Genomic DNA, 137,788 nt, shown 5'->3' with positions numbered 1-137,788 from the left:
TTCAGAAGGATAATTTGATTGGTGTATCAAAAACAAAAAAGAGTTTTGATCTTATGAGAGGTCAGGAAGCATCAAAATGGGTGTACTACCATCATCTTAATTCCAGCTAAGGTCATCAACAAGTGGAGCCAATGCTGTTTCTATACTGTCATCCTGGCCTGAAACCCGACTGATACTTTTTTAGTCCAAATAAAATAGATATTTTAATATATATTTAAAATATACATAATTGATGCATATTTTTTAGTAAGTTAAAAATTAATTTTACATAATAGTTGTTTTCTATTGATATGAACAGTTTTACATGTATTTTTTGGAATTAAAGTATTTTAACTCATTTATGAAAAATAATAATTGAATGTTTTGAGATTCTTCAACAAGTCGCTATTGTTGGGAAAAGTGGAAGAAAAGAGAACAGGATAGCCAGTCACAAGATGGTAGACTCAACTATAGCAGCCACAAAGTGAAAAGATCTGAAAGACCAAATTGAGAATATAGATAGTCCTCGATATGCAATTGCATCCAAAATATCCTTTGCTAAGCAAGATAGATCTGAAATGAATGTTGCCCCATTTCACAGTCTTCCTTGTCACAGTTATTAAGTGAATCACCACAGTTGTTAAGTTAGTAACATGGTGGTTAAGTGAATCTGGCTTGTCTATTGATCTTGCATATCAGATGTTCACAAAAGGTAATCACATAAGCCCCGGATGCTCCAACCATTGTAAATAAAGTTAAGCGTCTGAATTTTGATCACACATCCATGCAACGGTTGTTAAGTGTGAAAAATGGTCATAAGTAAATGTTTTCAATGCTGTAATTTTGAACAGTCACCAATGAACTGAGGAGTACTTGTAATCCTATAGAAGTTCTAACTATGTGATCATTAAAAGTTGACACTAATTTAACAGAAAATAATCATCTTGAACAAGAAGGCCTCAACTAAAATTCTCCATCTTTTCTAATCATTTGTATTAGAATTTCATTGGCAAATACTGAAAACCACATGACATTGAATCTCTATTGTGGTCTAATATGGATATTATTTGTTAAATGATATGGGGGCAATAGGCTTGATTATATACTGGTGAGTTAGATCTGTGTATTAATAGATGCTCCAGTAAAATGGTTTTAGTGGTGCTGTTTTTTTTTAAAAAGGAAAATTGGTCAACTATTGGAGCCCAGGAATTTTTCATTGTTCACAGACACATAATAGGTATCATTTTTAAAAGCACTTCATGAGCAGATTAACTGAAAGAAATTGATTGCATACAGTTCCTTAAAAATTGAGACCATTAATGTGAATATTGTCTTTTTTGAAGGAGTATTTAGAATAGAATAGAATAGAATAGAATAGAATAGAATAGAATAGAATAGAATAGAATAGAATAGAATAGAATAGAATAGAATAGAATAGAATAGAATTTTATTGGCCAAGTGTGATTGGACACACAAGGAATTTGTCTTGGTGCATATGCTCTCAGTGTACATAAAAGAAAAGATACGTTCATCAAGGTACAACATTTACAACACAATTGATGATCAATATATCAATATAAATCATAAGGATTGCCAGCAACAAGTTATAGTCATACAGTCATAAGTGGAAAGAGATTGGTGATGGGAACTATGAAACGATTAATAGTAGTGCAGATTCAGTAAATAGTCTGACAGTGTTGAGGAATTATTTGTTTAGCAGAGTGATGGCCTTCGGAAAAACTGTTCTTGTGTCTAGTTGTTCTGGTGTGCAGTGCTCTATAGCGTCGTTTTGAGGGTAGGAGTTGAAACAGTTTATGTCCAGGATGCGAGGGATCTGCAAATATTTTCACGGCCCTCTTCTTGATTCGTGCAGTATACAGGTCCTCAATGGAAGGAAAGTTGGTAGCAATTATTTTTTCTGCAGTTCTAATTATCCTCTGAAGTCTGTGTTTTTCTTGTTGGATTGCAGAACCGAACCAGACAGTTATAGAGGTGCAAATGACAGACTCAATAATTCCTCTGTAGAATTGGATCAGCAGCTCCTTGGGCAGTTTGAGCTTACTGAGTTGGCGCAGAAAGAACATTCTTTGTTGTCCTTTTTTTATGATGTTTTGATGTTAGCTGTCCATTTGAGATCTTGCGATATGATAGAACCCAGAAATTTGAAGGTTTCTACTGTTGATACTGTGTTGTCAAGTATTGTGAGAGGTGGAAGTATGGAAGGGTTTTTCCTAAAGTCTACCACCATTTCTACGGTTTTGAGTGTGTTCAGTTCCAGATTGTTTTGGTTGCACCACAAGGCTAGTCGTTCGACCTCTCGTCTATATGCGGATTCGTCATTGTCTCGAATGAGACCAATCACTGTTGTGTCATCTGCGAACTTCAGTAGCTTAACAGATGGATCGTTGGAGATGCAGTCATTGGTATACAGAGAGAAGAGAAGTGGGGAGAGCACACAGCCTTGGGGGGCCCCTGTGCTAATTGTACAGGTATTTGATGTGATCTTGCTTAGCTTCACCTGCTGCTTCCTGTTTGTTAGGAAGACCATGATTGACCTACTTATCTCAGTGGAATCTGAATAAATTTGTCTGGGCTTGTTCATTTTAAAGCCAGATTAATTTTAAGACAGACAAGGTAGAATTTCTTATATTTGTATTTTAATGTTTGTAATTTTTAAATTTGGACTTCTTGGACCAATAATTTCTTCCTAGGTAGAAATTTGTGTTTTTCTTAGTTTTTCAATACCAAATCAAGATGAAAAAAGAATACTGGACAGAATTTTTTTGTTGTTAGTTGCGAAGTTGTCTACTCCAATGGACAGAAATTGGGATACATTATATTAGGTGACATTTTGATGAGAATGTGTGTACAAAATTTTTTCTTTCCCAATCTACATAAAAATAGTGAGAAAAATCACAAAAATAAAAACTAATGAGGAAATGCGGCAAATTAAAAAATTTAGAACTAGATAAATTTGAAAAAACTAACATATTTGTATGCTATTTGGATCAGACTAGATAGTTCTTATAAGTGTTTTATTTTATAAAGGAATGATAGTTTATTTTAAATGTTCAGTTAAATAAGCGCTTATTCACACTTAGTCACAACAACAATGAAAGACAATGTCTTCTAGAATATGGAATTTATTTTTATTTTTTATTTTTTATTTTATTTTTATTTTTTCCCATTTATAAAAAGTAAATTTTATATTCATGCTCAGTGACACCATTTAGCTAAATTGTCATGGTGCATAAAAGATAAATACATCTTAAGTGAATATTAGTACTTAGCTACTTTGTATTTGGTTAAGAAAATGTAAAGAAAACACACGTGATCTTCTGATGGTTTTCAGTCTTCACTAATAGTTGTTTATGCTTTCTTGAAGAATCTTTTGGCTATTACTCCTTCGTAGGTGTAAGTCTGAAAAGATTTTATTTTTAAAATAAGTAAAACAGGTCAAAATATCAGCAATATTTTTCTGGATTTACAGTGCTTATTTATTTTTAATTAAATTGTGTCAAAAGCTAAGAAGTTCATTCCCAAACTGAGCTATAATAAAACCCAAGAAGCATTTATGGCTGGATCAGGAAATTGTTTATTGTGCTAGGGCCCATATTAGCAAGCAGGCAGAGATGAGACAACTGGAAAAAGCAAACATAGGCAAAATCAGATTGTGGAATGGAATCCTGCAAGGAGCACTACATGTGGCCTTCACGACAAGGCCCCACTTATGATTAATATATTGTCAAACATTTTAAAATTGGCTTTTCATGTTTTGAATTTTAGAAGAGATTGTTATTTCAGGTTGTAATCTGATTTTCCCCCCTTTTGCTTCAGTCCCATAACTGGCTTCACAACTATTTCTTTTCTTACAACTATTATTAAATATTTAATAAAGTTTTTTGGTTTTTTGTTAAATCTTTTCAGTTCCTTGTTAAGATAATATGAGTTTCTAGTATTGTTGATTACTGTATATAAAAAATACCTATGATACACTTACCTGAACCATTTCGTCTCCTACAATTTCCCGAAGTGCGTCGAGTTTCTTTCCATTATCCTTCCGGTTGAATGATCCTATTAGTTGGCTTCCTTTCAGGTCCCAGGTCCCCTACAGTACACAGGTGTGGTTGAATATATTTGTAACTGGTTATAACTAAAGTGTGTGTGTTTTGGAATTCTTTGCTGGCTTAGCTGACCATCTTGCCAGCTAACCCAGGGGATCAGAAACTAACTCCGGTGAGAAAAGATGAATGAAACTAGGAATATTTATCCATGAGCACATTGAGATGGGTTATGGTAGCCCACTTCAACAGCAAAACTCTATAATACTAAGAAGAAGAAAAAGTTTTCTTACATTGAGTTCAGTTCCATCAGCTAAACTGTAGTCAAAATTCACTCCCAAAGTGAATACTATCTCTATGCTGCGGAAATTGCTGTTTTCTTGAACGGTGAATTTGTTTCCATCTTGTTTGATTGTGAGCTTCAGGTTGTCATGGGCTCCAAGCTTCCTCTTCACTAAATTAATACCTATGAAGGTTAAAATGAGTGTGAGTCAAGTTGCACAGCAGACTGATACTTTTTAAATACTTATTTTAAATAAATTGTCTAAATGGGGTGGCTAGAATTGGACAATTTGAGTCTGTCCTCTGTAATTCTTGTTTGTCTAGGTTTTGGTTTTAAAGACTAATACAGTTTACAAGGATCTGCTCATGGTTTCTTAGGGATTTTAATCAATGTGGAATTATACATAATGTACAGCTCAGATTACTAATGTGACATCCCTTCTCTTTTCCATATCTGCCAGTAGCTGAATTTACAAACCGCAAATCAAGCAAAATATGAGTGATGAATAAGCACATAAACCCAACCCCCACTTAACAATAGTCAAATCCTTTTTTTTATGCAATCTGAAGAGAAGCCAAAATATTGTCAAAGGTCAAATTGCTTAGATCAGCTAAATATACCTGATCTGATGCTTGTGAACTGGAAAATAATGTTATTACAAAAAGGGAGAAAAGGAAGCTCTGGGTGCAGAATTAAATACAATTACATCATTATACAGTATTTAGTTTACTTTTGTAACAAAAAGCCTAAAGAAAGTACCAAGGGAAAACTAGACATCAGTGCAACCACACAGAACACAAGTACTGATTAGTAACAATAGAAAACCAGTCATTCTAGAATCAATAACTAATGGGAAGTAGCACATATGAAAATAAATAATAAAATCAATTGAAAAAGGAAATAGAGAATCTGGGAAACAGTGTATATCATGTTTGAGACAATAATAATGAGAATGCTACAAATAGAGGATGAAATAAAAAATCTTGTGGAAGGCTTCTGACTCTTATCTCCATCTGCTGCATACCATCTTGCCCAGATTCCAGAGCAGAATCTACCCAGACTGATTGTGAGATGGTATGTGAGCAGGAATTGATAATTGAAACTTGCTAAAGAAACGAATGCTTTCGTTGTTTGATTTTTGTGTTCATGGTCTACAGTTGCCAGGATCCTAAATCTTTTGACACCGATACCTAGGTGCAGTTGATGCTTAAGAAATCATAAGATTTCTTAAGATTAGTTTTTGTAGAACGTAAAGCCACTTAGGTTAGACTCAGAGTCTCAGAATCTTAGGAAGCCAGAAACTTTATTGGAGTCTCAGGAAGCTAGTTTTTGAGAAAAGGGAAGTCAGCAATGACTTTTTACCTATAACAGCAGAATGACAGTATAAATTAAATATGGAAAAAAAGAAAGAAAGCAAAGCCTTATAGAGTGGATATGTACAAGAAAGTAGGAATTGGAATTGTATATATTTGGAAGTAGGAAAATCAAGTCTGTAAGATTGGGAGAGGAGAGCCAATATGGAAAAAAAAAGGCGATGCCTTGCGGACTTTGGTTTAAGCCCTTCCTTAGTCAGGAAGAAAAAATCATTTGTCAACATTTCTGTTTGTCACAGAAAGAAATGTATAAATCTGAAAGTATGTAGGTTTACCAGTAAATCTTTGAGGGAAGGAGAATTTAAAAAAAAATTGGAATGAAGGTCCAGGGATTAATAAAGAAGAATGCCAGGGATTAGTAGCAAGCATCTTGAATTGCATCAACAATCAGCAATTAAGCAAGGAAATGCAGATCTTACCCATTACTTCCATGAACTTTTCATAGTTTTCACTCTTCTCTACTTTCCAGACGCCATCAAATGCCATGGTTGTTAGTTATTACAAAAAAACGTAGAGTTTAAAGAAGGTTTCCTATCCAATCTAGAGTAAAGCTTTCTGAAGGGGTGATTTATATCTTTACTTATCTTGAAAGCAATTCACACACTGATGTGGCTGACTAAAGTACAAGTAGTCAGGTGATCCTATAAGATTAAATTACTACAACGTATTCAATTCATTATAATTAGAATAAATCTATTAGATTTAATTCTATCCCTTAAAAATATTGCCTGTATTATTCAGTAAAATTGTGATTATTAAATTCTCTTTTTCCCTCTGAATAGGATGGACAACAGAAAAAAAAATTGATGATTATTGATAAGGAGAAAGAATGAAAATGAAAATAATTCTCTGTTTAAATGAAGCAACACTTATTTTAAGTAGCAAACCTACTGTACTATAACATTTTTGTCATGCTTCCTTTTATTCCTTATATCTGCTCAAGCAAGGACAACATTCCCCTTTAAATATATGTTCTCTTTGGAAGCTGTTCCACTGAGTAAAGTAAAGATATAAATAATGGGTGACAGGTTATTTACTCTGGGAACAGTTGATTAGTTTCCTTTAACCCTAATCATGTGAGGCTTACTTTTTCTGTTCTGAAATGTAGGAGATAGATCTGAGGTAGAATGTGATTTTAATATAGAAAGCCAATGGAATAGAATAAAATAAAATTCTTTATTGGCCAAGTGTGATTGGACACACTTTGGTGCATATGCTCTCAGTGTACATAAAAAGACAAGATACATTCGTCAAGGTACGACACTTAATAATAGTCATAGGGTACAAATAAGCAATCAAATCCTACTAGGAAACAATATCAATATAAATCGTAAGGATATAAGCAACAAAGTTATAGTCATGGAGTCATAAGTGGGAGGAGATGGGTGATAGGAACGATGAGAAGACTAATAATAATAGTAATGCAGCCTTAGTGAATAGTTTGACAGTGTGAGGGAATTATTTGTTTAGCAGAGTGATGGCATCTGGGGAAAAACTGTTCTTGTGTCTAGTTGTAATATACTCTGCACGAACATATGTATTCATAAGCCCCACCCTCACCTCTCTCATACCTTAATAGAAGACTGATTTCACAATCCTATTTTATAGATGTCCTATCTAATATTTTAATTTAAACAGCAGTGGAATATCTGAGCATCATGTTTGAAGAATTCAAGAATTTTAGGAGTTAGAAATCTAAGAAATGCAAACAACCATATCTGTGTAAATCAGGAGTTTAAAACTGGCGGCCCATGGGCTGGATGAGTCATGTGCAGGCCATGCCCACTCCAGCTCCGCAAATGGGAAAAACATCACAAAACAGCAATGTGAGGCCACGAGTTTGACTCCCGTGATGTAGATAGTTGGAGAAGAGTATGAACAGAGGCTCTAATTCCTCTTAATTTCTTGTAACTGCTGCAAATTCAACATTACTCCACAAATCTAAAATGAAGTCTACTGACTATATTTGGGCTACATAAATTTATGGCCCTGGGCTGTTCAGATGTCTGTTCAAGTTGCCTGACTGGACTTAGGTACCTTTCAGTTATAATTCACAACCTATATTATCACAGATAAGATAACGTCTTCACTATGTAGCAATCAACTACTTAGATAAACAGTTTGGGGCTCATGATAAAATGATGGGCATTTTTTCTGCAAAGTCTCTTGATACAGCTAATGTCATGGCCAGAACTGTCAATGCCACCCCTGGAGAGAATATCAATAATTTGTAATTTCAAAAAAACAAAAATTCTTCCATTTACTTGGAAGTGCTCTAGAAAACTAAGAAACTGGAGAATAATATGCAGGCAATAGAATGAAAGGGAAGCAATAATCCAGTGGTCTCCAATCTTGGCCTGTTTAAGATTTGTGGACTTCAACTCCCGGAATTCCTCAGCCAGAATTCTTTAACTCTTCAGATCGTCAAATCGTTAAATTTAATGATCTTTAAATTCTTAAAATGATTTAGAATGTGGGTAAAATAGATGGTAGTAGCAAACCATGTCCTGTAGTAAATGTAGACTTCATTTAGTAACCATAATTGGGGCTGGCAACTTAATCATTAAACAACAACTGTGCTTACAATCTTACTTCCTCTTTCCTTCCTCAAAATCCTTGATTTGGATAGGTATTGCATATCATTAGCATAGCAAAATTTTTCAAAGTTGGTTTTACTAGAATATAGACTAAATAGGAGTGGGACTAGAACTGATCCCTGTGGCAATGCATTCTTAATGGAAAAAGAATTTACAAGTATCCTTAAAGGATACTTTAAGATCCTACAGTGATTTTAAAGTATCAGTATTTTAACATGTTTTTCCAGAAGGGTTGTTATTTTAAGACATAGAATGTTTTCTTCAGCTTAAGCATCAAACCATCAAGCCGCAACAGGTCATATGCTGCTACAGTCAAATCAACAACAGTCACAGAAGTGTTTAGTCCTTTTGGGAGACCAGCTTTGATAAATGAAGTAAGAGCCAGAACTTGCTTTGCAGCAGCTTCTCTGGCAACCAGGCAGAACTCGGCCTGGAAAGAAGGCACAATCCTATCAACATAATATATTCTAATATAAAGTAGTTGTTCGAGAAGCTTATGCTCAACAGAGCTATAGGACAACTTGCTAGATCATCATGTGGGTTTTTTCGGGTTTTAGGACGGCAAGGGTTTGGGATATCTTGAACTGACTGGGGATTTCTCCATTGTTCAAAACATCTGTATAAAATTGTTGTAGTCAACTTAATCAAAAAAAGAGCTGGAAGGGAGGTCTTTGAGGTCTTCTAATCCAACCCCCATCTCAAGCAGGAGACCCTATATCAGTGATGGGTAACCTTTTCCGGACTGAGTGCCCAAAGCATTCGCCCAAACCCCCAAAATGCAATGTGTACACTGCCCCTGCACATGCAGCCCGCCCCCACACATGCATGTGTGCCCCCCGCATGCACCCTGCCCCCCACATGCATGCACGCCCAAGACATCCCCCTGCATGCTCCCCACCCCTGTGCAAGCACGGCAGAGATCTGAAGACTAGCTGGCCAGCGGGAAGCATGCACGCATACATGTCGGAGCTGAACTGGGGCAACGGCTCGCGTACCCACAAAAAAGGCACTGCGTGCCACCTCTGGCACACCTGCCACAGGTTCACCATCAGGACCCTATACTATTTCAGATAGGTGGTTGTCTAGTCTTTTCTAAAAAAGCTCAAGCGATGAAGCACCTACAACTTCTGTAGGTGCTGTTCAACTGCTTAATTGTCCTCACTGTTAGAAAGTTTCTCCTTAATTCCAGGTAGCTTCTCTCCTTGATTAGTTTTGATCCATTGTTTCTTGTCTTCTGGTGCTTTGGAAAATAAGTTGAACCCCTCTTCTTTGTGGCAGCCTTTCAAATATTGGAAAACTGCTATCATGTCACCCCTAATACTTCTTTTCACTAGACTTGGCATACTCAATTTATGCAACCATTCTTCATGTTTTTATCTCCAGGCCCTTAATCAGTTGCTCTTCTTTGCACTTTTTCCAAAGTCTCCACCTCTTTTTTGTAATGTGGTAACCAAAACTGGATGCAGTATTCCAGCTGTAGTCTTATTAAGGATTTATTTTCTAGCATATGGTTTTACATCTTTAATAAACTCTGGTAATATCCAATCAAGCCCAGTGGCTTTCCTTATTTTGGGGCTTTTATAGCTCTTTCCAACTTATCTTCTGGTAATGGCAAAGAAAGAAGTGAATTTTCTATACAGGTAATCCTCAAACTATGACCGTTCACTTAGCGACCATTCAAAGTTATGACATAACCCCCCCCAAGTATTTATGACAGTCCCAAAGTTACGAATGTTGCAGCACCATGGCAGTTGTTCACACGAATGACCATAGGCACTGCAACATTGGCTCACCTATTCCCCCCGACTGGGTCTCCATAGGCAGTGGGCCTTTGGAGACTCATCTTGTGACAATCTAGTGAGCCGTTGGTTCCTTTGCCTACTTTGGTGCATTAGCAGAGAACAGAGGCCTAAAGTACTGTAGTGCGAGTTCACACAAGATTAGTAGCGCGAGATCTTGTGCTACTGATCTTGCGTGATCTCACACTACAATACTTTAGACCTCTGTTCTCTACGAATTGAGGCCTGTAACAGATCCATAGCAAAAGGCTTTGCAAATGGAGGGAAGGCCTCTGTGTTTGGAAAGCCTTTTGCCGCAGATCTCATGCAGGCCTCAGTTCTCAGGCAACAGGCCTAAAGTACTGTAGTCTGAGATCATGGCCAAAGAGTGTTTTCAAACCAACAAGACTCACAAATCAGGGGTGGGTTTTTTTGTACTGAAGGACGACTCCACCATATGTTGGAGTCCACATCTTTAGTGTATTGTTCCCAGTTTGCTTTCCTGAAGTTCCACCTCGGTATCTGGGTTGATCTTACGAGAGATAATTGTAATCCCGGAGTAGGCATGACTGGTCTGTATTGGGTATTCATCCCAGGAGGACTTTCCTTGTATAGTGGAGTGGGATTTTTAAGTTGCCTATGATAAGATCTGGGTTTGTTTCATTTTGCCAGCTTGTAAAACAAGGTTTTCAAATATTTGGCATCATAAACTAGGTGACGCTCATTCTGCTCTATTCAGTTTGCTAATATTTCCCTATTCTTGTTATTGTTTATCCCCATTCAATATGGTGACTATTAAAATCATCTATATATACTTCAGAATTGGCAGTGGTGGGTTAGTCCACTTAATGCTGGGAAGTTTGTAAATCAGGGCAACTGGAATCCATCAGTACTGGTTGATTATTGTTGACACCGCAACGAGATACATGCAAAATAGTTTTAGCTCTTTGGAATTCATGCAGCATGTCAGAAACATTATGGAATTAAATACATTATAGTCATTAAAAGTTTATTTCATATTTCTCAAGATTCCTATGTGCTACAGTAATTCTGAAATTACATTTGTGTTCAGTTTAAAGGGGTCTGTCATAGTCACCAAAAGTTTTTCAGGCAGCAAAACTTTTGGAAAAAAAATTGTCCACTGTTCTTAGAGACTTACTTTCTCTACAATAATACTACAGACAGTTTTAGGTTTAAAACAAGTTTTATAAAAAGTCATAAAGAAAGGACTTGCAACATTGACATTTTTAATCTGTAGCAATTCAATCAAGCAAGAACAGCAAAATCAGATTATTTTGAAATATGTGTTAGTATCATTATCTACTCTTAGATAATTTTTGTTTAAGGTCCACATCATTCTAAAGTGGTCATTCATTGAGATAATGATCTCAATATCCTTGATTACCCAATAATAATTTTCAGATGAAATATTCCATATAATCCAGTTACTGCTTTCTTAAGGCACTAGGAAATAAATTATTAACCAGCAGAGACATCTAATCAGCTAATCAGTGATAGTTAAGTGTATAAAGCATAAAAATTGCACCACAAAAATGAAACGATATTCCAAAGATCAGAGATCAGGCTACTTTTCGGGGTCTGAAATTTACATAATTTGTCACATAAAAAGGTAATCAAACTAAGATCAAATTCAGAAATTGGTTTAGAAATTTAAGTAATTTATTCTTCTTAACGTATACCAATGTATATACTGTGTAATACAAGCCCTTGTCCCAGCAAAGAAAGAATCAGGTGTCAAATACAGATGCTAATAACAAAAGTATCTTTTTAATGATGACTAATGGCTATGTTAATCTATTTCAGCCCAATCAACATTATGAAGTGAAGAAGTTCACAGCTCTTACTTTCAAAATCTTCCTTTAAGATTATAATGACCATAAATTGATCATTAACTACTTTTAAGCTATTGGAGACCTTTGGAATTACAAGTTTGAGAACATAAATTTGCTTTCAATCCTGAATTAAAAGAAAATTAAACTTAAACTTAAAGATTTCATGAATCTAAAATAAATAACAAAAAGTTAAATACGATTTTGATTTTAAAAGTTGTAAATAGACTAAGTCCAGATGAAATTGGAAATTTTTGTAATAAAGTATTCAGCTTCAATTTCAACTAATAAGATTTTGGGATTACCAGTAATTATAAATAGCTTCTCATGTGGGAAATAGATCCTGTTTTGGTTTTTACAAGACACAATATAAACAATTTCATGATTTCAAAATGACAATAGCTAACTTGTTTTGTCTTAGATTTGTGGCTAGTGCTAAAACCTTGAATGGGCACATGCCAGATCAAACCTCTCAACAATTAGCAGATCATGGAGTAGGAGAACCTTATTACAACATGGCTTCTTGGTATTAATAATAAAAATCAAAAGCCTGCGCTACTGAAGGTCCAATAACCAAGCACTGAGGTCAAGAACACACCAAGACTATATACTCTGACCAGCAGCCTACGTCCAACACTCATCATATTTCAGCCCACCCATCATCACTGTAACGTTATTTTTATTTATTTATTCCATTTTTATGCCACCCAGCTTACTCCTGGGGCTACTTTGGGTGCTATTTATGTACACAATTTCTTCTAATAAATATAAGGTACGTACATTTCCAAGAGACTATTTAAGTCTGATAGCAAGTATTCAGGGATAGCAAATACAGTAATAATAATAAGACAGCAGTATATAAAAGAAAGAACTGGAGAAAAAAATCACAATCACTACAAAGATCTGCAAATAGAAGTAGAACTGTGGTTAAAAAAAGTAAAGATTTCCAAATAGTATCAATAGTAATAAGTGCTTGGGTGCAATCCCATGACATCTGGAGCACCGCTATTGGCTTTGATAAAAATCACATTCAGTCAATGGCAAAAGGCAGCTTTACTTGGAACAGATTACCTCCTGTCACGAGACATTAAATACCATTTTACAACAATACCCGCCTATTACAGACCTTTGGGAAGGATTCAGTTGGTGGATAAAAATGGCCAACACAATTTAAATATTTTGCTGATTCTGCAGCCAACAACAACACCACTAATAATACCAGAGATGGGATTTCAGGAAAAGCCATGCCAGGGGTCTGCAATCTTAAACACTCAAAAAGCCATTTGGACCCATTTTCCACAGAAAAGAAAACACCAGGAGCCAGAAAACCTGGGTGGGCATGGCCAACTTGACGTCACTCACTCCCACCCAGTCACATGCCCACCCAGGTTTTATGGCTCCCAGTGTTTTCTTTTCTGTGGGGAAACAGATATCCCTGTGTGTGTCTGTCTGTCTGTCTGTCCCTCTCTCTCTCTCTCTCCTCTCTCTCCTTTCTCTCCCACACTCCTCTCTCTCATTTCTCTCTTTCTTTCGTGTGTGTGTGTGTGTGTGTGTGTGTGTGTGTGTGTGTGTGTGTGTGTGTTCCCTCAACTATTTCCAAAAACAGGCGAGGGTTGGGTTTTTTCTTTTTTGCTGATGTTGTTCTTTCTTCTTCTTTGGTTGCTTTAAATGATTTAAAGAATATGATTTAAATGAAGAGTCATTTCAGGTTTCCAGATAAATGAAGCTATTTTGTCCCCCTGCTGTGGCTTCCTCTCAGCTGAACCCACCACTGGCTGGCCTTGCCCCTTGCCCTCCCCTCCCAGTCACTCCTTGCCTATCCTGAGAAGCTCTCTGCCCGAGACACTAGCCCAGCCCAGCCCAGCTGCAGCTGATATTCTGCATAGTAATCAGCTCCAGGAGGAGGAGAGGATGCTGTCTCCCTCATTGTGAAGCGCGCTAAATTTAACTGTGCTGCGAGAGCAGCAGGCAGGCTACGGAGGTGGCGAGAGCAGCGGTGTCAGCCACAGCTGGGCTGGGCCAGTGTCTCAGAGCAGAGAGCAAGTCGTGTGTCTTCCCGTGTGACCAAGGTACACGTAGCATCAACAAGGGCCAGAAGAAACACCTGCAAGAGGAGGCAAGTACAGGGGCGCTTCATTTCTGTTCTGAATATGGACCGAGTCTCCATCCCCTGCTGTCGCCCTTACCTTCTCAGGGCAGCCAAGGAATGACTGAAAGGGGAAGGCAAGAGGCGGGGCCAGCCAGTGGTGGGTTCAGCCGACAGAGCCACAGCAGGGGGACGAAAGAGTCACATGTGGCTCTGGAGCCATGGGTTGCCGACACCCGAGCCATGCAAACAAAATACACCGAGTAGATTTTGTTACTTAGCAGTAAAAATCCTTCTCCAGAAACTGAAGATGCCTTCTATAATAAATAGAAGCTAGAATTATGGCTAAAATGGGCTGTTATCCTGACTAGCAGGATTCTTATGTTTACTTAGTTAAAGTTTGCAAGAAATTGCATGTTTTCTGTAACATTTGTCATTAGTTTCATTTGTAAGGAATACTAAGTTCCATTTCTCTAACAATGGTGTATACTGTAGATCGAAGAACATTTAAAAAGAAATTTTCCAGGTCTTTCCGGTAATTGGTAATTTGGTTCTTTTTTCCCTTTTGTTATAAGTTTAGCTCCCTCTTGTGGTAAAATTGTATTTGCTACAGAAAATAATTACTGTACATTTCAGTACCAAAAAATGGTAAAGTTAATCAATAAATAGATGCAAAATAACAGTTTGTTGTAAATTAATAATGTGATGCATATAATTACCATAATACATATACATACTTGTGTCCCACGTTCCAACCAAAATTATAAAGTTTGCAGTGACATAGAACTGAAAAGACAGGAAGTTGTCCTCTGATTGACCTGCATTTTTCAATTAATACTGGCGGGGAAAATGCTGTTTAGACAAGTTATCTCTTCCTATTTACTCTTGCTAGTTATGAACTAACAAAATTTTTGCTCTAGCCCTAATCAGATCATTGATTCTCTCTTTTATCATTGTTTTGCCTGCTAGACACTTAATTCTCATTAATATCTAACCTTCTGACCCTAAACTAAGCATCTATGTGGCGGGGGCAGGGGGGGAGAGACAGGACAGACGCCTCATGCAGCACTTTGCCAGCCAAAATGGGGCCCAGGGAGCTTCATGCACCCTCCCCACTCCATTTTCGGCCTGACGGTGTCCTGCAGCACTCTGCCAACCAAAATGGGGTGAGGGGGGCATGTGCAGCTCCCTATGCTCCGATTTGGTTGCCAGTGTCACTGCGGGATGATCCTTTGCTATTTCCAGGCCGGTCCAGTGGGCCAGATTTAAGCACCCCATGAGCCGAATCCAGCCCACAGGCCTTGAGTTTGACACCCCTGCTCTAATGGATCCTAAACTGAGCAAGCAGTTGAACTGATAAGCTTATATTCAACCCTATGATTATCCAGGTGGCTCATAATTCTAAAAGGAAATTTATTTCAGTTTTTCAAGAAGTAATAACAAAAAGTGCTTAATTTAAAAAATATATATTAAAAATACAAATACAGTGTCAAGGTTCTCAAACTGCTAAGTAAAACCAATTGGAAAAGACATAACCAAATATATATTTATTCTCCAAAAAGCAAAAAGAGAAGGAAGATGATCTGGTCTGATTCGTGCAAGGATCCATTCATTGTTTTTTGTGAACAGGATCAGGAGCTTATCAGCACTTTAGAGGGATTTACAGAATTACAGAGTAACAAGAGTTTAAAGAGAACTTGGAGGTCTTCTAGCCCAACCCTCTGCTTAAGCAAGAGATCCTATACCATTCCAAATAAATGGTTGTTCAATCTCTTCTTAAAAACCTCCAGATATTTAGACCGCTTGGTCTAAAAATTGGCAGCTCCAAATTTCAACCAGCAAATGCTCAGTCTTACATATAGGAAAAAAGAACCCTAAAACTAAGTACATACTAGATGGACATTACCTTACAGACGACCCCCATCCCGTTAAAGACCTTGGAATCTTCATGTCAAATGATCTAAGTGCCAAAGCCCACTGCAACTACATAGCAAAAAAAGCTCTAAGAGTTGTAAACCTAATTTTGCGTAGCTTCTTTTCCAAAAACACCACACTACTAACCAGAGCATATAAAACATTTGCTAGACCAATTCTAGAATACAGCTCACCTGTTTGGAACCCTCACCACATCTCTGACATCAATACAATTGAACGTGTCCAGAAATATTTTACAAGAAGAGTTCTCCATTCCTCTGAAAACAACAAAATACCTTATCCCACTAGACTTGAAATTCTAGGCTTAGAAAACTTGGAACTCCGTCGCCTTCGACAAGACCTAAGTTTAACTCACAGAATCATCTATTGTAATGTCCTTCCTGTCAAAGACTACTTCAGCTTTAATTGCAATAATACAAGGGCAACCAATAGATTTAAACTTAATGTAAACCGCTTTAATCTAGATTGCAGAAAATATGACTTCTGCAACAGAATCATCAGTGCTTGGAATACTTTACCTGACTCTGTGGTCTCTTCCCATAATCCTAAAAGCTTTAACCAAAAACTTTCTACTATTGACCTCACCCCATTCCTAAGAGGACCATAAGGGGCGTGCATAAGCGCACAAACGTGCCTACCGTTCCTGTCCTATTGTTTTTCTTTTCTTCTTCCTATATATGTTTATATGTGTATATACTATATAATCTTTTTGTATGATGTTGTGACAAAATAAATAAAATAAAATAAAATATGGAACACCCACAAGTTCCAGAAGTAAGAAAACAATTAATTAATTGTTTTCACTGGCAGGAACTTTATTCTTAATTCTAGGTTGGATCTCTCTTATGAGTTCCATCCATTACTATAGTATTTGTCCTGCCCTAGGTACTTTGGAGAATAGGTTGACTCCCACACCACTGTGGCAATATCTATTGAATGATGCCATGAATAATACACAGAAGTGGCTAATGGCCAACTTACAATTTTCCATGTCCCCATCTTCTTTTCATAGGAATGCTCATTCAAGTTTACAAATGTTGTAGCTATGATTGCCAATGTCTTGAAAGACCCTGCAAGGCGCAGCCAGTATAAGATTCCCTCAATGCCAAAAAGAGTTAATCTGATGCTCAGGGTTTTCCATTATTTCTTGTTTTTCCAAGTAATCTAATCAGTTTCAATGGTTATAGAATACATGTAGTCCTTGACTTAGGATCATAATGGAGCCCAGAATTTCTGTCATAAGTCATAATGGTCATAAGATAAGGCTTCCACATAACCAGACTTGATTTTATGACATTGCTGTGGTCATTTAATAAATATTGTGATCATTAAATGAATGCTGTGGTCATTAAGTGAACACCATGCTTATTAAGAAAATCCTTGTTTTCCTATAGGCATTTTTTTTGCTGGAAACTGGCAAAAAAGATTGGAAACTGACAAAAAAAAGGACATAAACATGGCCATGTGACCATGGAACTTTGCAACCAACCACAAAGGTGAGCCAGTTGAATCTTAACAAGGAGAAAATGATTTATGTATGAGTAAAATAGCACATATAAAAATTATCTTTTCAGATCTTTTATTTTACGGCTCTCATTTTTTTAAGTCGAACTTTTTCTTTTTTTAATGTATTATTGGTATACATATGTACTGGATGCTTTAGCCACAAATATGGCAGGACAACAATCCAGTAAATTGGTCAAGATTTTAAAAAGAATTTATTGAAAAAGATCTAGATGTTATCTTTATATAGAATTCACTGCAAGTCTCATCTCACAAATCTTGCAAGAGTAGGAAATTCTTTTTGCTAAGACATTTCCTGATTTCTGGTTTAATCACATGATGACTTATGAAACCACTTAAATGACCTTCTGGAGCCATAATACCTGACTAACGTACCAGATTATTCATATTTTGACTATTTGTCATGTGTCAGGTGAATGATACATTCTTTCTTGTCTGGCTTTTAACTCTATCTCTGTTTCAGAGCATGTTTTTTTTAATGCCTGTTAGTATTAGTAATTCTTTTAGAATTAGTTGTTTCTAAGTATTAGATGTGTAGAAACACTGGGACTTCAGAAGGATTTCAAACCTTTCTCAAAGGAGGCCACCCTATGCAACAAAGTATAAGGTATTTTGACCTTATAAATGAACCATTCTGATTCTTTCTCAAAATGTTTTGTATGTTATATAAGGAAAAGGGGCTGGAATGAGTTCCATGACATCATCATAATACCTCTGATATTTCTGTATTTCTATTGACCTTCAATGCATGATAACATGGGGGAGCCAGGAACCGTCATGATTGGCAACTTGTGGGAAAGTTACCAGGTAGGAAGAGGAGTGGCTATTGGTGAAATGCAAAAACTTACTTTCCATCCTCACATTCTACACTTGAACTATCATTAGTGTTCATGCAATCTATTTGAAGACTTCCGGACTAGCTACTTTTATAGGTGAATTCAGTGATCTTAGATAAAGCTGGAGACAGCAAGCTCCACTAGAATTCTTCTAAAAGATATTGCTTAAGATGCTATGTATGCCAAGACTGATAAGGAAAAGAATGTAGACAAAGACATTCACAAGCAATGAGGCATCGGTAAGGGGCCTCAATAGAAAAGAGTAGGTAAACTACCTTTTCATCTCTGTGGTGGGTATAAGTAAGAAATTCAGAACTGGGTGGATCTTATAGGACATTCTTGATCCCCAAAACCTGCTGTAGAAATAGTAAAATCTGAGCACTATGAAGGTGCACTTTCTGGCTGGTATTCTCTTATTTTGTCTTCTGACACTGGAGGATTCTGAAGCAGTTCCATTAAAAACGGAGGCAAGTGACCTAAAATGGCAATGTGGATAAATGTTATTATACCGTTCTACATTTCAGCTTTAAAAAATTTTGACGGTGTTATTCAGAGTGGTGGTCTAGATTATTTGAGCATAGTTTGGCAATAAAATAGGAAGCAGCTCTTGTTATGATAGCACATTTATTATTTTGCGCCAGCATTTTGTGTCCTTTTTTGCTGAGCTTCAAATTCTGCAGTTTTCTTTTATCATTATTTTTAATTCTGAAGCAATCATTTTCCTCGCTTAATTTTATTCTTTTAGAAAGAGCAAGATAGACTAAGAAAAGAGGTAAGAAATCATTTTGCTATCTTTGTACGTGTGTACCTGTGTGTCTGCCTATTTTACTGCCTATTTCATATATGAAATACTGATTGAATACCTATTTCAATCATGCATATTAAAGATGTGTATATCACAAGCAACTACCTAAATGAGATGATTTGCCTGAAAGGCTGGTTTCTCTGTTTTGATGCAGTCAAATGAAGGGCAGTTTCTGTCTTGATGAACAGCTAAGGTAGAGCTAATCTACTTTAATCAGCTACTCTGCCTGACTGAAAGTAGTATCATGTAATAAAATAATGACTACCTTGAATGAATTTGAGTCCTGGTGATTCCATAGTTACGTTCTTACTGCTCTACTGAAAATAAATAAATTGTAGTACAATTTTTAAAAATATTTTTTATTTGGGGATAAATATATTGGGAAAATGTATATGGAGAATAAATTAAAATGAACTATTTTAGCTGCATAATACATATCAAAATATGATAATTAACTTAAGGTTTATTTCAAATTTGGTAGCCCCAAAGCAACTGTTCCTACTCTGGTGGTATGAATTGTTAGTTCTGAGCATTTGAATTGTCCTCTTGAAATCTAGAAGCCCTTCATTTCTGTTAAGATGCACCCATGTGTGTAGTAATCAAGCTCAAAATGAAATTTGAAATGTACAGTATTTTTTATTCATCTCAGTTATTTTTTTCCTATTATAGATTGTAAAAGTAGGTCAAGATTGCAAAACTTCAGATTTTCAACCCAAAGATGGTAGCATTTGTTTGAAAGTTACAGTTGTGGTGAGTTTGTTTATGGATGATTCATAACACTCTGATATATATATATATATATATATATGAATAAAATATTTCAGATATAATCAGTAAAATCTTTTACAATTCCAGCAGAAGGATCTCAGATGTCAAGTCTAAAAAGTTTTGTCTGCTAACCTAAAGAACAGCTGGCAGGCAATTGGATTTGTGATCCTTATGGCAGTTTTATTTATATCTCCAGATAATATCTGGAGATTTATATATCTCATCTAACATCTATATAGCTTTCTTGAATGACCAAGGGACACCTTGTTATGGATAAGATAAAATGTGGATAAAGATTAAGTACTGGTAATTCTGTGTGGATTCACCTTTGAGTCTTTACTGCACAGACATTTTTTAAAGATACTTCATTACATACGGAAGTCTGCGTGTTTGCTCAAGAATGAACAGACAGAAAGGAACTGAATGAGTTCCATGACATCATCATAATACCTCTGATATTTCTGTATTTCTATTGACCTTCAATGCATGATAACATGGGGGAGCCAGGAACCGTCATGATTGGCAACTTGTGGGAAAGTTACCAGGTAGGAAGAGGAGTGGCTATTGGTGAAATGCAAAAACTTACTTTCCATCCTCACATTCTACACTTGAACTATCATTAGTGTTCATGCAATCTATTTGAAGACTTCCGGACTAGCTACTTTTATAGGTGAATTCAGTGATCTTAGATAAAGCTGGAGACAGCAAGCTCCACTAGAATTCTTCTAAAAGATATTGCTTAAGATGCTATGTATGCCAAGACTGATAAGGAAAAGAATGTAGCCAAAGACATTCACAAGCAATGAGGCATCGATAAGGGGCCTCAATAGAAAAGAGTAGGTAAACCACCTTTTCATTTCTGTGGTGGGTATAAGTAAGAAATTCAGAACTGGGTGGATCTTATAGGACATTCTTGATCCCCAAAACCTGCTGTAGAAATAGTAAAATCTGCGCACTATGAAGGTGCACTTTCTGGCTGGTATTCTCTTATTTTGTCTTCTGACACTGGAGGATTCTGAAGCAGTTCCACTAAAAACAGAGGCAAGTGACCTAAAATGGCAATGTGGATAAATGTTATTATACCGTTCAACATTTCAGCTTTAAAAAAATTTGATGGTGTTATTCAGAGTGGTGGTCTAGATTATTTGAGCATAGTTTGGCAACAAAATAGGAAGCAGCTCTGGAAAGAACCTTGTTATGATAGCACGTTTATTATTTTGCGCCAGCATTTTGTGTCCTTTTTTGCTGAGCTTCAAATTCTGCAGTTTTCTTTTATCATTATTTTTAATTCTGAAGCAATCATTTTCCTCGCTTAATTTTATTCTTTTAGAAAGAACAAGATAGACTAAGAAAAGAGGTAAGAAATTGTTTTGCTATCTTTGTACATGTGTACCTGTGTGTCTGCCTATTTTACTGCTTATTTCATATATGAAATACTGATTGAATACCTATTTCAATCATGCATATTAAAGATGTGTATATCACAAGCAACTACCTAAATGAGATGATTTGCCTGAAAGGCTGGTTTCTCTGTTTTGATGCAGTCAAATGAAGGGCAGTTTCTGTCTTGATGAACAGCTAAGGTAGAGCTAATCTACTTTAATCAGCTACTCTGCCTGACTGAAAGTAGTATCATGTAATAAAATAATGACTACCTTGAATGAATTTGAGTCCTGGTGATTCCATAGTTACGTTCTTACTGCTCTACTGAAAATAAATAAATTGTAGTACAATTTTTAAAAATATTTTTTATTTGGGGATAAATATATTGGGAAAATGTATATGGAGAATAAATTAAAATGAACTATTTTAGCTGCATAATACATATCAAAATATGATAATTAACTTAAGGTTTATTTCAAATTTGGTAGCCCCAAAGCAACTGTTCCTACTCTGGTGGTATGAATTGTTAGTTCTGAGCATTTGAATTGTCCTCTTGAAATCTAGAAGCCCTTCATTTCTGTTAAGATGCACCCATGTGTGTAGTAATCAAGCTCAAAATGAAATTTGAAATGTACAGTATTTTTTATTCATCTCAGTTATTTTTTTCCTATTATAGATTGTAAAAGTAGGTCGAGATTGCAAAACTTCAGGTTTTCAACCCAAAGATGGCAGCATTTGTTTGAAAGTTACTGTTGTGGTGAGTTTGTTTATGGATGATTCATAACACTCTGATATATATATATATATGAATAAAATATTTCAGATATAATCAGTAAAATCTTTTACAATTCCAGCAGAAGGATCTCAGATGTCAAGTCTAAAAAGTTTTGTCTGCTAACCTAAAGAACAGCTGGCAGGCAATTGGATTTGTGATCCTTATGGCAGTTTTATTTATATCTCCAGATAATATCTGGAGATTTATATATCTCATCTAACATCTATATAGCTTTCTTGAATGACCAAGGGACACCTTGTTATGGATAAGATAAAATGTGGATAAAGATTAAGTACTGGTAATTCTGTGTGGATTCACCTTTGAGTCTTTACTGCACAGACATTTTTTAAAGATACTTCATTATATACGGAAGTCTGCGTGTTTGCTCAAGAATGAACAGACAGAAAGGAACTGAAATGAAGACTTTTCTTCATGAACTGTTTTCAGAGAGATCTGCATTACATGGTGATAATTATCACCATCCTTGCCTGGTGCAGACATCCACCTGGGAAGAACAACCAGAAGACATTTCTTAATGTGCATCAGCTTCCCAGTCAGACAAATTCATCTCAGTTCCAAGCTTGGGAGTAATGGTTACAATTGTTTTCATCTCTTATTGTCAGATGTCTACAGATATATTGATATTTACAGTTGTCTATCCAAGTTATATTCTCCAAGCCCAGTAGCTATGAATGAAGAAAGCAAGAAGGGAAGGATTTTGTTCCCACTCCTTCAGAGCCTGGTAACTCTGAATGGCTGTTTCTTCTTCTCTGATGAGTGTTGCAATATCTCTTCCACTCTAATTATCTACCCTGAATGTGCCAGCTATTGTCAGATACTGTATCACATACTCCCATTATTCAGGTTACCTTGCTAGTTGGATACCAAATGAAAACTGTGTGAAAACTTGTAATTTTTAAATGATAACTGGCTGATCTTCAGTTTCATTAAGGAAGCACGGATGAAAATCAAGCTGCTTCGAGCTGAAACGGAGGAGAAGAATAAAAGCTCTTGGTTACCTTATTAAGCAGGCTAGAGAAGTATAGTTCTGGAAGTTCTATTTCAGTTGTAAAATTGTATGAGAATTCCCCAGGAAAAAGGAAGTCAATAGCTACTATCTTATACTGAATAATAAATCACTGAGCTTATAAATATTTCTATTCATTTTGGGCTTTCATGCAATTCTGTTTATAAAGCAGATAAAATAATCCACTTTTCCCTTTTTCCAGGCAGGAGTCAGTGTGAACATTGGTCTAGTAAGTGATTTTCTTTGTTTTCAAGTCTTTATGCCACAATGTTGCTTTAATATTGTAAAACAAAATAATATGTCTGAGATATTATTTAGCTACTCTCCATATGCCTAAAATTATCTGATTTTTAACTAAAAGAAATAAAATTAATCCAATTTCATAAAAGGTTTGAGCAAATGGAATGAATTTACATTGATTTTGGCTGTGGAGAGAATAGAAAAGTTTCAAGATAATGTTAAGTAGCTTGGAATGCACTATTGCTAAATTTGATAAGATCATAAACATCCTGATTGATATTGGTTCAAATGTGTTTGAATATTAGTAGCTCGGGTTGGTAGTTAGGCTGTTGGTTTGAGCTTTGAGCTTGGCAATTTGGCTGCAAACGTTTTGTCACCATTTGAGGAGACATCGTCAGTGTGTCTGACAAGCACAACTCAAAACGCGCTGATGATGTCATATCCTCGAATGATAACGAAATGTTTGCAACCAAATTCCAAGCTCGGAGCTCAAACCAACAGCCTGATATTGGTTCTTTAGCCTTTTTACTGTGTTATACTGTTCTCAGAAATTAAGACATTCAGAATATCCCTCTTCTACAGGGCTATGAAGAAAAAGATAAAAAGAAAAATGTGAGTTTCTGCTAAAAAATAACCCTGCTACTGAAAAAGGCTGCTATCTATAGAACACTTTTAATCCTGTAGATTAGGATGCAGGAGGAATCCTTCAATCAGCAGCTCCTTATAGTTTCCAGGACTGTACTCTTTAGGACTGAGAATTCACTGAAACAGAACAGAATGAGAGAACACAGTCAACACTGAATTGCTGTGGAAAATCACATCCCTATTCTTGCTGGTGACCAAGATCTTGGCAGCATATACTCCTTCTGATGGATGGGCATTGCACAAATATTTTCAGAATATAGATTCCAAAGCACTGTCGCCTTCCAGATAAATCTTCTTGAGAACTTCCCTAAACTTTGTATTTCTTTCTCTAAATGCTCCTGAATGAAAGAGGGCTTTACTATTTGCGTAAGGCTTGTGCATATAGGATACTCTAGCCAGAAAGTACTCTTGGCATCTTCTCTGACATTTCAAAACCTATAAGATCAAAACCTAAAATACCTAAGAGGAAAAAATAGGTGGCCACTGTTATACATAATTTATTTTATTTACTATTCTTCCTGTGGTATTCCTTGCTGTATTCTTTTATTTTCCGTGTTGCATTGTTTCATTCTCTTTATTCTCTTTAGTCTTGGATTTACAAACTGGTATAAGGTCTTGGTCTAGAAACCAGCACAATGTAAATTCTAGTCTCGTTCTAGTCAACCTAGGCTTGAAAAACCTGCTGGGTAACTTTGGGCCAGTTACTCTCAGCCCTTTTCAAAGGGTTGTTATTGTGAGGAAAATAGGTGGGGGAAGGAGTATAGTTATATTCACCACCATCTTGAGTTGTATATTTAAAAAAGAAAAGAAAAAATCTTAAAACAGAAGCCACACTCCAAAAGTGGGTTGGATTAGGAACCAAAATGGATGGGCACACTTCCTTTTTTTCTCTTTTTCATTTTATTCTTTAGATTTATTATTTACTCAATATATAAGTACAAAGTTCCTTCTCCAATACTACCTGGTAAGAAAAATCATTAAAACGATGCATTAAAATTTGCCACCAGTAGAGGGCAAGCTACATAGCATTTATGATTTGGGGAGGGAAAAAACAAAGTACTGTAAAGAAAGAGACAAAGAGAAAGAGATGCAGATTGGAATGCTGAAAAATGGAGTTGAGAGTAGAACCAGATGGAGAGGAATGTAGAAGGGCAAAAATGTACAAAAGCCATGCAGAAAGGCGGAGAAGGGGAGAAAATGGTGAAGGGAAAAGCACTAGGTAGAGAATACGAGGGACCAACAGGTTATCAGAAATGCCTTGCAAACCTTCTGCGGCTCCACTGTGTCTAACCACATGCCTGGTCTAAAGCACATCTACTTTGCAAACTTAATTTAAGACTGAAAATGTTTTCAATAGCATGGATTCCCTTAAAGTTAGAAGAAGGCAGCAATCAAGCAATCAAATCTTTATTTGATCATAGAGTAGCAAGTAGAGTGCAAAAGTTAATTAAGATAAAAAGCTGCGCAGAGTTACGGTGTGGTAAGATGGGTGGGCAATAAATGTAACAAACAAACAAAATAGTTATTTTAAAATATCTTAAAAGGGTTACAGTTTACTATGGCATACTGTGCAAACTACTGTGCAAACGGCACTTGGCTGTGGATAAAGAAATAAAATCTGATTGATCTGACAATAAATTCTTGAGATAAAACGGATTGGAATAACCAGGATATTTAGCAAAGAGTACAAATAATAATTTCTGGCAAGCGCCTGGATAGCAAGGGCAATAGAGAATTACAAAAGTGATTCAATTATTCCTCTACTCAGGGGTGTCAAAGCCATGGGCCAGATGCGACACATGCAGGCCACACCCACCCTGGCTCTACAAAGGCAAAAAACATTGCAATAGGTCATGTGACACAATCACATTTGACACCAGTGCTCTATCTCCACTGAGATATCTAGCTGGTTGGAGAGGAAATGGAGAGTGGCCCACTGTCCAGTGGCTCAAACAGTGGCCCATCAATGGCCCATTGTTTGAGATCAGTTATTGCATGTTTGTAGCCCATCGAGACGATGGCAGGCCCTGAATAGCTGCAATTTGGTGTGTATCGCCTGGCTCCAAGAACACTGGAAGTTGTCAGTCCTAATTTAAGGGACCGAACCAACTGATAAGAAGGATTCCTTAAATCAGTAGAAGAAGATGTAAATCCAGGCAGAAGTTTCAATTTTAAGAAGGCCAGCTTCACAGCAAAGGACTGTCTTTGAAACTCAGCAAGGTGCTTGAAAGATGGTTCTCAAAAACATGGACTGAACTTTTCCCAAAGGCAGGACTGACTTCTAGGGGCCCAATTCAGCTTCCCAAAGGAACTGAGCTCAGATTTTAGCTAAGAAGATGTTCAGCCCTGCAGGTATATGTTGAGCTCCTTTGAAGAAGTAAAAGGTTTATAAAGCCAAGACTTGTTTTAGTGCATTTAAAGTGACATAGTGATTTATGATTATCTATAGCTTGGAAGAAAATCCTCAAATATTTAAAGGTTTTGACTTGCTCTATTAAATAGTTATTTAGTCACCAGCCATCTTAGGCATCTTACACGTCTTAGAGAAAGGCAGCAACATACCCACAACATGGATCATGTGAGCAGTTCAGCAAGATGGGTTAGGCCACAGATTTCCTATCCCTAACAAGCAGTTTTGTGTTGATTTTTTTTTCTGAGAAATAAAAAGGGGAAACAAATGGATTTTATTTTTTCTATTTTTTAAGGATAAAAATGAGGGTGGTAAGCAAAACCAAGGACAAGAGGTGAGTTATCATATGTAAGTAATTTCTTTAATGTCATCCAGCACTGATTGCCATATACTTCCCAAGAAAATATATATATATTTTAAAAAAATCATGACCCACATAAATTAGGGAGCAGGGAGGTATGAATTATCTGAAGTTCTTGCACGGCCTGAGTAATTTTCAGGAGTAAATCTTTCACTTGTAGAAAATACTGAATAAAGATCGGGGACGGAAGAAAGAGCAGGAACAACAGAAACAAGACAAAAAGAAAAGGCTGAAAGATTCAAGAAGTGCTTAAGGTATGAAGTGAAAAGGAAGTTCTAAGCGCATTAGGCAGGCAGGCTATTTATATTTTTAAATTTGATTATTTATTTATTGATTGATTGATTATATAGTGCCACCTGATAAATTGCTGTTAAAACTACTTACAATCTGAATAGAACTATCCATTCAACTGCTATACACTAGTCATTCCTCACTATGAATGAACTGAGAAGCTGATTATTTACAGCAAAGCAAATTCCAGTCAGCAAACCATTCTATTTTCCAGGATGGCTCCCTTCTGAGCCACATGCCTATTGAACATACTTAATTCACTTAGTTGCTTGAGGAATTTTTCCATTCTACTAGGGGTTTCTTTTGTCGTCTTGTGCTTCTACTAGCCTCATTTGGACTCTTTCATTTTTACCACAAAAGATCTTTTAAATCAGGCGTCTCCAACCTTGGCAACTTTAAGCCTGGTGGACTTCAACTCCCAGAATCCCCCAGCCAGTGCTGGCTGGGGGATTCTGGGAGTTGAAGTCCACCAGGCTTAAAGTTGCCAAGGTTGGAGACCCCTGCTTTAAAGCATTTGAGTTCATAATTAGCACATAGAATAAGAAGCATATAGTCATGACTTCCAGGATCTGAACCCAGCATTGGCCTAATTGAAATTAGTGGAAAAGTTTAAAGAATTATTTCTGTTTCCATATAATTTAAAATCAATCCTACCTTTAGGCAGAAATTCTTCATTGAAGCAGAATGAAGTCCACAGGAAAAGCGACAACTAGGGAAGCTCCTTAGTTGTTGTTCTGAGCTCCCTTCTGTTGAATGACAGAAGTCCATATGTATGTGATATGCAACCTGTCCAAGACCCTGCAAATTAATCTGCAGGTTCAAGTGTGGTAGAAGAAAAAGTATAGTTTCATCCACAGTACTGAAGAATCACTAAATAGAGTTGATTAAATAGTAGTACATTTATCAGTTTTATTGTTATAAGGAATTGTCTCTATGTAGTTGTGTTTCAAATGATAGCACACCTGTATTGTGCTGCTGATTTTAACAGATTCATTGGATATAACCATTCTAAGCTGGTATGAAACTGATAGGCATTTTCAATGTCAATATATCTAATAATTGCTGTTATCTAAGAGGTATTAGTGTCTTTTTTTTTCATCCTCTCCAGAGTGAACTTTGAGAGACAGCTTCAAAATCATCATTAAGCAATGCTTGGCAAACTGTAGCTAATAATAAAGAAAATGTCAATGTTTGGATCAAGATATTAAATGAATATTTGGGCTAGTCTATTATCTTTTATTAAAGTGTGATTTAGCCAATTAAAAATATGCCCTTACGACTGATTCAAAACCTGTTGCAGCTCTTTCAAAATTATGAATAAAACTAAAACGTCTAATACTTTTCTTGTTCTTTTAAAAAGAATGAAATATTTTTTAATTAGGCAGGATGTAGAATTTCTTTTCCTATGTGAAAGAAATACATGGTGAATGTGATTCATACAAGATCCACTGTAAACACATTGACTAAAAAGGAAATTCAGTAAGAAAATCCCCTGTTGAAAACCTACTGTTCTACTTAGAACTTCCCCAATCTTATTGTAAAATTGATCCTATCGCAGAACTGTTAAGCAAACATTTTGATCAAAAGGCTAAGGATAGGAAGTATTCTGAAGCAGTGAGCAACCTCTATGAACAACGAACATGGGAAATCTCTAATACTTCCAATTTTCTGAACATATTATTTTCTGAAGAGATTACATAAAATATAATGCCATATTTACCCATCAGGAAAAATTGGCTTGTTTTCTATAAAACCAGTGAATTGAGAAAATTTCATGTACAATAGAAGTTGTTGAAAGCAAAGTAATGGGCATTAGAATACCTTAAATTTTCATTAATTTAAGACCTCAATATCCTGTTAAGCTTTCTATAAAGTGGAATATATTAAATTGGTATTATTGGATCATAACAAAATTCCGTGAGAAAGCAGTATCTCTCATAATTAGTATATTACAGTTTATAGAAAAACCTAAGAAGATATCAAACTAATATGTAAAATTCTGTAGATTTGAAATGGAAATGGCCGGTCTACCTATTAACCAGACTCTCTACAAATGGTGGAAGTTCCTGCTGTGCTTCACTTTGAATTTCCGGTTCTACAAGACCTCCCATCTTTCCTGCAATGCAGTCCAGGTTACATGCATGGGCTGCTGCCTATTTTATCCTCAAAAAACCTAGTGAGATAATTTATGCTGTTAGGCATTAGCCCAAGCTGCTCAGGGCTGTCAGAGAAACCTGGAACAAAAGGAAGCAAGATGGTCATTCTTTTTCAACATGGCGTTCTCCAGATGTGCTGAAATTGTAACTTCGCAAGTCCCCATACTCCTAACTAGGCACCAGAATGGAGAATGGTGCCCAGACCGACCCCATTTGATTTTACTTCATAGAATTTTGGGTAATGTTGTCTTGCTAAACGAATGCGTGCTCCTTGTATTTGTGTAGAATTTTTTACAAATCCTGCAGCAGAAATGGTTGTTTTAGGCCTGAGTAGCAAAACAACCACCACCCTGTCCCTTCAAAACATAACTGATAAGAGTGATGCCGATTCATTCCTGACATATCCTACTTGAGTTTAATTATGTATTTCATTCTTCTTCATTTTCTCTCTCTCTTGAATGTGATAATGGCATGGCTAAGATGACTCAAAATAAATTGCAATCTTTTAGCATACAAAAAAAAATATTATTCAGATTTGCCAAGAAATTTAATGCAAGGATGACCAAGCAAAACTAAAAAGAGTATGTACTGAAATATGTCAGGCATATACATTTATTCATATTTTTAAACCGAACATTAAGAAATTATTTTTAAAAATATGGGACTTCAGAAATACCACAATCATGATATGCTTTCTTTAGAGCTTGAGAATTAGTATGTATCAGCATAAAAACCAGGTGTTTTTAAGAAATACTTTATGTATATAGATACACACACACACACATATACCGTATTTTTCAGTGTATAAGATGCACCAGAGTATAAGATGCACCTTAATTTTGGGGGAGGAAAACAAGAAAAAAAGAATTCTACCTCTCCTACCAGCATAAGGTGGCGCTGCTTTACGCTGCCGCCCTCCTCCTACTGCGAGCAAGAGGTGCCTCAGAGACTCGGCTTGGAAAGAGGGTGTCAATTACTGAGAAGTTCTTTTCCGGAAAACTTATTGGAGGAAAATGCTTTCCTCCCTGGTTCCCCGAAGCGCTTTCCTTTGCATAGCATAGCAGGGAATGGGGGCGGGGTTAGGGTTGCAAAGGAAAGCACTTTGGGGAACCAGGGAGGAAAGCATTTTCAGGTCATTTGAAGGGAAGGGGGAAGATGCACGTGCTGTGGTCGGTGTTCGAGGAGGTGGAGGAGCTGGGGATTCTGATGCTTTGGCCCTCTGCCCCACCACCCCCAGGCTGCTCGAGATAAGATCTCCACCATCAAGCTGTTTTGAGGAGGTTCCAGATGGCTTTGTAGTACTTGCTAAGCTGGCTCTTCAGCCACAGCACCTGGCACCTCTCCACCATGCAGTCCTTGCAGAGGGCTTTCACTGAGGAAAGAGCCAAGCCGGTGTCATCCAGGAAGGCCCCCCCACATCAGCCTGGGTCCTCCCCCTTTTCTCTTGTAGAACTAGTCAGCCATGTCCTCCAAGACCTGCTTAACGGTGGAGATTTTATCTGGGTGCAGTTTCTCCCTCCCCTTCAAACAACCAATCAACCCCCCCACCCCATTCCCTGTTATGCTATGCAAAGTGCTTTCCTCCCTGAATCCAAAAAGTGTGGCTGGCGCCGCCACCTGAAAATGCTTTCCTCACTGGTTCACCAAAGCACATTGGAGGGAAACCGGCCACCCCCTGAAACAAAGGAGGGACATTTTGCTTTAGGGGCTCCCAAGTACAGAGAGGGCTTAGGTGGTGGCGGCGGCTCCTCACATTGCTGGGGAATAAAGTCATTGGGGCCATTGTCTGCCCTGAGCTGCCCACTAGACGGCCAGAGGGGGAAGCAGCTGCAAACCGTGAGGCCCGCCTTGTTCGCTGAAGCTGCCAGGCAGATTCCCCCACCCGTAGACCGTCCTGAAGAGGCTCATTCCTCAGGCTGTGCCCCGACCCAGATCCCCTCCACTTGGAACCGCCCAAAAATGCAACACGCAGAGGTCAAAAATGTCCAAAGGGTGGGGACTGGTGGGTGGGTGGGGCTACATTCGACGTATAAGACGCACCCAGATTTTCACCCTCTTTTTGGGTATACAAAGATGCATCTTATACACCAAAAAATACGGTACATATACGTATACACATATACATATACACATGTACATGTATATAGCCCTTGCATATGACTATTCATTTAATGACCATTCAAAGTTACAATGGTACTGAAAAAAGTCACTTAGTCAATCCACACACCATTGCAAGGCCCTGTGTGTGTGTGTGTGTGTGTGTGTGTGTGTGTGTAATCACATCATTGACATTGGTGAGCCTCTCAGCTTGTTTTGAACAAGCAAAGTCAATAGGCAAAGTTAAGTTTGCTTAATGAAAGCATGATTCATTGAACAGCCATGGTAATTTGCTTAACAATCGTGGCAAAACAGTTTGTGAATTCAGGTATGGCTCCATTAATAACTGCATTGTTTAGCAATGGAAGTTTCAGTCCCAATTGTTGTCGTAAATCAAGGATTACTGATACCTGCAAGTATATTTTACCCTTCAATAATTTCAACTTGTTTTGTTACAGTATTTTAAATTAGGAAAGTGAAGAAATAATGAACAAAAATAAATAACTAATAGCAACTTAAGAGAAAATGATTTAATAGCATATTTAATTTTCTAGGCCTCTTAGCTACCTTAAATAAAAAAAATATTTCTAACTGAAGTAAGTGAGAAATCTAAACTTTGAGGAATCCTTCAAAGGTAAATATGCTTTTAGAAGTTTACAACAAATATGTAACAAATAAAAATAGTGTGTTCAGAAACAAACGCACACACACTGTATTTGTTCAAAGCAGAAAAAAGCAGAACCCTATTAGTTCAGCAAGTGATGTATAAATAGTTTCTGTAAAAGAAATTCATCTCAAAATCGTGAGTATTCTTACTGCATTCTAAGGAAACATGTCCTCTTCAGTCATAATGCTAAACACATTTTACATGCAAGGAAAGAAAATTAGGGCAAACTTAGCAGTACTGCCTCTTCTATTTTCTTTGCCTTCAGCTAATGCTGGGTGTTTGTCCATGGAAAATGTCCCAGTGATTTGGAGAAATATGAAAAATCAGGGGGAAAAAGCGATATCATTTTATTTCTATCTCCAGCTATTCTTCCCGTTCTACATATAAAAGACAACAAGTAGAAATTGAGGGAACGGATTGGAGGTTACAAATTCATTGGCCTCTTTATATAATATGGCTTATAGAAGAATGCAGTGATAGCAGAGATAACATCCACATCTATCTCCACAGTTTTTACAGAAAAGGGTAAAATATAATTTTAATCTGATTGGAATGAACAAGGCTTCATGACTCCACCAAAATTTACGTGAGTTTTATGTAAGTCAAGAATATTGTACTGTCCAGAGTTTATATCAAATATGCCTGATGATACTGAATTGCTATATTTATCCTAAACGTGATAATGCTAGCTAAGTCATAACTCTTATTTTCAGGTTTATTCTAGATACACGTTATTTTAATTGTATAGTTGCATTATAAATGGCTACTTAAATTTATGGGAAAGGCAGAAAAAAATTAATATCTTAGATTCAGGTTTCTTTCCATTGCAATTTTTCAAGGGAGAAAAAACACATTTTTATCACACATTTAGGTTATCAATGCTAAATAATCAGCTACTGAGAAGTCAAATTATGTATATGTATATCTGAAATGAACATCACTGCCCCCAAAATGTTGGTTTGAAACAAATGGATGGTCAATGTTTTGGGAAGTTAACATCCCAAAATCCAATTATCTTAAATTGAGAATCTGGTGTTTTGTTTTTTTAAGTTGGAAGTAGTTTTGGAAACTTCTACATATTCCATATTTCACTGATAAGCTTCACATATATTATCTACTTAAAATTGCACAAATCTAAAAATCCATGAATTGTTACCAATTGTTACCAATCACTGATTCAGCATTCAACAGGAATTAGTTTGGTTTTGAATTTAACCCTTTAAAATGTACATTTTAAAATGAACATGTTACAATTTCAAATATATTATTTCTTGCATTCTTTACAGATGCATGAAACTGAAGTCTCCCATGGTACATATGATAGACTTCATAAAATAATAAAGATGACAAACTAAAATAATTTGGTCTTTATAAATGAATAGAACTACGTTCCTTTGAAAAAAATTATTCCCGAATCTTTAATAACTTTATTAAAATATTCATTAAATTAAGGAAGAGACATACCCTAATGCTTTAGTTCAATATGTCTATTTAAGTGGTATTCATTTCAGACAAAAAATGGGGAACAGTTAGACTCATTTCTCAAAAATGAATTCTGCAAGTTCTTTGTTTACATATAATTTGTCTTCCTTAATCTGATTTGTACTTACCTACAAAACATTAGTAATCGGTTTTACTTTCATACAGATTAAACCATAATTAAGGAGATTCTACCACACCTAAGAACTATAGTAGTATGCTATCCATGTTAGTGATTTTAAGATTAGAATTTAAGCAATTTGTTGAGATTTTATATTAAATTCCATTTGTTAGATTTTACTAACCCTATATAACCTCATTAAAATAATAACCACATATATTAATATAGTAATTAATTAATATCCTCATATATTAATTAACCTCAGTATTAATATATTATTAAACTAATCAGTTAGCTTTTCCCCCTTAAATATGGACATAGGATTTTAATCTGTACTGGTATTCCTAGAAGGGACACCACAAGTTTCAGATCATTTACTCCTGCATAGGAAAGCTTTCCCTCAAATCAGACTCATTAAAATTACCATGTCAAAGAGAAGCCTCAGTTGGTGGGAAATTATTCTACTCCGAAGAAATGTTTGTAGTATGTCACTAATCTGAGAACAGCATGGGGACAGCCTGCTTAGCTTCAGAATACTGCAAGGTGCCAGGGACTAATGAAACTACATTGATTTGTCAGAAATGATACAAATAAGCTTTTGTAAAAAGGGTCAATCAAATGATAGCTAACATTTTTATCAAATGTATGAGGAGGAGTGAAAAGTTTAGTGAATATATATTGTTTGGTGGTTATGGAAGTAAAGTTGAGTGCTTTAATTTGACTAACTGGAGACTTTAAAATGTTGCAATCAATAAAGCCTTGTAATAACCTCACCATTAGCCAACCCTACAAAAAAGCTAGTCTTGAGCTCCAGGACGGAAATCAGATTTCATAATGCTTTTTATTGCACACCATAAAAACATACTCATGCTAACTGACCTTATTTGTACCACCATCCCAAAGTTAATTCAGATCTAGAGTCTCATAAATAAGCTCTTAGCATGACAGCTAATAAGAGAACCTTTCCCAGAAGCCCCTAATAAATAAAGCTCCTGTTTCTTTAAGATGAGCTTCTTTTGTTCTCTAAAGATATAAAGATACAATAATCTTGAGAGAAACCAGATGATAGCTTTTACCTCATTAATAAGTTAAGCTGTTTCCCTAACAGTAAGCCTGATGGTATTAAAACAAAAAAGTGCAAGTGTTCTATTTACCAAAAATTTAAAAAAGATATGTTTTCTTTTTAATGTCTAGTAGTATTGTGGCAAAAGTTACCATATGTGAATAATTTATATGGACAAATAGTTCTGGCAATCCAAAGATTGTTTTATACGCGGTTAGGATTACCAGATATCTGAACAGGCAAAGGAAGACACACTGGTTATCCTTTTTGGCATCCACAACAAAAATTACAGTAAAAAACTTACCAAAAAAGTTTAGCAACTGTTTAAAGTTATGCTGGCACTGAAAAAACAACTTATGACCAGTTCTTGCACTTATGACCATCACAGCATAGCATCCCCATGGACAAATGATTAAAACGTGGGTGTTTGGCAGCTCGGCATGTATTTATGAAGGTTGCAGCATCTCAAAGTCACATGATCATCATTTACAACTTTCCCAGTGGGCTTCTGACAAGCAAAGTCAATGGGGGAACCTTAATAACTGTGTGATTCATTCAGCAACTGTGGCAAAAAAGATTGCAAAATTGGGCACGATTCACTTAATCATCACATTGCTCAGTGACAGAAATTTAAATCCCAGTTGTGATTGTAAATTGAAGACTACCTGTAATTGATTAAGGTCTTGTCAGTTTGAGGCAGTAGCACACAGCTGAGGGAAGGTACTAATTAAGGTCACAGTGCTGACCTTGTTCACTTGCATTTAGCGTTTATTAGGGAAATGCTGCACCATTGAGAAAAGCTGCTCAGGAAGAGACAGCTTTTTACATACTCAAAAAACTGGACAATATTTGATTTTAAAGCTATGTCAGCTAGCCATAGGACATAAGGACAAAAGGGACACGTCCTCATTTTGTCTGTCAGCTGGTAACCCTGGACATTGTTTTTCTTGACTGCCAGTAGGATTTGTTTCATCTAGGCCAGGGATGTCAAACTCGGTTTCATTGAGGACCGCATCAGGGTTGTGTCTGACCTCGAGGGGCCAAGGTGAGCGTGGCTAGGGTGGGCATGGCCAAATCAATGTCACTCATGACGGAGGTGCCTGTGATGGCCTGAGCACTCTGCCAGCAAAAAAGGGGACCCGAGCTCCATTTTCCACTGCGATGGCCTCCTGCAATCCTTTGCAGCATGCAGCCCTCCCAACCTCTGTTTTCACTGGCAGAGGCACCAGAGGTTGGTCCTTCACTGTTTCCAGGGCAGCCCCACGGCCAGATCTAAGCACCCCACAGGCCAGACCCAGTCTGCGGGCCTTGAGTTTGACACCACTGAGCTATGACATTCCCTGTTGTTACATTCTTTAACTTTCTTTAAAGCTACTTTTGATAGAGTTCCTTGAATGCTTCTGGCAATTCCATACAGTTTACAAACTCTGTGATTCTGCTTCATTAAATTCAGTCTTATGAAATTCTAGAGCATTCTTCATTTGAAAAGCCACTCCTTAAAAAAATATGAACAGTTATTTTTAAGTAGTTCTGGCTATGACTTCTCTCTGATCTTTTGATACTGTTTTAAGATACCCAGAGCAATTATTCCATTTTAAAATGCAGCTTGGCTTTTTCATAGTGTACTCTGTTGATTTCATGGGTTTCTCTATCTAGTGTTCTTTAAGCAGGACTGTATTTTGATTCCAATGAACTGAAGATCATTTTCATCTTTTTTCTTTCTTTCTGTCTACGTGCCCCGTTTCCAGCTTTTTCACAACTTAAGTACTCCTTGTGATTTAAGTAATACAATTTTAATTATATATTTCTTAAACCTTTCGTTATTATTAAGGAACTGTGGACAATTTCATTTGCAGATTTTCCTCAGCTGCTGCAACATAATGAGTAAACTCAAGCATTCCCATGACAGGAAAAATCACAGATGCAGCATATTCCCTTGAGACTTGTACTTTAGCCTTTGAGCTCAACATGCCTCACCCTGAAAAAAACAGATTTCTTAGAACAAGCAATATTAATTCAGTGCTCTAGTTCCTCCCCCACACCAAGCAAATTCTGCCCAGCTTGCTTCTCTGTTAACTTCTAGCTTTCAAATGCAACACTACTTTTTCATTATTTACATTTAAGAAGAGGCATTATAAAAAAAATAAACCAGAAAGTGCCACATACAGTAATTTTTAAAGTACTGGCCATTGACCAAAACTAAATAACTATATACAACTCAGTACCAAGAATTTTCTGAAGCAGTCCTAAAAACTATCCACTTCCATATCATTATCTAACCGAGCATGACTAATTAGATCTGCTAGTTGCAGATCGATTGGAAATATACAATTATGATACATCAGACTACATAAAAATAATTCATATTGTGTTCTTGAGTGCTGTGCAAAAATATATGTTTCTTGTTATTTAAAATACAGCAGTGGCAAATTATGCACCTATTTCACACAGTGTCTAGTAAAACATTAGGTATCTCCAAATTATTATACATAAATATCTTCTTTGTAAACCAATATGTCCTAATGAATGTCTATTTCAGTTCCGTTTGGGCTGATTGCTTTCTCCAATGATCAAATTATTTTCCTGCTCTTCAGCTAAAGCTTGCCATTTCTGCCGGTTCTTCCTGCAGCCCTCAAGCAAAGGGTAACAGGCTTCGGATATGTAAGTTAATGCCTGCAAAAACAGAAACATGAATTAAATTAATGGAAAGAGAATCAAGTCTTACGAGAGAGCCTCTGTCTCTCATTAGGCACTGAAACCAGTGTTGTCTGGCTGTACACTTTGAAATAAAATAAACTTCTTTGAAATATGCTTTTAAGGTTTTGAAGCCTTCATCTCAACAGGTAATTACTGTCATCTACTTACACCTAAATCCTTTTGAACAAAAAATGCAGTGTTTAATTCAGTACTTGCAAATAACCCTGATACAAATGATTATGTCCTTTGACAGTTTCATACAGAATACCTCATAAAGCTGTAAGCAGATAGCATCAATGAATCCAACTTGCATGCTGGGAATTTTGTTTTTCTTTTCTCTGTTCATTAAATCCTGGGGGGGGGAAATACAAATATTGGAGCAAGATTAGTTTTAGAGCATTCAAATATGACCGTGTCCATCACCTTATCCTTTTCAGTCAGGAGAGGTTGGTCTACATTCAAATCCCAGTTCAATCTCAGTAACCTACATAGTCATTGATAAGCCAGTTTTGTTGACCCCTAATTTCTTTAATTGCGAAGTAGGAACTGTATTGAGGAGGTACAATCCATTAATGTTACCATAATATTGTTAATGGAGACTCTAAATGAACCAGGTCAAAATCCCATGAAAAAAATCAATGTAAATGGAAATATGCACTTAAATGTGACTTCATCATGCCTTTGGTCTCAACAGATCATTTTTCATATGGCTTAAAGTTAATGCTGACTGATTTATAATAAAAAAAAAACAGACACATGTATTTCCAAGTTGTGGAGCATATATTCAGATCATCCCCAAAAAATTCCTTTTATAGAAAATACATTTCATATCAATGTTCTGTCTCGGAGTATTCTCGTTACGATAACTCAGTTATTCTGGTGACTTCCTTTAATATCAGACAAAGTACACATAGAGCATATTCTTTGGAAAGCATAAACCTTGGAAGTGCTAGCTAAGTCATAACTGTTATTTTCAGATTTATTTATTTATTTATTTATTTATTTATTTATTTATTTATTATTTCAATTTCTATACCGCCCTTCCCCCGAAGGACTCAGGGCGGTTTACAGCCAACTAAGAACAACAAATATAAAAATTAAAAACAAATTTAAAAGATTAATTTAAATAGGCTGAAAATTCTAAAAACTATTAAAAACCCCTATTAAAAAACTATTAGGCCAGTCCTGCACGATGAAATAAAAGAGTCTTCAACTCACGCCAGAAGGCCTGGAGGTCAGGGAGTTGGCGTATCCCTGGGGGTAGGTCGTTCCAGAGGGCTGGAGCCCACACAAAGAAGGCCCTCCCCTGGGGGTCGCCAGTCGACATTGTCTGGCCGACGGCACCCTGAGGAGACCCTCTCTGTGGGAGCGCACTGGTCGACGGGAGGCCACCGGTAGCAGCAGGCGGTCCCGTAAGTAGCCCTGTCCTAAGCCATGGAGCGTTTTAAAGGTGATAACCAACACCTTGAATTGCACCCGGAAGGCAACCGGAAGCCGGTGCAGCCTGCGCAGGATAAGGGTTATATTGGAGCTTCGAGCTGCTCCCTCAATCACCCGCGCAGCCACATTCTGGACCAGTTGAAGCCTCTGGGTACTCTTCAAGGGGAGCCCCATGTAGAGAGCATTGCAGTAATCCAGGCGGGAAGTGACGAGGGCGTGAGTGACTGTGCATAGGGAATCCCGGTCCAAGAAGGGACGTAACTGACGTATCAGGCGAACCTGATAAAAAGCTCCTCTGGCGACGGCTGTCATATGTTCTTCTAACGACAGCCCTGCATCCAGAAGGACGCCTAGATTACAAACCCTCTCCATGGGGGCCAAAGATTCGCCCCCCCACAGTCAGTGATGGCCTCAGCTGATTGTACCAGGAAGCCAGCATCCACAGTCTTGGCTGGGTTGAGCTGGAGCCTGTTTTTCCCCATCTAGACCCATACGGCCTCCAGGCACCAGGACATCACTTCAACGGCTTCGCTGGGGTGGTTTGGGGTGGAAATGTACAGCTGCGTGTCGTCAGTGTACAGATGACACCTCACCCCAAAACCATTCTATATACGTTATCCTAATTTTACAAGTGCAGTATGAAATGGCTAGTTACATCCTATATAAACTACAGCACAAATTCAGTATCACAGATTCAGGTTTCTTTTCACTGCAATTTTTCAAGAGAGATAGAACATACTGTATATTTAATTACAGACTCTCAGTGCTAAATAATCAACCACAGAAATCAAATGAAGTTTATGTGAAATGAACATCATTGACCCCATAAATGCTAGTTTGAACATGATGGTGATCACTGTTTGGAGGGCGTTAATCAATACACATAAAAAGTTGAAAGCTTGGGGTTTTGTTGTTGTTAAGGTTTTTTGGAAACCTATAGACATTTCATGTTTCAGTAATTACCTGATCGTGTTACAATAAAGGAAAAAGAGGAGTCCTTAATGCTCTCTGAGCTTAGTTGTTTTCTTGCAGATTTTTAATTACCCAATGATAACATCATCAATGCTCTTTTCAACCCCTCAGTTCAACCCTTCATTTCAAACCTGAGCTACAAATATTGTCCTTTATTGGTAAAGGATAAAGAATTCTAACTATATTTGATAGAAATATTTGATCTGCATGAAATAATAAAAATGCTGTATAAAATAAATTTCTAGAACAAAACAATCTTAAAATGTTGTGCTTCTACTTACTGTGGGTTCAATGTTAAGTTCTTTTCTTTCTTTATCTCCTTGGTCAAAGAATTCTGCAGCTACAAGTTCAGCAATCTGCATGAAGGAAAATATATATCTGCTATCTTTTTCAGTAAATGTAAGCATGATATACTAGATAAATGTATCTAGTATAGCATAGTAGATTATGGGCAGATTATAAATAGAGAGGGGCGGTGGGGGAGGGAAGGAGAGAAAGAAAGAAAGAGAGAGAAATTAGGCAATATTTTTAATGCTGCCTTTCTAAGAATTTTTACCCTGATTTTAATGTGTCACATTTCACTGCAATGTCACTTTGTACAATAATCTGCTAGGCAGCAATTAATATCTGTGCCAAATGCACAGTGGATTCAGATGGGAGGAATAGCAGGAACAGTATGTTCAGGAAAATAAGGAATCTGATCAGGCTTTTGGTAGATACTTACCCGCTGCTGAACTGGCCATGGTTTTGTTATTGCCGATAAGTCACACGCAGTCATCAGCATTGCCCTGTAAAAACCACAAAGCCATGCTTTTACCGTATATATTTTGAAAAGCATTCCACTTCTGTAGCAAAATTAGGATATCTGTGACACCCCAAATTTCATTGAAAAAACAAAACAAAACTTTGGAAACATACAAATTTGTTATGACTTGAATGGCTGCAAATGATAATATTCATTATGGTGGGACTTAATATTAATATTAAAAGGAGAACCTAGCTCCTTTTCAAAGTGGTATTTCATTGTTCCTACCATTTATTTTCTTTCTCTCTCTAGTAATCAGTCATAGATTGCTGTGTTAAGTGACCATTCCCAATTCTTATTGGAAGAGTATAGTAAGTGTTACTCTACCTTAGCCTCCAATTTCCAGATTTCCCCAGCCAGCATGCAGCTAGTGATGACTGGATCATTGGGGGACTTGTTCTTAGGAACATAGCTGGAAACATCTCCATAACATAGTCCATGCTTAAAACATCCATGAATGTTCTATATCTAGCCCAGACCATTACAGTCACTGATTTACATAATTATATGTCACTGTAGATCACATCTTTCTTTGCTTGTCTTTCTCATACAATTCACGAAAGGCAAAATTCTTTCCCTTTTGATGACTTATACATTTAATAATAACTGCTGCTACCAATGCTGGGCTGCTATAAAACTTTGTCCCATTAAAAAAGAAAAAAACTTGAGGAAACAATAAGGTTCAGTGTTCTGAAACCAGATCTATACAATTTATAGGCTCAGCCTGTGGCCAGATCTTTATCCTCAATGGCTATTTGTGACAGCTCAGTCATTCATTTATCACCAGTATTAACAAGCAAGATAATATGTTGCAAAAGCTCATGGTATGTTGATCGGTCAGTACTAACTGAAAATGTCAAAAGCTCCCATCAGGCCACATATATAAGAGCATAGAAACCATCCCCAGTTTTTATATACAGTGTACTATAAAGCAAAAGTCTCCTATATCCATAATGAATCTCTGATTCTTGCTGAAGGACTAAGTTCCTGTTGTAAATGTAAACTAACTACTCTGATGCAAAGCAAAATGAATATTTTTTTCCTGAAAGCTAAGAAAACCAATTTTAACAGATCAATGCTTTTAAACAATAGACTTTCATCCAAAGAACAATATGGTATTTCGTCAAATCATGTTGGGAAATAATCTTGTTTGGCAAATAATATGAGACCTTACCAAATAATTAGAAGCAAGTAATTCACCCATATTCATGTAATTTTTGTTCTGCCTAGCCCAATCACCCAATGATAGCAAACCAATCATTGCTAAACTCTAGGGAAAAAAACCAGACTAGACGATAATAATGTCCTTAAAAAAACTTACAAAAATAATTCCTTTTGATAAAGGTCTTGTAGGTTAAACTGATTATTCCGCAGAAGGTCAAAAAACTCTCCTCTTCTTCTGAAAAGCATACAAAATTTAAATAATAATTATTAAATGCCTGAAAAGGAAAATTAGTACAATTTTACATTCTTAAAAAAGTGAGCAGAAAAACCACATATCTAACCAGAAAGTCTAATTATAATACCATAACAGCAACTTACTTTATGTATAGTGCTAAATCTGTGGCAAGAATAGCTTGCTTGATGATTTTCAATGTTGCCTTGTATTCTTCAATAGAAAGAGCACTGAGAATCTGACTGCCCTTGGTCCAAAAGAAAACAATGGAATATTTATGAAAAGAATGCATTGATTATAATGATACAGTAACTTTAACAGGCTCTTGTTAAATTCTACATATTACATGATTTTCTTCTACACTGAAAGCAAAAATATTGAATTTTTAAAAACCCAGTTATTAAAACTCAGCAAGAAGAAAACATAACTAGGTAAGGACCCTAAGAAAATATAAATTCTTTTTTTGAACTATTTGGCTGAGAAAATATAAGCAGCTGCTACTGAGTTTTTCTCATCAATCGCTAAAAAAAAGCTATTTTTATGTATCTATATTTTTGTGCACACTGCTGACACTGCCATGCAGCATCAACAATAACAATAACACACATACACAAATCATTGCAAATTTTCTGAGAAAAAAAAGATGAAATTATTCGTTACCACTTCCTTCTGCCAAAAATAGAAGTGGAAAAGATGAAACAAAACTTTATGTACACCTACACCTGCTGTTAAATACAAGGAATAGAATTTGCCTGACATTAATTGTCTTGTTGTGCTCTATCAAATCCTTATGCTACTCTAAATTCATGCAGGACCTGGCACAGCTTCACCAACAAAGATGCATTATTTAAATATGCTCTGCTGATGTAATTTCACTGACATTTTGCAATGTGTGTAAGTAACCTTGTAGCTTATGTATAAACATCTTGTTCCAGATATCTATCTTTAAGCTTGTAATGTAAGTGAAATTAAGAGAATTTCCAACTGACAAAAACATGGAAATAAAAGTAACAGAAGGAATAAGGGTTTCATACTGAGCTGAAAATATTTTGTAACTTTTTGTTTGGTCATTACCAAAGTTCACAAGAAAGAATAAAATAATGATGTACAAGTCTTGCCTTTAGTTCACTGCTTCCACAAGTTTGGAAATCTTGATAATACCAAGAGTGCTTAAGGTTCCTTAGAAAAATTAAGCAGAATTCTTAAGCATTTTTTTCCTTTTTTCATTAGGGTCAAGTTAGTGTGTGTTATCAAAATATTAACAAGCTTATCAGACAGCATTGGAAAAGCTTAGTAGCACAGCTTAGAATGCGATTGAAAGATACTACTGGAAATTGTTCAAAGACTAAATTGGACATGCTTTTCTTATAAACACAACTATCATTTACCGGTGTGTTTAGGATCATCAGGCACTGATCAAAATGATGATGTTCCATTATTGAGTGGCAATAAAGCTGTGCAAGAGGGTGCTCACTTCTGAGGAAAAAAAAAGACCACATAGAATTATCAGAAGGAATTAACTACAGATGCACAATAGCTTTACAAAGCTAAGAATATAGGAAATAAGACCGCCCCCCCACTCCCATTTATAATAATTATGGAACATGGATGAAAGAAAACAAAATCTTATTCATCCAGAGATACACACAAATGCAAAATGGCAATTCTGCAACTAAACAGTTGACTAGAAAAATGACGTCTAAAATATACTTTTTAGAATACAGAATCCTTCAAGATTCAGCCTCCAATTAACTTTGAATATCATTCAGTGAGAGAAGGGAAGGGTAAGGGAAAGGAAGGGAAGGGAAGGGAAGGGAAAGGAAAGGAGAGGAGAGGAGAGGAGAGGAGAGGAGAGGAGAGGAGAGGAGAGGAGAGGAGAGGGAAAGGGAAAGGGAAAGGAAGGGAAGAAAAGGGAAGGGAAGAAAAGGGAACGGGGGAAAAAAGGGAAGGGAAGGAAGAGTGATAGTGTGTTGCACAAATGAGAAGTATCAAAGTATAAAAAGCTGGACAAGTAATAAGATATGCTAGGATATTACTTTTCCCCCATTTGACCTGGCTGAGAAGAAAAAAAACATCCTGCATTCTAAATTGCCTAACAAGGTGATAAAATCCCCATATTTATGAACAGAAAGGGGACTACATAGGATAAATAATACTCTAGAATAGCTTCATATTTATAATTATGTTGTTATTAGAAAAGCTCCATGATATAAAGATGTTCATAGTTCTTATCCATCAGTTTTTCTTGCAATCCTGTCAGAGATTTCTGACAGATCTCTGTAGTTTATTGACTCCTTGGCTAGAAGTACATTGAGATATGATCCAATAAATCTGTCTACAATTCTCTCTGAATGCATTAAGACAACAGCTCTCATGAATTCCTATTGACGATAGATGAAATTCTGGGAGATATCCTGATCCAGCTGGAGGGAGTCAGAGAGAAAGGACTATGGCAAACTCATTCCTATATACTCTATTTTCTTGGAAATGGGATTGGGAGAAGAGGGGAACCTTATATCTGCAAATACGTAGATATTTCAAATAAAAATCCATTCCATATTTCTTTATTATAAAGCTTTACTTTTAAGTTAGCTTTCTGCTTTGCTGTCACTTTTTTATACAAATTTATTTCTAAGAAAATAATTTTGAGGCAAATAACCTCAGTTTTCAGGTTCCCATAAAGACACTGATCTTTATTTTGATTTATCTGTACTAATCTGGGGGCTTTAAAAATATCCCTGGAAACATTTCTACAGCATATTCATTCAATTTTTTAAAAAAATAAAATGCTATAAAAAGATAATATGTCTTGCAGTCTTCCAAACATTTTCCTAAATAGAAACCTTTCCTAACCTTGAAAGATACCCATGAAAGAGGAACAGAGACAGAGAAATAAGAAAAGACTTTTCTCCTCATACAGTGACTAGTGTTCTTTCTCTCATTATACGTCAGTTTTTACAGAAAGTTCTAAAAGCTATACTCTTAGTATATCAATAGTATATTGATATTGATATGCTATTAATATTGGCCATTATGTATGTATGTGCATAGGAAGGGGGGAGAGAACATATTTTTATAATAATCTATAAAGGTATAATATTTTGGAAGATATTATTTTTTGATCAAAACAATGGCAATTGTCACTGGACTTTACTAATAGTTACCTGCTCTATCCCATCTGAGACCAATTGCCACCAACTGCCTGTGGAAAAGGATGGAGGGAGTCAAAAGACCTCCTGAAGCCCAATAGGCTGGTTTCTCTCCTTTCTCTTGCCTCAGAATCAATATAACCAATTGTCCCATTGAAAGGATTTCTGGAGGGAGGAATTGTACTGGAAATCGCTGAGAAGTCTACTTAGTATGATTCTTCTTTCCCTTTGTGCCACCAAGATATTGCTACCAAATGACTTGTGGAGAAAATACCAAGGTTTGTTGTGATGTATATTTTTGTATTTTTATTTGTTTTTAAAAAGTAAAGAACAACCCACTCATCCAAAACATAATACCTCCAAAAACTCCAATTCCACCTATAGGAATCCCTAATGCTTTACATGATCTATCATCTCATCTACTTTGCATAATTGATCTGCTATAGCCCAAAATAATTGCAGTTTTCATAACCCAAAATCTGGCTCCTGGACACAAAAACATTTCCTGCTTTTCGTTTAAAACAAACTTATTTATTTATTTATAATTTAATTTCTATACCCCCCTTCTCCCGGAGGACTCAGGGCGGTTTACAGCCATATTAAAAACCAACACAAAATACAAACAACAAATTTAAAAGCAAGATTAAGAACCAAATATTTAAAATAGGCCGAATCAAACTAAAACGGTCATAGACCGACATAAAACCCCTTAAAATTTCCATTTAAAATTTCGCTTAGGCCAGTCCCGCATGGTGAAATAATAAGGTCTTAAGTTCGCGTTTGAAGGTCCGGAGGTTGGGGAGTTGGCGCAACCCCAGAGGCAGCTCGTTCCAAAGGGCCGGTGCCGCCACAGAGAAGGCTGTCCCCTGGGGGCCGCCAACCGGCATTCTTTGATCGACGGCACCCTGAGAAGGCCCACTCTGTGGGAGCGCACAGGTCGATGGGAGGCTATCGGTGGCAGCAGGCGGTCTCGTAAATAGCCCGGTCCTAAGCCATGGAGCACTTTAAAGGTGATAACCAGCACCTTGAATTGCACCCGGAAGGCTACCGGCAGCCAATGCAGGCTGCACAGGATAGGTGTTATATGGGAGCACTGTGGTGCTCCCTCTATCACCCGCGCAGCCGCATTCTGGACTAGCTGGAGCCTCCTGGTGCTCTTCAAGGGGAGCCCTATGTAGAGAGCATTGCAATAGTCCAGGCGGGAAGTGACGAGGGCGTGAGTGACCGTGCATAAGGAGTCCCGGTCCAGGAAGGGACGCAACTGGCAAATCAGGCGAACCTGATAAAATGCTCCCCTGGCGACGGCCGTCAGATGTTCCTCTAAGGACAGCCGGTCATCCAGGAGAACGCCCAAGTTGCGCACCCTCCCCCTGGGGGCCAATAATTCATCCCCAACAGTCAGCGATGGCGTAAGCTGACTGTGCTGGGACGCTGGCATCCACAGCCACTCTGTCTTGGAGGGGTTGAGCTGGAGCCTGTTTTTCCCATCCAGACTCGCACGGCTTCAAGACACCGGGACATCACCTCGACAGCTTCGTTGGGGTGGCTCGGGGTGGAGATGTACAGCTGAGTGTTATCAGCGTACAGATGGTACTCCACTCCACCTCAACCTTGATAAATACATACTCAGAATCCCTGAAAACCCTGAGAGAAGATTCCACAATCTCTCTAGTTAAAACTTCTGTAAATATTATGGTTGGAATGCTAATTCAAAATGAAAAATAGAAACATCAAACTGCAATATTCTTTCCTTTTACCTGTCATTACTTACCTCTGTATGTAAGAATTATTCACCCCCCTGTGATCTAAATCATGGCTCAAAGCTGCAATCAGCAAAGAAAGTACCTCAACATCAGTAAGTTTGTTCTGTACAATATGAAGGAGAGATAAATTACTATATTTACAAAAATACTTGACATGGTATTCTTTCTTTGACTGTTTCAATAGCTATACATTTTGACAAATCAAAGTAAATAGATTTATATATATGGCTATTTTGGTTGAGTAAAATTAACCTTAAATGTGCATTATAAATAACACAGAATTCTCAATAGATATATTATTTTGTCCCCAAATAATCATTATCCAATTTTGTATAGCATAAAATGTTGTTATTTGTTACAAATACAACAAATATTTTAAAAAAATAAACTATGCAAAGCAATAGTTTATCATACCATGTTCATTTTCTCCTCTTAATTACGCAAACCTAGGCCCAAATTCACCTGGGCCAAATTTGCAATACATAATTAAACATATCCAAACAGTAAAGGTTCCAGAATTTGACTAATAGAGAATTTTGATTTGCTTTTGGATCTCTTGATGTGTATTTGTTCCACAGGTTTCTAATTCCATGAAGAGTTGAGCTATATTCTCTGTATGAGGATTTCTACTTGTTTGCTTAATCACAAGCTGAACAGCATTCCGCATGCAGTGTAAATATCTAATATTTTTAGAATAAAGCAACAGATATCATAGTAGCCATCTGAAACCTAAAGACAAATTTACACAGTTTTAAAAAGGCAACCTGGAACTTCCAGGGTATATGAACTGACAGCCTGGAGTTTAATGGCAACTATTAAAAATCTGCAGCATAGTTACCTCCCATTTTGAGGCAATTTTTATAAGTCCTAAGTATGTTTACATTGTTTGAAAACAAATAAAGGAAAACTAATTTCAACTCTATAAACCCTTTGAACTGTAGTGCTGGAGGAAATTACTGAGAGTTGCTTGGACAGCGAGAAGAACAAATCATCCAGTACTAGATACAGTAAAAACAGGCTGCTTTTTGAAACACTGCTAATCTAAACTATTTTGGAAAAACAATAAATATAAAGGCAAGAGAAGGCCCTGATACTTGCAAAAATCAAGGCCAATTGACAAAGAATTATAGAAGACATTGTGGCTAGGTAATGTCACTGGTGTCTCAATCATGAGCTTGTAAGAACCAAAGAAACCATAAAATGGAAGCAACTGAACAATAAGCTTCTCATTCCTCAAAAAACCAGGAAAAAATGTGTCTGGATTTTGCTTAGATGTATGACCCTAGACTGACCATCTTAGCAGTTTTAGAACCTGGTCACCAAAAAGTTGTTAACATATAACCTAGAAAGTGGTGCCTCCTAACAAGCAGATCAACAACTTTGTACTGACATAACTGCAGTTAAAATGGCAGGGCTGCAAAAAACCCTAGTCACAGATTTCACTATCACTTCTTATAGCAGGGGTCTCCAACCTTGGTCCCTTTAAGACTTGTGGACTTCAACTCAGCAAAGCTGGCTGAGGAACTCTGGGAATTGAAGTCCACAAGTCTTAAAGGAACCAAGGCTGGAGACCCCTGGCTTATAGGAATAGACTGATTATATGACAACTGGATTAATGTTGACCACACATGCAGATTTTCTCCAGAATGACCCGGCCCTAATTATGTTCTTCAAGCCTTCCAATGGTGCAGTCATCAAGAACGTATTTGACTCCATTCGGCTGGTCATTCTTTTTGTCTCTTTCCTTCACCCTCTCAGTATTCTCTAGAGAAATCTATAATAGAGAACTAGATCTTTGTATAATGTCCAGCATGTATGATTATGTTTTTCATGTTAAGTTCAAATCAAGCTACCCTACACCAAGTGCTATTCTAACAAATATTGTTGACTTCTGATTCCTTTACTGTTAATGATTGATTCTAAAAGACAGAAGCTATCCACCATCTCCATATCTTCACTATAATTTCTAAGATGGTTGCTATACCTGCTGTCAAAGGTTTGTTCTTAATTTTGGTCCCATTTTTTTCCATCATGCTTTTTGATTTTCATTACTAGAGTTTGCAGTTCATTTGCATTTTTAGCTATCAAAATAATGTTATCAGCACAACATAGGCTATAGATGTTTACTCTTATGAAATATTTTCTTCTTTTAGTGATGTAGCTCAGGAATACTTTACCTGAAGATTTTACAGTCTGTGAACTAGCTCTTTGTAAAATTTCAACACAATATGTTGCAATATCTAGTTAAGGTTTTAAAAGCAGCCTAATATAAATAAGGTTATTCAAACATACCTGAATTTTTCCTGTCTTTAAAGCAGCAAACATGCATTGGGCTGTATTAAAAGCATGTCTCCAGTTGTGATAAGTAACATTTTTCCGATAATTTTTCCTCACACTTAAAATCCATCTGCAAAGGACCTTTCAAAAAAAGTATTGTCGAGTTAAAAGTATGATACAGAATAAACATCATCATTTTCAGATAAAAACCCCCAAAGCCAAAATATTAAAATTTCAACAAATTTCATATTTTGCTTTTATACACGCTTTGTGGAACTGAGTTACAAAATTATATTTTAACTTAAAAAGATGAAATTAAGGAAGTAAAATGAAAGGGGAGTTAGAACACATGGTGACATGAATACAATAACTCAATACCTATATGCAACTCCTTAAACCAGTGTTTCTCAATCTTGGCAACTTTAAGATCTGTGGACTTCAACTCCCAGGATTCCTCAGCAAGTCCAGCTAGCTGGGGAATTCTGGGAGTTGAAGTCCACAGATCTTAAAGTCACCATAGTTGAGAAACACTGCCTTAAACCAAGATGTTATTTTTCAGGTGGAAGCTGCATAATCTAGAACAGACTAATATAAATTGTGAGTATGTGGTATGTTTGCATCACCAATAATCTGAAGTATCTTGTTACTTTTAAATTTAAAGCAATAAACAAATTTATTGATCAAGTCTGCTGGTTCTATAGGGTTTTAGTTTATTTGAAGAAAACTCTAATGCATTGTTTGAAAGTGGTAAGAAATTCTTCCTTTATGTACATATTTATCCAAAGATTAAATAAAATTGAATGTCTAGGAAACTGTAGGCTGATTAAAACTTATATTTCCTTACAAGGGCCTAATTGCAGGAGACCTATTCTGCAGAAGTGCTTTGATATCAATTGCTAATTTGTTTTTCCACCATATGTTAAAGACTTGAGAATTTTTAAAATAGTAAAATGAAAATACCTAACTGCAATATGTTCACTAGGCATAGTACCATATAATTTGACTTAACTCTATATTCAAGTAAGCAGGAATTCCTTAGCAGGACATAATTCAGATTTCCCTAGATTATAGAATTCTGGACAATCAAGTTTTAAAACATCTCAGGGACAATTTAAAGTTAGAGAAAATTCTCTTCTGTAGATGATGACAAGGATGTGGGAAATATGGTAATAATGGTAAGCAAGCACATAGCAAACTCTACTTCCTCTGGAGTTTATTTGCATGGAAAATGACAGAAAATATTTTTCACAGATAACAATGCATTTTTCCCATGACCTCATGGATGATTTAAAAAGTACTGTTCAATTTATATCCAGTAATATATATACAGCACAAAGATATACACAAACATGTGCACACTAAAGAACATTGTATTGCATAATATTTGGTACATATATGGTCATACTTGTGGACTCACCTCATGTTTTATTTGGAAATTTTGTACAAGGTTAAGGTCAGTAAACATCCGGATTGTGCACAGAGAAGTCTCCATATCTGACAGTTCAAAGTCACTGAAGTAAAAGTCAGTGAGCCTGAGAGATTGTGCAGACGGTACAACAGCAGCCTTAAAACAAACAAGAACAGTAATGAAAAATGTTGTCTTTCAAGATACTAAATAAATAAACCAAAGCACCATGTGACCCGGATGTAATTCATCTAGATTTATTGAAAACATTCCTAGACAGGAGTCATATCTATTTATTTATTTTTTACCATTATTCAGTTACTTACCACAAAAGCCCATTTTGGCTCTAGCACAATTTTACCAGAAGACAAATTGTGATCTCCAACACAGAGAGTAAGGTATGTGTTGAAAAAAAGAAAATCAGTCTAGCTTTTCTACTTATAAATTAGTATTTACTACTGAACAACCACAGGAGAGAGCTGTTCCTCTCATAACAATTAATACTGGAATAAATATCTATGGAGATTCTCAGTCATCCAGGTCATAGTTGACCCAAAGTAATTTTTCAAGACCATTGCCTTTTGAAAAAAGACATTTGGGACAATATTGGGATAATATCGTCTGATTTTATGAAAGACAAACTTTTATTCCATATGCATTAACTATGTAATTTATATATGTGTGTGTGTATATTTAAACAATATGTTAAACCAGGTGAAAAATGTAATATTTTTAGTCATATTGCAGGAGTCTACACTACATTCCATACCATTGTGTATGGGATACAACTTCTAAAATGGCTACTGGAGTGAAGAAGCAAATGCTACAGTTAAGGAATGATATGCAAAACTTGTCTAGTCTCCCATACGCGCAACTCTGGAAACATCCTAATATATGGAAAAGATTGGTTAATTTTAGATCATTGGAAGAACATATTTCTAGTTTATACAGCTTCCTGGCATATTTAAGCAAAAATATTGATTTATATGCAAATACTTGTAATTTTACACAGATTACAATCTGCCCCCAACACATGTGTAATTTTAACGATATACTTGTAGTGTTGAAAAGTGCATGTTTCAAAAGAGGGCACATTATCTGAACATACAGTGGTGGGATTCAAAAATTTTTACTACCAGTTCTGCAGGTGTCGCTTGGTGGGCGTGGCATGGCATGACTTGGTGGATGTGGCTTGGTGGGCATGGCAGGGAAGGATACTGTAAAATCTCCATTCCCACCCCACTCCAGGGGAAGGTTACTGCAAAATCCCTACTTCCTTCCGATCATCTGGAACTTACGAGGCATAGAGAATAGATGGGGGCAGGGCCGTCAGAGGTGGTATTTACTGGTTCTTCGAACTACTCAAAATTTCCGCTACCAGTTCTCCAGAACTGGTCAGAATCTGCTGAATACTATTAACATATCTGAAAGCCCTTAGTTAAAAGTACTTATACAAAAACGTTCTTTTATAAACTAGATGACTAATGTTTCTTATTGAATCTGAACTCAAAGTTATATATTTAAAACATGCTGGTTAAAAGTCAGAGATCTCAGGCAAAGTTTTATGTACCTGAAAAGTAAATATTTGTTCCCAAATTTAACTAAGCACTAACATGAGAAAATTTAATGCTAGAATTCTTCACTATTAGCCAAATGAACAAACACATTCATGATCTTGATAACTACCTAATTCTCAATGTCTATCCTGTTTGTATATAGATATTCTAATTGCTCTTGCAAAAAAGAAAAAAAAACCTATAAACATGAAATGAATTTGATTTGCAGACATGTCATGCTATCAGTAAAAGCAATTTTAAAAGGGTTTTTAAAAGTACACTGCTTTAATAATAACTAACAGGATTGATATATGGCATATGATAGAGGGTCCTCTGAAGATGAGATAAATCAAAAGGCTTTGTCTTTACAAATTAATTTAGTAAACATGCTGCATTTCCTATCGTTTTTCCATGAAGGATTCGTCTAAGTCAGGGGTGTCAAACCATTTCACTGAGGGCCACATCAGGGTTGTGTTTGATCTCGGGGGCAGAGTGGGCGTGGCCAGCTCAATATCATTCATGTCGGGGGGGGGAGGCTGTGGTGGCCAAGTGCTAAGGCAGGAGTTCCCTCAGACCCTCCTTCCCTCTCCTCCCTCTCCTTCCTTCCTTTTTCTTTCCCTCTTCATTCTTCTTTCTTCTTCGTTCCCCTCTTTCCTTATTTTTCCTTCCTTGCTCTCTTCCCATCTTTCCTTATTTTTCTTTGTCTTTCCTCTTTTCCTTTCTCCTTTCCTGTCCCTTCTTGGATACTCAAATGCAAAGGGGAAATATTTCTACTTTTGTTCTGTTTTGCTTTTAGTTTGCTTTGCCAGCCCTCTGCCAGCAATAATGGGGCCAGGGGGGCTGCATGTGCCCCACCCCCCACTGTGCTCAATTTTCAGCTGCAATTGCCTCCTGCAGCACTCTGCCAGTGAAAATGGAGCTCGGGGGAGCCACACACGGCCCTCCCGAACTCCATTTTTGCTGGCAGAGGCACCGTGGGCCGGTCCTTTGCTGTTTCCAGGGCAGCCCTGTGGCCCAGATCTAAGCACCAAATCCAGCCTGCTGGCCTTGAGTCTGACACCCCTGCTCTAGGGGGTCTTCAGAACTTCAAAGCACCAAAAAAGTTTAAACAGTTTAAAGAGCTGACCTTGAAGATGCTGGTCCACAATACATGGATATTAATGGGTGCATTCTAGTATATCCATGTTACACCACTTTTGCAATCAGCAGTGGCTCTCCATTGACTTCTGTGTACAATTTGAAGTGTTAATTATTTCCTATAAGGCCTGGCACAACACTAGAAAAAAATGGCAAGACCTATGGCTAGCAGTGGACTGAATGGGTTCTTCAGCATATTGAAGAACTTTTAAAATAAACTAAAACTATAATGGATATACCACAGTTCACACAAGAAGTATACTCAAAATACTGTTTTAATAATTTTACCTAATTGAAGAGATATTGTATGTTACTATGTTTTAAAATATAGCCCTGACTCCCACATATTGTTATCTAGTGAAAATGAGAAATTTTGAGTTTGAGTTAATGTCAAATGCATTTTAATGAGAATTTGAGGTAGGCTCTTATCATACAATGGCTTCCTAGTGAACAAAGCTATATCTGCATCTGCCCTGGTTATAAATTTACAGCATCCCTCTGAAAATACATTTTTTGCTAGAAAATGTTTATTTTCCAACCCTTTACAATATGTTCCTAGATCAAGAAACCTGAGAAGGAGGGAGGGAGGGAGAAGGAAGGGGAAATTTTCTGCTCCTCCGTGCATCTTTTGAAGACTATTAAATCATTAAAAAAAGTCTGCTTTTTAATCCCTCCTGGAGTTAACTGGAGGGAGACCTGGATCTGAGAACTAATCCTTATTCTTTTGAAATTTAGCTGCTGTTACACTTAGAAAAGGACAAGGGGATAAATATTGCTTCACCTGGAGCTAATCAGATCTGGAGTACAATTTCCCTCTTGTTTTCCTTTTAAAATTGTAAAATTGGGGTTGCAATTTTCACATTAGCATAGATCTGAAGCAGTTTGTTACAAGGTATAAATGGGTTTAGGATTATCTACTGAAACTTTTAAAAATGTAGTAGCAATAGATGAACGTATTTTCTTCTGTGGTATAGTTTAACCTGGGAATTTGTTGTCATGCAGTTTTAAAAGGAAATAGCTACCTTCATCGAAAGACAGACTAAATTGTCAATGGGTTGATGATTGAATATAGCTTCTAGAATCAAAGGAGCATGAACAAGCATGTCTTGAACCTTGAAATCTAACTCAAATTACTGTAATTTTAACAAAGCTACTACTTTAAGATATCTTCATCCTGAATGTTCAAGCCAAAAGCAACAATAACTTATAAGTGCCTGAATATTTTGACATATGTTTTAAAAACATCATGCACTCCACTCCACTGCATCTTCAGTACTTATGAACTAGATATACTGGAGAAAAAGAAAATGACATTACCGCTGTTACCTGAAGCTCCTTTGTTTCTTCTTCAGCAGCTGATGCATGGTAGGACAACACCTAACAGGAAAAGGAAAGAGAATACACTAATCTTTCAGCAACACTTACATCTGTAATATTAAAAACCTAAAGCACTCTATCAATGAGTCAGTTTAAACCAAAGTCAGGGGTGGGCTTCAAAAATTTTAGCAAGGGGTTTTCTGCCTGGTTGCTGGGTGGGCGTGGCCTAGTCAGCCTCCTGCACCATGGCAGAAGGGGCGTTTTTGCTCTCCCTGGGCTCCGGAGGCTTTCCTCAAGCCTCTGAGAGGGCAAAAATGGCCTCCCCAGGCTACGGAGGCCCTTCCTGAACTTCCAGTAGGGCCATTTTTCGCCCTCCCTGAGCCTCCGCGCATGCCCTGCACTTATCTGCATCCAAAACGGGCTGTGTGGGGACTCCTGAGATGAGCGGGGCGGTGTGGGTGGGGCCCGCCAGGCATGGGATTTGGGGGTTCTCCAAACTGCACAGAAACTTAGCTAGAGGTTCTCCTCTATCTAAGGTTTGGGTTCTCCCAAAACCCCTGCAAACCCCCAGCAGCCCACCCCTGACCAAAGTAAGGGAGTAGAATAAAACTGCTGATCTTTACAAACTATGGTTAATAGACACCTTCGCTTCCAAAGCACAACTTTTTCAAGAGTGATGTGGTTTGATGTGGTTTGGGGTTTTTCTTTTTTTCTTAAAGCAGGACTTAAATGAATTTTCCCTGTTTCTAGTCTAGTGACTTTAATCACTTCACTAAACTGGTTCTTCTGCCCTCTGTGGTTAATGTTAATTGAATATTTCTTAACAATTATTTGAAAGAAACATTTAATGTGATTTTGCAAACTAATAATTTGTAGAATTTATTTGATTCAGATGCAGTTTAAGTAATGGGTTAGGTAAGTTAGAGAAGGATAATTCATGCTGGGAGAGAACATTGTGTTCTTAATGATAATTCTTAAACCATTTTTGTTAATTACTAGCATTACCTCTGAAGTAATGGCAATACTTTGGACAATTCATTAGTCGCAAAAATTTGGAAATGTAATCGTTTGGTATCTTTTATGTTGGCTGACAATGAAACAGTATAATTAATTTTAAATGCATAGCAGTGAAGTAGTAAATATTTAAATATTTCTTTACTAAATTAAAATAAATGTTCTGCTTGGGTTTTTTCTTCCAGATATTAATTTTAGATGGAGAACAATACAATCATATTACTGGACTCTGCTAGCATACAGGACTCCTGAGGTCAGCCACAGGGGGAAAAAGGCACAACATTGCTTTAAATGAGCAAAGAATTCGCAAAGACCTCTTTTTCTTTTATGAAAACAGCTGAAAATCCTCCATGTACCTATATGAATGACAAATAGCTGACAACATAGCTATAATTATAATCCTAACAAAGTTGTCATAATAAATTAGCTTTCTCCACTGGTCCATAAGACAGGGCATAAAAGAAATTCTGTCTTAGGAAAATCTTGGCAGAAGTTTTGCCTGTGTAACAGAAAATATTTTGAATTTACTGAACAAAATGAGAATTATTTAGAGCTGTGAGTGAAGGAGAGAAGAATTTTACTTTTTGAGTTGGATTTGTATTTAACTGATATTTCATGCAGCTGAAATTATAACCTCAATCTATAGCACATATTTTTTTTTCATAAGGATATATTTTCCCTTAAATGTTAAACTTCCTGAATTAGTAGAGTGCAATACATTCAAGACTGTGTCAAGTAATTTTCACACATTTTGCAAAAGAATGCTATAAATCAATGCTATCAGATTGCATTGAATTATAGCATTAAATTATAGCATTAAATTCAGTTGTGCATGTAAGTTTTCCCTTCAGAACCAATTATAGCATCTGAATTTTAGAAATACTGTACTTTGTTTACTAGGTTGATGCAAGGATAGCCAACGTCTAGAGCAGGAGTATCTAACCTAATCCCATTGTGTGCTGTATCAGGATTTCATTTGCCTTTGGGGGCTGGAGTTGGTGTGGCCTGTTCGTTGTGGCTGATTGAGTGGGTGTGGCTGGGATGGGCTCAGATGGCATGGAACGGTTCCTCTCCATCTCCAGGATGGCTCCACGGGACCACTCTGGGCCTATTGTGGGCCAAATCTGGCCGTGGGCTACTTGTTTGACATGTCTGGTCTATATTATCTGATTGGTCAGGTTATTTTGGAGGATGTGAAGAGCACATCAGGATCTCTTGGTTTCTTATTCATAGCATGTACATTATAATTAATGGAAATTAAAAGGTTAGGCAAGATGACACCCAACCTTAATATGGATTGATGAAATAAAGCAGTGTAGAAGAGCCCCAAAGTAACCTTGCTGTTATCCCAGGTATGACTTGTCTGAAGAGATGGACCAAAATCATCATAGGAAACCAAAGACTGTAAAGAGAAGATGTCCCAGTGCCCAATCATGTCTTTTTTAATGCAAGAACACAAACTATCTACATTGGTCACACTTGCCGACATGTAATTTATTTAAGGAAGACAGTAGTTCACTGCTGGATCCCGTTAGAGTGATTAATCCACCAGTGCTGTGCAACCACATAGAAAGCATAGAGTCAATAAGAGAATGCCTTAGGAGGTAACTGAGCAATACTGGGTTTGCTTTAAAGTCAGCCAGAATTCCAATAAAGACTGCTTTGATCTATTCTTACCTCTAATGTCACCATTTGCTTTGCCATTGCTCTTTCCACAGCTTCATACATCTGAGTGTTCTGGATCCCTAAGCCACAGAAAATAACAAAAGCTTCCAAAAACTGTTCATCATTTCTATTGAAAGCTTTTATTTTGCCTGAGTTTTCTTCCATCTTGTTTGCAAGTTGACAAACTCCTGAGTCATGATAAAAAACAACAAAAAGAAAAAACAGGCAATTGGTTAGCATTAATCACACATTTAACCAAAAGAAGCTATGCTTGACAGGGTAGCATGGAGTATAGAAGCATTGCCTATAAAGTCTCCAAAAGCCAGACACAACTGAATGGTTAAAACAGTAACAGTCACACATTTATATTAAAATTGTATTTTTTTCTTCAGAAAGAATAATTAGAAATCTATCATTTAAATTTTTAAATGGTCTAGGGATTCAAACAAAAATTACATATTGTGCTAGTCAGCCACAACATTTTAAAGAAAATTAATTCAGGCTATGTGGAAGTAGAAGTTTAGTTTTGAATCTTCGTGTATTTACATATGTCATGGATTTACATACTTCAAAAAAAATTAGCTAGCTTCATTTGAATGGTGCTTCCTTCTCCTTATATAGACATGGGTGTTTGCTATAAACAAAACATCAAACTGAACATTATAATATCTACCCCTCCCAAGTCTTAATTTTCTTCTTGGCTTTTGCTATTAATAGACCATTAGTTAGATGAAATCCCTAAAGACAATTTGTCCTTTACAAACTCATTAAATGTTTATACGCGTGCCAAAATGCTGTAATGAATATGAAGTTAGCACACTCAGGGCTTGTGCATTCTTATTTGAAAATTGCAAATTATCTGCATATTAATCTGCATATTAATTACAGAAAAAATATCAGTCGTTTATTAACTGGCCAATTATCTACTACATTCAAGTAGGTCTCTTGGTATTATTCACGGTGAATGCTTAATGCAGCACTTCTCTTCACTTAGGAATCTATTTTGGAAACTCTATTATGTGGAAGTACAACAGATCTATAGAATCTATAGAATTGTAGTTTAACTAAGAATACATGAACTCATCACAGATCATTTATCATTTTTCAATTTAAGTCCTGTTTAAAAGTATTTTGTTAAGAAAGTGGCTGAAATTATCCATATCATCAGTGAGTCACTGAAAATCCAAAAGACGCTACTAATGAAAGTACAGGTAGACCAGGGGTGAAATGCTCCCAGTTCAGACCGGATCGAGTGATCTAGTAGCGACTGTGGCAGGTGGTCTGGAGAATCAGTAGTGATGGCGGTGCAAGGCTTCATCTACCCGCCCGGGTGTCGTTCCTTCCTGCTTTTAAAAGGTTAAAAAAAGGCTCTGGCGATCGCACACCACAGCTGTGATCATCAGAGCCTTTTTTTACCTTTTAAAAGCATTTTTCTCGGAGACTTTCTCCGGCCTGAGGCACTGGCTGGGGCGCGTCTCCCCATATTCCTCTTGCCACCTCTGTGACTGCTTGCTGCTTTTGCACTTAAACCTAGCGCGCTGCACCATGGGGGAGATGGCGTCCCCTCCTTCTCCTCCTGGAGCCCATTATGACGCGGAGCATTGGCTGCAGCCGGGCAGACCAGCCAGTGTCTAGGCAGGGAGAAAAGTCTTGCATCTCCCAGCAAGGGCTGGAAAAAGAGGCAAGTAGAGAGGCACTTCGTTTCCATTCTGGAATACGAACTGAGTCTCCATCTGCCACCATCACCCTTCTCTTCTCAGGACAGGCAAGGAGGGAAGGGGGGGCAGCCAGCTGACAGGGAACCACAGCAGGGGGACGAAAGCGCTTCATTTATCTGGGAACCTGAAATGACTCTTGATTTAAATCATATGGTAAAAAGCAACCAAAGAAGAAAGAACAACATCAGCAAAAAACAAACAAACAAACAAACCCAACCCTCGCCTGTTTTTGGAAATGGTTCAAGAGGGAACATGCACGCGCGCACACACACACACAGAGACGGAGAAAGAGAAGGAGAAAGATGGAAGAAAGAGAGAGATGAGAGACAGAGAGGGCTCCCTGCCGTTTCCTGCTGTAGTCAGGCAGAGAGAGAGAGAGAGAGAGAGAGAGAGAGAGAGAGAGAGAATGAGAGCCATCCGCTCCCCTCGAGGCAACCTCATGACGTTGTGCTGTAACAGCCTGACAGTCACTCCTTTTGCAACGCAAGGTTTATTTTGGTATCTTTCCAGAATGTGGCCGAATTTCCTTACAGTTATTCCCTGGGGATGGGGGGTGGGAAGTGGGGGTGAGGAGTGGGGGAGAGAGAGGGAGGGGGAGAGAGAGAGAGAGAAAAAGAGAAGAAAGAGGAAGGAATTTTTGGAATTTTGGATTTTACCACTGGTTTGTATGGAGGATTGGCGAGGGGAGGGGAAATGTGCGGCCCTCTGGGATGGAGAGCGGGGCAAGAGAAGGCTCCGATGTTTGTGTGGGTGGCAGAGGGAAACTCAAAGCATTGGGGGCTTCAGAAGGGGCAGAATGTGCTTCAAAATGTACAGCTCCTGGTTCTAACAGTGAGTGATGTCAAGTTGGCCATGCCTACCCAGTCACATGACCACCAAGCCACACCTGCAGAACCGGTAGCAAACATTTTTACATTTCACCCCTGAGGTAGACACTCATGAAAAGCAGTTATAAGCTTCCCATAGAAATGGCAAAATACAAATAGTGAAAAAACTGCTATTGAAATTAGAAGTTTTAATAATTAAAAATTAAAATATAAAGTACTTTCTTGTTTATTTAATACTATTCTTTTCGTTCAATAACTCCAAGGTGATTATATGAGATCTTCCTTCCCTTTATCCCACAACAAACATATGATACCAGTCAGACTGTAGAAGAATAACTGATCCAAAGTCATCCAGTGATTTTTGATAAATGACACTGAATCTGGGTAGCCTCAATCCTAGTTCAACACTTTAATTACTTCACTGGCATTTGGTATAGCTCAAAGATGCTGAGAATAAGATAGGATCGCCAAGTGACCATTTATGCTAATTTTATTTTTATTCATGCTAATCTTAAAAAGGTAAAGGTCCCCCTCACACATATGTGCTAGTTGTTCCTGACTCTTTATTTTTATTTTATTTATTTGTCACAACAATATATGTAACTATCATACAGAAAGGTTATATAGTATATAAAGGTATAAGGATATATATGTGTGTGTATATATATATATAAAAATATATAAATATATATATATATATATATAAATATATATATGAAGAAGAAAAGAAAAACAATAGGACAGGAACGGTAGGCACGTTTGTGCGCTTATGCACGGCCCTTATGGTCCTCTTAGGAATGGGGTGAGGTCAATAGTAGAAAGTTTTTGGATAAAGCTTTTAAGATTATGGGAAGAGACCACAGAGTCAGGTAAAGTATTCCAAGCACTGATGATTCTGTTACAGAAGTCATATTTTCTGCAATCTAGATTAAAGCGGTTGACATTAAGTTTAAATCTATTGGTTGCTCTTGTATTATTGCAATTAAAGCTGAAGTAGTCTTTGACAGGAAGGACATTACAATAGATGATTCTATGAGTTAAACTTAGGTCTTGTCGAAGGCGACGGAGTTCCAAGTTTTTCAAGCCCAGGATTTCAAGTCTAGTGGGATAAGGTTGTTTTTTTTTTGTTTACATTTATATCCCGCCCTTCTCCGAAGACTCAGGGCGGCTTACAGTGTATAAGGCAATAGTCTCATTCTATTTGTATATTTTTTACAAAGTCAACTTATTGCCCCCCCAACAATCTGGGTCCTCATTTTACCTACCTTATAAAGGATGGAAGGCTGAGTCAACCTTGGGCCGGGCTTGAACCTGCAGTAATTGCAGGCTCTGTGTTCTAATAACAGGCTTCTTAACGGCCTGAGCTATCCCGGCCCTGTTGTTTACAGAGGAATAGAGAACTCTTCTTGTAAAATATTTCTGGACACGTTCAATTGTATTGATGTCAGAGATATGGTGAGGGTTCCAAACAGGTGAGCTGTATTCTAGAATTGGTCTAGCAAATGTTTTATATGTTCTGGTTAGTAGTGTAGTGTTTTTGGAAAAGAAACTACGCAAGATTAGGTTTACAACTCTTAGAGCCTTTTTTGCTATGTATTTGCAGTGGGCTTTGGCACTTAGATCATTTGACATGAAAACTCCAAGGTCTTTAATGGGATGGGGGTCATCTGTGAGATAATGTCCATCAAGCGAGTACTTAGTGTTTGGGTTCTTTTTTCCTATATGTAAGACTGAGCATTTGCTGGTTGAGATTTGGAGTTGCCAAGTTTTAGACCAAGCGGTTAGATGATCAAGGTCTTTTTGAATGATAGATGTATTATTAGTGGTGTTAAATAGTTTGACATCGTCAGCAAAGAGAACACAATTTCTTGAGATATGGTCACAAAGATCATTAATGTATAGTATGAAGAGTGTTGGTCCAAGGACGCTGCCTTGAGGAACGCCACTCTTGACAGGAACAGGATTTGATGGAGCATTGCCAATTTTGACCACTTGTTGTCTGTTAGACAGAAAAGCAGATATCCATTTGTGAAGGGGTCCTGAAATGCCGTAGGATTTTAGTTTTAGGAGAAGTTTATCGTGTACTACTGAGTCAAAAGCTTTGCAGAAGTCTATGTAGATTGCATCTATTGTTTTGCCTTGATCGAGATTTGTAGTCCATATGTTTTTACAGTGGAGAAGTTGTAAGTTGCATGATAATTTTTTCCTGAAACCAAATTGTTTATTGGAGAGTAGGTTGTTTGCTTCTAAGTGTGAGGTAATGGATTGGTTGATGATTGATTCCATGACTTTGCAGGTGACGCAGCATAGAGAGATTGGTCTGTAATTTTCAACTAAGCTGGGGTCTCCTTTTTTGAAGATAGGGATGACTGTGGCCAGTGACCAAAGTTTGGGAAGGGAACTGGTAGTGAAAGCTTTATCAAAGATTATGCTTAGGGGTTCTGCTATATTAGTGGAAAGTTTTTTTAAGAAGTAGGCACATAGTCCATTGGGTCCAATAGATAGCGATGGTTTTATGTTATGAAGAGCTTTTCCAACATTTTCTTCTGTGAAGTCTATATGAGTTAAGTCATCATGTTCATTGCTGGTACATTTGTGGAATGTCGGATATGTGTCATCGCTATTAACAAAAACTGAGCCAAAGAATATGTTGAAGAGGTTGGTTTTAACTGTTTCGTCATTGCATTCTTTGTTGTTAGAATCTTTTAGTGGTGGGATGGATCTTGTGTCTTTAAGTTTATTGTTAACAAAATTATAAAAGGCACGATTGGAATTTGTGCGCAGAAGGTCCTCTTCTTGTTTGGTGTGGTAATTTGTGCATTCAGTTTTTATTTGGTTGCATATATTTCTGTAGCGCTTTTTGAAATTTGCTACAAAGCCTTTTTTGTTTCTTTTCCAGAGGGATTTTTTTTTGATTGAAGCTTTTTAATTGATATGGGTAGTTTGCTTTTCCTGATCATGGTTGTCATTTGTGGTACATATAGTTTGATGACTCTATTGATTTCAAGTAGGAAAACTCTATAGTGGTCTTCAGCAGTTATGCAGTTTGCAAACAGATTTTGCCAGTCCAGAAATGAAAGATCGTTGTTTATAAGGTCGTAGTTGGCTTTTTTGAAGTTGTAGATGGGGATACTATTGTTATGACGATTTGAGTATGGACGTATATTGAGACGAAAATCAATCATGCAGTGGTCACTGTTGGAAAAAGGTTCTTTAATTTGTAGTCCATAAATTGAGTTTGGGTTGTTGCAGAAGATGAGATCAAGGCAGTTGTTGAGTCTTGTATTGTTAGTTACAAGTTGTTCAAGACCTAGGTTTGTAACAGCGTTGTATAGTGTAGTATGGATTGGATCAGTTGTACATTCATTAGTTATCCAGTTAATGAGAGGTAGATTTAGGTCGCCCAGGAAGATGAGGGTATGGGCAAGAGGTAGCCCATGTTAGCAGTGAGGTTAGCATATTTGCATGGGTAATGTCATAGTCAGGGACTCTGTAGCATAGTAAGAATCGAAGAGTGGTGTTAAGGGATAGGTCGCATACAATAGTTTCAGGGAGAGAAAGTTTGTGTGAAACTTGAATATTTTTTAGATTCAGTGACTTTTTGTAAAAGATAGCCACTCCACCACCTCTTCGGATTTCACGATCTGATCGATGAACTTGATATTCTTTGTTTGAGATAATGGAGTCAGGAAGGGATGAGTTCAGCCATGTTTCACAAACAAAAATGATATCGAATGTACCACTGTTTAACAAGAGGATAAATTCAGGTAATTTGTTAACAATGCTTCTCACATTTATCAATTTGCATTTGAGATCTGTAGTAATTGGTGTTGAAGAGATAAGGGGCATGCATACCTAGTTTTGGATGTTGGTAGGTTGGGGGTTGTGTACAACAGGTGGTTGTATAGATGGTTGGATGGGTGGACGGATGTTTTGGGAGGTGAGTGTTTGGATGTTGGGTACTTGATTGTTTATTGAGATGTTTGGTTTGGTTGAGTGGTTGGTTGGGTGGTTGGTTGGATGGTAGTTTGGCTGGTTGGTTGGATGGCTGTTTGGATGGCTGGTTGGGTGAATTGTTGGGTGGCTGTTTGGATGGCTGGATGGATGGTTGTTTGGATGGCTGTTTGGATGGCTGATTGGATGGCTGGCTGAATGGCTGTTTGAATGGGTGGTTGGGTGGTTGGTTGGGCGGTGCTCATCTCTCTTTCAAAGCCAAAGAGCCAGCGCTGTCCGAAGACGTCTCCGTGGTCATGTGGCCGGCATAACTGAACGCCAAAGGTGCACGGAACACTGTTACCTTCCCACCAAAGGTGGTCCCTATTTCTCTACTTGCATTTTATACGTGCTTTCGAACTGCTAGGTTGACAGAAGCTGGGACAAGTAACGGGAGCTCACCTCGTTAAGCGGCACTAGAGATTCGAACCACTGAACTGCTGGCCTTTCATCTGACAAGCTCAGCATCTTAGCCATTGAGCCACTGCATCCGTTATATGCTAATCTTATATGCATGCTAATTTTGCCTGTCGGAAAACCACTATTGTTTGTTTCATAATTCTACACAAACCAGGACATTCTTCTGTAGTCCCAAATTCCCTAATCCAAAGCATTTGATTTGGAAGGGTACATTTATATTTATCCACTTATTTTCCAAAAATACCTATTTTAGATCAGTGTACCAAATTTATCCTTATGACACCTTAACGCTAAATTCATTTGTTTTCATTGCATGTGGCTATGTACAAGGATAGGTTGTTAGTGAAGAATGATCTTAGAAGCTTCACACATTGCTTTTCTTTCAATTTCCAGTGGGAATAAAATCCTACCTAAGTGCATAAACCGAAGCATAATTGAAAACTTCAAAATGTTATACCTATCACTTTATTCTTCTTTCCATTTTTTATAGGTGTGCAGAGCAAGCTTTCAATGTGCTGATTTGTACAGTCAGAACAATCATTCTGTTAAGGAAAAAACAAAACATATTATTTTATTAACTACATAAGAGAGCTTAGTGTAGCTTATAGAAGTGACCTAGAAATCAGAAGACTGTGACTTCTAGGACTCCCTTGGACATGAAAACCGAAGCCCAATTAGAATATACTGTGGGTTGATTACAAGAAGGCATTCAATTTCCTGCCACATGATTGGATAACTGCCTGCAAATAATAGCATTTAGTAGGAACATCGGAAGCTTTGTGCAAGGATCAGCATCACAGTACTGGCCAATGGTAATATTTACTACCGATTCTGTGGGCGTGGCTTGGTGACTGTGGCATTGCTTGGTGGGCGTGGCTTTGTGGGCATGGCAGGGGAAGGATACTGTAAAATCTCCATTCCCACCCCACTCCAGGGGAAGGATACTGCAAAATCCCCATTTCTTCCCGATCAGCTGGGACTTGGGAGGCAGAGAATTGATGGGGGCAGGGCCAGTTCTCCGAAATACTCAAAATTTCTGCTACCGGTTCTCCAGAACTGGTCAGAACCTGCTGAAACCCACCTCTGACTGGGAGAGGTAAATATCAAGAGATGAATCTTTCAAGGAGACTCACTATCACCACTATGTGTCATTGCAGCTGTCAAGCTATCCTATCTTCTTTACATGAACTAAAGTTATATGGAAAAGGATGACTGGGAATATCCATAGGTATGTATGTATGTATGTATGTATGTATGTATGTATGTATGTATATGTATGTCTATATGTGTGTGTGTGTGTGTGTGTGTGTGTGTGTGTGTGTGTGTGTGTGTGCTTTTTGAGGTTTTGGCGGATGTTTGTATGCAGGTCTTTGATTATTTCCCCAAAATAAAACATCCCCTGATAATAAGCCGATTCCGGCTTTTGAGCGCGTGGCAATAAGGCCAAGCGCTTATTTCAGGTTTCAGAAAAATATAAGACAGGGTCTTATTTTTGGAGAAACACAGTGGTAGATTCAAGCAAAGTATTACATGGCCAGTACACAAAAAGCCAAAACCAAATTTAGCCAGCAAAGTAGATAACAACAAGGCCTGGTAATTACTAAGATCAGGAAAGCAGACTAATTCTGGTTGCACAAAATCAAACCTTAAGAACAAATGTATACAAAACCAGAATTGAGAAGACAACAACAGGCAGCAAATGCCACTTCTGTAAAGCTAAAGAAACAGTGGACCCCCTAGTTAGTTGCAGTAATAAGATCATACAGACTGACTACAAATAATGATATGACAAAGTAGTAAAACCCATTTGCCCATTCAATTTTTGTATGTTGGCTCATGTTACTTACTGTCCAAGGAAATCTTTTGTCTTGGCGCACATGTGGAATATTAAGAGGCTCCATAGTATTCTTGACATACTGAGCATACATATAATTAATTTGGTTTGTATCATTGTCTCTGTCGAGATATAAAAAGAAATGGACTAAGTTCACTACATTAATTACCTACATTTATAAGCAAATTTTAATAACAGAACAGAATAACAGAATAACAGAGTTGGAAGGGACCTTGGAGGTCTTTTAGTCCAAACCCCTGCCTAGGCAGGAAACCCTACACCACTTCAAACAGATGGTTATCCAATATGCTAAAATCAACATTTTAAAAAAGTCATCCCAGAGTCAGGATTATTAATATACTGAATCAGTGTTTAGAAGCATTATTGGAATAGCTGAAATCAAGTACAGAGCTTAGATATCTAATTCCTTAATTATGTCTTCTCCAAGATTTTAAGAACAAAATAAAGAGTTTTTCCAATGCCCTCATCAAAATCCTGAAACATGATTTCTGAAGAACTAACTTTGTATTCTTCTTAATAGCCTTGTTGATTGGTACAAATATTTTCTTCAAAACGGACATTTGCTGTAAAGAAAATACCAATCTTCCATTTAAATTTCATGCATCTATATCACTGTTCACTGGGCAGTTGATGAGAGCATTTTGAAGACTCAAGATTCTAAAGATCTTTTGACTGTTATGGAAAATAAAAATAAACAGGTTCAAAGCATCTCTCTGCCATGACTAATATTTCATAAATCTGCTATTATTAACTGTTTTCTGTTTGAATCATTCTATCCTTTCATTTCAGTGATGGGTTGCTACCGGTTCAGCCCGGCTCGGGTAAACCAGTAGTGGGGAAGCTTCTGTGCATGCACAGAAGTGTCACGTGCATACGCATGCCCACGTCCACGAGCGAACTAGTAGCAGCCGAAATTGAAACCCACTACTGTTTCATTTGTTTCTTACAAAAAGGACTTTTTATAAGGCTTATGAGCTATTATATTGTCTGTGTAGTTCTGTTTTTTTAGGAAAAATAATTTTCAGGCCTCCTTGAAATAAGAATTCATAGTTTATTCAGATTGTAAATGTGCAAGTGACTCAACAAGGCTGGTTGACATTTCAGTATTAAATGCATCTAACTGATCCCTCCTTTCATTCTGATGGAATACAACAAATAAAATTGCATTAGTTAGTAACTTATTCAACCAACAAAACTAGAACTAAACCAATTTAAATAATTGGTTAAGGACGCTGAAGAGTTAAGTAATAAAAATGGAAAAGTTGAATGGATTTTTCTGGATGTACAGATCTGATCCACAGAAGAATTAGAGGGAAAAGCTCCTTTGAATAAATCTGTGTGACATGATGGATAGCATGGTAGGTTAAGACTGGGGGAATCTGGGTACAAGCTGCCTGGGTGACTTTGAGCCATGTGTTATTTCTCTACTCAACCTCTTCCCCCAGACTGTAGGTTTGAGGAAGGAGTAGCATGTACATGACCTTGAATTCCTGGAGAAAAAACAAGTCATTTCTTTAATATATTTGTATCTGTTCATTATAGTTTTAGAAACACTCACAGCAATGAATTTAATAAATTGATGAAGAACTGAAGATCAGATACAAGAAGCGCTAGCAAGGGAGTAAGCAACAGAAATACAGTAGATGCCAGGGTACCTATAATGCCACTAGATGGCAGCCACTGAGCTCCAGCATAAAGGAAAAAAGAAAAAGAAAGCACTGGGAAGTTGCCTTTTCAGCTATGCTTCAGGATCTTTCAGAGCACTCCAATAACAGAAAGTTTACTGGCAAAAAAATGTCCTCTGCAGAATTAATGGCAGGCTTCTCTGTATCTCTTACTTCCCCTTCCTCATTTCTAAGTGTGAATTTTGGAGGAGTTAACCAGCACACATAAAAGGTAGTTATATATTGGGGCCACTCACAAACTGTTGGTATAAAGCAGGGGTCTCCAATCTTGGCAATTTTAAGTTGTGGACTTCAACTCCCAGAATTCCTCGATCAGAAAAGCTGGCGGACGAATTCTGGGAGTTGAAGTCCACAAGTCTTAAAGTTGCCAAGATTGAAAACTCCTGGTGTGAAGTGATACATTGCTCCAAAAAAGAAAAAAAAAAGATGTATACGCCACATCTCCAACTGCTCCATCCGTTAAGACTGATCAAAATGAACATTGCCTCCCTTTGCTAATCTCACTGAAACTAATGCAATATACGAGCTAGCTATCCTTTTAAATGGGGTCATGTTTCTGAGTGCTGAACTCTGATGGCTTGAACAAGTATTTGGAAAAGTATTTGCATTAAGCCATGAAAATCTCTTGAATCTCATTCTTTTACCTTTTGTGGGTCTCACTGGAATCTTCTGTTTCTTCATATTCCATGTGAAAGACACTGGAAAATGAATCCTAAATATGAGAACAGAGTTTGGTCTTACTTAAAATGTTTAGTATAATTGTTTATATTGTAAAAAACACAATTCATTTATTTTCTGCCTCGTGAAAAATGTCTTCAAAAAAACTGTCAATGGTTTACCGTATTTCATAAAGCGTTTTAAGACCCAGGATAAACAAAACTGACATATTACCATGTTTATACCAATTTTTCTAACTTATACAGTATATTAGGCTCAATTTAATTTACTACATAATGAGCTTCACCTTGTATGTTCAATATGCTGAGGATTCATATACTATCTTTTTTTAAATACGTTATTTCATATCACTAATAATTTAAAAAAACTGGAATTCCCACAGTCTACTTTCTGTAGCTTCCATACAAGAGATCGTTCTTTTTAATGAATCAGAAATCTGGGAAATGCCAGCATCTTCAATAGACTTCTCTGGCTGACCTTAGTTGAGTAGGATCCTGTTAACATTAGCCATCTCTAATAGTCAAGCCCAAGTCTATTAGGATACGAAAGGTCAATGCAAAACCTTAAATTGTACCCATAACCAATTTGCAATTAGTGCTGGCCTTTCAACATGCGCATCATATGTTTTTAATATTATATTGTGGTTGGCAGCTTAATTTCATATCAGGTTTCATATTAGGGTATTTGTTGCCATATAGTAGTCATGTTAGGGTTTAACAAGGCATCAATAACTGTTGACCAATCCAGCTGGCTGAAGCACTACCAGTATCTGTAATTGTGCAGGTACACACTTTGCCATTGACACAATTGACAATTAGCCAGTAGAGAATACAGTCAGGGTCTGTACTTACTGAACAGTCTTCATCCACTATGAAAATGGTGCACTTTTGCACTTGCATGAAGGAAATTATAGTGGCAGCTATCTTCTTCAAAATGACTTCTAATGATTGCTGTTCCTCAAATATTAAACTGGCAAGATCAAGAAGTACCTACAACGAAAGAAAAAAAATTAATATGTCACGTTAAGCTCATTTTAATCATCTTTAAGGCAGACTCCCCCCCGTCCAAGTAACTCCAGGATTCTTTTTGAGAAAACCATATGATGGCATTAATGTAAAGAAAGAATGAATTATTCCTTGCAATTTGAACAGCATGAATTTTACAAGATCTCTGCCCATATATTAATGACAGTTTTACACTTACCTTTTTCCCAGAACTGTGTACATTTTGACTTTACAGAACATCTACACAGACTCCTTCCTACAGAAACTATATATCAGTTTCTTCAGGAAGAGGCCCTTATATTCCTACAGACAATTTGTGTTCTACTATATTCGGCACAGTAAAATCTTCCAGTTGGCATTATTTGGTGCTAAGAAAAATTGTTCACTAATTTATTAGATCGAACATTCTTCTTTCCCCCAAGAATTCAAGACAGCCTATGTAAAAAGAAAAAACAAAAACCCTCAGTTTTACTCCCACAATAGCAATCTTGTGCAATATGTTGGGCTGAAAGAGTAACCTTAAACTGGGAAAAATGGTGCATCATAGAGCAAAACATTTTGAACCAAGATACTTCAGATGAGCTAAATTACAAAATGCATCAAAATCTGGGACCCAAAACTCCCATAGAATTGAAAATTGGCAAATTTTATCAAACCATTTTATGACATCATATAAAATGGCATAAAACATTTCCTGTGATCAATTCATGTTTGACAGTGCTATACAATTCTACGTGGGCTGTTTTCAAGGCAGATAATCTCCCTCATATTTTAAGAACTTTTAAATTATATTAGCATATCTGCTGTTGTTAAAGGGATTGAGGAATTTGGTAAGGAAATATCTCTGAAAACAACGACCCAAGAAGTCATACATTTCTACTATTATTCACATAATAAGATTCTGAACAACTATAAATATTTACCAGATATTAGGAAGAGGATAGGAGGACAAAAAGGAAACTAAAGAAATTAGATTTATATTAGATTTATATTCTGAATTTCTATCACAGAAAAATAGCATTCAATTTATAATGCCAAACAGAACAGAATGTCTTCATTATGGTCACTAACTAGAAAACTATACAGTTATACAATAGAATTTACAGAGTACAAATGGAAATCTATCAAAAGATTTAATTAACATAGGAAGAAACAAGAATATAGTGAAGCAATAAAATACCAATAGTAAACTGCTAAAAGTTTGAATACTTATAACTAATAGCTACATTTTAAGGTTTATGCAAGGATATAAAAATAAAAACCAGTTATAAAACAACATTGTAACATTTTAGATAATAATTCCTAAATTACTTTATTTTTAGTCAGGCTGGACAATAACTGTCTTGTTTGCTCCCTAATAATATAGTCTCTGAAACAGAATTTGCAACTTCAAACTGATTGAAAAGAAAGGAAATACAGAATTGGTCTTTTCTACTAGGAAATTTATTTGAAGTGAGTTAAATACACATGGTGCATTCACAATAAAATCAGCAGCATAACAACCCATGTCCTATTGTTTAAAAGACAAAAATTATGCTTTTTATTCCTGTAAAGTTGAAGACAGTATATTACAGCATGCTATGATAAAGGTTCTATGATATTTTATAGAAGCAAGATTATTTAGCTGCCGCAAAAAGTTTACTTCCCCCTAAGGGAAAATTTCAGCATTATCGCTCTACAAATCAATATATATTATCTGCTATATGACCATTTCTTTAGCTTTGGTAAAAACCAAAGAATGCAAGCCTGTAAAAGATAGAGCAGTATTTTGTAATTTCACCTCCTAGGTCTCCTTCCAACTTGAGTAAACACAGTTTAATAATGTCAGTGGAACTAAATCATGATGGAAAATTTTAAGTTAATAGGTGATTTTTCTTAACCAAATTAATTCTTCTCTGGAATTGGACCTGCCTCCGATCAAATAGATACTGATGGTTTCCAATGATAGTCTTCCAAAATATTTTTAATACTAATTTCATTAAAAATTACAATTGCAAGGATAAAACTAATACCTATTAAAAGAAAAAATAGAAATATATAAAGAAATGACTTCCCTCTTAATTACAACAAACTGTAAACCATTTTTTAAAATTTGCATTTATATCCCGCCCTTCTCCGAAGACTCAGGGCGGCTTACACAGTGTTAAGCAATAGTCTTCATCCATTTGTATATTATATACAAAGTCAACTTATTGCCCCCAACAATCTGAATCCTCATTTTACCTACCTTATAAAGGATGGAAGGCTGAGTCAACCTTGGGCCTGGTGGGACTTGAACTTGCAGTAATTGCAAGCAGCTGTATTAATAATAGACTGTCTTAGTCTGTTGCGCCACCAGAGGCCCATTTTGTAATTTTAATAACTTACCACCTCCTCTTAAAACATAACAAATGATCTCTTCTTCCCACATCCATTCTCTTATCTATAAACAAATCCTTAAAGTGTCATTTCAACCATGACATCACAAAAGTCAATTAAGGGTTACTAGAAATAACGTATCTATTTTAACCTTGTTCAAATTTTACTCCTAATAATCTTGATCTTTAATAATTTAAATAATGTCTTAGATAGGATGTCCAAACTTGGCCCTTTGAAGAGTGGTGGACTTCAACTCCCAGAATTCCCCAGCCAGCAACTTGCTCATATTTATAGCTCATGCTGGCTGGGGAATTCTGGGAGTTGAGACTTAGAACTTTATTTCTTTTCATTTTTTTTCTGTTCTCACAAAATTCTTCAAGACTTTTACAAGCCTGTTTTGTAAATCCAATTTAGGAAAATTATTCAGTCATTCTCTTGGTTTATTTACATACTTCTTTTCATTATTAAGACATGGGGGGGGGGTTTTGTATATCCAGTGCAACATCTTTTTCCATGTCATTCTTGTAGTTTGTCATGTTTAAATCCACTTTCAAATTAGTCTCAATCTTGCCAGATAAAACTTGCTCCTCTTCCATAGGATCTTCTAAAGACAGTCTATCTATTTTGTATTCTGTATTTGTAAGTTGTGTTTGAGTGTTCTTCTTTAATTATAATCTTCAGTTCCTACTAGTTCCTTTTTTTAAAAAAGGCCTATCTTATATGATTGTTTTAAAGAAATCAAAACAAAAGCATTTTCCCATGGGAAGGATTCCAAAATCTTATTTCATTTTTTCTGGATCCTTATTCCATTTATAACTTTCAAAATTCAAAGCTATAATCACCATCTTACTGTTCATTCCCTCCCACCATTTTAAGTTTATTGAACATGTGCTTAAAACTTCTTTCAGTATGGAATGAAGTTACTACCCAGTACTGTAAAACTTGTAAATCCAAAGGTTTTTAATAGCTGAACAGCAAGTAACAAGCAATTTCTGAAAATAAAGAGAAAAGGAAGTATGCAAACTAATACTGGTAAATAAAATGCCAGTCATTTGCCAGTCATTCAAATAAAGTCATTTGAATTCATAAGTGCAGAAAACAAAAGGCATCATTTGTCTATCTTCTGAAACAGAATATTTGATTCTTTTAATCAAATGTGCTGTTTACTAAATATATTCATAAATTACTGGGGGCTTACAGCTAAGGATGTTTTTAACCCATTGAGTCAATATATATTTAGTTTCTCTGAAAATGCTTGAATTTTTATTTATTTATTTATTTTTGTCACACAGTATATATAAGCATAAGCATGTAATAACTATACAATATATAAGCATATATATAAATATGAGTATATAATAACTATATTAATTGGATATAACGAAAGGAAACAATAGGACAGGAATGGTAGGCACACTTGTGCTCTTATGCATGCCCCTTACAGACCTCTTAGAAATGGGGTGAGGTCAATAGTAGACAGATTTTGGTTGAAGCTTTGGGGATTTTGGGAAGAGACCACAGAGTCAGGTAGTTTATTCCAAGCATTAACAACTCTGTTACTGAAGTCATATTTTCTGCAATCAAGATTGGAGCGGTTAACATTAAGCTTAAATCTATTGCATGCTCGTGTATTGTTGCAATTGAAACTGAAGTAGTCTTTGATAGGAAGGACATTGTAATAGATGATTTTATGAGTTAAACTCAGGTCAGTCGAAGGCAGCGTAGTTCTAAATTTTCTAAGCCCAGGATTTCAAGTCTGGTGGCATAAGGTATTTTGTTGTATTCAGAGAAGTAGAGAACTCTTCTTGTAAAATATTTCTGGACACGTTCAATTGTATTGATGTCAGAAATGTGGTATGGGTTCCAGACAGTCGAGCTGTATTCAAGAATCGGTCTAGCAAATGTTTTACATGCTCTGGTTAGTGTAGTGTTTTTGGAGAAGAAGCTACGCAAGATTAGGTTTACAACTCTTAAAGCCTTTTTTGTGATGTAGTTGCAGTGGGCTTTGGCACTTAGATCATTTGATATGAAAACTCCAAGGTCTTTAACAGGGTGGAGGTCATCTTTTTTGAATTGTAGCATGAGTGGATGAAACAAGTTTTTAGAGCAATTCTCATGCTGTTAATGAGAAGCAGAAGATACTGCTTGCGAAAACAAGTCAACACAGAATTTTGGATCTGGTGGAGATCTTAGCCTGGTATGTTGACAGTTTTTGCAAACAACTTTAAAAACCTGGGAAAGCTTGGGAGCTCTATCCAACCATTTGATTCCTACCAATGTTTTTGCATACTAGTAAGGGCAGGCCAAGATACTTCCCTCCGTAAACAGTGGTAGAACATAAGTAATCCTTTAACAAAGTACATAGGTAGATGTCACACCCTTCAAAGCATACTGAAAGAACAGTTCTGCCCTACCAGTTATAGTAAACACCCTATTAATACATATTGGGGAGCCTCGGTGTCTGAACAAATTTACAGAACAGGCAGGAACAGGATTTATTCCACCTCAAGCTCACTCCAAAAAGAGTTGTTCTGACTGTATCTTCCTTCATTTTTGTATCCCTTTAAGCATCTGACCTATCCCAAGAAGAATACATAAATAGAAGCAATATACTGCATCCAAATTTCTTCCTACCTTTACTTTTGCACAGTGAATTACATGGGAAAACTACATTTTCTCAAAACACAATAGCTGTTACAAATCCAACCTTTCTGCTCAAAGAATCCAGAGGGCATAGTCCCTAATTGCAAGGTTAATGGAGAAAGGTGAACTCAGACTGGTGGATGATGGTGGATCAAGATGCTTCTCAGGTTCTGGTTATAATAAGTGTTACAGAATATAGTTAGTCCTTGATTTACAACCACAATTGAGCCCATAATTTTGGTGGTATGTTGTTGCAGTCATAAATTGAGTCATCATGTGACCAGACTTGATTTTATGATCCATTTTATGATAATTGTTGAGTGAAATATATAGTAGTAAGTCTGAATCCAGCTTATGCAATGGGTGTCTGCCATTTTTTCCCCCTGGAAAACAGCAAAGAATCTTACCAAACACAACCATCCAACTGTAGATGTTGTAACCTGTTATAAATGCAAGCTGATTGCCAAATGCCTGAAATGTAATCATGTGACCATGAGGGTAGTGAGCCAGTTGTAATTTTCAGGATGGGTCATAAGTAATTGTTTTTGAGTCCATTCTAAGTTTGAAGGGGCATTAAACAACTGGTTGTAAGTTATGAAATACCTGTAGCTAGAATAGGTATAGATGTTCCAGTCCATGAGCCAGATGCTAGCAGCAGAACTCTCCAGCCAATTGGTGCCTCACCACAGCAATTATGTTTCAAAAGAAAGTATTTCCAGTGAAGTCCAGCATAAAAGTGGTCTATATTGGGATTTTGGTGGGGATTGCAACCAGCAAGGGAAGAATTAAACTTTCCCTGTCATACTACAAAGTACACTGACACATTGATATATTTTGTTGTCAGGAATTGTTAGGCTTATGTATGAATCCCTTGATAGAAAGTAGGATGAAATCATGTCATCTACTGGGAATAATGATGTTTGCAGTTCAGTCTCAGTAGCTGATAACATAAAGGTTTAGTTGGTGTCTACGGCAGGAATGCCCAATTCTTTTTCCCAAGGGCCGCATGACAAATTGTGACTGTTATGGAGGAAATGCTTATAGCATGTAGAGCACTAGGATGCTTATCTGCCCTTAGCTGCTAGGTTAAGGTGCTGTAGTTTCTGTCATCTCCTTCTCTAATACGCCCAACTTTTTTTTCCTTATCCCCAGTCATTTTTCAAGATTAGATCTAAATGCAGGAGAATGGCAATGCATAATGCCAAAGTTTCCTGCGCCTTTAAGAACAGCTACCAATTATGGCACCAAATACATTCAAAACAGCACACCATACATATTGGCTATACCTGATGCACATGAAAAAACATGAAAGAAGTGTTTTTAATACTGTGTATCCCTTATACACACCAAACCCATAGATATGACATCTTTACCTCACCTGATTGCGTCTGTTTTCAAGAAGGGAAGTCTCATAGAGCTGAGCATTGTGAAGAACAATTCCACAAAATGCCAGGTAAGCAGCAAAATCCTGTAAATCGGACATCAAAAGCTATATAACTAAAGATGCTCAGATTTGGAATCCCAAACTTTCAGTGGTGAAATCATTTTTTTTACTACCGGTTCTGTGGGCGTGGCTTGATGGGTGTAGCTTTGTGGGCATAGCAGGGGAAGGATACTGCAAAATCTCCATTCCCACCCCACTCCAGGGGGAAGGATATTGCAAAATCTCCATTCCCACCCACTCTGGGGCCAACCAGAGGTGGTATTTGCCGGTTTTCCGAACTACTCAAAATTTCCGCTACCGGTTCTCTGAACTGCTCAAAAATTCTGTTACTGGTTCTCCTGTCAGAACCTGCTGGATTTCACCCCTGCAAACTTCTAACAGTCTGCTTTGTATTCTGAAATGATCTGATATTTTGCCAATTTTAATAGTACCTTTATTATTTAATTATGCTTGAGCATTTAGAAGCTTGTTATTTCCAATTCCTAAGCACTTTATTTTATTAGCAAAGAGTGCTGTTTATATCTGTCTTAAAATACGAATATTACATGCAACTAGATTCTAGTGTAAAGAGTTTTGACGAATTTTGCAAACACCAAAATAGATGCAGACAATGCCCAGTCTTGTGTGAAATATTAAATGTAGGCTTCCATCTTTAAAAGTAAGAACTGAATCTTGTTGAGACCATGAACCATTTTTGTTCATGTTTTAATTCTGATGTTCCACAAATGCTCATCACAAATTCTGTTCAGAAAGGATGAATGAATTCTTCTTTTGTTCCTACCAGAATTGTCTGCACTTTAGATGGCATAACATTTATTACTAAAAATTAAATTGTAAAATATACCTTCTCATCTTGCTCAGTGAACGTTGCTCCACCACCAGATTTTTTGTTGATTGCTTGTGCCACACCAACCACCTGATTAAAGATCAATATAGGAATATAGTTCATTCAAACAGGTTTCAGATGAAAAATTCATCACCAATAATCACCTGAGATGTCCAAGACTTGTTGCAAAGTTTACTATTGTTTTTGATATATAAGTATGATTTTTTTTAAAAAAATCCAATGAAACAGTAGTATCCTTGCTTTTAAAACTTCAGCGACGCTCTTATCCATGAATATTTAAGAATAAACATTACTAAACTCACTATTGCTTACTTTTCAGAAACCCTGTGAATCCCTGGAGCCAATCTAGTCTTATTTCAGGGTAAATTCCATGAACTTGGTTTGCCATGAGTTCTTTCAAAAGCATTGAGTCTCGTACTTACTTTCTCTTATTCTGCTTTGAATAGATTGGAACCAAATGAAACAACTTAAATGATTTAAGTGTAGTTGTATATCTTAAGACAAATGTTGAGGCACTTACAGAAATATGAGCTACTCAAAATAGGGAGCCATGATCAATCTTCTTTGGCTTCAGAGTAACACAAATAATTAATTGCTTTTCAAATTTAATATCCTAAGCCTTCCCTACCAAATTCTAACCAATATTTTTTTCTTGCAGTGGGATGAGTTCATGGTAGTATTATAATAAATTTGTTGCAGTTACACTTAAAAATATGAATATAAATCCTTGCTGAAATTTTCGGCCATATAGACATGTTGCTACCTTTCAAAGTTCAGTAAAATATACTCCACTTTAGAAATGTCATGCTATAGTGTAACCTAAACAGACAAACTACATTTTATTTTTTTCAAATTTATCTTATTTTATTCCCAATTTTATGTAGATATACAAAATTTGAAAACTGATTTAATGCTACTCCATTTTTCCTTTGCCCTTCTGTCTTCTGGCTATTTTTTTTTTTCAGAATAGCAATGTTGATATTCTTTCAGTTTTTGTATTCCTGCATCATTTGTAGGTCTTATGGGGGATTTAGTGCCTCTAAATGAACTGCCAGGTTATACCCTATGTATCGTCAGCCACTTGATCCATCATGGAAGTAGCTGAGAAAGGAAAAGGAAATGAAGGCTTATAGTTTTCAACAATTGTCATCTATCTTCCATCCCAGACTTTTCTAAACTGTTGCCCACCAGTTTCATTGGACTTCATATGCCATTGTCGAAATCAGAACACGGTCACATATGGAAGATACCAGAATGTATGACTATTAGCCAAACCAACAAGATGTTGTGATACGCATATTTGCATTTAACATGCATTTTATAAAAGAAAAAAGAAATTATTTGGGGCTGGGGGAGTGGACCAAAAAATTAAAATTTAACAATTTTACTAGGTCACCTTGAAAATCCTTATTTTATACATTTTATTTGTATTATAGGAAAGTCATGCTGAAAAAAAAACATTTTTATCATCAGAGCAGAAAATTATTCAATTTTTTTCTCCTGCTGTAAGCCTAATAATTATCCTGTCAATAGCGGCGTTCCCCAAGGCAGAGTTCTTGGACCAACACTCTTCATATTATACATTAATGATCTCTGTGACCATATTATAAGTAATTGTGTTCTCTTCGCTGATGATGTCAAACTATTTAACACTACCAACAATAAGCTACCCTTCAAAAAGACCTTGACTTTGTGTCAGAATGGTCAAAAACTTGGCAACTCCAAATCTCAACCAGCAAATGATCTGTCTTACACATTGGAAAAAAGAATCTGAACATTAAATACAAGCTCAATGGACATTACCTTGCAGATGACCCCCACCCCATTAAAAAAATTGGAGTTTTCATATCAAATGATCTAAGTGCCAAAGCCCACTGCAACTACATCACAAAAAAGGCTTTAAAAGTTGTAAACTTAATCTTGCGTAGCTTCTTCTCCAAAAACACTACACTACTAACCAGAGCATATAAAACATTTGCTAGACCAATTCTTGAATACAGCTCGCCTGTCTGGAGCCCAAACCTCATTTCAGACATTAATACAATTGAGCATGTCCAGAAATATTTTACAAGAAGAGTTCTCCACTCCTCTAATTACAACAAAATACCTTATGCCACCAGACTTGAAATCCTGGGTTTAGAAAATTTAGAACTCCGCCACTTTCAACATGACCTGAGTCTAACTCATAGAATCATCTGTTACAATGTCTTTCCTGTTGAAGACTACTTCATCTTCAGTCACAACAATACACGAGCACACAATAGATTTAAGCTTAATGTGAACCGCTCCAATCTTGATTGCAGAAAATATGACTTCAGTAACAGAGTTGTTAATGCCTGGAATGCACTACCAGACTCTGTGGTCTGTTCCCAAAATCCCCAAAGCTTTAATCAAAAACTATCTACTATCGACCTTACCCCATTCCTAAGAGGTCTATAAGGGGCGTGCATAAGATCACCAACGTGCCTACCATTCCTGTCCTAATGTTCCCTTTGATTGTATCCAAATTTCATATAGTTATTACATACTTATGCTTATATATATGCTTATATATCATATAGTTATTTCATGCTTATTCTTATGTATACTGTTGTGAAAAAATAAATAAATAAAAAATAAATTCTCCTGCTGCTATTTGCTCGCTAAAAATGTGCACATGAATGGAGTTTACTTAAATTATATCTCATTTAGCTCTGTGATTGTTCCCGATGATAGATACTGACAAAAGCTATGTCAGACAGATTCTAAAACTTTGTTTAGAATTTAGTTCCCCCAGGCTAGGACAGGTCAGACCATAAGTCAGTTCTTCTTGGGACATAATGTGGCTTTTGATGTTACAAACGACATCTGTATAAATAAGAAAAAAAAACATTTCTAAATGTTCCCATTGTACCAAGAACTTTATATGGCTGCACAACAGTGCTTAAAAAAAAGACCTCTATTAATATTCTCGGGAAGTTAAGAAAAAACTCATTGAAAAGTGGAGGGGTACTTTCTGAAGCTGTACTATGTTGACAAAATTACCTTACTTTGCAAACAACGAAGTAAGTAGAAAATAGGTAATCACCTACTGCACAGACACCTGTTTGACACACACTTGTCTTTATTTCTCCCAGCAAGCATTAGCCACATTAGCCACAGCTGTGCTACCTGGACGTCTTTCAATATAATTATTAGTGTGATTTGTTAAGAATATACCATCATTTTTAAAAATATACCCAAAACATACGGCATATTAAAATATTACGCTCATCATATAATCTGCAGAGCAATTGGTGGAATTAGGAAATCATTTTATGTTACATCCATATTACAGGTAGTCCTCAAGTTACGACCACAATTGAGCCCAAAATTTATGTTGCTAAGTGAAACATTTGTTAAGTAAATTTATTTTTACGACTTTTCTTGCCACAGTTGTTAAGTTACTAACTCAGTTGTTAAGTGAATCTGGCTTCCCCATTGATTTTGCTTGTCAGAAGGCTGCAAAAGGGGATCACATGACCTTGGGATCACTGCAATCGTCATAAGTATGAGCCAGTTGCCAAGCGTCCGAATTTTGATTATGTGACCATGCGGATGCCGCAACAGTTGTAACAGCAGTGAAATCCAGCCAGATCTATCTGGCTCATACGAATCACTATGACCTGCAGTGGGAGGCTCTGCCCACCTGCCGGGAAGTCATCACATCCCATTTTTGACCCTCTGCGCATGCGCAGAAGAGGCGCACACACTCACATTTCCGATTCGGTAGGGAAGGTAAATGCATTTCACCCCTGAGTTGCAAGTGTGAAAAACATTCATAAGTCCCTTTTTCAGTGTAGTTCTAACTTTGAACTGTCACTAAATGAACTGTTGTTAAGCGGAAGACTACCTGTATATCAGTTGCCCTCTATGTAGGACTAGTTTAATTTAAAAGATAGCTCTAACTTTTGAACAAATGTGGACCATAATTAAAGCACTTTGATTTGCTTGTCCAAATTAAAAGTATTATAAATATGCACAGCAAAATTTAAAAAGCTTTTTATGAAACCTGCCAGTATTATTTATGATATCTTTCTGAATTACTCACAGATAGTCCTCAATTTATGATCACAATTGAGCCGAAAATTTCCATTGCTAAGCAAGATAGTCATTAGGTGAGTTTTATGATCTTTCTTGCCACAATTGATAAGTGAATCGCTGCAGTTGTGAAGTTAGTAACACAATTGTTAAGTGAATCTGGCTTCCCCATTGACTTTGCTTGTCAGAAGTTCGCAAAAGATGATCACGACTTCCGCTTGGCGCCACCTTTCTCGCTGGGTGCTAATTTATGGCACTCCGCACTGGATATGGTAAAAGCCGGTGAAAACAGCAACAAACAGCTGTTCCCGGCTTCAATTTCCCTCTCTGGTTGAAAGAGAGAGAAAGAGCAGGGGGGAGAGTGGTAGATTCCCCTAGGGGCTTTGTTTTTGTTATGCAAAGTCCCGAAAGGTCGAATCCCATTGAATCCTCCTTTAATCTCCAGTATTCAGTGCGTTCCTGCAAAAGCAGGAAAAGAGGAAGGTGTCCACTTCTGCTAACAATTGGTTTCTTTTTGTGGATTTCTATAAGCAGACGGAAGAAGCATGAGTGAACAATTATTGGTTTGCAAGTATTTTTGATTTCCTGACTTCCACTTTCTTTAAAAAGAGAATTTTTCCCCCCACCCCCTTCTTTAACTGTTTAAAATGGCATTTGAGAGCAACTGAAAGTAGAGCGATAAAGGAAAGGGAAAGGAAAGGAGCCTTGCTGCGAAATCGAAACTGAATGGAGATTTTATCTTATTGTGTTGGACTGTGGATTGTTGGATTATATTACGTTGTTTAAGTATTTCATAAGGGGATTCTCAGCAAGAACTTTGCCATGAAGGTTCTTTCATAACAATGGATTCGTGACTTTATACAGGATTACACAGAAAGAATGTATTTAATTATTCAAAAATACGAATTGATAAAAAATGGGGACGTTTTGGATGAGAGCTTGGAGGAAATTAACCAGTGTAATCAGGACTTGGAAAATGGAATGGAGGCGATACAAACAAAAGTGGATAAAAATGAAGATATGATCGTGAATAAACAAGTTGATGTAAAGAAGTTTTCTTTAAATAGTTTGAGTGAAATGCCTGAATTTGTGCTACAGGAGGCTGCCTCCCGAACCGAAAAAACTCACAGGGTTAATGCTTTCCAAGAGTTCTCTTTTTGGACTGATGGAATATACGGCAGTAATTTGTGGATTCTTGGATTAATGCATCAAAAAAAATGGCAAGAGACAAAAGTATTATCCTTGAAACAAGGTTGTTTTGAAATATTAACAGACAAAAATATTAATGTCCCTGAAAGACAATATGTGAGGAAGATCTGGAAGAAATGGGTTGATTATATGTTTTATATCTATCATAAAAGACTAGATATTTGGATTTATACTGGATTTTGACGAAGGACTAAAGTTGAATAGATATTGTAATTTTCTGTATTGAAATTTTATAATGTGTTGTACTGAATTTTAAATAGAATATTCTCGAAAGATCTTATGTAAGAAAGACCTGGGGGGAAAATTATATGGTTATAAAAGCTATAAGGGAGATATTCTCTGAATTGGATTGGATTTTTATGCTTTAGCTGGTTTTAAATACTTTAGGATTAATTTGTTCTATTGATTTATATATTTTATTACTGTTAATTGTTAATTTTTTTTGAAGGATTTTGGTTATGTTAGGAGGAAGTCAGAGCTAGAGAGAAAAAATTGGTATAATAGTTTTGGAGAAAAATTTTCTTAGCATATGTTTGTTTTATTTTTAACTATACCTTGTGCTTCTTCCGGGAAGTCAGGGGGGAGGGGGGAGAGGATTAGTGAAGGGAGGGGGGTTGGGGGGAAAGGGGGGGGAATTTTTTTGTGTAAATTTTTGAATTTAAAAAAAAAAAGATGATCACATGACCTCAGGACACTGCAACTGTCGTAAATACATGTCAGTTGCCAAGCCTCCGAATTTTAATCATGTGACCAAAGGGATACTGCAATGATCATTAAGTGTGGAAAATGGTCATGTCACTTTTTTCAGTGCCATTGTAACTTCGAACACTCACTAAATGAGCGCTTGTAAGTTGAGGACTACCTGTATTAAAAAGGCAATTACATTCAGCATTTTTTGGTTTCCCTGGCAGATGTGTGCTTCCCTTTGTTTTTTTAATGTTTCTAGGCAACTGTGTTATTTCGAATAGCTTGAAATGTCTAACATTTTTGTGTACATAAAATAAGTCTATCAGGTTTTATGTTTATTAAAATAAAATTATCTGTCTTGTGAGCATAAATTGGAAGTCATACAATGATACATTTATCGAACTATTTTGTATATTGTTGCTCCTATTATGTTAAATGAGTTTTTCCAACAGAAATAGCTCTGCGCCTGTAATCAACCTAACCCCATTTATTTTCAGCCTTCCTCTTTCCTTTGTAGAACAAGAAACCACTTTTTAAAACAAGAGAAAGGGAAGGGAGAGGTCAGGCACATTTTTCATTCAGCCATTAAGTTACCAAAGATGAAAAGTTATTCCAACATTATCCAATCTTTCAATTCATATTTATATTGATTTGCCAATTCGATGTTCTTTTAATCAACCTTCCAGGACAAAGAAGAGCACTATTACAGCCTCTATATAGCAATAGCACTTAAGACTTATATACCGCTTATATACTTCATAGTGCTTTATAGTCCTAAGAAGTTTACAGAGTCAGCATATTGCCCCCAACAATTTGGGTCCTCATTTTACTGACCTTTGGAAGGATGGAAGGATGAATCAACATTGAGCCGGTGAGAACTGAACTGTTGGCAATCGGCAGAATTAGCCTGAAATGCTGCATTCTAACCATTGCATGCATATACACATACATACATACATACATACATACATACATACATACATACATACATATATATATACATATATATACATATATATACATATGTAGGTCTTTGGTTGTTCGGGTTTTGTCCCGTGTAAAATTGGAAGTGTCTTGGCGACGTTTCGACGAAGTCTCATTCGTCATCTTCAGGCTTCAGCTTCGTGCTTCTGGGAGCAATGTGTGATCGCAGCTGTTTCTTCCTTTTAACTGCTAGTGGGGGTTTGAACTGATTGGGTGGGAGCTTGGCTGTGCTCTGATTGGCTGGGGGTTTTTTTGTGCTCTGATTGGCTGTGGGTGTGTCCTGTTTGGGTGAGGGCTTGGTTGTGCTCAATTTAGTCTGTGTTGCAGGGGAATTTGAGCTGGTGAGCTGCATAGCTGTTGTTTGGCTTTGTGGTTGTGCTACATCTTCATAGTGGGTGTCAGTCTGCTGCATGTATGGATTGGAGGGGTTTGAAATGGCTAATGTTGCAGCTGCGGTCTGGCTTCTGGTCCTTGGTCGTGCTTCATGATCAGTGTGGGTTTGGGTCTGCTTTCTGGGTGGATGTGCGGTGGTGACATCCTGTGTGGACCTCGTGAGTGTGGGTCTGGTGTCATTCCTCGTGTTAGGGACTCGTTTGTCAATAAGGCGGGTTTCCAAATGGCTGGTAGGCGGGAGGTATCATCTCGTTTGTTCATGCTGTGTGGGCGTTTTTCTATCTCAATGGCTTCTCTGATTATTCTGTTGTTAAAGTGTTCAGTTTTGGCGATAGTTCTGGTCTTTTTAAAGTCAATATCATGTCCTGTGACTTTAAAGTGTTGGACCAGGGAAGAAGTTGGTTCCTCTTTTTTGAATGAGTTCTTGTGTTCTTCAATGCGTGCACTTATTCTTCTGTTGGTTTGTCCAATGTATGTGGTGGGGCAGGCGGTGCATGGGATTTCATATACTCCTTGATTTTCTAACTCAATTTTGTCTTTGGGGTTTCTTAGGATGGTGGATATTTTTCTGTTTGTGCAGAATGCTGTCTTGATGTTGTGTTTGTGGAGGATCTTGCTGATTCTGTCTGTGGTGCCTTTTATATATGGGAGGAGGGCTGTGCCATTTTCTTGTTCTCTGTCTTGGATTTTAGTGGGGGGTTCTTTTTGGATTAGCTTGGTAATCTTATTTCTTTGGAATCCATTGGATGTTAGTACGTTAGTGAGAGTGTCTAGTTCGGTGTTTTGGTGTTGTTCATCAGCTAAGCATTTTGTTCTGGAGATGAGTGTCTTGGCTACGGAGTTGATCTGTGCTGGGTGGTGGTGTGAGAGTGCGTGCAGATAGCGGTTTGTGTGTGTTTTCTTCTGGTAGATGGTGTGTCCTAGGGAGCCATTGGGTTTTCTGTAGACTAAGACATCCAGGAAGGGAAGTTGGTTGTTAACTTCTGTTTCCATGGTGAACTGTATTTTGGGGTGTAGGCTATTGAGGTGTGTGAGGAAGTTGTCAAGTTTTTCTTTCCCGTGTGGCCAGATTATGAAGGTGTCGTCTACATATCTGAGCCAGAGTTTGGGTTTGTGATCAGATTTTTCTAGAGCTTGGGTTTCAAAGTGTTCCATGTAGAGATTGGCAATGACAGGTGAGAGGGTGATCTCATGGGTGCTCCTTCTACTTGTTTGTATTTTTGTCCATTATAGATGAAGTATGTGTTGGATAGGCAGTGGTTGGTCAGATCTAGGATGTGCTTGGGGGTTATATTTGTTTTGGATAGCTGTCAAGGCTTCTTTGATTGGCACTTGGGTGAAGAGGATATGACATCAAAGCTCACGAGTAGGTCGCTGGGCTGTAAGTTTTGTTTCTTTATGATCTCTATGAACTGGAATGAGTTTTTACGTGAGGTGATGGATTCTGCATAGGGCTGTAGTTGTTTGGCGAGGAATTTGGCTAGGTTTTGTAGAGGTGAGCCTATGGAGCTGACTATGGGTCTAAGTGGGGTTCCTTCTTTGTGTATCTTCGGGAGACCATAGAGCTTAGGGCATCTGGATGATTTCTCTCTGGGAATGATTCTTTGTTGGGTTTCTTCGCTGATGGGGGAGGCTTTTATTTTGGATCTAGTGGTTTTTTCTAGGTAGGTGGTGGGGTCTGTGTTTAGGGGCTTGTATGCAGGGTCTTGGAGTAGGTTGGTTAATTTGGTTTGGTAGTCAGATGTGTTCATAACCACCGTGGCGTTGCCCTTGTCTGCTGGTAGGATTATTATGCTGGTATCTTTTTTCAGGTTAAGTAGTGCTGTTTGTTCCTCTTTGGGTAAGTTGCTTTTGGGTGGCTTGCTGGTGCAGAGGATGTTGGAGATCTCGAGTCTGATTTTGTTAGCGTCATCGGGGTTGATTTTAGTCAGGCTGGTTTAGTCAGGCCCCCACCCAAACAGGACACACCCCCAGCCAATCAGAGCACAAAAAAAACCCCAGCCAATCAGAGCACAGCCAAGCTCCCACCCAATCAGTTCAAACCCCCACTAGCAGTTAAAAGGAAGAAACAGCTGCGATCACACATTGCTCCCAGAAGCACGAAGCTGAAGCCTGAAGATGACGAATGAGACTTCGTCGAAACGTCGCCAAGACACTTCCAATTTTACACGGGACAAAACCCGAACAACCAAAGACCTACATACAAACACCCGTGAAAACCTCAGAAAACATATATATATATGTAGGTCTTTGGTTGTTCGGGTTTTGTCCCATGTAAAATTGGAAGTGTCTTGGCGACGTTTCGACGAAGTCTCATTCGTCATCTTCAGGCTTCAGCTTCGTGCTTCTGGGAACAGTGTGTGATCGCAGCTGTTTCTTCCTTTTAACTACTAGTGGGGGTTTGAACTGAACACAAACACAACATCAAGACAGCATTCTGCACAAACCGAAAAATATCCACCATCCTAAGAAACCCCAAAGACAAAATTGAGTTAGAAAATCAAGGAGTATATGAAATCCCATGCACCGCCTGCCCCACCACATACATTGGACAAACCAACAGAAGAATAAGTGCACGCATTGAAGAACACAAGAACTCAGTCAAAAAAGAGGAACCAACTTCTTCCCTGGTCCAACACTTTAAAGTCACAGGACATGATATTGACTTTAAAAAGACCAGAACTATCGCCAAAACTGAACACTTTAACAACAGAATAATCAGAGAAGCCATTGAGATAGAAAAACGCCCACACAGCATGAACAAACAAGATGATACCTCCCGCCTACCAGCCATTTGGAAACCTGCCCTTATTGACAAACGAGTCCCTAACATGAGGAATGACACCAGACCCACACTCATGAGGTCCACACAGGATGTCACCACCGCACATCCACCCAGAAAGCAGACCCAAACCCACACTGATCATGAAGCACGACCAAGGACCAGAAGCCAGACCGCAGCTGCAACATTAGCCATTTCAAACCCCTCCAATCCATACATGCAGCAGACTGACACCCACTATGAAGATGTAGCACGACCACAAAGCCAAACAACAGCTATGCAGCTCACCAGCTCAAATCCCTCTGCAACACAGACTAAACTGAGCACAACCAAGCCCCCACCCAAAGAGGACACACCCCCAGCCAATCAGAGCAAATATATATATTTGTTTTCTGAGGTTTTCACGGGTGTTTGTATGTAGGGTGGGAGTTTGGCTGTGCTCTGATTGGATGGGTTTTTTTTGTGTATATGTGTATATATATATATATATATATATATATATATATATATATATATATATATATATATATATATATATATATATATATATATAATGCTTTTAGCATGCTAGGTCCTCCCAAAGAGATTTATAAAGAGATTTAAAGATTTTATAAAGAGATTTTAAAGAGATTTATAGAACTAAAACAAGCATATCCTTTAGCTGTATTATTCTGTTATTATCTTATGCCTAAATGTATCCCCAAACTTGGATGCATCTGTCCTCTCTTCTGAAAATCAGAGCAGCCAAATAGTATCTAGAATTCAGGGTGTCAAACTGGCAGCCCATGGGCCAGATGCGACACGGGCAGGCCACGCCCACCCCAGCTCCACAAATGGGAAAAACATTGTGAAACATCATGTAACAGCAACATGTCACTGCGAGCTTGACAGCAGTGATCTAGATAGTGTTTCTCAATCTTAACAAGTTTAAGATGTCTGAATTTCAGCTTCTGGAATTTGCCAGTCAGCATTCTGGGAGTTGAAGTCCAGACATCTTAAAGCTGCCAAGGTTGAGAAACACTGATCTAGAGAGAATTTCTTCTGTAATATCCAGCAATGAGTGACTGCTGATATGATACAGCTTTTCCCAAGCAGGTACCTCTTAGTTATATTTAATTCCCATAATTCACAGCAGGCATGGAAAATGTATTCTTTTACAACTCAATGGGGGGCAAAATAATATATTTGCCATGCTTGGAGTATTTGTCATGGGACCAAATACAAATTTGCTTGAAGAAATATCTGGGAATGTTTGAAAAAAGCAGGGAAATTAATTACTTTTTAGCTGCAAATTGGATCCAGATCAGTGAAAAACTTCATCATTGGATGATCCATCACCATAGGTTACAAAATTTTAATTGATTAAACAAGATCATTACAGTATACAATATGGCGTTTAGTCATGCCGGCCACATGACCACGGAGACGTCTTCGGACAGCGCTGGCTCTTTGGCTTTGAAACGGAGATGAGCACCACCTCCTAGAGTCAGGAACAACTAACATATATGTGTGAAAGAAACCTTTACCTTTACTGTAAAAGTGTTGTCAAATTTTATGAGAAGATTTTTTTTTCTCATGACTACCTTGTTTTTATGGTAAGTTTTAATTTATATTTTTGGTTTATATAGTCATTGTTGGCTGCTAAGGATACAATTTAAAATTATAATTTTAAAAATACTTATGTTGAAATTTGAAGATATGAGCAATTTTCCATGTTTCTCATATAGAGTGTTAATGGCTAGAACCCCAATCCCAATAACAGAGATGTTTAACCAAAACTGGTGGTGGTGGTGAAATTGTTTATTATTGCTCATGAATTGAGCTCCTAGGAAGCCACAAAAATATATATACAATAAATAAAGTTATAATTCAGTCTAGTGACTTAGCACATTAGCAGCAAGTTCTTGCCCAGAGTTCATCCAAAATAGAATTATTCGTGGCCACTGAAGTTTGGAAGGGATATGAAACAGGAAACAAGAACTTCTATGATTAAAGTAAACCTCAACAGAAGATATTTTGCTAGGCACACTTATGGAAAAGTGTGTTCATCCATTAAGCATCAAAGCTCCAATAGCCAAGTTGTAAAAATGGAAAAACATTTTCAGTATCTTGGTGGTTAAATGATGATTTATAGCACACATCAATCTTCTTAAGGTACTGGCAGCCCAAATGTGTTCATTGTACTGTGGGTTAGCATTGAAATAATTTTAAATAAAACTCTTATTCTCATATCTATTCCATAGACCCAAACTCTAGTCTTTCATGGTTAATGATAAACTCCTCTGGGCTTTGCAAAAAGTCATGCCGCTTATATTCAAACAAAACCAACAACTGGGCAATGGTTCTGCTAAAAAAAATGTACTGAAAAATGTAGCATCAGTATTTTGCACTTTGCTGAGTTGCTCCCAAACTCCCTAACAGAATTTGCCTAAAATATTTCTCTAGAAATAAAGTTTATTTTATATCATAGCTCAAAGAACATACAGTTGAGATCACAATGTAACAAATTCTTTTTATCTCCATAAAACAGGCACCACACATAATAGATAATCCTGCATTACACAAAAGAAACCATCCCTCAGCTTTCCATCAAACTGCTGTTGTTATACATTTACAGCTTGCTAAATGCTTCATACACTGCAGTTTCTTCCATTTTCTCCAGTGCAAATCTATATCAAGCAAACCAATCTTACATATGTTGCACCCACAGCTGTTACTAATAGACTAGCTTTTACAAAGCTTTTTCCAAAAGTTCTAGTTACTGTATATACTTTTTTTCATATTTTGGGGCGATACCTGGGCAGTTTACATACAGCGAAGATTAGTCCAGAAACGGATTCTTGCTAGGTGTAATGATTACATTAATGTTAAAAGCAAAGGAATTGGCTCTTTCAGCAATTTCACCAAGAATAATTTGAATCTGTAGCTGTGAGTAGAAATGTAGAAAGCTATGACATGAAAATGACGGGATGGGCAAAATGCAGTGTGAAATCATAACGCCAACCCTAGTTTTTTGTACCTATTTACATCTTAATGTCAGACTCAAGTACATAAGTTTATAGACTTGCACTGTGGTATCACAATGTATGTGTCATTCTTCACTCCCAACAGATCGCCTTGCCAAGAATTAGAAAAATGAAGGGAGAGATTCAATTGAATTAAACAATGCAAGTACCTACAACTGAAGCAACTTTCTAACTTTCCCAGTATGTTTGGTAAAAATCTACCAGTGCACAGCTAACCTGCAGCTGTTGGCTCACAGCACTTTTATTAGCTCTAAACCACAGAAACCTGAAGCCTTTCAATTGTATCACTGGCTCTCTAAAGAATTCAAAAAAGAGAACATTCACCCTCCATATAAAGAGTTCCTACCAAGAAAGGGAAACTTGTGGTTGTTAAAGAGCTGTGAGGAAACAGGAAAAAAAGTGGGGGGGAGGAGTGTGCTAATTTAGACTAAAAACCCATGCAGCTGGAGGAAGAGGAGAATTACTATTAGGGTGTAAAACCTATGCAAGTTCATTAATTGTCTGAATTCAAGCGCAGGTACTTGGATTTGTTATAGGATGGCTTGAGGCAAAATAAAGATGATTTTGAGTACATTCTCACATGGTTGTTGCTAGCATTATTCTACTTTAAAGGATTTATTGATTACCTGAGTTATACTGTTGTGAAAATAACCAATGTTGTTTGTCAAGGTATAATCCAGGTGTCCAAATTCATAGCAAGTTTTAAATATACTTAGTGATACTCTGAGAAAAGCTCCAGATTCTCTTCAGATTCCAATGTAAAGCTCATTACAACTTAATAGAATAGAATAGAATAGAATTTTTTATTGGCCAAGTGTGATTGGACGCACAAGGAATTTGTCTTGGTGCATATGCTCTCAATGTACATGTTAATTGTTGTACAGTGTACAACAATTAATTTGATTGTTTGGAATTTTTTCAGAAAAACAGAATTTTATGTGATACAGTAGGTCATATTTACAATCAATTTTGCAAGAATCTGTTATAATAGCCAATCTCAGTAAATGTGGTTTTATTTATTTGTTTGCTATTTTTATTTATTTATTTATTTGATTTCTGATTTAATCTTCCTGTGGAGTTTTTTTCTACCTAGTGAGGCTGACACATAAATCACAGAACAAAGTAGAGAGAAAATGCTTAGTGAAGAAGCATGATTAAAATTATGCTAGTCTATGACTGTAATAAAGATTTTATTTGATCTGAAGCATGACCTTAATGGAGCAAACAATATAGCATGGAGGATTTCTGTAGCTACGGCAGCCAAACTGCAACCTTTTATTATACCATGTTTGCCCACCCATGGTTAAAATTGTTTAAGATGCCTGTTACCATCATGTCATATTGACAAGATCTAGAATATTAACTCTTTGTTATATATTTAATCTATTACATCCCAAGAGTTTTCTAAAGTGATTCTAAAGCAGAATAGTGCTTTAGCAAGAGACAAGACTGCTAAAGACAAAACACAATTTTGCATTTTTGCAATCTTTTTTATTCCACCCATTTTATTTTATTTTTCTTCTACAGTTTAATACTAAGCTACTATTTTGTTACCAGTGTCATTGTGTGACCCATGTAATTATTTAAGTTTATTTAAATGTTGTTATTACATGGGAATCTCTCATTGCTCCCAGCTGCAATACAAGTGGAGTCAGGAGAGAAAAGCTAGATTTATATTAGGGTAGGATTAAATAGCAATAGCATTTAGATTTATATACTGCTTCACAATGCTTTTACAGCCCTCTCTAAGCGGTTTATAGAGTCAGCCTATTGCCCCCAACAATCTGGGTCCTCATTTTACACACCTTGGAAGAATGGAAGGCTGAGTCAACCTTGAGCCTGGTGAGATTCGATCTGCCAAATTGCAGGCAGCCGGCAGTCAACAGAAATAGCCTGTAGTACTCCATTCTAACCACTGCGCCACCGTGGCTCCTAAATAGTGTTCTTTTCCTTTTACCCTCACACCCATAATTGTCATCATTTCTGTTTATATTCCACATTTTTACTCAGCAGGCTCTCTTACAAACTGTTTTTCTGAAAATAGCTTAATTTTGTCTTTATTTAATATTAAATGTGGTTAGGGAGTCTAGAAATGTCTTCATCTGGTCTGCTTTGAAAAGTTCTTTTTTAGCTTCCTAATGGTAATGTCCACCAAGCTATGATAACTGTTTCCTTTCTTTTTCTCTTAAGTGGTGTATTTATCACTGCTCTTTTACAGAAGTTTCATTTGCTCCAAAAAGGAAGCTTTTCATTGTGTATCATACGCTACTGAGTAATGCCACTTTTTTTGGGGGGGGGGGCTTAAAATAAGGAAAGTGACTTTTTAGCCCCCCCCCCAAAAAACTAAAAAAAACCCCACACCATTTTTCTCTATTCCCCAAAAGCCTTCCTCCACAGACCAGAGACATTTCTTCAGCATTGTTAGATGCATTCAACATGTTATTTTATTTGGATATTTCGTGTTGCATTCTTGTACATATAGATCTCAGATTTCATTCTGTGAAAAAGCTACTTCTAATTCCAGAGGGAGCATCTGTCCTTTTTTTACCCTATGTTATTACTGAGCTAAGCATGTCTGTTTTTTATTTTGTTACTTCCTGAGATGACTTCAATAAAGACAACTTAGAGAAAAACTTTGCTAAATCCAAGAACGCCTCCTTTGGACAGAAATGCATCTTTTAAAATAAAAATTGCATTCAGTTTTAAATTGCACTGTTTTTTACAGCTATATTGCTGCTATGGTCCTGTTGGAGATTAAACTTGAAAACCTTGTTCAAACCAGTTAGCTATTTATTAATAATGACCTTTCAAGGAATTTTCCTTCTTTATCATGTCACTCTAGAGGAAATTCTAGACAGTTTCCCTTCTGTTTTATATCCTACAGAATATGAGAATGTGTATAAAGATACGTATTCATCAGCTTCATTTTGTCTGCTCTCTAAGTACACTCTAACCTCACTTCTTTTTGTTTCTGTTTCCTAAATAATAAGCAAACAGTCTTCTTATTGTGGTCAGACTTTAAAAAATAAAATAACTGCTTTAAATGCAAAATCAGTATTATTTTCATGATTGTTTAGGTTTGTTTGCTATGTTTACAGATTAAAGTATTATTCAACATAGAAAATAAACAGAAGAAATAAATGTTTGAGATTTTGCAAAAAAGAAGTTCAGAATAAAGAGCTATAATGGCATTTACCGGTGTCCAAACTTGGCAACTTTAAGACTTGTGAACTTCAATTCCCAGAATTCCACAGCCAGCTTTGCTTTGCTGGCTGATGAATTCTGAGAATTGAAGTCCACAAGTCTTAAAGTCGCCAAGTTCGGACACCCCTACCATATACAAAATGAAGAGACATGTTTCAATTGATGCCACAGAATGGGCAACGCTATACAGTCTACGTTGTTCACAGAAACCTCTCTACTGTTCTTATAATATTTTAAACAAGTTCATACAAAACTGAGTGAAGAACAATTGTCTGTTCCAGTGAACAAGGCTCACGTATCCCATTTTCTGATTCTTGATGACTTCCCGAGTGCTCACCATACCAAAGGTTTTCAAAGCTACTGCCAGTATTGGTTCAGAGCTTCAATAAAACTGCATGTTCTGTAGTTGTTCAAAAGAAAAACAGCGGGGATATAGTTGGATCCTTATACTTATAAAATGATGTTTACCTTGTTCTTCAGCCTCAGATAAGCTCATGAAAGATTCTTAAAATAAAATGGTGTGTGTGTGTAGAAGCACAATAAAATGCCTAGCACTATAACGTTTGACAAAACGCAATTGATAAGAAAAACAACTTAAACAGGTGAAAGTCATACAAGGTTCAACGGGAACTGAATAATTTTTTCAGTTTGCTTCACTGTCAAAAAAAAATCACAACTATCTGGATATCTTTTATGGAGGGCATTCCAGACCATTGATACTAAAGTAAAGAAGGTGCCATTTTTCATTATTTATTGGAAAGATAAGAAATAATAAGTATATCTCCACTTTATTCAAAAGACATAAAAGAGGCATTAAATTGTAACATTATCAGTTTCAAGCCTGTTAATCTCCTATTCTCCAGATGTCCATCTCTATATACCACTAAAACTGTCGTTGTCATGCTTTTTAACTGAGCGAAACAGTGCATCATAGGACAACTATTTTTGAGTTACGATATCTTGTATGGACTAACTTAAAATGTGTCCAAAATCTAAGACCCATGATTCCTAAAAAAATCAAATTTGGGGAAGTTGTAACTACTTCAATGCATTAGCAGTGGCTGTGATGCTATGGTCACATGGTCTTCATTTTCAAAGTTCCATGACAGTTTCCCAGCCAATCTCACAATCCCTGACTCCCTCCCACCCAGCAACAGCAATCTACCTAAAGGGAAGGGAAGGGACCCTTTGCACTAATCCAAAGGAAGGAAGGAAGGAAGGAAGGAAGGAAGGAAGGAAGGAAGGAAGGAAGGAAGGAAGGAAGGAAGGAAGGAAGGGACCCTTTGCACTAATCCAAAGGAAGGAAGGAAGGAAGGAAGGAAGGAAGGAAGGAAGGAAGGAAGGAAGGAAGGAAGGAAGGAAGGAAGGAAGGAAGGAAGGGAAGAAGGTTGGTTTCTATATTCCCTGCCAGCCTTCCTAAAGGAAAGTTGGGAAGCCAGCAGGAAGTTAGAAATAGCTCTGGTTCTCACTTTTTTTGCCCACTCATGGACATTCTTTTTCTTCGTTTATATAACAAATTATTTCTGAAGCAATGGGCACAGGCTGTCTAGAGATTGTTAACTATGACTTTATAAAAATAACAGTTTAAAGGAACTCCCTCAAAAGCATAAGACAGGGACTGGGGCAAAAAAAAGGGTAAAAATAAGGATGGGTTCTTCTGATATTAAGAATATACAGGCCTGCTTGAGTAAAAGAAAATTCAATCGATAAATCTCCAAAACAAATTCGCATTTCAAAAACAATCTTTTTGAAGTGATTCTTTAATATTAAGTATATAGATTTTGCAGTTGTTTTATTAGTACCTGCAAAATTCCAATTAACCCCTGAAGGACAACATTTAGGAGCTGCATATATTGTATAACAAAGTGCCATGCTGGACATCACACGTTTAGGTTTATTTTATGCATTGTTATCCTAATAAGGAGAAAAGCTTGATGCAGATAGAACCAGATTTATCTGATATTCCATTTTTATTCTTGTTCCTTCAAAGTGTATACCATTCATCTTGGGGGTTTTTGTCTCCACCAAAAAACAAAATATAGGCATAGTTTTGTCTGTTTGTAAAACACATAGTTCTCCATAAGCAACAAGGTTATTGCCTTCAGCACTTTTTATGAACAAATGCACAGCACATGGAATTGTTGGCGCTACATGCACCCAGATGGCCAAGCCACTGAGGCATCACTTGTTAGGGAGTTAGGTGTGACAGTGAAAATATGCTTATGGTTGATTAGCAACTGCTGAAAAGCATAATATCTTTGGATGGCTCTGGTGACAGCTTGAGGAGAAGCAACTTCCTTTAACTCTTCATAATACTGGACATTTTTTAGGTTTTTCCCCCCTGGTGTGATGGAGACAACGAACTAGACTTTTCTTATATGATAGTGGAAGTAGCAGAAAAGATAGCCGAAGTATATTATAATTTAGGGGCTGATTCAGGAATCATGCCTCATTCCAGAAATATGTCAGTTATTATGGTTAGAATGATGAAAACCTTCTGGTAAGAGAGTTGAAAGGCCAGAGAGAAAGAAAAAGCTTCCCCTGCAAAACTTTCCAAAATGCTTCCTTTAAAAAATATACAAAAGGGAATGTACTCTCCTTATGCTTAAAAAGGCAAATGATCTGACTGTCAAGAACTATATCAAACTGAATAATTATTTTAGAGAATTCCGTTATTTCACTCTAATTGACCAATTAAAAAGATGATTGGCTAGATATCTGCTATTAATCAGATAATGATATGGTTATATCATGATATGGTTCAGATATATTAGACTTTGATGGCTTTGGGATTATGGGAAAGGAAAGAAAAAACTGCCATGCACACGAAGACATCTTAAAGTCAGAACTTTAAGCTATCATAAACTTTAAATTATCATAAACATAGTCTTGCAGACTGAAGGCCTTGACACATTCTTGTTTTGTTTCAGCCACTTGTTTGAATAAAGGATAGACTGAACAAAACCTCCCGTCCTGGAGTTTTGAAGTCAGGCATCATTCCCAATTCTGTTCAACTCAGTTGTTTTAGTTGATTTGGGGCCAGTTTTAATGATTGCCAAGGTGGGTTTTTTTTAAATTTTGGCATGCGGGCACTTTTCCAAGCAAAACGAAGTTGCAACCAATCCCATGTTTTATTTTCTTGAAATCGCTTATGGCCTGGGAAAGTCCCAAAGACATGATAGAATAAAAATGATGAGCAAGGTTGGAGCTTTGTTTTTTAGCAAAAAACAAATATCTATGGAGATTCTCAGTCATCCAGGTCATGGTTGTCTCAAAGGTGCTTTTCCAAAAGGCAACTGGACTGTGTTTTTCTTGGAAGACATTTCACTTATTCATCCAAGTCCAGTTATATATATATAATTTTTAACAGATCTGCATATTCTAAGTGAATAAATAAAATCATCCTAGCAGACATCATAAAAGTTGCCCACAGATGTACCTTTCCTATTGCTCTAGTCTAGGATAATGAATTGAACACAATTTACTTCCATCCTGAATTGTTCGGTCAATTTCCTTGCAATTTTAAGAAATAATTGCTGCTATGCAACAGGCATGCACGAAGCAACAAATTTTACTTTGATAAAGCAATTTGTTTAAACCAAACAATTTGGGTAAACAGTACATTGCATTGGGCCAGGTTTTGGAGAAAGCTGTTCTCACCGTTCCAGAAAGAGAGCAGCACGTGAGTAGAGTTGCTGCTTTAAGGAGAATTGGGGGTGGAAAACTGCCTGCATTTCTTCCTGATTTGCTTCAGAGCAGCACGTGAGTAGAGTTGCTGCTTTAAGGAGAATTGGGGGTGGAAAACTGCCTGCATTTCTTCCTGATTTGCTTCAGAGAAGCACGTGAGTAGAGTTGCTGCTTTAAGAAGGAATTGGGGCTGAGAAACTGCCTTCATTTCTTTCTCATTTTAATCTAATCACTATAAATCAAAAATAGCAATAATATATTCAGGGTTGGTCCACTTGAGATTGTGATTTTATTCTATTCAAAATGACTGGCTTAGTTCAGTGCAATACTTGTTTTGCAGCTGTCTTTCGCAGTACTCTTTTCAAATTTGGGTACTGTCCTCTTTGTAAACAAATTAGCAGTCTACGTGGACAGATTACATATCTAGAATCTCTAATCTATGCTCTCCAAGCAGAAATTAGGTACCCAATTCAGCCATTACAGCTGCTGTGCCATGAGCCCCCTCTACCACAAAGATCCTGCAGGAAAAGGGCAGTATGGACAACCGTGGGATCTGGCAGGGTGAGAGCTGTGAACCATAAACACAAAGCTTTTACAGTGTCCCAGTATAACAGATATAGTGCCCTTGCTGACCTAAATAGGAACACTAAAGTGACAGATCAAGGTAGTTGTGATACTGATAACTCAAACAATCAAGGGATTATGGTTCGAGATGAAGAACTTACTTTGGAAAAGTGTGAACCTACTTTGGAAAAGTGTGTATCAAGTATTACAGATCGGTCACACAAGAAGAGCATGGTATCCAAAAAGAGAAGCCACCTTCTGATTGGTGATTCAATTGTAAGGGATGTAAATTTAGGAAAGGATATGGAGGTTTTGAAAGACGTCAGGTGTCTACCTGGTGCTACTGCCAGTAGAGACAAGAGGCATATTCTTAAGATAGTCAAGAATGCCAGTAAGGATTCTGATGTTGATGCTATTATACATCTTGGCACAAATGATCTGTCCCAAAAGGATGTGCTTTCTGTGCAGAATGATTTCCAGAGCTTGGGGTATGAACTTAATAGCATAGGTTGTAGGCTTAACTTTTCAGAGGTTTTACCAGTACATAAGGAACAAAAAGGTAAAGGCCAGCGTGTAGTGGAGTTTAATGTGTGGCTAAAGGACTGGTGTAAAAGGGAAGGCTTTGGTTTTATTAGTCATGATGTCTGCAACTGGTCCAATGAAAAATTGTACAAAAGAGATGGATTGCATCCATCAAAGAAAGGGACTGAGTTACTTAGCAATACATTCACAGATTTTCTGGATAAACATTTAAACTGAACAGTGGGGACAGAGAATTAACTGATATAGAAAATTTCTGTCCCCAGCAATCGAAAACTAAAAGGGTTATCAGTGCATGTAACATAGATGTCTGTATGGGTAAGACTATCAACCATGCTATCAAGCAAAACCAAGCATTTAACAGTGAGTGCCATACCATGTGCACTAAACCAACAGGTGGCAAGAAAGTAGGGGCAGTCAACACAGGTTATGTAGACAGTAAACACAAGATCAATCCAAATGGACTCAAATGTCTATACACCAATGCACAGAGTATGAGGAATAAACAGGGTGAATTAGAAATCCAAGTAAATGAGGGTAGATATGATATTGTTGCCATTACGGAAACTTGGTGGGATGAAACTGACAAATGGAACATACAGCTAGAGGGATATAAATTATTTAAAAGAAATAGACCAAATAAAAGAGGAGGTGGAGTTGCACTATATAAGAAATAACTACATCTCTACAGAAATAGAGCACAACAATGATGAAAATCATCTTGAATGTATGTGGGGCAATATAAGAGGGGGGAAAAATGATATTGCCATAGGGCTATATTATAAGCCACCCAAGCAAAGAGAGGAAGTAGATGAACTTTTTGCTAGACAGCTAACTAAGGTATGTAGGAAGCACATCACAGTAGTAATGGGGATTTTAACTACCCTGACATCAACTGGGAAACAAACTCTGCACCAAGTGGAAGATCCAACAGGTTCCTAACAAACCTAGCAGACAACTTTGTTTCCCAAAAATAGAGAAGGCGACAAGGGATCAGCCATATTGGACTTAATTCTCACTAACAGAGATGAAATGATAGAAGGTGTTGAAGCTACAGGAACCTTGGGGCAAGTGACCACGCAATATTGGAATTCGACATTAAGCAAATACAAGTAGTAGAACAAAGTCAAACTAGAGTCTTGGACTTTAAGAGAGCTAATTTCAATAAACTTAGAGAGAGCTTGAGAAGGATTCAATGGATGAGAATCCTCAGGGGGAAAACAACTCAAGAAGCTTGGGAAATTTTGAAAAGTGAGATTATAAAAGCACAGTCTAACACAATACCAATGAAGAAGAAAATAGTAGATCTCAAAAGAAACCAGCATGGATGCATAAAGAACTATCTGACAAATTGAAAGACAAAAGGACAAATATAAAAAGTGGAAAGAGGGGCAAATAACTAAGGCAGAATATCAGCAAATAGCCGAGCCTGTAAAGATGAAGTGAGGAAAGCTAAGGCTCACAATGAACAAAGGCTAGCGACAAAAGTAAAAATAACAAAAAGCTTCTTCCAACATGTTAAAAACAAGAAAAAGTCAAGGAAACAATTGGCCCATTGCTGGGAGAAAGTGGCAAGAAGATGACAAGCAACAGGAGAAAGCAGATCTACTTAACTCATATTTTGCATCTGTCTTTACACAAAAGGAAAAACAATCCAACCTATCAAAAACAGCACTACAAAAACAGATTAGAAACACAAGTTAAAATAGGGAAGAAAATGGTAAGTGAACACCTGTCTACCCTAGACGAGTTCAAATCACCAGGACCGGATGGATTACACCCCAAGGTTCTGAAGGAACTGGCAGACGTGATCTCAGAACCACTGAACTATATCTTTCAAAGATCCTGGAGCACAGGGAGCTGCCAGAGGACTGGAAAAGAGCTGATGTAGTTCCCATCTTCAAAAAGGAAAAACAGATCCAGGAAACTACAGACCTATCAGCCTGACCTCAATACCGGGAAGATTCTGGAAAAGATAATCAAGCAACGAATCACCGAACACCTAGAAGCAAACAAAGTAATAACCAAAAGCCAACATGGGTTTGTCAGAAACAGATCATGCCAGACTAATCTTATCGCATTCTTTGACAAAATGACAAAATTAGTAGACCAGAGGAATGCTGTCGATATAATTTACTTGGACTTCAGTAAAGCATTTGATAAAGTAGACCATAACCTACTACTAGATAAAGTAGAAAATGTGGGTTAGACAGCACCACCACCAGATGGATTCGTAACTGGCTGACCAACCGCACTCAACGTGTAGTCCTCAACGGAACTACATCCACATGGAGGGAAGTATGCAGTGGAGTACCCCAAGGCTCTGTTTTAGGCCCAGTACTCTTCAACATCTTCATCAATGACTTGGACGAGGGGATAGATGGGGAACTCATCAAATTTGCAGATGACACCAAGCTGGCAGGAATAGCCAACACTCCAGAAGATAGGCTCAAGTTACAGAAAGATCTTGACAGACTTGAACATTGGGCGCTATCTAACAAAATGAAATTCAACAGTGAAAAAAGTAAGGTTCTACATTTAGGCCAAAAAAACAAAATGCACCAGTACCGTATATGTGGTACCTTGCTCAATAGTAGTACCTGTGAGAGGGATCTTGGAGTCCTAGTGGATAACCATTTAGATATGAGCCAGCAGTGTGCAGCAGCTGCTAAAAAAGCCAACACAGTTCTGGGCTGCATAAACAGAGGGATAGAATCAAGATCACGTGAAGTGTTAGTACCACTTTATAATGCCTTGGTAAGGCCACACTTGGAATATTGCATCCAGTTTTGGTCACGATGTAAAAAGATGTTGAGACTCTAGAAAGAGTGCAGAGAAGAGCAACAAAGATGATTAGGGACTGGAGGCTAAAACATATGAAGAACGGTTGCAGGAACTGGGTATGTCTAGTTTAATAAAAGAAGGACTAGGGAGACATGATAGCTGTGTTCCAATATCTCAGGGGTTGCCACAAAGAAGAGAGTCGGGCTGTTCTCCAAAGCACCTGAGGTAGAACAAGAAGCAATGGGTGGAAACTGATCAAAGAAAGAAGCAACTTAGAACTAAGGAGAAATTTCCTGACAGTTAGAACAATTAATAAGTGGAACGACTTGCCTTCAGAAGTTGTGAATGCTCCAACAGTGGAAATTTTAAGAAAATGTTGGATAACCATCTGACTGAGATGGTGTAGGGTTTCCTGCCTGGGCAGGGGTTGGACTAGAAGGCCTCAAGGTCCCTTCCAACTCTGTTGTTATGTTATGTTATGTTAAAGACTGGCTAATGGACTAAGCACAGTCCTCACCAAAACTGCCTAGCCTAGTGAAATTTCAAAGTGCCTTAAGAAAGCACCAGGTTTTGTTATTTTAGAGTATTTTCTCTAATACTTAGAAAGTCTCACACTTTTGATCTCCACAGGAACAAAGGAGAAAAAGCTGTTTGTGTGCCAGAGTCATCAAATCATTTTATTCTAGACCAGTTTCAGCAAGTAAAATTTAATAATTAATAATTCTACAATAAGGACTTTTCTGCTGTTTTAACAATTTTGAAACAGTATTTAGTTTACAGCTTTTATTAAAAATACTGACATCATGATTTACAGGAGGCTGTAAAATTCACAGGACTAGATGCATAACATGCCTGGTCATGCCCACACCGGTTTAGCAAAAGGAAAAAGTCCCGATATGTCATGTGAGACCACCATGACAACATGACTCTGACACTGATTTACAGAAATCATTGTATTAACAAATGGACCAAAACCTGATGTCACCTTTATGACTTCAATCCAATAGTGGGTTTCTACTGATTCACCCTGGTTCAGGCAAACTGGTAGTGGCAGCGGTGGGGGGCTCCACCCACCCGCCTGGATGTCATCATGGACATTCTGTGCATGCGCAGAAGATTCTGCGCATGCGTAGAAGCGCCACATGCACTCCCAATTCCAAACCAGTAGCGAAGATAAGTGGAACTCACTACTGCTTCAATCCAACAGGTGAGAAGCACTGAACAGCTCTCCATTTTCCTATAAAGCTGGTCAAGTAGGTGACAAGACTGTCTCTGTGCTTACAACACAAACCTAGCTTTTTCAAGGGCTGATTCCATGTGAGCTGGAAACCTGGTGAAGGAAGATTCTAGTTCACACAGAAGCATTTGTGTGTGATACCCTCCGACCCTCATTGAAGACAATGATGCTATATGTTTATGTCACCAGTTTTACTAGGGAATATTCTAATGAATGTTGAAGATTCTAAAATAGCCCTTTTTCATTGTATCACATTTGTAGTCTACTAATTTCTTAATAACTTATATAAAACTACACTCGAATGCCAAATCTGTTGAACTAAAGGCAAGATGAATTAAACAAACTTGGATATTTACAGCAATACAGACCCACTGACATTGCCAAAATGGCTAATGCTATTTGGAAAATGACAACACTGAAAGGAGAAACTGGCTGTATACCAATTCTCCATACTTTATGGAGCAGATCAAAAGTTACTCTGTGGAATATATGCAAATAAACTTTTTTAACAAGGCAAACAAAAGAACAAACAGTTTAAAGAATCAAAAGCTAGAAATGTTAGAATGGGATAAAAGGAAGATGCTCAAATTTACCTCTTCTCTATGGTTCTTTATTGGCATACAAAGAATGCTTTGTGTTTTATAATATGATTTGGTCCACTTCAGCATTGAATCGGGATCCTGGCAAAGAAAATATGTAATTGTGCATACACTTTTTCAAAATTGTTCCTATTTACTTATTTTATAAAACCGTGGATATCTAACTAACAATTCTTCCTGTATATTTCCATTCTGAGACAGACTGTAAGAAGATTCAACATATTTAGGAATTTCTGTCTTCTTAAAAAAAAAAATCCCTCTAAAGGTCTGTACAAAGTCTACTTTGGCAGGTCTTTGATGCTCTCTATACTTGTTTATTTATTTATTTATTTATTTGATTTTTATGTTTTCTTGTATTCAGTTCATTACCCAAACTAGGTAACATCATCAGTGCTAGTCAGTAAGAAAACAACCAAGCTCAGAGGCAGTGGTGGAATTCAAATTTTTTTACTACCGGTTCTGTGGGCATGGCTTGGTGGCCATGGTGTGTTGTGGTGGGCGTGGCTTGATGGCCATGGCAGGGGAAGGATACTGCAAAATCTTCATTCCCACCCCATTCCAGGGGAAGGATACTGCAAAATCCTCATTCCCTCCCCACTCCTGGGGGAAGGAAATTACAAAAACTCCATTCTCACCTCACTCTGGGGCCAGCCAGAGGTGGTATTTGCCGATTCTTCAAATTACTCCAAATTTCCACTACCGGTTCTCCAGAACCTGTCAGAACCTGCTGAATAGCACCCTGCTCAGAGGCCACCAAAGACCTCTCATTTCAACCCTGAGCTGACTGATTATTGTCTGAAGGTTAACAGTTTTCTGCTTATCAAGAATCTCTCTGTATTCTTGAAAATGGAAACTAAACTGCAGATAATCTTTCAAACGGTAGGTTTCCAAACTGAGATCCAGGGCCATCATTCCATCAGTGGCTCACACAATCTATTCAAACCATCAGTAAAAAAGCTGCAGAGTAAGCAAGAATAAGTGTACCTGACTTGCATAATACACTGCTCATCCACTTTATTAATCTCATTCTCAGTTAAAGCTTATTTTTGACAGTGTGCTCTTAAATTCCCTATTTTTAGTTGGTCAGTATTAAAGAAAAATAAAATAAAATATGAGCTGCAGATGTATACGGTCTTTCATTTTAAATTAAAGTAAAAAAAATACTAAATATAACAAAGATACACTGACAGCCACAGAAATGTTCAAACAATCCACTGAGGAAAAACAGTTCTAAAAACTTGTCTTAAATTGATTCTAGAGTCATAATGTGACACTTGGGGAGAATCTGAATTGACACAGTTCAAACACACTAGTACGAATGCTTTCTTTGGCCCTTCAAAATTTGGAAAATTGATAGCTTCTTTTATTAATGTCTAACCTTTATTTTTCATTAACAAAACAATTGCAAATTTACCACATTTAGATCATTTTGTAGATCTAAACTCAACATTTATTCCGATTAATAGCTAATGTACAAAAGGCTCCCAATTGATAGGCTAATGGGCATTCAAACTTTTTTTTCTATGAAATAAGAACATATGTACTCCATTTAGTCCCTTTCCTTCTCAATGCCAAAAGTCTTGAATGGGTATTTGGCTTAAAATATCTTATCACTTCTTTTGGAAGGCTTAATTTCGTATTACAAAGAATTCTTCTGTCAATGTTTTGTATTCTTCAAAGCTACCAGATAAAAGTATTCAGACTTCATCAAAGCAAATGTTCTGAACCAAATTTCCCAGAAAGTCACCCTCAACAGTAATTTTATGTGGATTGTTTAATTTTACAAATAAATAAAAGCTGTTAAAAAGTTGTGCAGAGAAAACACTTGTGATGTGTTGGTTATGGGCTATTTCAGTCATGTGAACTATTCTATTATGTATTCTATAGAATACATAAAATACATAATTTTATGTATTTTGAGAACAACATAAAATTAACATCTGTAGAGATTATGGTTTAATAGCAGATGTCATATTTGCATCTATATACTGTACGTCTCCCAATTATTTTTTGTGTAAGGCCTAATGTGAAATATAAACCATGCAGAGGAGGACCAGATCATCTTGAGTAGAAGAATTGCACTTCTTGCTATGCCGGGGAGACCCATTACTTCTAAAAGAACATAGTATTTAACTAGAACAACTAAGATTTAGTGATATGCAATCCTGTGAGATCATTAGAAGAGGAAGGGCCAGCACATAGCAGATAAATTTTGCTCAGCATAAACAGGGCTAGGGTGAATTTATATTTATAGAGTTTAAGGACAGAAATTTGGACCTCTAGTAAATCAATTCACTTACACTGTCTACTATCAAAAACATTAAGTCATGCTGGGGAGTATCAGAGAACAACTGAACATCATGGAACAACAGGGTAATTAGAATTGAGCAGACACACATAAATACAGTTTATATATAAGTACAGTTTGTAAATAAGTACAGTTTGGGTCACTGTCATTACAGAAGTATTCCAAACAATCTGAGCATCAAGAAAGTAGATCAGGAGTTTTGTTCCAACAAACCTCAATTGAAGGAGACTGAGGACAATAGGAAGTATAGAAAGGGCAGCAAAATGATTGGATGTAATCCATAGGGATTTTAGCCAAAAGTAAAGTTAAAAGGGACATTATAGGGTGGGTACATACAATAGTAAAGGCTTTGAAAAATGCAGATCAGGAGATGTTTTTCTTCACCTCACACCATGTTAGAACTTGGAATTTCTCACTGAAACTAAATGTAGGGAGATTCAGAAGAAGTATGATTAAGGCAAATCGGTTAAACTATCCATTTAGAAATTAGATGATTACTTTATCAATATCTATTAGTTTTAATTCCTGTATCTTCTGGATATATCATCTGCTGGGGAACAACATGCCTTGAATAAACAAACAAACAAATAAATAAACAATGAAAGAGAAGAAGTACTTCCACTGCTTGTGGTTCCATGAATGTACTTATTTGCCCAATACTATTCTTACATTCTTAAGGCTATATACACCAAAAGAAAGAAAAGCACTGTTATTTGATTACTTTTACTTAAGAGGCCATCTGCATTTAGTTCTCCTGAACTGTTAGCTAGCTAACAGTCATTCTTTAATAATAATATAAATAATTGGTGCCTTGTGGGATTTCCCCTTTCTTTTCTTTTTCGTTCCATTATTCTTGGGTGCCCTTTGTTTTAGATTAGAAACCTGAGCTAAGTCTTTGGTCATTTCTTCACCTTGATTTATAGCACCTTCTAGTGTCACCCAGCCATTGTTACACTGATACAGTAACAATGAGGATAGGTTATATATCACTTCAACAGTGGCTGGTTGATGAGAACAGATGTTGTAAAACATTAGAGAAGAAATTGTCTGTATTACAACTGACATTTGAAATTCACTTTAGGAATAATTTGTAATAAAGAGTATTTTAAACTATTTAAATAAATGATATTTATTTAAATATAACATTATAACGTTATTACAAACTTGCACAACTTAAAAGGAGTTATTAAATGCATGAAAAATAAGCTTTTGGTGGCTTCTAGAAGGAAGGATACTTCTGAGGTTGGTAAAATGAACGGTGATTACCAGTTGCTGGGGAATGCAACTAAAGGAGTACTTTGTTCCCTTTCCTACTTGTGGTTCCATTGACAACTGTAAAACATGATGCTGGACTAAGCAGCTTTTGGTCAGTATAGCTTTCCTTATATGTGTTGTGTGTTTTTCCTGCTCTAATCTATTTAAAAGCAGCCTCTCTACATAAAAACATTCACACATGTACCTGAATATTTTATTTACCTCATAGGCATTCTTGATATTCAAAGGCTGGCCAAAGGCTGCCACATGGCCTACAATTCCTTATTCCATTTTGCGGATGCAGTTGTTTGAAGCTTCTTCTAAGGTGGAACCTTCTGCAACATCAAAGAGTCGGCTGATAAGAAACTTCTCATTGGAACTGTCTTCACAAACCATAGAATACCGATCAGCAGCTATGAGTTCATTGATGTGCAAGAAAATTTTATGACAAAGGGCTGTGACATCCAGGTGACTAGAAATATCCTTTACCAGTTCTAAGAGTCTTGAGCATTGATCCCCTGCATTGGTTCCAAGTGTCCGAGATTGGAGAGGCATTTGTTCCTTCTTTTCAGTATCTGACAAGAAGCTCACTGTTCCAACAGAATCTTTGATAACGATGGGCCTAAGAGGTCTGTCAAATTCAGAAGCAGATATCTTCCTAGTTGGTGGTGTGGAATTAGTGCTTTCAGTCCGTGCAGAACAAGAACAAGCTTCACTGTGATGTTTGGTCCTTCTTTGCACACTGGAATAGTATGAACTCTCTCAGAAAACCATGCATTGACCATCTCTGCATAAGAAGAATAGAGTAAATAAGAAGATAATAGTAGTGACACTAAGAAAAGAAGCACATCTGTACAGCCATATCCTTTTCCTCAGGATGTTGTCTATTTAAAACTAACTTAGAGACTGTCTTGAATGTTTAACATAAGCTAGCAATATCTCTGAAGCCCTTGGTGACAAAATTGGCCTGGGTAAAAATCAGTCATCAAAACATTGAAAGATTTTGGCATCCCATGAAATATTGTAGATGACCATTGAAAACTTAAAATCTCAAGATATTTCATGTTTTAAAAATTATTTTAGCTGACAGAGCACAGATGTCAAGCGTGTGCATCACATTGCTGTCACGTTACACACTATGACTTTTCCCCTTTGTAAAACTGAGGTGGGTGTGGCTTGCATGTGATGCATCCGGCCCAGTTTGACACCCCTGCTGGTGGAAACCAATTTATCAACACCTGATAAACATATGCTTATCAACACCTGAGAAACATATGCTTCATAAGCAAGATGCAGTTTCACATCAAATTGAATTATTTAGTTTTACATATTTAATTTCATATATACATATCCTTCTTATTCCTAATAAATTGAGAAATATAATAGATTACAGACATAAAATAACAGCCAAGATATAAAGCATGTTGGCTTTAATTATTCCTACTAATCTAAAGATATGATGCAAAACCTACCAAATGTTTTTATTTATTTTTGTTTCATTTATTTATTTGTATCCTGCTCTTATTATTTTTACAAATAGCACAAGGTAATCAACATATCCAACACTGTTTTATTCTCCTATTTTCCTCACAACAACCACCTTGTGAGGAAGATTGGGCCAAGAGAATTCACCCAGCTATGGTTAAGGAGAGACTACAACTCATGGTCTCCTGCTTTCTAAACCTGGTGTCTTAATTACTACATCAAACTATATTAATATGTTATATTATGCCATCCACCATCGCGGGGACGGAACCTATCGGTGGTTCCGTCCCAGGCGCCTGATGGACCCTGAGAGGTTCGGACGGAGCTTGGGCCATTCCCTGAGGATCTGGCCCACGGCACGACTGAGGAACTAGTTACGGCCTGGGAGGCGGGCGGCTGGGGGTGCCTTTGCGACCTCTGACCCGGCGCAGATCTCGTTTGGCCTTGGTTCTCCGAGGCTGAGGGAGATGAAACGCGGAGAAGACGCCTAGAGAGCACCTGGAGGTCCAGCCGTTCGAAGCTGATCGGACACTAGTTAGGTCCTATTCTAGGACCTACCTAGTGGCAATGAGGGCGGCGCTCATATGCCTCCACCCTCATTGCGTCGGCAGATAACCGCCGCCCTGTTTTGGTGACCGCTCCCTCCTTCATCAGGAGGTGCAGGATGACCCGTTGCAGGACGTGCTGAGGAGTTTAGTGGTTATCTATACGATAAAATCGCTCAGCTCCGGGATGGTCTGGACCGAAATTGGGATGACCCAGGCGAGGGATGGGACACGTCGTGTTGGGTCGAGTTGGGATGAGGTTGACCCTGTGGCTGCCGAGGGCGTGGACAGGTTGTTGGGGAGGCTTCACGCCACTACATGTTTACTGGACCCGTGTCCTTCCTGGCTGGTACTGGCCACTCAGGAGGTGACACGAGGCTGGCTCAGGAGATTATCAACGCTTCTTTGTTGGAAGGGTTTTCCTGCCGCCTTGAAAGAGGCGGTGGTGAGACCCTCCTCAAGAAGCCTCCTGGACCCAGCTGTTTTGGGTAATTATCGTCCAGTCTCCAACCTTCGCTTTGTTGCGAAGGTTGTGAAAGTGCCCCAATACCTGGATGAAGCCGTCTATCTAGACCCGTTCCAGTCCGGCTTCCGACCTGGGTATAGCACGGAGACAGCTTTGGTCGCATTGGTGGATGATCTCTGGAGGGCCAGGGACAGGGTTATTCCTCTGCCCTGGTCCTATTAGATCTCTCAGCGGCTTTTGATACCATCGACCATGGTATCCTGCTGCGCGGTTGGGGGATTGGGAGTGGAGGCACCGTGTATCGGTGGTTCTCCTCCTATCTCTGACCGGTCACAGACGGTGTTGACAGGGGGCAGAGGTCGACCGCGAGGGACCTCACTTGTGGGTGCCGCGGGGTCGATTCTCTCGCCTTCTGTTCAACATCTATATGAAGCCGTTGGGGAGATCATCAGTGGCTTTGGGTGAGATACCAGCTGTCGCTGATGACACCCAGCTGTACTTCTCCACCCAGGCCACCCCAATGAAGCTGTTGAAGTGCTGGCCCGGTGTGTGGAGGCCGTGCGGGTCTGGAGGGGGAGAAACAGCCTCAAGCTGAATCCCTCCAAGACGGAGTGGCTGTGAATGCCGGCACCCCGATTCAGTCAGCTGCAGCCGCGGCTGACTGTTGGAGGCGAGTTATTGGCCCCAAAGGATAGGGTGCGCAACTTAGGTGTCCTCCTCGATGAGCGGCTGTCGTTTGTAGATCATTTGACGGCCGTCTCCAGGGGGCCTTCCACCAGGTTCGCCTGGTTCGCAGTTCGCCTTCCTTGATCGGGATGCCTTGTGCACGGTCACTCGCGCGCTCGTTACCTCTCGCTTGGATTATTGTAATGCTCTACATGGGGCTCCCTTGAAGTGCACTCGGAGGCTTCAGTTAGTCAGAATGCAGCTGCGGTGATAGAAGGAGCTCGCGTAGCTCCCATATAACACCGCTCCTCGCAGACTGCACTGGCTACCTGTGGCCTTTCGAGTGCACTTTAAGGTGTTCGTTACTACCTTTAAAGCGCTCCATGGCTTAGGGCCTGGGTACTTACGGGACCGCCTGCTGTTACCACATGCCTCCCACCGACCCGTACACTCTCACAGAGGGACTTCTCAGGGTGCCGTCCGCCAAGCAATGTCGGCTGGCGGCCCCAGGAAGGTCCTTCTCTGTGGGGCTCCACACTCTGGAGCGAACTTCCCCGGGTTTCGCCAAATACCTGACCTTCGGACATTCCGTCGAACTGAAGACACATCTTTTTATTCGCGGGGCTGGCTTAAATTGATTTTAACAAATTTTAAATTCTTATTAACTAATTTTAAATGGGGTTTTTAGCTTATTACATATTTATTCTCAGGCCAATTTTAAAATAAGTTTTTAACTGCATTTTAAATTTGTATATTGTACCGTCTGTTTTATTCTTGCCTGTACACGCCCTGAGTCCTTCGGAGAAGGCGGTATAGAAATCAAATAAATAAATAAATAAATAAATAAATAAAAATAAATAAAACAAAAAGTGGAAAGAGGGGCAAATAACTAAACCAGAATATCAGCAAATAGCCCGAGCCTGTAAAGATGAAGTGAGGCTCACAGCGAACAAAGGCTAGCGACAAAAGTAAAAAATAACAAAAAAAGCTTCTTCCAACATGTTAAAAACAAGAAAAAAGTCAAGGAAACAATTGGCCCATTGCTGGGAGAAAGTGGCAAGAAGGTGACAAGCAACAGGGAGAAAGCAGATCTACTTAACTCATATTTTGCATCTGTCTTTACACAAAAGGAAAAACAATCCAACCTATCAAAAACAGCACTACAAAAACAGATTAGAAACACAAGTTAAAATAGGGAAGAAAATGGTAAGTGAACACCTGTCTACCCTAGACGAGTTCAAATCACCAGGACCGGATGGATTACACCCCAAGGTTCTGAAGGAACTGGCAGACGTGATCTCAGAACCACTGAACTATATCTTTCAAAGATCCTGGAACACAGGGAGCTGCCAGAGGACTGGAAAAGAGCTGATGTAGTTCCCATCTTCAAAAAGGAAAAACAGATCCAGGAAACTACAGACCTATCAGTCTGACCTCAATACCGGGGAAGATTCTGGAAAAGATAATCAAGCAACGAATCACCGCACACCTAGAAGCAAACAAAGTAATAACCACAAGCCAACATGGGTTTGTCAACAACAGATCATGCCAGACTAATCTTATCGCATTCTTTGACAAAATGTCACAATTAGTAGACCACAGGAAAGCTGTCGAGATAATTTACTTGGACTTCAGTAAAGCATTTGATAAAGTAGACCATAACCTACTACTAGATAAAGTAGAAAATGTGGGTTAGACAGCACCACCACCAGATGGATTCGTAACTGGCTGACCAACCGCACTCAACGTGTAGTCCTCAACGGAACTACATCCACATGGAGGGAAGTATGCAGTGGAGTACCCCAAGGCTCTGTTTTAGGCCCAGTACTCTTCAACATCTTCATCAATGACTTGGACGAAGGGATAGATGGGGAACTCATCAAATTTGCAGATGACACCAAGCTGGCAGGAATAGCCAACACTCCAGAAGATAGGCTCAAGTTACAGAAAGATCTTGACAGACTTGAACATTGGGCGCTATCTAACAAAATGAAATTCAACAGTGAAAAAAGTAAGGTTCTACATTTAGGCCAAAAAAACAAAATGCACCAGTACCGTATATGTGGTACCTTGCTCAATAGTAGTACCTGTGAGAGGAATCTTGGAGTCCTAGTGGATAACCATTTAGATATGAGCCAGCCGTGTGCAGCAGCTGCCAAAAAAGCCAACACAGTTCTGGGCTGCGTAAACAGAGGGATAGAATCAAGATCACGTGAAATGATAGTACCACTTTATAATGCCTTGGTAAGGCCACACTTGGAATATTGCATCCAGTTTTGGTCGCTACGATGTAAAAAAGATGTTGAGACTCTAGAAAGAGTGCAGAGAAGAGCAACAAAGATGATTAGGGGACTGGAGGCTAAAACATATGAAGAACGGTTGCAGGAACTGGGTATGTCTAGTTTAATAAAAGAAGGACTAGGGAGACATGATAGCTGTGTTCCAATATTTCAGTGGTTGCCACAAAGAAGAGGGAGTCGGGCTGTTCTCCAAAGCACCTGAGGGTAGAACAAGAAGCAATGGGTGGAAACTGATCAAAGAAAGAAGCAACTTAGAACTAAGGAGAAATTTCCTGACAGTTAGAATAATTAATAAGTGGAACGACTTGCCTTCAGAAGTTGTGAATGCTCCAACACTGGAAATTTTTAAGAAAATGTTGGATAACCATCTGACTGAGATGGTGTAGGGTTTCCTGCCTGGGCAGGGGGTTGGACTAGAAGGCCTCCAAGGTCCCTTCCAACTCTGTTGTTATGTTATGTTATGTTAAAGACTGGCTAATGGACTAAGCACAGTCCTCACCAAAACTGCCTAGCCTAGTGAAATTTCAAAGTGCCTTAAGAAAGCACCAGGTAATTTACATTGTTATTTTAGAGTATTTTTCTCTAATACTTCCCAGAAAGTCTCACACTTGCATTCCGATCTCCACAGGAACAAAGGAGAAAAAAGCTGTTTGTGTGCCAGAGTCATCAAATCATTTTATTCTAGACCAGTTTCAGCAAGTAAAATTTAATAATTAATAATTCTACAATAAGGACTTTTCTGCTGTTTTAACAATTTTGAAACAGTATTTAGTTTACAGCTTTTATTAAAAATACTGACATCATGATTTACAGGAGGGCTGTAAAATTCACGGCCCGCGGACTAGATGCATAACATGCCTGGTCATGCCCACACCCGGTTTAGCAAAAGGGGAAAAAGTCCCGATATGTCATGTGAGACCACCATGACAACATGACTCTGACACCCCTGATTTACAGAAATCATTGTATTAACAAATGGACCAAAACCTGATGTCACCTTTATGACTTCAATCCAATAGTGGGTTTCTACTGATTCACCCTGGTTCAGGCAAACTGGTAGTGGCAGCGGTGGGAGGCTCCACCCACCCGCCTGGATGTCATCATGGACATTCTGTGCATGCGCAGAAGATTCTGCGCATGCGTAGAAGCGCCACATGCACTCCCAATTCCAAACCAGTAGCAAAGATAAGTGGAACTCACTACTGCTTCAATCCAACAGGTGAGAAGCACTGAACAGCTCTCCATTTTCCTATAAAGCTGGTCAAGTAGGTGACAAGACTGTCTCTGTGCTTACAACACAAACCTAGCTTTTTCAAGGGCTGATTCCATGTGAGCTGGAAACCTGGTGAAGGAAGATTCTAGTTCACACAGAAGCATTTGTGTGTGATACCCTCCGACCCTCATTGAAGATAATGATGCTATATGTTTATGTCACCAGTTTTACTAGGGAATATTCTAATGAATGTTGAAGATTCTAAAATAGCCCTTTTTCATTGTATCACATTTGTAGTCTACTAATTTCTTAATAACTTATATAAAACTACACTCGAATGCCAAATCTGTTGAACTAAAGGCAAGATGAATTAAACAAACTTGGATATTTACAGAACGAAAATACAGACCCACTGACATTGCCAAAAATGGCTAATGCTATTTGGAAAATGACAACACTGAAAGGAGAAACTGGCTGTATACCAATTCTTCATACTTTATGGAGCAGATCAAAAGTTACTCTGTGGAATATATGCAAATAAACTTTTTTAACAAGGTAAACAAAAGAACAAACAGTTTAAAGAATCAAAAGCTAGAAATGTTAGAATGGGATAAAAGGAAGATGCTCAAATTTACCTCTTCTCTATGGTTCTTTATTGGCATACAAAGAATGCTTTGTGTTTTATAGCCTGTGATTTGGTCCACTTCAGCATTGAATCGGGGATCCTGGCAAAGAAAGAAAATATGTAATTGTGCATACACTTTTTCAAAAATTGTTCCTATTTACTTATTTTATAAAACCGTGGGATATCTAACTAACAATTCTTCCTGAAAATTATATTTCCATTCTGAGACAGACTGTAAGAAGATTCAACATATTTAGGAATTTCTGTCTTCTTAAAAAAAAAAATCCCTCTAAAGGTCTGTACAAAGTCTACTTTGGCAGGTCTTTGATGCTCTCTATACTTGTTTATTTATTTATTTATTTATTTGATTTTTATGTTTTCTTGTATTCAGTTCATTACCCAAACTAGGTAACATCATCAGTGCTAGTCAGTAAGAAAACAACCAAGCTCAGAGGCAGTGGTGGAATTCAAATTTTTTTACTACCGGTTCTGTGGGCATGGCTTGGTGGCCATGGTGTGTTGTGGTGGGCGTGGCTTGATGGCCATGGCAGGGGAAGGATACTGCAAAATCTTCATTCCCACCCCATTCCAGGGGAAGGATACTGCAAAATCCTCATTCCCTCCCCACTCCTGGGGGAAGGAAATTACAAAAACTCCATTCTCACCTCACTCTGGGGCCAGCCAGAGGTGGTATTTGCCGATTCTTCAAATTACTCCAAATTTCCACTACCGGTTCTCCAGAACCTGTCAGAACCTGCTGAATAGCACCCTGCTCAGAGGCCACCAAAGACCTCTCATTTCAACCCTGAGCTGACTGATTATTTTCTGAAGGTCCCAAAGGAAATAAGTTTTCTGCTTATCAAGAATCTCTCCTCTGTATTCTTGAAAAATGGAAACTAAACTGCAGATAATCTTTCAAACGGTAGGTTTCCAAACTGAGATCCAGGGGCCATCATTCCATCAGTGGCTCACACAATCTATTCAAACCATCAGTAAAAAAAGCTGCAGAGTAAGCAAGAATAAGTGTACCTGACTTGCATAATACACTGCTCATCCACTTTATTAATCTCCCATTCTCAGTTAAAGCTTATTTTTTTGACAGTGTGCTCTTAAATTCCCTATTTTTTTAGTTGGTCAGTATTAAAGAGAAAAATAAAATAAAATATGAGCTGCAGATGTACTTAACGGTCTTTCATTTTAAATTAAAGTAAAAAAAATACTAAATATAACAAAGATACACTGACAGCCACAGAAATGTTCAAACAATCCACTGAGGAAAAACAGTTCTAAAAACTTGTCTTAAATTGATTCTAGAGTCATAATGTGACACTTGGGGAGAATCTGAATTGACACAGTTCAAACACACTAGTACGAATGCTTTCTTTGGCCCTTCAAAATTTGGAAAATTGATAGCTTCTTTTATTAATGTCTAACCTTTATTTTTCATTAACAAAACAATTGCAAATTTACCACATTTAGATCATTTTGTAGATCTAAACTCAACATTTATTCCGATTAATAGCTAATGTACAAAAGGCTCCCAATTGATAGGCTAATGGGCATTCAAACTTTTTTTTCTATGAAATAAGAACATATGTACTCCATTTAGTCCCTTTCCTTCTCAATGCCAAAAGTCTTGAATGGGTATTTGGCTTAAAATATCTTATCACTTCTTTTGGAAGGCTTAATTTCGTATTACAAAGAATTCTTCTGTCAATGTTTTGTATTCTTCAAAGCTACCAGATAAAAGTATTCAGACTTCATCAAAGCAAATGTTCTGAACCAAATTTCCCAGAAAGTCACCCTCAACAGTAATTTTATGTGGATTGTTTAATTTTACAAATAAATAAAAGCTGTTAAAAAGTTGTGCAGAGAAAACACTTGTGATGTGTTGGTTATGGGCTATTTCAGTCATGTACCGTAGTGCTATTCTATTATGTATTCTATAGAATACATAAAATACATAATTTTATGTATTTTGAGAACAACATAAAATTAACATCTGTAGAGATTATGGTTTAATAGCAGATGTCATATTTGCATCTATATACTGTACGTCGCCCAATTATTTTTTGTGTAAGGCCTAATGTGAAATATAAACCATGCAGAGGAGGACCAGATCATCTTGAGTAGAAGAATTGCACTTCTTGCTATGCCAGGGAGACCCATTACTTCTAAAAGAACATAGTATTTAACTAGAACAACTAAGATTTAGTGATATGCAATCCTGTGAGATCATTAGAAGAGGAAGGGCCAGCACATAGCACGTGAGATAAATTTTGCTCAGCATAAACAGGGCTAGGGTGAATTTATATTTATAGAGTTTAAGGACAGAAATTTGGACCTCTAGTAAATCAATTCACTTACACTGTCTACTATCAAAAACATTAAGTCATGCTGGGGAGTATCAGAGAACAACTGGGGAACATCATGGAACAACAGGGTAATTAGAATTGAGCAGACACACATAAATACAGTTTATATATAAGTACAGTTTGTAAATAAGTACAGTTTGGGTCACTGTCATTACAGAAGTATTCCAAACAATCTGAGCATCAAGAAAGTAGATCAGGAGTTTTGTTCCAACAAACCTCAATTGAAGGAGACTGAGGACAATAGAAAGTATAAGAAAGGGCAGCCAAAATGATTGGATGTAATCCATAGGGATTTTAGCCAAAAGTAAAGTTAAAAGGGACATTATAGGGTGGGTACATACAATAGTAAAGGCTTTGAAAAATGCAGATCAGGAGATGTTTTTCTTCACCTCACACCATGTTAGAACTTGGAATTTCTCACTGAAACTAAATGTAGGGAGATTCAGAAGAAGTATGATTAAGGCAAATCGGTTAAACTATCCATTTAGAAATTAGATGATTACTTTATCAATATCTATTAGTTTTAATTCCTGTATCTTCTGGATATATCATCTGCTGGGGAACAACATGCCTTGAATAAACAAACAAACAAATAAATAAACAATGAAAGAGAAGAAGTACTTCCACTGCTTGTGGTTCCATGAATGTACTTATTTGCCCAATACTATTCTTACATTCTTAAGGCTATACACCAAAAGAAAGAAAAGCACTGTTATTTGATTACTTTTACTTAAGAGGCCATCTGCATTTAGTTCTCCTGAACTGTTAGCTAGCTAACAGTCATTCTTTTAATGTTAATAATAATAATATAAATAATTGGTGCCTTGTGGGATTTCCCCCCTTTCTTTTTCTTTTTTTCGTTCCATTATTCTTGGGTGCCCTTTGTTTTAGATTAGAAACCTGAGAGCTAAGTCTTTGGTCATTTCTTCACCTTGATTTATAGCACCTTCTAGTGTCACCCAGCCATTGTTACACTGATACAGTAACAATGAGGATAGGTTATATATCACTTCAACAGTGGCTGGTTGATGAGAACAGATGTTGTAAAACATTAGAGAAGAAATTGTCTGTATTACAACTGACATTTGAAATTCACTTTAGGAATAATTTGTAATAAAGAGTATTTTAAACTATTTAAATAAATGATATTTATTTAAATATAACATTGTAACGTTATTACAAACTTGCACAACTTAAAAGGGAGTTATTAAATGCATGAAAAATAAGCTTTTGGTGGCTTCTAGAAGGAAGGATACTTCTGAGGTTGGTAAAAATGAACCGGTGATTACCAGTTGCTGGGGGAATGCAACTAAAGGAGTACTTTTGTTCCCCTTTCCTACTTGTGGTTTCCCATTGACAACTGTAAAAACATGATGCTGGACTAAGCAGCTTTTGGTCAGTATAGCTTTCCTTATATGTGTTGTGTGTTTTTCCTGCTCTAATCTATTTAAAAAGCAGCCTCTCTACATAAAAACATTCACACATGTACACCACATGCAAGCATCCTTTATTTACCTCATAGGCATTCTTGATATTCAAAGGCTGGCCAAAGGCTGCCACATGGCCTACAATTCCCTTATTCCATTCCAAGCGGATGCAGTTGTTTGAAGCTTCTTCTAAGGTGGAACCTTCTGCAACATCAAAGAGTCGGCTGATAAGAAACTTCTCATTGGAACTGTCTTCACAAACCAGAAATAGGGAATACCGATCAGCAGCTATGAGTTCATTGATGTGCAAGAAAATTTTATGACAAAGGGCTGTGACATCCAGGTGACTAGAAATATCCTTTACCAGTTCTAAGAGTCTTGAGCATTGATCCCCTGCATTGGTTCCAAGTGTCCGAGATTGGAGAGGCATTTGTTCCTTCTTTTCAGTATCTGACAAGAAGCTCACTGTTCCAACAGAATCTTTGATAACGATGGGCCTAAGAGGTCTGTCAAATTCAGAAGCAGATATCTTCCTAGTTGGTGGTGTGGAATTAGTGCTTTCAGTCCGTGCAGAACAAGAACAAGCTTCACTGTGATGTTTGGTCCCTTCTTTGCACACTGGAATAGTATGAACTCTCTCAGAAAACCATGCATTGACCATCTCTCTGCATAAGAGAAGAATAGAGTAAATAAGAAGATAATCGGTAGTAGTGACACTAAGAAAAGAAGCACATCTGTACAGCCATATCCTTTTCCTCAGGATGTTGTCTATTTAAAACTAACTTAGAGACTGTCTTGAATGTTTAACATAAGCTAGCAATATCTCTGAAGCCCTTGGTGACAAAATTGGCCTGGGTAAAAAAATCAGTCATCAAAACATTGAAAGATTTTGGCATCCCATGAAATATTGTAGATGACCATTGAAAACTTAAAATCTCAAGATATTTCATGTTTTTAAAAATTATTTTAGCTGACAGAGCACAGATGTCAAACGTGCGGCATCACATTGCTGTCACGTTGCACACTATGACTTTTTCCCCCTTTGTAAAACTGAGGTGGGTGTGGCTTGCATGTGATGCATCCGGCCCAGTTTGACACCCCTGCTGGTGGAAACCAATTTATCAACACCTGATAAACATATGCTTATCAACACCTGAGAAACATATGCTTCATAAGCAAGATGCAGTTTCACATCAAATTGAATTATTTAGTTTTACATATTTAATTTCATATATACATATCCTTCTTATTCCTAATAAATTGAGAAATATAATAGATTACAGACATAAAATAACAGCCAAGATATAAAGCATGTTGGCTTTAATTATTCCTACTAATCTAAAGATATGATGCAAAACCTACCAAATGTTTTTATTTATTTTTGTTTCATTTATTTATTTGTATCCTGCTCTTATTATTTTTACAAATAGCACAAGGTAATCAACATATCCAACACTGTTTTATTCTCCTATTTTCCTCACAACAACCACCTTGTGAGGAAGATTGGGCCAAGAGAGAGAATTCACCCAGCTATGGTTAAGGAGAGACTACAACTCATGGTCTCCTGCTTTCTAAACCTGGTGTCTTAATTACTACATCAAACTATATTAATATGTTATATTATGCCATCCACCATCGCAGGGAGACGGAACCTATATGGTGGTTCTGTCCCAGGCGCCTGATGGACCCTGAGAGGTTCCGGACGGAGCTTGGGCCATTCCCTGAGGATCTGGCCCACGGCACGACTGAGGAACTAGTTACGGCCTGGGAGTGGGCCGCGGCTGGGGCCTTGGACCGTGTCGTGCCTTTGCGACCTCTGACCCGGCGCAGATCTCGTTTGGCCCCTTGGTTCTCCGAGGGGCTGAGGGAGATGAAACGCCGGAGAAGACGTCTAGAGAGCACCTGGAGGTCCAGCCGTTCCGAAGCTGATCGGACACTAGTTAGGTCCTATTCTAGGACCTACCTAGTGGCAATGAGGGCGGCGCTCATATGCCTCCACCCTCATTGCGTCGGCAGATAACCGCCCGGCCGCCCTGTTTCGGGTGACCCGCTCCCTCCTTCATCAGGAGGTGCAGGATGACCCGTTGCAGGGACGTGCTGAGGAGTTTAGTGGTTATCTATACGATAAAATCGCTCAGCTCCGGGATGGTCTGGACCGAAATTGGGATGATCCAGGCGAGGGAGAGGAGACACGTCTTGTTGAGTCCATTTGGGATGAGTTTGACCCTGTGGCTCCCGAGGGCGTGGACAGGTTGTTGGGGAGGCTTCACGCCACTACATGTTTACTAGACCCGTGTCCTTCCTGGCTGGTACTGGCCACTCAGGAGGTGACACGAGGCTGGCTCAGGAGATTATCAACGCTTCTTTGTTGGAAGGGTTTTCCTGCCGCCTTGAAAGAGGCGGTGGTGAGACCCTCCTCAAGAAGCCTCCTGGACCCAGCTATTTTGGGTAATTATCGTCCAGTCTCCAACCTTCGCTTTGTTGCGAAGGTTGTAGAGAGTGCTGTGGCGCGACAGCTACCCCAATACCTGGATGAAGCCGTCTATCTAGACCCGTTCCAGTCCGGCTTCCGACCCGGGTACAGCACGGAGACAGCTTTGGTCGCATTGGTGGATGATCTCTGGAGGGCCAGGGACAGGGGTTATTCCTCTGCCCTGGTCCTATTAGACCTCTCAGCGGCTTTTGATACCATCGACCATGGTATCCTGCTGCGCGGGTGGGGGGGATGGGGAGTGGGAGGCACCGTGTATCGGTGGTCCTCCTCCTATCCCCCTGACCGGCCGCAGACGGTGTTGACAGGGGGGCAGAGGTCGACCGCGAGGGACCTCACTTGTGGGGTGCCGCAGGGGTCGATTCTCTCGCCCCTTCTGTTCAACATCTATATGAAGCCGTTGGGTGAGATCATCAGTGGCTTTGGGGTGAGATACCAGCTGTACGCTGATGACACCCAGCTGTACATCTCCACCCCAGGCCACCCCAATGAAGCTGTTGAAGTGCTGTCCCGGTGTGTGGAAGCCGACGGGTCTGGATGGGGAGAAACAGGCTCAAGCTTAATCCCTCCAAGACGGAGTGGCTGTGGATGCCGGCACCCCGATTCAGTCAGCTGCAGCCGCGGCTGACTGTTGGAGGCGAGTTATTGGCCCCAAAGGATAGGGTGCGCAACTTAGGTGTCCTCCTGGATGAACGGCTGTCGTTTGGAGGTCATTTGGCGGCCGTCTCCAGGGGGGCCTTCCACCCGGTTCGCCTGGTTCGCAGTTGCGCCTTCCTTGATCGGGATGCCTTGTGCACGGTCACTCATGCGCTCGTTACCTCTCGCTTGGATTATTGTAATGCTCTCTACATGGGGCTCCCCTTGAAGTGCACTCGGAGGCTTCAGTTAGTCCAGAATGCAGCTGCGCGGGTGATAGAAGGAGCTCCGCGTAGCTCCCATATAACACCCCTCCTGCGCAGACTGCACTGGCTACCTGTGGCCTTTCGAGTGCACTTTAAGGTGTTGGTTACTACCTTTAAAGCGCTCCATGGCTTAGGGCCTGGGTACTTACGGGACCGCCTGCTGTTACCACATGCCTCCCACCGACCCGTACGCTCTCACAGAGAGGGACTTCTCAGGGTGCCGTCCGCCAAGCAATGTCGGCTGGCGGCCCCCAGGGGAAGGTCCTTCTCTGTGGGGGCTCCCACACTCTGGAACGAACTTCCCCCGGGTTTACGCCAAATACCTGACCTTCGGACATTCCGTCGCGAACTGAAGACACATCTTTTTATTCGCGCGGGGCTGGCTTAAATTGATTTTAACAAATTTTTAAATTCTTATTAACTAATTTTAAATGGGGTTTTTTAGCTTATTACATATTTTATTTCTCAGGCCAATTTTAAAATAAGTTTTTAAACTGCATTTTAAATTTGTATATTGTACCGTCTGTTTTATTCTTGCCTGTACACCGCCCTGAGTCCTTCGGGAGAAGGGCGGTATAGAAATCAAATAAATAAATAAATAAATAAATAAATAAAAGTGGAATGTATTGCCAGTGGCAATTATTCACATTCTAGTTATTTACATATTTATTTATTTAGCATACATCTATTTATTCAAGTTGCATGGAAAAATAGTGGAGATCGTACTTTCGGAGCACTGGATTTCAGTATTCAGTATGTCTTTTAGTTAGTCATATTTTCAGAATGGGTTGCAATGAAAGTGCCTAACCTAGAACCCTTGTATGAACTAAATATATCCAAGCTGAGCAGCTTCAATGAAAGCTGTGTGTAATCCCAGAGCAAACCAATCTGAAAGCACTTTAGACAGCATTGGGCAAGAAGGCAGAAAACAGCTTTCTCGTGTAGCAAAGGGTTAAATTTGTTAAGTTGAAATAGGTAGATTCTTTACTATGGCAAAGTGAATCAGGTCACCACTATAGCTTGAATCACTTTGTCAAAGTGAACCTTTGTCCAGGTCTACAAGATTTCATTTGGACAAGAGTGAAAACAAGGAAGAGAGGTGAAATGGTGTTATTCTGGTTGCCAGAAAGTTTGGCTGAACAGTTTTTCTGTACATGTCTACGTTTTGCTAAGAATCTGTTTATAAAGAATGAATTTAGAAGGGTCACAGCACTTAATTATGCAAGGAAAAATCCTTAGTGATAGCTCTATGGAGAAGCATGATAGAAGCTTTGAATTGCTAAATTCAGAAGTGAAAGATGATAATTTACATACAGATGTATATCTTTCTGCTGTAATATGTATACCAAGCATGCTATTATTAAAGCTATTTCCGGAATTATTTATTTATTTATTTATTTATTTATTTATTTGTCACAACAGTATATAAAAGCATAAGCATGAAATAACAATACGATATATAAGCATATATATATAAGCATAAGCATGAAATAACTATATGAAATTTGGATACAATCAAAGGGAACATTAGAACAGGAACAGTAGGCACGTTGGTGCTCTTATGCATGCCCCTTACAGACCTCTAAGGAATGGGGTGAGGTCAATAGTAGACAGTTTTTGATTAAAGCTTTGGGGATTTTGGGAAAAGACCACGGAGTCAGGCAGTTTATTCCAAGTATTAACAACTCTGTTACTGAAGTCATATTTTCTGCAATCAAGATTGGAGCGGTTCACATTAAGCTTAAATCTATTGTGTGCTCGTGTATTGTTGCGATTGAAGCTGAAGTAGTCTTTAACAGGAAGGACATTGTAACAGATGATTCTATGAGTTAAACTCAGGTCATGTCGAAGGCATGAATAACGTACAACTGACTGCTGTTATGGGATTCAATCTGCTTCTTCTCAAAGTACAGGTCTTGGAATCCAGGAATCTTACAAGGTCTGATTGTTCAGAACTTTTTTTTGCCAACTTTGCAGATTGTAGTTAGACATAAGCTTCCACAGAAACAAAAAGTTTGTGGTTTGTTAGGGGCAGAGAATAGTACTAACTGATACCCAGGCTTTCTGGAGCTGAGTTCTAGTTCATTTGTGCCAAATTTTAGGGGTGAATGTGGGTAGGAATATGATGCTCACTAAAGATGGATTTTTTCCCTTCCTATAAGACAATAAATCATCCTCTGCTTTCTTTAATAAAAAGTTATAACCAAACAGGATTCTTGCCTTCTGTAAATATGAAGGTACTCAACTGATACGACCATGCAGAGAGGAAGCTAGAAGAGAATTCGAATATTAGAGGAGGAATCTATATAGGCCAGTAATTATGGTATCAGAAACACTATTCATCTATTACAACAAAAAGAATATGTTGCGTTTATACATATATACCAGTATATGTATTCCCTTTAAAATTGGGAAAATAAAATCAGATAGGGCTGGAGAGACCCGTAATACTCTTCCCAATTTGTAATAGGTCAAACTAAACTAGATTAATATGGATTTCTGTCTTTTATTCTCACATAACAAAACTATTTAAAATTGAGCCAAGTATTTATCAACTTGATACTTTCAATTTTCTCTGCTTGGTATTATTCAGCTATGGTTAATTTACAGCCAGAAAAATCAGTTTGACCTAAACATAACCTAAACATAATACTTTACAAATTTTACAAACACAAAAGAAGAAAGAAAACCTGTCTTTTCACTAGGAAATACAATGCATGCCTAACCATAATATATCTTGCCAAGTTCAGTGGAGTTTATTCCATTATATCAATATGAAGAACTGTAGCTTTAACCAGATGTTTTCCAGTGGGGAAAGCTGACATATTCCCCTCCCTAGAGTTTTGACATTTATATAAATGTCATCAGTCAACTCTAACTTTTAAATAAACTGATTTTAGGAATAAAAACAAAATATTTTTTTTCTCAGTGTGCTATTCCTTTCTCATGATAGCTCAATCCACCTTTCTAGCAACAAGGCTTATATTTATGTAGTACTTATTAACAATTAGTAATAAGGGACACCAAAATTAAACTGAACTTTGGGAGATCTGCTCAGTGCATTAACACTGAATGTTTCTTCTAACATAGAGACCCTATTCTTAATCTGACAGTACCAAACATTGAAAGTTTAAAACTAATAGCACATTGGATAGCAATGGTTACATTGCTCAATTCACTACAAGGTAAAAATCTTTGTATTCACCACTTCAAAAAGCGCTTGTAGTTCTTCTGGTTTAAAAGTGCCTTTTATTGCATTCTCTTACTGTTGGCTGAAATTTAGTTTTATTTTTGTGTGATTTTGAAATCTGCTTCCGACTTGATGCTATCTTCTTTTTTTATTATTTATTTTGCATGGTTTCTAGCCCACTCAATTAAAACATTCACTGAAATAAAACTTTCTTGAAAACACTTGTACAAATGACAAAGGAAAGACCTTTACATTCCATAAAATAGAGATAAAGAATTAAGATTAAAAGGATTGTTTTAATCGTGTCCTGTTCACTTCATAGCAGAGAGAGACTCTTGGACCTTCCTGCAATATTTCTCACCAGATAGGCAAACTTAATTCTGGCAAGGTAGTGCTTGGAGTTACCAGATATTCATTTGTTTAATCTTCATAGGTTGTTACCAATTGTTAACAAACAGCACAGTGACTTAATGAGAGAATTAATACTGCCATGATTGAATTGATCCATCAGCCGTTTTGCTGCCACCTTCTGAACCAGCTGTAACTTGTAAATCATTGTTAGAGGTGGATGCCCTATTAATACATAGAGCAACTTATAGTAAGCCAATCAAGTAGTGATCAAAGCATGAATTACTCACACCAGAGCATCCTGGTTTAAGAAGGATTATCACTGGCCACAGCTTCCACCTGCTTTTTAAGCATTAGCCATAAATCCAAGAGAATCTCCCAAAACCATGCACCAACTTCTTCAGGAGAACATGACCTGGTACAGAGAAAATATTGGAAGTAATATTCCTGGGTATTTATTGATGTACAACAACTCAGTCCTGGAGAGATTTAATCTGAGATTGTTTTACCCTGTGCATTAAGTATAACAAAATAAAATAACATCACATATCACAAGATTAGCTGTATTAGTGTCACAACCAGATATATTTGTAAATACTTAGCATTCCAATATTACAGGCTAAGAAACCACATATATAATCTCTTTACCCCAAAAGAATTTGATTATGTTGTGTCTGGTTTCTTCCTATCTTCTGCAGATGAAACAGGAAGAAGTCAAAAGCATGAATTTGGAAATGTCACCAGCTGAATTGCACTGTAATTTGTGTGTTTGACAATATACACATCAACATTCAAATAAGGAAGCAACTGAAGCTTTTATTTAATTTAAAACAACATTAAAAATTGACAGTTGCCCCAATGAACATTACATTAACCAGAGTCAAATTAAAGTCAGTACTACATTCTTTTTGTATAAAATTATTAATTATTGATTCTTGCCAGCTTTTATTTTTATTTCAGGCAAACATTATGATCTGTTTGTTAAAACAAGAGCTTAAAAAGTGTCCTTCTGTTAAATTGTTATTTTCAGCCACCTAGCAAGTTAACTTATATGCCTTAAGATCTAATTATAAAGAATGCAAGGATAGTAGTTTAGCAATAGTAAGGATTTTTCATTGTAAGTATTGAGACAAACGTAGTAAAACCACAGAAACGGAGAAGTCAAGACGGCAAACAAAATAACCAGATTTATTTACTCTTCTATTTTTATTGCCTTCTGATCCCATGCTCAAAATATCGGAAAAGTAAAACAAAGCTTAAGAGTTACCAAATATAAGTTGTTCTGAGAGGGAATGATGGATCAGGAGGCTGGAAAACATTTTGTTTCTTATTTCAACACTGCTCATCAGGAGTGGGCAGAACATGGCCTATGGGCTGAATACAAGGACTTCACTTCCAGGATCCCTCTCTCCAAGGCTGGGAAAGATTGATCTAGGCCAGCATGAGCTAATCTCAAGAGACCTACATTAATAGAATCAAGCTAACCATTAAGTATGTGCATTTATGAAACTAGCTTTCAGGCACAGGCCAACCTTATTTTTTTGGAATTAAAAATTCAGTTCAGTGTGGCTTATTAAAACTTATGACACATTTGGCCAACTGTCAAAGCAGAAGGAAGAATCTGTTGTGAAACTTGTTAGCAGGATCACATTTGCTTCTCTTGTATCATCAATAGACCCTCTTAGCATAAATGCTGTTACTCAATCTAGACCCACCTTTAAATCTTCTGATGATTTTTTTAAAAAAAATTAAAACATATACTATCATATAGATTTATTTGAAATCCACGTTTATAGCGGAAGAAGAAGAGTTATTATACTACAGAGCAATTCTGCTGTAATTATGGTGTTTTTTTTCTGGCTAGAGATCTTGTGACAAGATTAATTAGAGCTCTGGGGGATGGAAGACTAAAGAATACAACCAAATTAAATCTTATTGCAAATCTGAAATAAAAATAGTCACTTTTTATCCAATATTGTTTCATTTAGACACTGCTGTGGACAAACTTATTCATAGAATGCAAAAGATAGGATTCAAATATTTATCATTTAGTTGTTAAGTGAATGTTGCCCCCGTTTAATGACCTTTCTTGCCGCCGTTAAGTGAGTGACTGCAGTTCTTAAGTTAGTCACATGCTGGTTAAGTGAATTTGGCTTCTTGTTTCATTTATTTCATTCATTCATTTCATTTCACTGCTGTGGACAAACTTATTCATAGAATGCAAAAGATAGGATTCAAATATTTATCAGTTGTACCCTGGGCAGTCTTTTAGCCCAATCTACTTCACACACTTATTTACACAGCTGTCCCAACCTGACAGTTTTTAGAAGCAAACTAAAAAGGGAACATCACAATATCCAAACAAAAGTAATTCCACAGACAAAATCGCATGAATTTTTCCACCTGTCATGTATGAGCATGGAAACCACTGTCAAATATTATTATCTGGAAGGGATATAAAACTGATAAGAGATCTTTTGCATATAGACACACTAGATCTTTTGCATACTAGACAGAAGTCACAAAAGATGAGCTGCACAGATGCTACATTTGACTGGAAAATTCATCTTCCACTATGAAAAGTATTCCCACTGGAATATGGAAAATTATGTATATGTATATTAAACATCATACAACTTCACAAAGCAGCATATAGCTTCTAATAAAATCTTTCATACTGCAAATATGTCTTTCTCATATTAATGCCCTGCAACTCATCCCTTGAAAACATCATAACATTTAAGTTATAAAAAACTTTAAACATAACCCTTTAAAATAGCATCACTATCCCCTGGGTAACTTGTTTCTTAACCAACAACTTGATACTCTCAGAATTCTGAACCATATTGCATACCTATTCTGTATTTTAAAATATCTTCATACTAACATATTGCTAGGAAAATGATAAAATTAGGATGTTGCATAATTACTTATTAATACTATAGCTTCTAAGTTGACATCTTCAGTACTAAAATGATCTTTAATTTTCCTGTACTAAGATATGTAATTATTCACTTTCTTATTAAGAAGTGAAATAATCAGATATTATTTTTTCATCAAAGAAAAGCGATATTTTAGGCATATTTTCCCTTTAAAGAGTCATGATACAAATATTTATCAAAGCACTTGAATACTTTTTAAAAAGTTAGGCATAATTCCTTCTAAGTTTTAAGGGTATTAACACTGAATATTGTCACCCATGAATTTATTTTGAGATCCTAAATCCCAATAATCATCTGATCACACCATTTTATATTTACAGTACTGCACATACACAATCTCTTCAGAAAGTATACCTCTGAGAAGTGCCATTACACAATATATTTATATAATCTGAACTTTAGTACAACTCTGATATCAATGCAACCCAAACTCTCCCTTTATAAAAACTAAGTTTTGTTAAGCAGGTTCTTAGGCACGTCAATGTTATTTTTTCCAGGTTTCAACAGGTATAAATTTGCAAAATGAGATTTGAAATTTTAATTTCCATCGAAGTTATTCTCCTCTTAAAAACAAATAAACAAAAAAAGACTTTACTGAATGCACAAAGTACAGTGTCAGGCTAGTTTCAAACATCCAGAGAGTAAAAACTGAGGCCTATCACATATATGGTATTGTGTTTTGTGTAACCTCCACCCCATTATAATTTTTTCTTAAAAACATAAAATGATTCATGGCCTTAAAAAACCCATATATTCATGATTATTACTTTAAAAAGAAATCAATCTAATTCCAAGTATACATAGGAGTATCTATTTGCTCAGACTACATTTAAGATTCTTATACTGCAAACTAATAAAGAACACAACAAAATCACATGCATAAGATTGTGTTCCTCATACTTTTTACATGACAGTAAATGGTACTAAAGAATTTGTATTCAGGGGTCAATGCATATATGAAGTTATTTGTTTGAAAAACTGATATTTCTCAAAACTGTTATAAATGGACCTTCTCTGTCACCAAAAAATACATTTTTAAAAGAATGACATATATATACGCTAAAAAAATACTAGCACAAATACAAAATTTGGCACTTGATTCTGTTGTATAATAGTATAAACAGTATACCAAAGTGCCATAATTACAACTAATAATAAAGATATGTCAGTTCATGAATCATTATCTTTTAGGCAGTCTATAAATTAGATGAATTGATTACATTACCTTATTGCTACTATTGCAAATACTGGAAGAACTGAAAGAAAATGTGCCTATTTTTAGAAGAAAAGATATCTATAGTATTTAATATCCATTCTGTACAGCTGCAATAGTCTAATTAAATATGACAAGTGTGTCCATGAAATTCAGTGATTAAAAAATATTCCTCACTCATTAATGAACATTCCATCAATTAATATACTAATCAAAATCTGCTACCCTAGCTATTATGCATACACTAAGAATAGCCATTGCCACATAAACTACATAATATTCGTTGGAATATATCAACACTGTGGACATAGCAAGTTATGTATAAACCAGATATATACTTATAATATAATAGGGTGCACTTCATATTTAACTGACATCAGAACCAAAGAACATCCGTCTTCATGTTTGTGGTTATAGCTTGCAAATGTTATAATTTTTATATGTACTATTATGCATGAAATCTGGGCTCTGGAACCTGCAGCAGTAACAAAAAATTAATGTCTACATTCTAGCTTGTAACGAATTATTAATTTTTAGATGACAATGCTACTCAGTTTTGATTAATGTTTGTATTTTTAAAAGCATATATATAACTTTCTTACCCTAAAACACCAGCATTTTGCAATGCTGGTTTCAAGCATTTTCATTCTTTTCCTCTTGCTCAGTTCAACTACCCCTCCCTCCTATACCAAATCCTATGGGACAGTAACTTCTACCATATCTGTTATATTTGTCGTCAAGATATATATATTTAAATGCTCTGGGCTGAAACTGCAAATTATGTACAAGAGTGCAGGTTCTTAAATAAGTAAAGTGCTGCAGGATAAGTGTGGGATACCTATGGCGGGTTTTATTCCATTCTGGGTTTTTGTTTTAGATCCCTCTTAGAGAGAGCAGAGGGCATCGTACCTGCTTCGATTCTGTTTTCCTTTTTAAAGGAGAGTAGGCAAAGTATGGGGGGAAAAGGGAAAAAGATTTCATGGGCCGCAGATGGGCTTCGGGAAGGCAAGCGACCCATGCAACCTGCGAGTCAATAATTAATGGAAACCTCTCGTCTTACCACACCATCTCAGATGGAGAGGCGCATTGGGCGTCAAAACTCATTCAAACCCCATCCATCTCCATTAAGTGGCCGGGAAAGCCGAGGGGGCTGGAGCAGATGGTGGCATCCGCTGGAGATGGGGGAGCCGAGAGACAAGTCCGGAGGCGATCAGAAGGTGGGCTTCGCTACGGCCGGTAAGACTTTATTTTGCTTTGGCCCCGCCAAAGCCACCCAAGAGCTTTGCTTCTCTTCGCACCCGCCTTAACCCGTTTTCTTTCGAACGAAAACTATCCCGAACTGAAACCTGACTCCCTGTCTAAAAATAGTAGCTGAAGCCGCGCGAGCCCAATCCTCAGCGCCGAAGTACCTGGTTTTGTCTCCAAAGGGCAGCATGTCCAACTAGAGGTAAAAGAAATCCAGGCGAGCTCCTTTGATCTCCGCTTTGGATCTCTACGAAACTCTCCCCGAGCCCTCTTTCGAGTTCGTCCCCCCCCCCCGCCAGCCCCACCCTCGACTGATAACTTCTTGCCCTGGCCTACTTGGAGCCGCCGCGGTGCAGCGCTGCCTCCTGGCGGCCGAGCCTCTTTCGCAAACGGCTCCTTTCGGGATAACAACTCCCCACCCCCACGAGCTGAACTCCCAAAAGTACGGCAAGGAAGTGGCGATCGACACCCCGCCTCGCCCCCAGCCCTACGGTCGCATCGCAGCTTCTCAGCCACCAGCATCTTTCTTTATTGCTCCGGCTCCTTAAATGATCACAAACGACCTTCACGGTTTTTCCTACCAGCGGTGAGATGATGCTGCCCTTTGTCCTTTTTCAAAAAAATAAAATAAAAAATAGGTGGCTCCGCTTCCATGGACCCAGCCTGCTATGATGCTTTCGAGGAAAGGGCAAAGGTCCTAGCATTTGGCTTTCACCGATCCACTGCCTCGGCACCTGGAAGCTCTATTCGTGACTAATGGCTTTAGTGCGTTGGCTCTCCGTGGCTTTGCCTTCTTTCTGCGCAAGATAGGTGCCCCCAATAGTGAAAAGCTTTAGCCGCTCTCCTTTGCTGTAGGACAGTTACCTTCAAGGTCGTTTATTCTATCCATCAAAATCCCAGTGAGCCGGTGGCGAAGCAGAAATCTTCCTATACTAACAGAAAAGTTTTTTCTTTCTTTCTCTAACTCCTTTTCCTTCCTCCCTTTTTCTTTTGGGTCTGACTTTTCTTGCCATTTTACCCATTAGGAAGATAATCCTGCATGAAACTGGGATAGGCTTAAATAAAATACGGTTTTTATGTTATACTAGGTGGCGACTAAGCATGAATTGGATCAGTAAATCAGGGTGTGAAACTATCTCTTTTTTGGTTTAGGAGCTAAATGGAAACTCGACTCGTTGAAGTGTTATACGATCCGACCTGCTCGCTCGGGTTGTTGGCCTGATGAATCTAGAAAACACAGTTACAGAGGACTTGGAGACGGGTTTTCAGCTCATCTTCGGATGCACAACCCGCTTCTCCCCAGCCAGCAGGCCTCGGGTACCAGCTGTCCTCCAACACATCTGGAGAACCTCGACGTGGGCAAAGGAAGCTTTCCCAGATTCTGCGGGCATTTTCTATGAAGAGAGTCCCAGTTATACTGAGGCGCTCGAGCCAACTTTGGCACATCAACGCTGAGCTTATAAATTTTTCGCGCGTGGGTATAGCCTGCACTTTTTTTCTTTTTTCCGCTGCCGCGCAGTCCCTAACAAGGCGCTTAAAGGGGAAAGGTCGTGCGCCTTTCTCCCAGTTAAAGATCTCAAACAGAGCCGGGCACAGAGGGAAAAAAGCGTGCCAAGCGGCCAGCCTTTGGTTTACACGCAACCCCAGAAAACGATTTGCACGCGGAACTCCGAGCCTCGGCAACAGAGCGCCCGTTTGTTTGCTGCTTTCAGCTTTGTGGAAAATCCTCGCTGCTGCTGCTTCTCCTTTTCCAAGTAAGGAGGAAATGAATTGTTCTCCACCCGCCCCCCTTCATCTGCCCGCACCCCCCCACCCACTCACGCCTTCTTCCCCAGCACCGCCCAGAAGGTGCCTTGAGCTTACCTGGTGGCTTTTCGAACAAAGTAAGAGCGGGTAAAGTCTCCGTGATCGTCCAGCCACGCTTCCACCGCGTCTTGCTGCTGGCGGTGGCAGCAGCTGCCTTCCATGATCGTCGGGTCTCTTGCCTGCTCACTTTTGCCCCACGAGGCAGCCGCAAGGCCCGTCTGGCCACCTCCGCTGCCGGGGCGCCGCCTCCTCGCCGCCGTATTTGCTGTCACGCCCCACGCCCATCCCCTCCCCGTCCCGCGGATCTGTCCCCCCACCCCACCCCCAAAGCTCGCTTGTGTCCGGCTGCCGGGGTTCCCAGGTGCCTGGTCGCGGCAGCCGGCGAAAAGCCAAATCTACGCCTCCTCCCCGGCGAGCTGGGATCCAGGCAGCCCTTAATGTGTAAGCGGGCCGGCTCCACCCTTCATTCGCTGCCCGCTGCAGCGCTCGCCAGGAGAGGCTCGGGCAGCCGCTCCCTTCCGGAGTCTCCGCGGTGCTGCCGGCAAGGAGGCGAGCCTCTGCCCCATTTCCCTTGCCTTTCTCCCCTGCCCGGTCCCTTTTACTAACTAGATTCAAGCGGAAAGTGCCTTGAAGAAAAATTGGGTTCATCGATTTTTCTCCACCCAGGATCTATTAGAGGCACGAGGAACGCGAAATGTTAGTTTCACCGAATCAAATACTGTTAACTATTAAAGTCATCAAGTGAGTAAAGACCTCAATGAGTCTCTAATCTAATCTTTGGACAGGTCCAAAAATATGCTGCTGTAGCATCCTTCAAAGTAGTCACCTACTTTCCTCTTCAGAATTCTTTTATTGGCCAAGTGTGATTGGACACACAAGGAATTTGTCTTTGGTGTGTATGCTCTCAGTGTACATAAGGAGAACAAAATACATTCATCCAGAATAAAAAGATACAACACTTGGTGATAATCAACAAGTTAATTAATAAGCTATCAAATCATACCAGGAAACAAATAAATACAGTATAAATTGAAAGATACAAGCGACTTATGTATATGTATGGTTATTGTAATAAATGGCAAGAGATAGATACTAGGAAGGAAGAGATAATAATAATACAGTCTTAGTATTAATTATTTGACAGTGTTGCAGGAATCAGTTGTTAAGAAGAGTGATGGCCTATAATAATAGAGTAGAAAGGGGCTCCACCAAGCCTTAAGTAAGTCTTCGCCTTACTTAAGTTTTTCCTGATCAATTCTGGGGAAAGGCTGCTATCCAGCATTAGAGTGCAACAAAACTCTTTGTGGATTAAACTCATCTAATGCAGCATTCCATTTCCAAGAAAGCACAAGCAGGGCACGCCTACACTAGGAATACTATTCTTAGCTATCTTTCTAGTAGCGGTGAGAAAGGCTGCCTGCCTTTAGCCAGGAGGGAGCACACAAGAAGTCAACTGGGACACAGAAAGCATCTTTTCCCACATTCTTGGAATGCAGTGAATTATCCCATCTTCCCATCCATGCCTTTAAAACTAAAGAAAGAAACATCAGTAACCTGTTCTATGTGGATGGCTCTATCCATCCTGATTGAAATTGCAGATATCTAATCAGTAACAGAGTTGAAAGGGACCTTGGAGGTCATCTAGTCCACCCCCTGCTTACGCAGGAGACCTATACTAGGGATTCAAACTGCTGAACTGCCGACCTTTCTGATTGATGAGCTCAGCGTCCTAGCCCTCTGTAAGCTCTATTAATAAAAATCCAGGAGCATAGTAGAAAAAAATGGGACTAAAATTAAACATAAAAAGACCAAACTAAACAACAGGAGATAATTCCAGTAGGAGAAACTGTCTATAAAGTTGAGTCCTGAAGTATGGGGGTAAGGTGGCCTTGGTGCTTGATGGTCTCACTGGTTCTTGTTAATGTCTATATGAAGTTACCACTGATTGGGTCCAAACTCAGGTATTGTTGATATGCTATTGATCTTCAATTGCATATCTTGACCCAGAACTATCCAATGAAGCTATGAAAGCCCAGTGTTTGGAAGCTTGAAAATCTAGATAGAGAGGAACAGATTCAGCCTTCAGCCAACAACATTAGTGGCAAGAAGTGTTTTGTCCTCCCAATCTCAGAGTGTCCATCTTTAGTCCAGGATGAGATAGCATCTATCTCTTTGGGATTGAGGTACAATGTGGGAGTCTTTCTAGACTTTCAACTCAAAAAGTAGGTGGCAGCTAGGCTAGGAAGACCTATATATGAGCTAAATGATACTAGGTGTAATACAGAGTGCCCATGTAACATTGTTTCCTGAGTTACACTGGTTGCCACTCAAAGTAATTCAAAGTAATTCAATATCTGAGAGGCCACCAATAGTTTCTATCTACCCTATATGATCAGACCGTGTACTCTGGGTTCTATCCTTTCGATTTCCGTTCAAATCTCATCAGGCCACATTGCTGAAGACCTTGTGGTGTTGACTTAGCCAGGCTGAAGGCTGAATTCAGTAGCCACAGGGTGATGAGTGGTTTCCTATACAGTTGCTGTAATGTTTGACTCATTTGCTTCTGCCCAGATAGAAAAGCTGCAGCAGAGAAAGTGGCATTCTAAATAGTTAAATTGTTATAGTCTTAATAGTTAAAACCAATCCTGTGCATTGTAATTATGCCAAGCAACTAAAACTCTCAAATAAGGTTCGACAAAATTTTTGATCAAGCGATTGAATGTTAAGTCATATTTCTTAGCCTTAATGCTTTCTCTAAGATGCCAGGGCTTGCTAAGGTACACCTATTTTGAGGGTGCTCAAAATGGGCAAGAAAAGGGATTGAGAGGCCATGTGGCCTTAAGCCACAGACAGTTCACCTGAATCTTCCCCAGTATTAGGCCTATCATATTGGCCTTCAAAGTACTTATGCCCACTAGAAGGTGTTAAGAGTTGAGTTTTCTGTATCTCTCCAAGTCATGCTGGTGCCCAGCTCTAAAAGTTTTGCCTGCTCCAGCTGTCCGGCATTTCAGGTAAAACTCTTGTTTTTTTCAAAGTAATCAATCAAAATGTATTTACAGTTCAAGACCAAACACAATAAAAGACCAACACACAATACACTAACTATAAACAGAGTGTTCAACTGTTAATAATTCTAATGGCAATTGCAACCAGGAAGCTATGACTCTTCTCCTCTTCAGAAACTTCTAAGAAAGTGGGAAAATTCTTATTAATAGCTATGCCTGTTAGAAACCTCCAGGTTCTTTTCTCATCCTATAAACTGCTTTCTTCCCTCTTTTTATTAATTGTCAACAGCTAATTATTTTAGGATTGTTCTCACCCAGGATCTATTAGAGGCACGAGGAACGCGAATTGTTCGTTTCACCGAATCAAATACTGTTAACTATTAAAGTCATCAAGTGAGTAAAGACCTCAATGAGTCTCTAATCTAATCTTTGGACAGGTCCAAAAATATGCTGCTGTAGCATCCTTCAAAGTAGTCACCTACTTTCCTCTTCAGAATTCTTTTATTGGCCAAGTGTGATTGGACACACAAGGAATTTGTCTTTGGTGTGTATGCTCTCAGTGTACATAAGGAGAACAAAATAAATTCATCCAGAATAAAAAGATACAACACTTGGTGATAATCAACAAGTTAATTAATAACATGTCTTACCTAGCTTCATCAGCAGATTCAGTGCAGTATAGATGCAAGGTTTTTTGATGTATAGATACATTCAGACAAAGCCTTTGAACCAGCTTGAAATTCAGCATTAAACCTCTAATGAATCCACAAGGCTGGCAGAGGTCAAGAGCTAAGCTGATTTATTTCTGGCTGGGCTACAGTGTATTTGAAATCTCACTGTGATTTTCCTTTTGCTTCTCTGAAGCCTTAGAACACTTATGAGCAGACTGTATTCTTTTTGCAGCCCTACGGGGTCAAAACAGCTTCTTCCCCTTCCTAATTGAAAAGTAGTTGCTAAAAAGCCTTGTCAATGTGCCATTTTTTAAAACTTATATTTAAAGGGCAGCAAAGAGCAGTGCCTTGACAGATTCACAATTACCCTCAGCTCACAGTTATTGCTTCTATCTATCTTTTCATCCATCCATTGATATAGATATCTAGCTACCCATCCAGCTCACTATTGAGAACAATTTTAACAATTTAGTTAATCATTGGACAAATGTACCCAACAGTAAACATTCAAACTGCAGTGCAACACTGACTGAATGCTACATTTTGAATTTCTGTCATTTGTGGTGATGGTTGGGTGCAAGGTGTAGAAGTGCTTGTGGTGGTGTCAACATTTTGACAGTTGGTATCAGTGAAGTTAACCACAGGCCAGGAGTGTTTAGGAACTGGGGAGAGGAAATGGTAGTAAGGGAACAATGCTTTTTATGTGCCTTTAGGCAATTGCCCCACCTCTCTAATCAATGCCAGTCATAATTACTTGAATACCATCATTTAATTTTCTGTCATATTAAAAAGTCCATAATTAATAACATGTGTCTTACCTAGCTTCATCAGCAGATTCAGTGCAGTATAGATGCAAGGTTTTTTGATGTATAGATACATTCAGACAAAGCCTTTGAACCAGCTTGAAATTCAGCATTAAACCTCTAATGAATCCACAAGGCTGGCAGAGGTCAAGAGCTAAGCTGATTTATTTCTGGCTGGGCTACAGTGTATTTGAAATCTCACTGCGATTTTCCTTTTGCTTCTCTGAAGCCTTAGAACACTTATGAGCAGACTGTATTCTTTTTGCAGCCCTACGGGGTCAAAACAGCTTCTTCCCCTTCCTAATTGAAAAGTAGTTGCTAAAAAGCCTTGTCAATGTGCCATTTTTTAAAACTTATATTTAAAGGGCAGCAAAGAGCAGTGCCTTGACAGATTCACAATTACCCTCAGCTCACAGTTATTGCATCTATCTATCTATCTATCTATCTATCTGGTTCGGTTCTGCAACCCAACAAGAAAAACACAGACTTCAGAGGATAATTAGAACTGCAGAAAAAATAATTGCTACCAACTTGCCTTCCATTGAGGACCTGTATACTGCACGAATCAAGAAGAGGGCCGTGAAAATAATTGCTACCAACTTGCCTTCCATTGAGGACCTGTATACTGCACGAATCAAGAAGAGGGCCGTGAAAATATTTGCAGATCCCTCGCATCCTGGACATAAACTGTTTCAACTCCTACCCTCAAAACGACGCTATAGAGCACTGCACACCAGAACAACTAGACACAAGAACAGTTTTTTCCAAGGCCATCACTCTGCTAAACAAATAATTCCCTCAACACTGTCAGACTATTTACTGAATCTGCACTACTATTAATCGTTTCATAGTTCCCATCACCAATCTCTTTCCACTTATGACTGTATGACTATAACTTGTTGCTGGCAATCCTTATGATTTATATTGATATATTGATCTTCAATTGCATATCTTGACCCAGAACTATCCAATGAAGCTATGAAAGCCCAGTGTTTGGAAGCTTGAAGATCTAGATAGAGAGGAACAGATTCAGCCTTCAGCCAACAACATTAGTGGCAAGAAGTGTTTTGTCCTCCCAATCTCAGAGTGTCCATCTTTAGTCCAGGATGAGATAGCATCTATCTCTTTGGGATTGAGGTACAATGTGGGAGTCTTTCTAGACTTTCAACTCAAAAAGTAGATGGCAGCTAGGCTAGGAAGACCTATATATGAGCTAAATGATACTAGGTGTAATACAGAGTGCCCATGTAACATTGTTTCCTGAGTTACACTGGTTGCCACTCAAAGTAATTCAAAGTAATTCAAAGTAATTCAATATCTGAGAGGCCACCAATAGTTTCTATCTACCCTGTATGATCAGACCGTGTACTCTGGGTTCTATCCTTTCGATTTCCGTTCAAATCTCATCAGGCCACATTGCTGAAGACCTTGTGGTGTTGACTTAGCCAGGCTGAAGGCTGAATTCAGTAGCCACAGGGTGATGAGTGGTTTCCTATACAGTTGCTGTAATGTTTGACTCATTTGCTTCTGCCCAGATAGAAAAGCTGTAGCAGAGAAAGGGGCATTCTAAATAGTTAAATTGTTATAGTCTTAATAGTTAAAACCAATCCTGTGCATTGTAATTATGCCAAGCAACTAAAACTCTCAAATAAGGTTCGACAAAATTTTTGATCAAGCGATTGAATGTTAAGTCATATTTCTTAGCCTTAATGCTTTCTCTAAGATGCCAGGGCTTGCTAAGGTACACCTATTTTGAGGGTGCTCAAAATGGGCAAGAAAAGGGATTGAGAGGCCATGTGGCCTTAAGCCACAGACAGTTCACCTGAATCTTCCCCAGTATTAGGCCTATCATATTGGCCTTCAAAGTACTTATGCCCACTAGAAGGTGTTAAGAGTTGAGTTTTCTGTATCTCTCCAAGTCATGCTGGTGCCCAGCTCTAAAAGTTTTGCCTGCTCCAGCTGTCCGGCATTTCAGGTAAAACTCTTGTTTTTCAAAGTAATTCAAAGTAATTCAAAGTAATTCAAAGTAATCAATCAAAATGTATTTACAGTTCAAGACCAAACACAATAAAGACCAAACTAAACAACAGGAGATAAT

The 137,788-nt window shown here is 37.9% G+C and overlaps 2 protein-coding genes across 4 annotated transcripts; both read right to left on the bottom strand.

Moving 5' to 3' along the window:
* Nucleotides 1–3,001: 3,001 nt before the first annotated feature.
* On the bottom strand, nt 3,002–6,226 carry FABP2 (fatty acid binding protein 2). Its single transcript, XM_058193604.1, has 4 exons — nt 6,116–6,226; nt 4,334–4,506; nt 3,980–4,087; nt 3,002–3,399 (listed from the first exon to the last, which is right to left on the bottom strand). Exons 1-4 carry the CDS (start codon nt 6,180–6,182, stop codon nt 3,349–3,351), a joined length of 399 nt encoding a protein of 132 aa, XP_058049587.1. The 5' UTR covers nt 6,183–6,226; the 3' UTR covers nt 3,002–3,348.
* A 26,024-nt stretch (nt 6,227–32,250) lies between these two features.
* On the bottom strand, nt 32,251–131,860 carry PDE5A (phosphodiesterase 5A). 3 transcript variants are annotated; one of them, XM_058193601.1, is made up of 21 exons: nt 131,269–131,860; nt 117,163–117,739; nt 113,283–113,372; nt 76,653–76,724; nt 75,743–75,832; nt 69,211–69,348; nt 68,326–68,393; nt 65,989–66,097; nt 64,599–64,683; nt 57,196–57,371; nt 54,514–54,564; nt 50,507–50,653; nt 49,105–49,230; nt 46,821–46,915; nt 43,289–43,376; nt 42,047–42,147; nt 41,826–41,903; nt 40,424–40,487; nt 39,981–40,055; nt 37,556–37,639; nt 32,251–37,263 (listed from the first exon to the last, which is right to left on the bottom strand). In XM_058193601.1, exons 1-21 carry the CDS (start codon nt 131,370–131,372, stop codon nt 37,126–37,128), a joined length of 2,556 nt encoding a protein of 851 aa, XP_058049584.1. In that variant the 5' UTR covers nt 131,373–131,860; the 3' UTR covers nt 32,251–37,125. The 3 variants fall into 3 exon arrangements, with proteins under 3 accessions (XP_058049584.1, XP_058049583.1, XP_058049585.1); XM_058193600.1 differs by having other exon boundaries at nt 54,505–54,564; nt 131,269–131,859; XM_058193602.1 differs by lacking the exon at nt 131,269–131,860 and adding an exon at nt 129,570–129,689 and having other exon boundaries at nt 54,505–54,564.
* Between the last annotated feature and the right edge of the window lie 5,928 nt (nt 131,861–137,788).

This window comes from Ahaetulla prasina, chromosome 8 (assembly GCF_028640845.1).
Source record: "Ahaetulla prasina isolate Xishuangbanna chromosome 8, ASM2864084v1, whole genome shotgun sequence".
NCBI classification, from domain to species: Eukaryota; Metazoa; Chordata; class Lepidosauria; order Squamata; family Colubridae; genus Ahaetulla; species Ahaetulla prasina.
The sequence above is the reverse complement of the archived record's forward strand: the minus strand, read 5'-3'. Positions and strand labels throughout refer to the sequence as shown.

Bases quoted from the DNA above. Each gene is read 5' to 3' on its own strand.
- FABP2 (XM_058193604.1), bottom strand. From the start codon at position 6,182: ATGGCATTTGATGGCGTCTGGAAAGTAGAGAAGAGTGAAAACTATGAA. The intron at 4,088-4,333 runs GTAAGAAAACTT...TGTGTACTGTAG, and splicing joins CTGATGGAACTGAACTCAAT to GGGACCTGGGACCTGAAAGG. The intron at 3,400-3,979 runs GTAAGTGTATCA...AAATCTTTTCAG, and splicing joins TAGGAGACGAAATGGTTCAG to ACTTACACCTACGAAGGAGT.
- PDE5A (XM_058193600.1), bottom strand. From the start codon at position 131,372: ATGGAAGGCAGCTGCTGCCACCGCCAGCAGCAAGACGCGGTGGAAGCG. The intron at 68,394-69,210 runs GTAAGTACAGAC...TCTCATATTTAG, and splicing joins TAGTGGATGAAGACTGTTCA to GATTCATTTTCCAGTGTCTT. The intron at 49,231-50,506 runs GTGAGTCCACAA...TTTTTTTGAAAG, and splicing joins ATTTCCAAATAAAACATGAG to GTCCTTTGCAGATGGATTTT.